The sequence below is a fragment of the Chenopodium quinoa genome, unplaced genomic scaffold (assembly GCF_001683475.1).
Source record: "Chenopodium quinoa cultivar QQ74 unplaced genomic scaffold, ASM168347v1, whole genome shotgun sequence".
NCBI classification, from domain to species: domain Eukaryota; kingdom Viridiplantae; phylum Streptophyta; class Magnoliopsida; order Caryophyllales; family Amaranthaceae; genus Chenopodium; species Chenopodium quinoa.
In genome coordinates, this window is record NW_018742969.1 from 597,848 (window position 1) to 702,691 (window position 104,844).

The 104,844-nt window shown below is 35.9% G+C and overlaps 7 protein-coding genes across 10 annotated transcripts; 2 read left to right on the forward strand and 5 right to left on the reverse strand.

The window, feature by feature from the left end:
* The first annotated feature begins 14,315 nt into the window (after positions 1 to 14,315).
* Positions 14,316 to 17,690, forward strand: LOC110729106 (myb family transcription factor EFM-like). Of its 2 annotated transcripts, none has more exons than XM_021908815.1 (4): positions 14,316 to 15,003; positions 15,512 to 16,120; positions 16,327 to 16,400; positions 16,564 to 17,690. In XM_021908815.1, exons 1-4 carry the CDS (start codon positions 14,790 to 14,792, stop codon positions 17,065 to 17,067), a joined length of 1,401 nt encoding a protein of 466 aa, XP_021764507.1. In that variant the 5' UTR covers positions 14,316 to 14,789; the 3' UTR covers positions 17,068 to 17,690. The 2 variants fall into 2 exon arrangements, with proteins under 2 accessions (XP_021764507.1, XP_021764506.1); XM_021908814.1 differs by having other exon boundaries at positions 14,319 to 15,003; positions 16,324 to 16,400; positions 16,564 to 17,689.
* Positions 17,691 to 19,963: 2,273 nt separating this feature from the next.
* On the reverse strand, positions 19,964 to 23,619 carry LOC110729108 (serine/threonine-protein kinase Aurora-3-like). The gene is made up of 6 exons (XM_021908817.1): positions 22,620 to 23,619; positions 22,290 to 22,532; positions 21,334 to 21,429; positions 20,682 to 20,896; positions 20,506 to 20,578; positions 19,964 to 20,410 (listed from the first exon to the last, which is right to left on the reverse strand). The coding sequence occupies exons 1-6, from the start codon at positions 22,815 to 22,817 to the stop codon at positions 20,309 to 20,311; spliced, it is 927 nt and encodes a 308-aa protein (XP_021764509.1). The 5' UTR covers positions 22,818 to 23,619; the 3' UTR covers positions 19,964 to 20,308.
* Positions 23,620 to 23,698: 79 nt separating this feature from the next.
* Positions 23,699 to 32,615, reverse strand: LOC110729107 (glycine-rich RNA-binding protein RZ1B-like). The gene is made up of 9 exons (XM_021908816.1): positions 32,231 to 32,615; positions 30,446 to 30,544; positions 29,869 to 30,329; positions 27,902 to 27,965; positions 27,743 to 27,796; positions 25,391 to 25,459; positions 25,243 to 25,308; positions 24,807 to 24,875; positions 23,699 to 24,067 (listed from the first exon to the last, which is right to left on the reverse strand). The coding sequence occupies exons 1-9, from the start codon at positions 32,339 to 32,341 to the stop codon at positions 23,981 to 23,983; spliced, it is 1,080 nt and encodes a 359-aa protein (XP_021764508.1). The 5' UTR covers positions 32,342 to 32,615; the 3' UTR covers positions 23,699 to 23,980.
* A 24,138-nt stretch (positions 32,616 to 56,753) lies between these two features.
* LOC110729109 (protein argonaute PNH1-like) lies at positions 56,754 to 70,805 on the forward strand. 3 transcript variants are annotated; one of them, XM_021908819.1, is made up of 24 exons: positions 56,754 to 57,350; positions 58,050 to 58,165; positions 64,360 to 64,718; positions 64,816 to 65,024; positions 65,108 to 65,254; positions 65,358 to 65,491; positions 65,595 to 65,704; positions 66,179 to 66,285; positions 66,373 to 66,511; positions 66,601 to 66,717; positions 66,903 to 67,010; positions 67,126 to 67,197; positions 67,284 to 67,406; positions 67,750 to 67,909; positions 68,124 to 68,245; positions 68,323 to 68,460; positions 68,538 to 68,680; positions 69,262 to 69,324; positions 69,514 to 69,577; positions 69,658 to 69,793; positions 69,881 to 69,954; positions 70,045 to 70,139; positions 70,235 to 70,266; positions 70,406 to 70,805. In XM_021908819.1, exons 3-24 carry the CDS (start codon positions 64,362 to 64,364, stop codon positions 70,576 to 70,578), a joined length of 2,823 nt encoding a protein of 940 aa, XP_021764511.1. In that variant the 5' UTR covers positions 56,754 to 57,350; positions 58,050 to 58,165; positions 64,360 to 64,361; the 3' UTR covers positions 70,579 to 70,805. The 3 variants fall into 3 exon arrangements, with proteins under 3 accessions (XP_021764511.1, XP_021764510.1, XP_021764512.1); XM_021908818.1 differs by lacking the exons at positions 56,754 to 57,350; positions 58,050 to 58,165 and adding an exon at positions 63,412 to 63,562; XM_021908820.1 differs by lacking the exons at positions 56,754 to 57,350; positions 58,050 to 58,165 and adding an exon at positions 63,707 to 63,860.
* Positions 70,806 to 76,424: 5,619 nt separating this feature from the next.
* Positions 76,425 to 77,707, reverse strand: LOC110729112 (steroid 5-alpha-reductase DET2-like). The gene has a single exon (XM_021908822.1). The coding sequence runs from the start codon at positions 77,383 to 77,385 to the stop codon at positions 76,603 to 76,605; it is 783 nt and encodes a 260-aa protein (XP_021764514.1). The 5' UTR covers positions 77,386 to 77,707; the 3' UTR covers positions 76,425 to 76,602.
* A 3,916-nt stretch (positions 77,708 to 81,623) lies between these two features.
* LOC110729111 (DELLA protein GAI1-like) lies at positions 81,624 to 83,785 on the reverse strand. The gene has a single exon (XM_021908821.1). The coding sequence runs from the start codon at positions 83,528 to 83,530 to the stop codon at positions 82,106 to 82,108; it is 1,425 nt and encodes a 474-aa protein (XP_021764513.1). The 5' UTR covers positions 83,531 to 83,785; the 3' UTR covers positions 81,624 to 82,105.
* Positions 83,786 to 93,333: 9,548 nt separating this feature from the next.
* Positions 93,334 to 95,199, reverse strand: LOC110729114 (GDP-fucose transporter 1-like). The gene has a single exon (XM_021908824.1). The coding sequence runs from the start codon at positions 94,728 to 94,730 to the stop codon at positions 93,699 to 93,701; it is 1,032 nt and encodes a 343-aa protein (XP_021764516.1). The 5' UTR covers positions 94,731 to 95,199; the 3' UTR covers positions 93,334 to 93,698.
* Between the last annotated feature and the right edge of the window lie 9,645 nt (positions 95,200 to 104,844).

The following is a 104,844-nucleotide window of genomic DNA, read 5'->3' on the forward strand; positions in this document are numbered from 1 at the left end:
TGGAGAAGCTGAGAAACTACATCGGGCCTAATGTTCATCCAGCAGCCATCGTCAGCGACTGTGAGGGAGGTCTCTTTGCCCCCATAGCAGAGCTGTTTCCAGAATCGAACCACTTATTGTGCACATGGCACATCAACAACTGTGTGAAAGTGAAAGCCTACAACCTTTTCAACAAGAATTTGGAAATGGCAGAGAGATTGGTGAATGGTAAGTGGCGGAAGATCCTACAGGCTACCATAGAGGAAGCGTATGAGCGAGCATTGGCTAACTTCAGGGATTCGTACCAGTGGTGTCCGGCACTGGTGGACTATGTGATGCAGCAATGGGTCCCTCACAGGGAAAAGTTTGTCAAATATTGGACAAACCAGGTACTTCATTTCGGGAACACTACAACATGTAGAGTTGAGAGCGCTCATAGAGCTACCAAGGACTGGATTGATTCATCGACCGCTGCTTTGGATACACTGTTCGATAGACTTAACAAGTCAATTGAAACTCAGAAGAACGGCATCAGGAACTCTCTAGAGGACTCCAGACGACGACATGGTACGATGTATAACCATTTTATATTTAAGATTCTCCATGGTCGTGTGTCGCACTACTGCTTGGGGTTGATTCTCACTGAGCTGAACAGGATGAGGGACTTGGCTGACGAAGTGTATGCTCGGTGTGGGTGTGCTATTTCAGTAACTCATGGATTACCTTGCGCATGCACCATTCACCGCGTTATTACAGAAGAAAGGGCGTCGTTACATGTTGATCAGGTCCATTCATTCTGGAGGACGCTTGTTATTGGTGAGCATGCAGACACTCAAACGGCCGACCGTGAACAGGAGGAGTTGGAGCAGTTTCGTTCGATGTACGACCGAGTGTCCTCCAGCCATCCTTCTATTATTCGTGACGCTACTCATGTACTTCATGACATGTTCCACACGTCTACCTTAGATTATGAAGAACCCGAAGGAGTTGACCGTCCTCGAGGTCGACAACGGCGGAACAGGAGTGCGTTTGAGTATATCCGTGGTCTTGGTCGTGGTCGTGCTCGTGGTCGGACATCGTCATCTAGTCGTAGTCAATCTTCATCGTCTGTGAATATGCCCCTGAGAACTGGTACGTTTTGGTTGTTTACATTGCACATAGTTTTAAAGTGTTACTCCTGCCTTCTTAACTGTCTATAATTATATGGTGAATAGGAAGAAACGATGTTGATCAGTTTCCGTACAAGGAAAGGATACCTGCGATCATCATGCCGTACTTGGAAGGGTGGAATGATGTAGTCGGAGATGGTAACTGCGGATTCCGGGTCGTGGCTGATGTTTTTCAAATGGGCGAAGACAACTACGGTTTGGTGCGTCAGTTGATGTACAGCGAAATTGCCTCTAACCGAAATGTTTATCGTCATGTGTACCAGGATGACTTGGATGGCGCTCTGCGGCGTATCCGGTGGGGAGGTGGACCTTGCGGCCAAAATCATTATTTTGACGCGCCCCTAGATCTGTTTGCCGTTGCAAACATTTACAAATGCGCAGTCATGCATTTCGGCCTGGGAGTGCATAGTCAAGCTTATTATCCTTGTACCACGGTTCTCCCTTGGCGGTCGCGTGAGACTGTCACCACACCGCTCAGAGAGCTAGCTATTGCGTTTCTTGGGTCGTCATACAGACATTTCATCCGACTAGACATGTCATCCGATTTTCCAGTGCCACCGATTATACCTCGGTGGTACAACATTCGCACAGCGAGCGTAGAGGGTTGGGATGCGCTATATCATGACCGGATCCACGAATGGAACACCCTAGCTGCATTTTAGTTTTTCATGTTTACATTCTTCCTATGTAATATTATTTGTACGTTGCTCTTTTAATGAGAACATTAATCTTTTATATTGTATTGCTTACTGCATTCTATATGTTTCATGGGTAAGTTGCGCGGATCCACGAACGGTTATATCAAAATTTAAAAACAGCAATGATAATATGTTTTAGTTTTTCATGTTTACATTCTTCCTATGTAATCTTATTTGTACGTTGCTCTTTTAATGAGAACATTAAAGTGCTCTATAAATAAAATGACAAAACCATCAGTAATCCCTCCTCGACGACGACTCCCACTGCGCAAGGGTCTGTTCCAGACTATCAACAACAACTCTCCCTGTTGCACTCATGCTGTCCTTCTCAAGAGAGAGTTTCTGTACGTTCTGCATTATCTTTCCCATCCACTGCATACAACAAAAAACAAAAGATGAAATACAATAACAACATATAAAACTTAATTAAAAGACAACGATAAATATAATATGAGACATACCGCTTCCATGGCAGTAGGCGGTGGCACATAATCATCATCGCTGTGGTCGAGATCTGCGATCAACCTCGGGTGCGAATACCGGTTGAACCATTCCATGTAGTAATGGTCACACATGGGAGGAACCCCAGAGGGCGGCCGCTGCAACTCCGCAGTCCATAAGCGGGCCACCATCGGAAACTGGTCCCACGTCCACAGCGATGATGATATCCGGCCATTGCACGACGTAGTCCCTCGACGATGCAGGTCGGACCGCCTTCATCGGGCATGCCGGGGGAGGAGGGACAACTTGGACAAATCCAAGCTGGCGAAGACAACGCTGGGGCATGTACGCCTCGACGATGTCACGATACTGAATGAGTCCCGTGTACAGGGTCCTGGGTACCCTAACACTAGGGTTCGGGCCGAAAGGCATCCAGTTCACCTGCACATAGTTTTAAAATTTAATAACATGAATATAATATGTGCAAATAATAAAATGTAGAAACAATTTATAAACGTTACCTCTAAGGGGGACAGCCTGTCCAGCAATAACCGTATCGATCGGAGGCGGTCAACGGACTTCTTCTTCGAGCGCGGACTCCACGCACAAGCACGCGACATCCCCTCATCAATAGGAACCGGGTCACGATGTGGTCGCAATGCAGGAAAGTACTCGTATATCCAGGTCTGCAATAGAGTCAGACACCCAGTGATACCTGCCGCGTCAGCTCGACTCGCAAATCCTAGTTGGCGATACAAATACGCCAACGTAGCCGATCCCCAGGAAAACTGGCCTACACTGTCGGGGTCACACGCCTCTACTATGTCGCGTGGACTGAGCTTGTTTCCGCCGCTCTTATCCGGAAACAAGGTACATCCGAGGAGTAGAAAAACATAAGCACTCAGCTGTGCGTCGTGCGTCCTACGTGCACTGGGGTACAAACACCGCTGCAACACGGATGCGATCTTCACACCTCCGTGTTCCCAAACACCTAGCGCCTCGGTGTACAGTGCAGCCCTGTCCACCGCCAACAACTCCGCCAGCAAATCTGCCTGATCCGCATCAGCCACAGCACAAAGTCGTTTACCCTCAACACGAATCCCCAGAATGGCCTCGACGTCATGTAACATGATCGTCATCTCACCGAACGGAAGATGGAAAGAGTTTGTATCCGGCTGCCATCGCTCAATGAAAGCCGTGATCAGCGTACTGTCAATCTTATCGTGCATGGTGGCAGGAACGTGATTCACCCCAGTGCCCTCCAATCGCTCGAACATCTCGCTCTCCGCCGGCCAAGCCTCAGCCCATGTACGCAAAAAGCTACAAGTCTTTTCCCGGGTATGACATTTCAACAACCCCGTAACTGAAGGCCTCTCCTGGTCCTCCCAAATACGGGCATCTATGTGTCCTAGAAAGCTAGGAATCACACTCCCGTCAACAGGCCCACCGGGCACCTCACTCCTAACAACCCAAGAATCATTACCGGCCCTCGACCGTTTCCTGCTTGCCCCAGATACAGTGGACGCAGATGATGTGCCAGATCTACTAACAAACCTACCACCCCTACCCTTACGCACCTCCACCATATGTGTCTCGTACATGTCATCAACCCTCTGACTGAATGGACCGTAATCATCATACGGTCCACTGCCATCGTCCACATCCTCATCCTCATCTGCGCCCTCCTCCTGCTCCTCCTCCTGGTCACCCTCCTCAGCATCATCATCGTCATCGTCATCCTCATCCCGACGGTGGATCCGTTCTCTACGATCTGAGGCCGAAATACCACGGGATCTGACATGTCTATGCCCCGACCTCTCCACTGAATAGCTTCTACTAAGAAGCTCTACATTCTTCCCCGCACCATGACGACCCAGTGAATTCTACACAAAATTTTAAAATATATAAACATACAAAAATTTATACGAAAAATAGCTACCACTACCCAAATCAAATAAACTAAAAACATACTAACAAATTAACATAATAAAGAAATTAACAAAACACTTAAATAAAAATAATAGAATAAAAAATACACTTAGAAAGGAAATAAAACCAACACAGAAGAATATATATAAACATAAATAATTCATTCCCAATTAAAATAGTTTAACTAACCAAAAACAATATCAATAATAAAATTTAAAATAAATTACCTAACCAAAAACAATATCAAAGTCACAAAAAAAATTTAAAAACAAATCAAAATAGAGAATAAAAATAAAAATGTACAAAAAAAACAAACAAATAATTGTAAACAAAATATAAACATAGAAAAAATACAACAAAATTGAAAAAATTTATAAAAATAAACAACAAAATATAAAAACAATTCAAAAAGATATTACACAAAAAAAAAATAAAAAAATAAAAACAATATTTTAAAACAAATATAAAAAAAAAAGAAAAAAAAGGGGGGGGGGGCGCCTTGGCTGGACGCCCAACCAGCGGTGGTGGCGCCAGCTGCAGACGCCGCCACCAGTGGGCTGGACGCCACAGCCACGGCTGCGGCGCCTTGAATAAACGCCACAACCGTGGCTATGGCGTCCAGCCCAGGCGCCAGCCTACTGGTGGCGGCGTCTGCAGCTGGCGCCACCACCGCTGGCTGGGCGTCCAGCCAGGGCGCCCCACCTCCGTCATGGCGGTTTTTCCTTTTTTTTTTTTTTTTTTTTTTTTTTTACAAATTGTACCTTGCCTCCTTGGGACCTCCTTCCCTCCGCCGCCGCCGCCAATTCCTTGCCTTGCCGCCTCGACATTGCTGTTGTTTGAAATTTTTTTTTTTTTTAGAGAGGTTGAAAGAAGATGAGCGATGAGAGTGTGAGTGATGAGAGTGTGAGTGTTTTTTTTTTTTTAGGTCAAGGGCAATATTGTCAAACCAAGTGAATTTTGTGGGCTTTATGTAGTAATTTGTGGGCGATGTTTAACAAATCCCTTAATAAGAAGCAGCAAGAAACTACACGTCTTGTTAATTGGAGAGGATTTTGTTCGATAAATGAATAAAGACATAGTTTGGTCATGCAATCTTTTGTCATTCTAGTCGCCTCTTGTATAACAACTAATACAAGACCCACTTTAAAAGGCAAAGATGCCAATACTCAATTCTATGGATTTTGTGCATATGCATTATTGGATGCACGAATATAAGTATAACAAGGAAGAAGATACACCCATTATCTAAATTCTATATTTTTATTTTACTTTTTTCAACATATTGGTGCTGGTGTGCTACTGCTTTTGTCAATTTCGGTATCGAATTTAATTTCTTACAATTATTTATAATTTTTACCTTATTTAATAAATATAAAATTGTACTTCCATGCCTCTTCCTACGACAACAAATCAAAAATACTAGAATAATGTAATATACTATATGGTCAACTATATGCATTATGAATGAATTTATTTATACAATTATTTGTAACAAAATAGAGGGTTTGAAATTCCTATCTTGAATTGCAATCTAAAAATTAGCTTTAAGAAAGAGTTATCTTTTGCTAAGAGGCCGACAAGAGTGATTCTGATTCTAATTCTATTCTTCTCCCCTTTTCAACTTGCTTATTTAGATGCTGTTTTTTTGCTCTTTCTCTATTTATCCTATTTTAGTTCTTTAGTAATAGTCAATCTCTAATTAGGTTATTATTTTTAAATTTTTTGAGAAAATTTAATTATTCTTTTTACCTATACTATGATGTAAAGTTAATAATTTAATGGCTAACTGTTGAGATTATTCAAGTTGACAATTTTTCGAACATATATATAGTATAAAAGACATTAAGAGGGTAAGGTTTTAAATTTGAGAGTTTATGTAATTGGAATTTAATGAAGCCCAAGAGGCAATGTGTAAAGGATCCCATAATGAGCATCAAGATAATGGTGAAAGGTACACCAAACTAAAGATTTATTACCCTTAAATTGGCTATTATTTATGTTGGCGTATCTATACTCTATATTAGAAAGTTATTACATTTTACAAAATTCGCATCTTAAATTTTCGAACTTGACAATGTCATGTAGCCATGTAGTCCACATGCCATGACGATAAACTTGTATTTCTTCGTCTGGTTTACTTAACCCGACCATATTTATTTAAAATAAATAAATATGTAGTAATAAATAAAGATTGGTTAAGCAATTATATATTTCTACTCAAAATTTCTTTAAATTTCAATTTATATAAGGAATGCATCTAGTAAGCAGTCCAAGAACACTAAGCAATATACTTAAGAAAGGAGACGAATTTTTCCATTGATTTTTTTTTATTTTTTTATTTTTATTTTAAGAACACAAATATGAGACCATTGAAATTGTAGTTAACTTAAAAACTTGATAGAAACCTATAATATCAGTACATTCTACTCCGTAAAATAGATAATATGGCCATATATTAAGGAACACAAAGAGTAATTTTATACGAAGTTAGACTTCGAATATAGTAAACATGTTCTAGAACAAAGTTAATTAAATTAATTTTTAAACCATCATAGTCATTCCATTAAAGAAGATCAAGTAAGACAAAAAACCTTCAAAAAAAATTAATTAAAAATTAGGAAAGCATCCAATAAAAAAATCAAAACCCAACAACTAGCAATCATCAAATGAATGACCAAGTCCCTAAAAATGAACAAATTCTATCTATCTATATTGCAATATTGGGGAATTTAGTTAAACATAATTAATCAAACTTCTCATCAAATCAGTATATAATATTTTCAGTATGATTCTTGACAAAGAAGCATTATAATCCGTAAACGTAGACATCAATCTCTTTCCGCAAAATTAAAGTAAAGGAAAGAATATTTCATGTACATGCAAAAATTAAATAAAGAACATACTTTGTATTTTCTTTTTTTTCAATTATGTCACTCACTTTGAATTTAAGTTGAATGGAATTTTAAAAATCTTTGATTTTCTAAGTTTTTGATATACGTACGTGATTATCCAACAAAGGGTTGTGGATAAAGAGGAATAGAATCCAATACACTTAGGTACTTGCATAGTTGCATTACATCTTTTTTTTTTTTTTTTCTTTTTTCTTTTTTTTTTTTTTGCAATTTTTATAGATTATTCTTGGTATCTACTATCTAGGCTTTCCTTGTGTAGAATTATACGGTTGCAATGAACCATCTTTATTAATAATTTTTTTTAATAAGGAATATTTTATAAATAACGAAGATTAGTAAAATTCCTATATGGGACATTGGACCTAATATAGCTAGCCAAGTAGCCTTAATCACTCGATCGGTTTTTCTTTTATCTTTTTTCTTCTACTCACTTACTATAGATTCAAAACTCAAGAAAAATAAATTATGTAAGAGAGAATGATCTAATTGAAATGAAACGGTAGATGAATGTGAGGTAAAAAAAAAGATAAGATGGTAACACATGTTTACTTAACTTGAAATAAAATAGATATGGCCAATATGGGTAAAAAAAAATAAAAAATATATATATAAATAAAAAAAAACCTACACTTAAAATAGAAAGTGGAACTAATTAATAGACAATACGAGTAATAAACATTGAAGTAGAATACAATTAATAAGTAGTAATAATAACATTGAAAGTATAAAGGATAAATAATTAAGTTGGTAATTATAAATCTAACTCTGGTAATAAGATAGGTGTATTAAAAAGGGAATGTTTGGGATTTAATTACAAAGAGACCATGTACCGAATCCAAGGTTTTTTTTTTTTTTTTTTTTTTTTTTTGTTTTTTTTTAACAACCTAACACGAGTTTGAAATATGTTTATTTGTACAGTACTAAAATCTAGAATGCTTAACTGCACTCTACATGTTAGAATTAGAGAGAATTTGAAAGTGATATACATTGCACATATATTTAGGGGGCGTTTGGTTTGAAAAGTGGAAACGGAGCGGAAAGGAAACAAATAAGAGGGGGGAAAGGAATCATTTAGCTATTACCTTTTCATTTGTTTGGTTTCACCATAGAAAGGGTATTTGTTAAGAGAAGGGTAAGGGTATTTGTTACCCCAAGTTTTTGAGAGGTAACAAATAAGAGGTAATCATTACTCTTAGGTAATGGTAATTGTTACCATGCCTTCAAACCAAACACATGGTAACGGTATTGGTTTAATCGAATCCGTTTCCAACTCAAAAAATACACCAACAAACACCCCCTTAATGTTTATGCATAACCCTCTTTCTTATGATTACGTATATCAAAATCCTAAAAAAAAAAAAAATACTAAGGAGTACAATAATCAAGGAAAAGAAAAGATATAGAGGGCCGATCTGAAAAGGAAATGAATAAGAAGAAATTAATTTCTCATACACATTTTTAAAATGAATCACATACCACTAGGTAATGCTTGTATCATGGTTACATGAAAATAAATCATGTACATTGAATGAATCATGGCATATTCTAATTAAGAAACGACTAATAGAAGAATGAAAATGCGTTAACATTAAACTTCTAATTCATGCACCAATTTTATAAGGTTAGATTCTTCTAATTTAGTACTGTATTACTCTATTAAATCATGGCCTTTTCCACTATGAACAGATTACATTAGCATCAAATCCTTTGATATTAATGCTTAATTTTTCAAAATTAATGAATTGAATTAAAGGTAAAATAATTTTTTTTTTTTAATTTATTAAAAGGATGGTGTTGGCGAATCCTCAAAAATAGGCTTTTCATGAAAATCATTGCGGGGTGGACTTGCAAGGAATCAATTTATGCATTTCAAGTGGGGGGAAAAGACTAACAATAAAGTTAAATTCTTACTATAACTTCAATTCATTAGGACATTTTTCTCTCTTTTTGAAATTTTCAATATATCTAATCTTTAAGTTTGTTCCCCTTTATACTATCTCCATTTTCTATTAAATAATACAAGTATTTGATTTTACTAGGTAAATCAAGTATCTCAACCATTAGTCAAATACGGAGTATTTATTGGATTATTATATAAAAAGATATTATTTCTAGACTTATACTTCGTAGTTGTTTCAAAATCAATTTTTTTGACCCTTTTTATAGCTTAAATAATATTTTTTTTCATGTAATAATGAATGAAATTGATTAACACAATGATTAACCAAATTCTTTAATTTTTTTTATTTATTTTTTTACTAAAGAAAGATATCATTACAATTGTATGAAAAAATATACTTATGAAGTTGTAACAATTGTTTTATATATGGACCAAGTTATATAGATGTGACAAAACTTTTATAAAACAACCAAAAGTTTGTAAATGGTAGTACTATCGTACATGTTAATGTTCACTTCATAAATTTTTTATTACAAGTAACAAGACTACATTTGTAATTTTAATTTTGCCCCATATCTAAAAGAACTACCTCCAAATAAGGAGCAATGGTGAGAAGAACCATCCTATACTGGATTAGTTAATTGAATCGTACCTAAAAGATATGAAATATACTTAACCTATTCTAAGTAGAAATGATAATAATAATTGTTCACTTATCATGATTGCCAATAGACTAAAATATGAAGCAATTAAGATATGACTCAAGATGATTCTATGCCAAATAGTACATCGCTTCATCCAAAATCGCTTGAAGCGTATTCTACTTCTGCACTTGTTTTTTATTCTTAAACTACATTATCTTTGAAAAATACGACATAACTCAATACCACAAAGCATGTTACATGATTTTAATTAAACCTAAGCAAGGCACAAAGTGATATATAACACAAAACGGCATGTGACTCGAGCCAAGCCATTGCCACTCTTTTGATCAATACAGGGCAAAATTGACTAACCCTAGACACGAGGACTCACAGCATATTATCATCTCTAGTTAAACAACCAACAAGCTTACTGATCTTTACCTCTAATATTATACTACGTAGTACGTAGATAGTTAAGGAAAATGATATACACACATAATGTTACAACCCCATATGTTTTCTTTTGAACAAACTCTTTACAAAAGTACGGAGTAATATACTTTGTAATACGACAATTTTGATCTAGTGAAAATGAAGGCAATACACAAATGTCTTGTTCTTTTAAGTCTCTAGGCAAGCAGAACATGTGTCAACAGAAGAGCAGAACAAAGAGGGTTAGAAGAGCAAATAAGATTTCAACAAAGTAGACTAGAGTAGATGTCAACATAACAGAGAGCAGAGCAGCTCAAAAGAAAACGACCAAAGTAATGCCCAATGTAATTGGACTAGGGCCTGTTCTCATAGACTGAACTCAGCTGAACTGAACTGAACTGAACTAAGCTGAGTTGAGCTAAACTGAACTGAAATGAATATTTTATAAGAAAAGGAAATTGGGAGCTGAATTGAACCGAACTGAAAATAAGCGTATGAAACAGACCCTAATGGTGAAGGTGGGTAATAGTGTATGATTATGAAGGTTTAGGACTAAAGGACAAAGAAGAGGAGACAAAAGGGATATTCAGAGAAGGATGATATCTGGATTAAGCAGAGAATATCTCAACGCGTGTCACGAGGAGAATCTTTCTTTCTTTCTCTTTCTTTTTTATCATTCATTCATTCACAACTAACCATGTAGTAGTAGTAGTACCATGCATAGTATAGTACAGATTATAGAAGAAAGAGGAGAGAGAAAGAATCTAGAGAATGAAAAAGGAAGATGTTGGAGGCTTGTACTAGAAGTCTGATTTTTCTGAAAGCGACCAACCTTCTCTTTCATTATTGCCACTCTTTCTCTTTCTCTTTCTCTTTCTCTCTTCTTCTGCTGTTAAAAGATATTCGATTCTTTCTTTCATTTTTCTTTCTTTCTTTTTTCACCTCTATATGTAATCTATTCTTACCTTTTTCACTACCCCAAACCCATGCACCACCCTTCCCTCCTTTTACTAACTTTCATGACTAACCCCACTTCAATTCTCCCTCCCCCCCTTAATTACTTACAACTTAATTCCATTTTGATAGAGTATATAAATCGACTTTGGGCTCTAACCATCAACTTAAATTTTCGATGAGTTGTTTATTTAACATGGTATCAAGAGTCAGCGTGACACAAAGGTCAGCATTGTATTTAAGGTGTTTTTTTGACATGCCACTTACATGACATGGACTCTTTAAGCAATGCACTCACTCCATACATGCAGCACAATAACACCATTATCTATGTGTGTATATATGACTCTAGAACTCTCAACCTCTTTGATAAATACTGAGAAGGGTATGTACATTCATAAATTTGCATACTAATGTTGTTCTAAGAAAATCCTATGCACATTACAAGTTAGTATAAAAATGAGTTAGTTGAGATTTTATTTGAATTGATGGATTACTTTCTTAATATAAGCATATTTCTTTCAACCTTTGTGAAAAAAAACAAAGGGAGCAATATAATGGATTAAAAAGCTAAAAAAAGATAGAAAAGGAAGAAGGTAAAGAAACATAATAGATGATTATTTCAGGTGGCTTGTACATGAATTTTCCTAAGCATAAAACAAATTTCCAGAAAGAAGCAGAAAGGGTGCATAGTTGAATGTGTAAGTGGGCTAGCTTCAAATCTTCTTGAGATTCAACACATAACATGACCATTCTTTCATAAAATGTATGGTCCCTAAAGAAGAAAGATTAAAAAAAAAAATACAATACCTAGATCCAGAATGTTCATCAATTATACTATACTCAATTTTTTTCCTTCAATAAAAAAAATGCTCATTAATCTTTAAATTCTGTTGTCAATTAACTACTAATAACAATTACACAATAATATCATAGCACCGCCACATCAAGGTTAACATCGAGAGTTAGAGGCCTTAAGTTAGTCCAAACCTAGGTGGCTAGGTGTTACAGTCTTTACCGACGATTTATCAGTCTGTTAGGCCATGTTTTGTTTACCTTATAATAACTACTTATAATAAGTTTAGATAAGAATAAATGACTTTATTTAGACAAGTTTAGATAAGTAAAAAATCAAGTGCGTTATTATTAACAACAATTAGCCATATGTTTAGAGAGAATCAACTTACCTTCCCACCCACTTCACTAAAGTTTTAAGTAGCAGAAGAAGATTCCCAAAACCCTCTTTTTTTTCAATCTTTTGGGCTGTTTTTCCCTCCAATCTCTCTTTTTATTTAAGCTTTGTGTCCTTGATTTACAGTCGCAGAATTTTGGAACTAAGATATTCCTTCCTTACATCAAATGAAATATTTTATTCCTCTTTATAAAAACAAATTAAAATAAAAATGAACGTCTCAAGTAGATTTTATATTCTCACTCTTTCTCAAATGTTGAATAATTATTTACTTTTTGAAACCAAAAAAGAAAGTTGAATGGTTGATAGATACTCGACATTAAGTATTATTTTACTTTTTTTTACATGATATTAGTTAATCATGAAAATAATTAAAACAGATGAAAATAGTATATGCTCTTTAAAAGCACATTTATATTCAATTTTTAAAAAAAATTTCCTCTCCAAAAAATAAAAATAATAAAGATAGAATCATATAATTCATATCCATAATTCCATATAATAAGAGAGAATAATTTGTTCTAGTAGTACTTAGCCGTATGGATGTCTGACATCTGCCCTTAATAATTCTATTTTTATTTCCTTAAAAATTAATTTAATTTTTTTAGTTTGCTGTGATTTTTTAAGCAAATTACTTTTGGTTGGGAATTTAACATATGATCTGTAAATCATGACCATCGAATCCATCTCATCTTTAACTTTGCTTTTAAGTGGGCCCTTAAACCTCTAAGTAATACGATCTTTACCTAAATGAATATATTTAAATAAAAGTTTAGAAAAATTTTTATTCTGGATGGTTTTGATTCTCTTAAAAAATAATATATTTTTGTTATAAAAAGCTTCAAAATTTACTTAGATACCTATTTGATCCATGTTCTTGTAAAATAGGTACAGTAAAACAAAATATAAATGTGTGGATTCTACAAAATTTTGTTTATTCAAAGTTCCAACTGTTTAAAATAATCTACATTTTCACAAACAGGCATTGCACCATTTTAAATGTCCTAAATTGTAAATAAAATACAATGACCGATACCATGTACAAAACGAAAAATTATTAAGAAATGTTAAGAGCTTATAATGTCCTAACACAGCAAAAAATGTGGCACGCATATAACGTATATGTGCAAGTGAAAGTACATATGTAATTTCTTAGTATTTTCAATTGCGCTTTATAAGCGTTATTATGTAATATTGATATTACAACACCTCTAAAAATAAAATATACGTAACCCTACATTGTCAGCATAAAATACCAAATAAAATCGTAATCCTAGCTAAAACATAAAGCATCAATAATTATAATAACGCGGTCATATTCTCTAATTTCATAACAGGTTAATTTGTATCTAAAAATATGCTTGTATAAAATCAAAAGACAAGAACCATTTTCACATCTTGTCTTAAAAATATAAATAGATAATCACAAAAAAAAAAAAAAAAAAAAAAAAAAAAAAAAAAAAAAGGAAGGGAGAATATATAAAGAGAGTTCATAGCGTGGTCCAGAGCATCTGGCAAAAATAAACCATGAATATACAAATGGAGCAGATTCAAGCTTATCTAGCATTTTTCTCATTCCCAAAGAAATATACTGTACAATAAAAGAGATATTTTTCTCATGAAAAAGGGTTTTTTGAATTTAATTCTTTGATTTTAAAATAGGAGCGTAGAGATAAAAGCTGAGCAAAGAAATATACATTTTGCAAAAATCAGTATATTCAGCTCATATTAACAATATAAAAACTATGTCAAATAACCAATAAATAAAAGGTAAAAATGATGGTAACAAAAAGGAAAAGATAAATTGAAAAAAAATGAGAGCAAAAGGCAACAGGGCAGAGGAAGGAGAATCATCTTTTGAATTAGTGAATTTTGAAATTCGGACAGCTAAAGAGGAGGTGAGGAACGTCCAAAGGTTCTAAAAATCCCTACAAAGGCTTCAGCAACCACATGACCCCCCTTTGATTCTCTTTAACTCCATACACACTTGTACGTAAGTTGTATAGAAACACAAACATACGCGCAAAATAGTTACTATCTCCAAAATTAATAGTTTTGTAGAAATTTAAACTCATCATAACGTGACAACTATATTTGAACATGGATAGTACAGAATCAGAATTTAGACTTTAGCGCGTGTATCACAAATTCGAGCTTTTTGCCTTTGATCTCTTTGCAAGAAGTTACCATGCTCCTCCTCCACTTTAAAATTTTATCTCTCTTCAACTTTTCCTTTTCCTCTTTCTCTCACTCTCACCCCAAAATTCCACTTTATTCTCCCTCGAACACAACTCTAAAAGCAGTTGATCCTCCTTGTGTTCATAAACAACATCCTATCCCTTTTTCCCTCTCTCATAACCTAAAAAGGAGAAGGCCACCTTGCTTCCCTCTTTTGCTATTCACCCTCAATTCTATAAGAACACCAACATTTGAGACCAATAAAGCTTATTGCACAAAAATATATACATATATATCACCAAGCAACAAATAAAACCATCTTATCATATAAACTAAACATTTTGTTATAATCATAAGTGAAATGATGGCATCTCCATCAGAACTAAGCCTTGACTGTAAACCTCAAAGCTACTCTATGCTACTCAAATCATTCGGCGGTGCTGGTGATCACAATAACCAAACAGACCAAGCCACCAACAAGCTAGAAGAATACCTTAATCGCCTCGAGGAAGAGCGCCATAAGATTGATGCTTTCAAGCGTGAGCTTCCCCTCTGCATGCAGCTTCTCACCAATGGTACTGTATTAGCCTCACATACTGTGCATATTCATATCCCTAGTTCTTCCTTTTTCTTTGTCTCCTTTTTCTCATTCTTTTGCATGTTTTTCAACACTGCATTTTATGTACCCACCAATGAATTATTCAATGAACATAATCAAATCAGTATGTTATTAAACCCAAGCAATATAATAGTTTAATCTCTCTGGATTTATTGTGAAATACTTTTGATCCTTTTTTTTCCTTCTTTTTTCCTCTAATTCACAAATAAAGATGAGGATTATAAGGCTTTTTTTGCATGCAACTTTTATTTTAGGCTTTTAGTTTTCACTCAAAATCTACAAACAAATTCCAAACAAAAATCACACTATAAAGTAGCATAAATAATCAGGCAAAGTAAAAATTGAACCAGACAGTTTTTTTTTTTAAAAAAAAAAAACTAAGATTTGCTTCTTTCTAGGGTTGAAAATTTTCTTCTAGTTTACTTTAGAAGTATCATAACTTATAACTTTATTTTACTCATCAGCCATGGAAGCATCAAGGCAGCAGTTACAATCTTTCAGAATAAATAATCAAGGTGCAAGGCCAGTTCTTGAAGAATTTATGCCACTCAAACATTCTAACTTAGAAGGGTCTGACCAAAAGACAGCAAACATTTCTGACAAGGCCAACTGGATGGTATCTGCACAGCTATGGAGCCCTGCAGGTGACGCGAACAAGCAACAGTCCTCGACATTGCCTAAATCTGAAGCTGATACTGGCTTCAGTGTAAGCAGTCCTAAACTAGGATTAGACACCAATCAGAGAAATGGGGGAGCTTTTCTTCCATTCGCAAAAGAAAGAAACTCAGTTCCTAACAATTCAAACATAAGACCACTCCCAGATTTGGCCCTAGCATCAAGTGACAGAGAGGTAGATGACAAGAGTGAAAATGGATTGAGTGGATCAAGGAGTGATAATTCTAGCAAAGGAGGAAATGCAATAGTTGGCATGGCCTCCACAGATAGTCAAGCACCTATCGCGACAACCACCACCACTACCACAACTCAGACAAACAGGAAAGCAAGGCGGTGTTGGTCACCGGACTTGCACCGACGATTTGTCAATGCCCTTCAGATGCTTGGTGGTTCACAAGGTAATTATTATTATTATTATCTTTCTAACATAATGATATAGTTATATTTTATGATAGTTTGATCATCATCACAAACAACCTAGAATAATGCAGGTTGTTTAGAAGTGGCTTTTAAATATGTCTAAAACTGATCATGTCACTATCATTAGCTTTTAAAAACAAGGATAATTAACTGATTATTGGTTGCTTATCTTTGTAAACAGTAGCTACCCCTAAACAAATAAGGGAGCTAATGAAGGTTGATGGACTAACCAATGATGAAGTGAAAAGTCACCTCCAGGTAACAATCTTTCTCTGAACAAGCAATCATGACATACACATTGATACTGTACTATATATAGTGCAGAACATATACTAATTGTCTCTACTCTTTTGGTCTTCAACTTTTCTTTATGTTTTTTACAGTTTATGGTAACTTTTTTGTATTTTTTACCAACATGCAGAAATATAGACTTCACACCAGAAGACCTAGCCCAAGTCCTCAAGCAGTAGGAGGCCAAGCACCACAGCTGGTTGTCTTAGGAGGAATATGGGTCCCACCCGAATACGCCACCGCGGCTGCTGCTGCACATGGTGGTGCACCCACCATTTACAGTGCTCACCCAAGTACTCAAGTCTCATCACACTATTGCTCACCTACAGTCCCACCAGACTATTATCCACAACCAGTAGCACCCCCACAAGCACTGCACCATCCAGCCCTACAACACCACCATCATCACCAGCTTCATGTGTACAAGACTACCTCTCACACACAGACTCATAGCTCCCCGGAATCAGATGCTCAACGAGCCGGTGACCGGTCAGAGAGCATCGAAGATGGGAAGTCAGATTGCAGCAGCTGGAAAGGCGAAAGCGGGGAGAATGGAGGAGAAGGGAGGAAGCTAGCAGCATTAAGAGATGATGGTGAGGAGAGTAATGGAAGCCAGATTACATTAAAATTCTAGTTAATTACTGTTTGTAGGGTTAGTATTAGGGTTTTTTTTAAATTTTTGTTCTGATTCTTGTGTGAATTATATTATGTGTAGAGAGGGAGGTTAAAGAAGGCATAAAGAGAAAGTGAGTGTTCATTTTATTAACTTACATAATGTTCTTAGATTTCCTATTCAGTAATCACTATCTAGTGATAAAATTCATGTATAGATTTACATGAAGCCAATAACTTTTGGTTGTATTGACAGTTTTGCTCTTGAATATATGTTTACTAATTACTACTGCAAAAAGGACAAGGTAAACTGAGCCAAAGTTCCTAAGAACAGTAAATACTCAATCCCAGAAATTAGGAGTATGAATATGAAAAAAAAAAGAGGTAATGGGAGGAATTTCATGCTTTTAAGGCTAGAAAGTATAAACTCATATGGTAAAAAAGTTGGGTTATGCAACATGTAGTAAAAACACTAAAAAAAAATACTATTGCTGAAACCAAAGATAAAGCCTAGCAAGAGTTGCAACGTTATGAAAAATTTCACCTTTTTAATTTATATCACATGCTTACTTCACTATTCTCCATGCTAAGGCACTAATTCACCAAAGAAAGTAAGATCCTCCACACAAACCTATCACAATCTTAGTACCGCGTCACAGCCTACCTAGGCTACTTGTGTTATCACAAACTATATGTAAGCCTTTCCACTAGTTATGGCTAACATACGAAGAGAATACATTAATGAGTTACGATCAAATTCCTACAACCAATCAATCACTATTAGAGGCCATAAATGACAATGCAAGTTGTTTGCGAAAAAACTTTTACATCTATGGATTTACTCATTTACCTTCCTCGATCCAACTCCATAGGGGGTTAAGTTGATATTATGGTGATCCAAATACTACACTACAATGAAGTTTGATCTAGCTGCCTAACTTCTCTTGGTATATAGGTACCATCAATCACTATGTAATCCCTTATATTTGTTAGGAACTAATGAGTAATGATTAGTAACTAAAGATTGAAAGCGATGAAAGAGCACCTATAAGGCTATAATGACACTTCATTAGTCAAAAATAAAAAAACCTTAAGAAACTTTTATTATTTTAGGGCACAAGGAAAGCTCCTGTTTTAGGAAATCATATCCTAAAATGGTCAAGACAATCATGATGTATTCTTGGCTCATTCTCCAAGAACTTAAGTCTCCATTCCACACACTTTGGACCCACGCCAACGCATAATCTGGCGACCAAGGGACCTCTAGCCTTGACCGAAGAACATATGATTGGATAATTATTGTGAACCCATAGTGGCAAACTTGTTCTATGGCAGTTACAAGCATTCAGCCCCCACAATTAACAAAGTGACTTCTTATCATCTAAGTCTTGAGAGGACATATAAGAATACAACTTAACCTTAATAATCAATGAAAAGTAAAAGAAAAAGTTATTTCGAAAAGTATGAATTGTAGATTTGTAGCTACAAGTCACCTTGAACTATTAGAAAATAACGCTAACTAAGGTTTGCACCAGGAAAATAACTAAGGTCGCGCCTAGCATCATAAAATTAGCTAGGCATATGCCATGGCATCAGTAGCCTAATATTGAGTCAGGCTGTCAAGTTTGGGGTGCTGTTTCACGTGTTTGGGTAGTGTCATGCTTTTAAGCCTAGGCATAGATTTTGTGTTATTTCCGGATCCCATGTTTGTATCATCCTAGCCTAAACTTAGTATTGAGTCGACTGTTGAAATATACATGGCTCGAGCCCTTATGGGGCCAAACCAAGACCAACTTAGGTCATGTAATGCTTTGGACAGGGCTGGCTAATGCCAAATATAGCCCTCAGCCCTGCTTCCTAAAATAAAAATTTTAAGAAAAATGAATAAAAAGAACTCATGCTCATGCAAGAACAAAGATTCAAAACTTATATAAATGTTATTAAAAAAGAAAGAAGAACATTATCCAGGAGATAAGATGAAAAAAAGAAATGCTAAAGAGGAAAAAAAGGAGAAAAGGAAAAGTAAAAGTCTAAAGAGAAAAGAGGGAGGGAAGCATAAATTTTTTTTGCCAAAGATAACAATATAACATAATACACTATTTAATGTATACTCACGTTAATCATACATTAGCTCTACTTTCTATGAATACAAAAACTGCACATTCCAACTAAATACCATGTAACAATTTTGGATCATTTCCTATAACTTAATGGCTCCAAAAGAGATGTTATACAACTAAAGAAATTACCATCTTATGGTTTTATGTACTAGCCATTTTCTTCAATATACGGAGTAAGGTACTAAAGCCCCTCCTTCTCTATACCACAAAGAAACTAGACAAACCACCCAAAAGCCATCAATAGGTAGTCAAAGAGTAGGACACTCTAGGCGTGATAACAAGCCCTCTTACTTGCAAGCTACTTAAGCTCGGTTTAGAGAATTCTTGACTTGAGCATAGCTATGCTTAATTTATACAACTCATAATATAAACAGGCTTAAATTTATAATACTCCGTACTATTTTATCTATATTTATAAACTTCAAATTGTAATTTGCGTACTAACAAATTGAACATTACTAATGAGGATCTCAACAAAATATAGGTAAGCTGCCTAGGGTTAACTATTAAAAACACTGTATAATTCTTTAAAAGAATATTTATTTCGTCACAATCTTCTAACTCGAGCTAATTTTTTACATAGGTTGAGCTTGACAATTAGTGCTCAAAACAAAATTAAGGCTCGGCTTAAATTTGAATGAAATTGCAATGATCAGTATTGATTAACTCCAGCTTCAGCTTGTTATCACCCCAAACATGCCCAAATAAGGCAAAGAGCATTCCTTGCTAACCATTATATTCGCAGGATAGGCAAAAAAAGTAATTAGATAAAATAGCACCAAAAATGGTAACAGAGAATACAAGTTAAACAAATGGGCTGTCCCAAATAAAGGTAAGAAAGAACTCTATGCCAAATATATTTACCAAGTGAGAACATTTTTAGACATTTTGCATTTATCAAATCCTGATAATTGATTATGTACAGCTTATGCTGTCTTGATTACATGAATGAATTGGAAAGCCAGGTATAACTAGTGTTAGACACACATATTCCATGAAAATTTCAAAGCTTTTAGTCCAAAACGAAGTGTCAAATGTACATACCCAATTACACATTTGACACGGCTCTGAACACTAACACATTCTTGAATCTTGATACAGCACTGTGTACATAACCATTGACTTGATTGCTTGGTGAAAGAACTATTTACGGAAAATGCCAGTGGGATCTGCATTCTTTAGGATCCAGGGGTGCTCCATTATCTTCTGAAGAGAGAGCCTCTTTGATGTGTCTTTTACCAGAAGCTGCAAGATGTCAATATTACATGCTCAGAAACTCCAAAATAGATTTTAAGAGGTCCATTGATTTCCAAGGAACATTCTATGAAGCGTATACTTACTCGGGTAATAAGATCCTTGGCTTCTGACGAAACTTGGGGTGTGTCTGGAAATTTCAAATCAATCTTCATAATCCTACAAAGGAAAAAGACTTGAGTTAAGTAGCAGGCTGCAAGGCTCTCAACCTATATACTCTTTTTTTAGAAGGAAAAAGAAAACATTTATGCATTCTTCTTACCTCCGGAAAGTATCGCGTTGGCTCTCAGCCTCAAATGGAGGTACCCCATACAAGAATTCATAACAAAGGACACCCAGTGTCCAGTTGTCAACTGCATAATCATGGGCCTTGTTTTCCACCATTTCTGGTGCCAGATAGTCAAGAGTTCCACACATGGTGTGCCTCTTGTTTCTTGATTGTACAGACCAACCGAAATCTGCAATCTTCAGACGACCCTGAAAAGAAATAGAATTCAACAATATTCATCTTCATCCATAAAATACATTGCTTAGCTAATAGCAGGCTACACACAGCAAAAAACTATCTACAGATGTTTGTAAGTTGTAACAGATTGCGGCGACTGATTAATGAAGGCAGTCTCTACTCTCTACACATTTTTTGTAACATCCTTATAGAAATGTGCTACTGATGAGAGTAAAGCTAAAGCAATGAAAACTGTTTTTTGAGACCGAGCAATGTGTGTTCAGATACTTCTACCGGTTCAATGATTTACAATGAATCATAAACTCAATCACAAAAGAAAAATACCTCATGAATTAGTACATCAAACAATAAAGTACTCTATGATGCATACATTAGTACAATAGTATAGTCCATTCCCAGTAAAGCCACAATGAAAGCAAAGCAAGTTACTCAGAAGTCATAAAAGTACCTCATGATCAAGTAACAAATTCTCTGGTTTGATGTCCCTGTGGATGACATTCTTGTCATGACAATACGCCAATGCTTCCGTTAGACTTGCAATGTACTGTCTCAAAGAAACAATCAAAGTAAATCCCCTAAAATCAATAAAGAAGCAACCTAAGCTCATCCAAACTGAAAATTAAAATTCAATTAAGGCGAAAAATAACAGAAATCCCAAACATCATCATTGTATTTTTTTCATTCACCAAATCAGAATTTTCTTTATTAACCAATGAACAAATAATACAAAAATTCCATATTATTGAAGCTTAGACACTCCCTTAAGGATCCAATATCTAAACCCTCATTCGCAATCATACTATTTAGGCCATGTTCTCTTCACCTTAAAAAAATAATATTAAGTAAAAATAAGTTCAGTTCAGTAAAATTAATTTCACTTCAGTAAAAATAAGTTCAGTTCAGTAAAATTCAGTTTTCTTAAAGAAGAATTATAATAGAAAATTAATAAAAATAATTTAAGTTCAGTAAAAATAATTTAAGTTCAGTAAAATTAATTTCAGTTCAGTAAAATTAAGTTCAGTTCAGTAAAAATAAGTTCAGTTCAGTAAAAATAATTTCAGTTCAGCAAAATTAAGATGAATCAAACAGGGCCTTAATGTCTCTTAATTTGTGATTCCACCAATATACACTAGCCAATCTCAAAAATAGAACACTAAATGAGAAACTAAATCATCATTTCGACAGCAAAAACTCATAATTATTCATAAACTCAACAGAGTTAAACATTAACATTCTCACAAAATTCAGAAAATCTAAATCGAATTTTGAAATTAGAACACTGAATGAGCAACTATATCATCATTTCGACAGCAAAAACTCAAAACTCAACATAAACTCAACAGAATTAAACATCAAAATTCTCACACAATTCAGAAAAAACTAAACAAAATATCGAAATTATACCGTGGCGGCTTGCTCCTCAGGAAGATGACCTGATTTCTGGAGTTCCTTATAAAGTTCACCCATCAAAGCATACTCAAGAATCAAAACAATCCTCTCTTCATCATGAAACCACCCGAAAAGCCTCAGAACATTCGGGTGGCGTAAACTCATTTGAATCTCCATCTCTCTCCTCAATTGATGGTGTAGTTTATACTTCTCAATTTGCTCCTTAAATATCACCTTCAACGCCACTATATACTTACTCTGCTCCAACAAAATCGAAAATCGAAAACAAATTCAGTACAATTGAATAAATAAACAATTACTACAGCAAAAAATTGGGGGAAAAACCTTGACTTCGCGAGCAAGGTAGACTCTGCCGAATTTGCCCTTTCCCAAGGGTTTTCCGATTTCGAAATCAGCCATTGACCAATTTCGCTTGATGCTAGGGTTTTGCGGTTGCTGCTGCTTGGTAGGATTTTGAATTGGTTGAGGTTTATTGGGGCGTTGAATGGGTTTTTGAGGAGGTTTAGGGATTTTGGGCGCCATTGATGATGGTTGAGTGAGGAGAGAGATTGAAGGAGCAGTGAGAAACTGGAGAAAGGGGAAGAAAGGAGGGAAAGAGCCTGTGGATTGTGATTTGAATTTGTGAGGGTATTATTGGAAGGCTCAAATTGAATTAGTTTCTTTTTGAAGCTATTTAATGCATGTATGTTGTGAAATAAAGTTTCATCTTAATTTAGGGGAGAGTACTCCTTATGTTCTACGACTACAAAATTCTTTTTCGTAATGTAAATACTCATACGGAGTATTAAGGAAAAATCGAGGGTGACTGTTAGGGATAGCTCAAGTGGGTAGAGATTTTCTCCCGCTTTCAGTAGATATTGTAATCAATTCTCACCCCGCCCTGTCTAAACACCCAAAAAAAAAAAATACTCCGTATTATGAAAAATACAATAAACAAAGTAATGTAAGTTGGTACATGTGAGCATTATTCATCAAATGATTTAAAAAAAGTAACAAGAATTTTATGTAACAAAAGGAAAAAATTAAACTCTGAATTTTAAACACAATCGATGAAAAAGTTAAATTGGGTTGCAATTTATAATTTACAAGAACTTTTGAGCAGCGATTTGCAATTTTTTTTTTTTAAAATAGCTGCAATTTACTAAATACAAACTTTAAATGACTGCAATTGACAAATTTTCCCAACAAATCTAAAATCAAAGAACCAAAATTTCTTAGCTTTACCTCGACAAATTATGAGGCAAAATGGCTAAGATCTCAATATGTTTTATTTTGTGGCATTACCCATGTCTTATGTCACAAGGTTGATGATTTCTGCACCGTATTAGAGTCTACAAATAGCATCCCAAAATTTATCAAATGTATGCTTGTTTATGATCTCAAATTGACAGATATCTTCACAGTTGAGGCGACTATAGATAATTTCCCATTATAATTTAAGCGTTCAATAACACAGCGCAACATAGAGAGCAGGAAGTTGCTATATACAGGCAAAATCCAGGACAAAGACTGCCAATGATCTACAGGTTCCATTGCGTGGAGAGCTGCTCCCTACAAGGCTGCCTGAATTTCAAGATCGATAAGTACAGAAGGAGAGAAAAGTTTTCTACTGTATATACATAACAAGAAACAATCAGCAAAAGAGCTGCTGTTTTACAAGGTAAAAAGACATCTACAGAGGCTTCTCAAAGTTTGCCGTTTGTGAGGTTGGCATCCTTTGCTCCAAGATCACCACCAGCATCAATTTCCATGCTCACTGAATCTACAAGTTTCTGCACATAGCAAAGGACATGTATAGTAAGAGCATTGCATGGATCCGGGAAAAGTCTAGTCTATAACAACGCATCTCCTAAAAGGCTCTTCACTGCTACTTGATTAAACATCAAAGTATTAAACCACAGTAAATTATTTTTCTTGCATCCAAATATCATACAATCCATATTGAGCTTCCCCTATGATCAGAGCAATGCTGAATCCAGATCACACGATGCTACAATGTCTCATTTCTAATAGATTGCAGGTTCCCATACCCCTAAAAGCTACTCCATAACAAAATCATTATGAAACATAAGGTCAGCACTTGTTTGTGATTCACACAGAAGACCAGAAAAAATTTATCTACTGACAATATTTCAAGTTCATACAAAATCCACATGTATCTCCATAACTATGCTCCCAATACACAGCGTATGAGATTAAGAACACAAGTGACAGAGAATTCGACAGATAAGCTTTGATTTGTTGCATGAGGAGGGAGGTGCACTGGTGCAGCTCATTTGGATAAAGGAAAGAACCACAGAATGTTATGCTACATGCCTACATGACTCAAAACTGAATAAAAATTCAAGCAAAAACAGAAATTATATTCAGAGTATGCTTCCTCATGAAGTGAGCACATGCTACACAACTCTCTATTAGTCAGATAATTAGGTATGCTAGTACAAAATAGGTATGAAAAAATTATCATAATACTGTGTCTTAGTAATGTGGCAAAAGACTAGGGAAATTGACCTGCAGTTTCTCTTCGGCACTTTTCAGTTTTACGCCACACTCCTTTACTTGCTGGAAACCTTTATGTAACTGCAAGTAATCCACGATTCCATGGCACAATAAGTAAACCTTTTGACTTCAAATGCCCAATTCAAAACTTACGGTGTGTTTGGATAGAAGGAAATGGAAGGAAAAGACGGGGAGGGAAATGGAGAGATGTGATATCTTTCATTTGGATGACAAATGAGGAAGGAAGGGAATTTGAGGGGAGAGAAATGGAGGGATTAAATTGTAGGAAAATGATCCCTCCAACGATGGAGAGATTTAGAAGGAAAACTCACCATTCTTCTCGTCCCTCCCTTTCCCTCCCCTCCTCTTCTCCTCCCTCCCCTTCTTTTCCTTCCTCTAATGTTATCCAAACACACTGTTAATGTGTGTTATCCATCCAGGCAAATACCTTAGCCAACTGCATTTGACGCACTGAGGATTGTTTTTTTGCAGAGGACAACAAATCTTCCAATTTCTGTTATCACCATCAAGTTACAGGTTACTACAACAAAAATAAACTACCTGTGCTAAGCAACAGAAAGAGAGAATTTTAGCACCTGGGATCTTTTCTCCAAATCAGCTATGAGTTGTTTCTTCTCTTCTAAACTCTGCTCCATGTCAGATTTCTGATAAAGTTATAGATTAGTCTCTTGATAGTTTTGACGTTAATATTCATTGAAAATATGTAAAGAAACGGCATGATACAGACTAGAAATGAAGTAATTAATTAGCAATGCAAAAGGTTTTTGGAATTGTGATCCGCGTGATTTAATTATTTGCGTTGATTGATAAATGGAATGAGCATCTTTGACAAGTTAAATGCTGAGGCTAAATAGCAATATATACTACAGGGATTACTACACACTGCCATACTGGTAATAAGTCTATCTAAGAGTAGGAGGATGAACAAGAGCTCAATTCGAAAAAAATAATCTGCAGGAAGCAGTCAATGTGAAACTTAAGACTAAAGATCACCCCATGCATTTTCAAAATATAAACATCTGCTAGGTACACATCAACTATCAAGGGCCATTAGCTTTTTCCCAAGGTTTTGATGAATAGAATTTCATTAGACCAAACTGCTGTTAAAGCATCAAAATTCTCTATTTCTTGCTCTTTTTTTTTTTGGAAAAATTGAGTTTATAAATCCCAACTTTGGGCGGTTTACTATGAAAAATCTCAACTATGTATTATCCCTAAAAAATCCCAACTTTGATACCCATATTCTTTTAAAGATCCCAGATGACCGATTACCCGAAGAGAAGGTTAACTCATTTTTTCTAAAAAAAAATTACCACTTGTCAGAATTTTAGTGGTCCAAAAAATAAAATTAATTGTTTTTTTAAAAAAATATGATTTATTCAAAAATAAATAAATAAAAAACAACCCACCCCCCAGCTCCCACCCCCATCCCGAAAAACACCTCACCCCCACCCCCCCACCCTGTCGGGAAATCGCCCCCCATCCCCGAAAACCCTCCCCGCCGCCGGAAAACGGCCCCCACCCTTCCCCCACCCCCGATAATCCCTCCCTGTCGCCGGAATCCGGCGAAAAACCCTCCCCCCACCCTCACGAAACCCTCCCACCCTAAACCATAAAACCCCCTCCCAAAACCCCCACCCTCGAAATCGCCCCCCCTGCCTTCCCCCACCCCTGAAATCGACCCACGGTTGGGGAAGGGGAAGGGGGCATTTTCGAAGGTAGGGTTTAGGGGAGGGTGTTTTCCGGGTTAGGGGGGTTAGTGGGTGGGTTTTGCGAGGGTGGGAGGAGCGACAGGGGTGGGTTTCGAGGGTGGGAGAGGGTTGGTCGTCGAATTCCGGCGACGGGGAGGAGTTGTCGGGGTGGGGGCGATAATCCGGCGGGCTTGGGGTGCGGGTAGGGTGTTTTTCGGGATGTGTATAGTAACCTAAAGTAACAGGTGACCTATTGGGATCTTTAAAAGAAAATGGGTATCAAAGTTAGGATTTTTGAGGGACAATGCATAGTTGGGATTTTTCATGGCAAATCGCCCAAAGTTGGGATTTATACACTCAATTTCTCCTTTTTTTTTTCTTTTTTTTCTTCATTAGAAATTCTTAGCACAGCTGTCAAGACCATAATGCATATGAACAACAATTGGAACTCAATTGAGCAAAATATAAAGGTTGTCATGGCCACTCTTCCACAGAAAAGTACTAAAATATGGAGTCTAATGAATTATATATAGACTGGAAGATGACCTGACATACTGTGGACAGTCACTAGCACAAAGTTTTGGACTCAGAAAGGTCCAAAATATGCTGACAACTAGTCCAACAAACTCTAAACTTGATGGATTTTGTGATGTACACAAGTTATTAGCATTTATCAAAGAGCTTAAAGTTATTTCCGGGTAATTAGCAACTTAGCAGAAATGATTGTCTGAACATACGAGAAATGTGATAGGCAGAAAGTAAACAAAAAGCAGATCTGCAGGTTCAAGAAAAGCTGAAACTCTTTTGATACAGATTCTCCCTCTATATGTTTAACCTTATTAGGCCAATAATGATCTTGTTTCCCAAATACCCTCCCACGTCCCACCCCAATTAAACGTAATTGACTTAATGACCTACAAGTAAATTATGCCATATGATAACTCCACACTCACCCCCCACCTCTGTCTCTCTCTCAGAACAAATAGGAGACATTATGGGAATTCCCATAATTTTATCACTTGATTTCTTCACAGGCCAAGCACTCTATACGAAAGAATTTGAGACTTTTAGCAGTCAGCTTATACCTTCTAACACTGCTAGTGCTCAATGCTTCAAATGCAAATAAGAGTGATGAGTAATCCTAAGCACTAGCAACATAAAAATTAAAAGGTGTTACGTCGTATTGATGCTGTTGCCTTGTTGGCAAAGTCACAAGAGTCTAGTCTGAGCACAGACCTCCTTCTGAAGTTCTTCTCGTCTTTTAATCAACATATCCAGCTGCTCTTCCATCTAATTTTAGAGAAGAGAGAAGCACAATGTTGATACGATGACATCTTCTAGCCAAATTTAATTAATTGTATTCAGGAATAGTCTACCCTAAAGAAATAAGCTCACCTGGTACTGATAATCACTTGATTCTGATGACAAATCTCTACTATGTTGGTCATGACTACTGGCGCTGTTTAGCAGGGGAGAAAAAAAAATGTGAAGAACAGAGAGATATTGTCAACAAAGGCTTTTTTATTCTTTCACAGCATCTGGGATGAAGGATTACAACATATAGAGCACAGCATATAAACATCACAAACAAATTTAACCACATACTAAGGCCCTGTTTGTTTGAGTATAGGTATTTGTTACTATAAATTACTCCCTTCGTATTTTATTACTTACTCAACTTTCCTTTTGCGGCCGTATTTTATTACTTACTCCACTTTCCTTTTGAGACCGTATTTTATTACTTGCTCCATTTTATTTTTTTTTTGGAAACTTTTAACAATATTTTACTATTTCCCTCTCCATTAGTAGTCTCCTCATATCATATTTTAATATTTTTCATATTTTGTGTCCTCTTTCACTTATGCTTTTTTAGATTTTTTTTTATCCTTCAACCAACCCCACTTCCATCATATTTTATTACTTTCTACTATTTCTCCTAAAACTCCATGCATGGAGAAATGGAGCAAGTAAAAAAATACGCAGGGAGTATAAATCACCCAAACTTTACTTGACGTTAGGTTGATGGAGAAAGCGCGCTAAGGTAATAAGGATCCTTCAGAGCCTTTTAGCAGTATGGTGCACTTAACAGAAAATTAAAACTTGCAACTCAGTGTGCCTTAGAGCAACTCAGCATTCCTCATATGCACCTCAATGAAATGACCTTGCCTAGGACTCTAGGAGCACCTTTTCTCATAAGCACCTTTTCTCATAACCATGAGGAAAGGAGGGTTTGCCCCAAACCCCTACTCTAGAATCAAGAGCACTAACTACTTTTGCAATTCTGCCCCAGTCCTGATAAAACTCCTGCTTTGAGCAGGGTAAGGGAAACTAAGAATAAAGAGAGAAACAAAAAAGGAGCAGGTCTACACTAACACAAGCACCAAGCCACCAACACAACTGAAATCCCACCATTACCCTGTTCCTTCCTTTATGGTCGCTGCTCCTCCATCCCTGATTCAATTACCACTTACTCAACAGCACAATGTTCAATCTCATACCATAATATTCATTTAGCACTAATGATTGTCCCTTTGGACACCAATGTCCCAAATCTAGAACTTAAGTGGGAGAAAATCAACCACAAAACTTTCCACAGTACCAGCTTAAAGTAGATCATAAACGAGGAAAGAAAGGATGTAGTGAAGCAAAAGGAAGAGGGGAAGAGCAATGTGAACGTTGTAGCTTTCTAAATAAACTAACATCTACAGAATGCATCCAAAAAGAGGGGGGAAAAAAAACAAAACAAAACGATAAATAAATTGTAGTACAGAGTATAGCATACTACACTTGATGATGAACAACATATTTGGCCCAAAGAGTGAGGTACAAGGTATGAGAGCATCTATCATATCAGCTATAGATGAGAAGGGGCAAAAAATACTGCATATCTATTGATGTGGAAGGAGGAAAGGGAGAGAAATGATAAACTTGAAAGATATAAGGAGAAGTAATTTTAATGTGTTCCCACTTAATGTCCTGTTTAACGTTGTAGTGTGTATATATATATATATATATATATATATATATATATATGCTCATTTATTTTAGGTGCATGATAAATGTTTGTGCTAGCAATCATCCATTTTAAGCCAATGTTCTAAAACGAAGGTATGGTGGTGATCACAATAGCCGTCACAATGTAGCAAAAACACTAGTCACAAACTAGGTCACTGTCATTGCAGCGTCGGATTGGTTTAAAAGTCTTTTAAGGTAATTTTGAGCTAGGACCCAAAAAATTTCATCAGTACAAGATTTTTGTTAGTCTCAATATTGTACTCATTTTCAAATGGCTTAGCACTGATAAGTGATAATGTAGCAGCTGCAGAGAGGCAGCAAATAATACAAAGTATATGATATTTTACCTGTTCTTTCTCTTTGTATGTAGGGCTCTGCTCTTGTCAACCCTTTTATCGTGATCAGTGACTACTTGATCAAGCTCCCTATCTTGAGTAGAGTTTAAATCCTTATCACTTTCCAATTTTCGATCACGATTTCTGCTATGCACCCGTCCCCGATCCCGATCCCGTTCCCAGTCTATCAAATCCCTACTTTGACCTCGATCTCTTCCTTGGAAATAATCTCTAGACTGATCATGATCATGAGAATTATCATGCCTTCTTTCCCTTTCTCCATCGTGCTCTAGAGAATTATCATGTTGCCTGTCCTTATGAAAGTCCTTCTGCCTTTCTCTACCTCTGCCCTTGTCATAATCTAAGACACTCTCCCTCTGATTACGTCGTACGCTATCATGACCAGAGTTAGATCTCAAACCAGCACCTCTTGCCTTTACTCCATTAACCCTCACAACTCGACCACCAATATCCTGAAGGAATGAAATTAATTGAAAAGGAATTGAAAGCAAAGAGTGGGTACTGAAAATTACTCCTACTTGAATTTTGCTCAATTAAAGTATGAATAATATGGAGATAGGAAACATACCCGCCCATCCATCTCATTGATGGCCTCAATCGTCGATCGAGGATTTTTGAAAGTAACAAAGCCATAACATTTTCCTCCCACACCTCGATCATTGATTATCTATTTGGCAAAACATACAAACATGTAATAACCATCAAAAAAAGTATTCTAAAGATGATGCATTGATGCCCAGAAAAAAAAGGCAAGCATGTAGAGACGCTATTAACCGTGAAGACTATGGTCACATAAAAGCCTTAGTATAGAAAATGAAAATTCAAGTTACATTTATACACAATAACCTCTCAATGTTGAAGATAGAGAATTTTTCAAGTTCCTCCTTCATCCTTCCTATAATTCAAGGAAAGCCCTTTCTTTCCCGGGCAATCGAAGAACTAATGACCATGCAAAGTAAAAGAAGCAGAATTATATGGCTTATAGGGAAAGTAAAGGAACATATACTATCACACAACAAATAATTAGTTGTCCTCTTTGATATATGTTCCCACAGTAATAAGCCAATTAGTCCCTTGAGACTTGAGAGTGAGTATGAAATTCTAGCATATCAGTTGACTTAGTAATATGTATGGCAATTGAAAGGTAGTAAATATTAATTCAAAATGATTCATCCTACATATTACCTCCATTTCATATTATTTGCAACGATTAGACATTTTTGTTCTCTACTTTATGTCAAATCGTTACAAATAATATGAAACGGAGGTAATATGAAATTTTGATTACAACTAAAACCCACACCCATATCATTCCTTGGTAATAAATCCTTTTTAGTAAATAATAACCCAAAATGTTAAGCAAGGCTCCCTTCAAGGGTTACACATAAATTATCCTATCCATAGATGACTAGCAGACTATATCACATTTCCCAAACATAAAAGACTATGCTTTTACAATTATCCATTATATTTTAAGTTGGTAACATTAAGGAAAGTGTTTCGGTGTCCAACTTTAAGCAATTTTGCTGATAGTGTTGTAAGACACTAAGATATTACCCCATGTAATGGGAAGATGGTAACATAAGTAAATGATTGTTTAGCAAAATCATTTGGTTGAGACCATGGTACTCTTTATTCAAATATGGTCATTTCCAATTACCTCAAAATTTTACTTTTGAACTATTACGATGAACAAAAATTATACTAGCTTCTTTAACATTTAACTTTTTAGCATTTCTCATGTTGATTGCAAACCGCCTCTCTATACATCGAACACGATTTAATCATTATCTACCAAACATGGGACAAAATTCTCTTAACACATCCTTAAACTAACATGATTCTCTAGACAACACTGCCCAATTCCAAGCATAAACTCGTACCACACTAGCTATTTATCTCGTTTTCTCCTACCATACAGCCTGCTCTCCTACCACACTAACTATTTACATCGAACAAGAACAGCTAATTTCGCTAAAAGCTGATTCTTCAAACATAACAAATATGCTCCAATCCAAAAATTGCAACATTCTCAGTCATAACAATTTATCAATCCAACAATATAATTTGATTCCACAATTTCACATGTAAATTTTCTCATACCAGACTAGCAATTAACCCAATTTCTCCAATCTTCCAAAATCACTGACTTCATTACACTATTTTCACCCTGATTATTCATTTCATTCAATAAACAAAATCATAAAAGCTCCAAAATTACAACTCTCAACAAATTTCACGAATTCAACAAACACAACAAATTCAATGAATTCGCATAACATGTCATCAAAAAGTTTCCAAAAAAAAAAACCCTAAATAAAAATAATGGATTGAAATGAGGAGAGAGAAAAACCTTAACAGCGATAATGGTGCCGTAGAAATCAAAAGCACGACGAAGTTGGGATTCCGAGCAATCGTACGGAAGTCCTCCGACGTAAACAGATTTGTCATCGTCTATTGTCATTTTTCTGAGAGCTTCTTCTCCTAATTTGGCTCCATTAATTTCAGATTGTGTTTCATTCAAAAAAAAAAAAATAAACAAATTTGGGGAGTGTGAAAATTGGGCTGAATGCTTGATAAATGAAATTGTTGAATTGGGCCTTATTTTGAATGTAAAGGACTTGAGAATTTATGTTGTCAAGTGTATGTCAAACGGATTCAAATCTTCTGTCTCGCAATTTGTGTACTACCTCTGTTAATTTTATGTGCAACTTTGGGATATTATTTGTGAGATATAATATATTCCAAAGTTGCACATAAAAATTAACGGAGGTAGTATTTATATTTTGTGGTTGTTCTTAAAATTGACGAGAAAAATTAAAGTTGTGAGTGAATTAAAAGCGTGAGTGTTATACATGAGTAGAAATGAGTTGATTTTAGACCAAGGTCGAACGACGCTGATTTGTATATAAGAGGAAGGTTATGAGATGGTTATTCAAACTCGGTAGGTGCTAAGAATTGAACTTATAAAATTGTTATGGTCAATCTATATTAAACAGATTGGTTTCACCGATTGCACGAAATGGAATTTGAAATTTTCACATGTGGAACAAATTTATATACTCAACGCACTATTTTAAGAGTGGAGAAGTATAGGTTGGGTTAGGTTATGAATGATATAATTATATACTCTATAGTGACTATGTAGCCATTCCATGTGATGGAGAAGGTTTTAATTTAGTTTCTAACTTGTTATTGTGGATACATATATAAACTCAATTTAACTTGCTATGTCCCGTCAAAACTATTACCCTTCTCTTATGTCCCCATTCATAACTTAAAAGTAAAGATAGCTTGAGAAAACTCTCTTCCACAACACCGCAATATGTCTTTCTTAGTACTATATCTTTCAATGTAACCTAATTTATAAATAAGACACACGACAATTTGCATCATCTCTAATCTTTATTATATCTCAACATCATGATAATTTACCAAAAATAAACAAAAGTCATCCTAACACACTATAAAATCTACCCCTTAAATATACAACGGAAAATTGATTTCAACAATTCCTTCTTTGAGTAATTGAGACAAGTTGAAAGTAAATGATAAGTCCACTTGAGATGGGATTATTGGTTCGTTGCTTAGCTTATACATAGTATATACTTGTATATGTATTGAACTAAACTTATTTTCGTTGAAAGAACTTATTTCTACTCAAGTATGCTTATTTTTTTAAATGAAAACTTACTTACAATATATATTTTAGAATTTAACTCTTTTTTTTTTTTTGATTTTTTTTTTTTTACTACAATTTTGTTGAATAATTAAGCTGAAGGAACATGGCCTAAGTCACTCGATCTCTGTACCTATCAACATACCTCCGAAAGAATAACAACCAATCATCCACAAGACCATTGGTTGCAATGAAAAATATCGGTTTTTGAGAAAAATTGTGACAAATTCTAGAGATTGAGATTGTGACAAAGGAGATTGCCATCATAACGCATGTTAAGTTTAGGAACCAATACACGAAATCCATACAAGAATGAAACTATGGAAGTATGTGTTTACGCAAAAGCATGGTAGTTAGAATGTCATACAAGTTCATGACTCATGATAGTATCCTATGTTATTGAACCCATTTTATGTAGTTATAGATAAAGGAAATAAAAACATCACATATTCACTTTCGCACACAATTTCTCACGGGTATCATTCAATGATTTTTAAAGTTGTTGTTTCGGATGAAAACAATCGAATCTCGGAAGATCCTTTTATCTTGAGGGAACTTGGTCTCGGTCCGAACGACGCAGGAGCCGAGGGTTTCCTGCACAACAAATACACGTAAACTAGCCTCGGGGGGGACGCCGAGGAAGGCCCCTCCGATGCTTAAGTCAGTATATTAGAGAGAGAAAGCTGTGCAAGAGTTTAGTTGCTTGAGGCTTTATTGTCTTACCAAGAATTGACCAAATTGTTGGCTTTTATACCTTGGCTAATGAAGGAGGCGGATTGGGCCCGGAAGTCAGTTGGGCTGGGCCAAGCTGATTGGGCCGTTGACTGACCTTGACATGGCTTTGAGGATGTTGATTTTTGACTTTAGCACATTTGGAGAGTTGAACCTTAACCTTGGGCTTTTAATTGGATCATTCAGTGACCAGGCCCAATTGGACTAAATTGGACCCAAACAACTTGCCCCCCAGACCCGATTTGGAAGGATGACGGGTCGGGTTTGATTTAATCAGAAAAGGAGGGAAGTGAATGATTTGTTAATCCAAAAATGTGAATTTAAACCGTAATTAACCCATGATTAATGAGATAACAACAGTTAATGTGGATAATTGCGGAAGTTGGATGGGTAGTGGGCGATTTAACTGCAAGGTCGTGTGTTTAACGGTTACTTAGTGGGGTGCTTGAGAGAAATTGAAACGCAGACTCCTTGAATTCCCATTTCTGGAGATATAAATAGAGGCGCGTCTTCTCTCCCCACTCATTCATCAACACAAACCCAGAATTCTCAAGAACGCTCAAGAGCCCGCATCAAAACTTCGCAAATTCCCCGAGCATTAAGCTTAGAAGCTGAGACTTGTCACTACCAATTCGTAAATCGGCGACTTTTGCTTCAGATCAAGGTAAATTCCTTTGATTTTATTTCATTTTTCTTCGACTTTGCACTCTTTCCCCTTTTTCGACTTTTTCCTTCGAAATTCGTCAATGGTGAGGGGAGTTAGAGGTGGAGCCCGTGCTCCAAGAAGAGCAAGGCTAATCCCCGATCCCAGGGACAGGATTGGGACCTGGAATGGACGAAGGACAGAGTCTGACCCTGCTGAAGGGGTTAGGGCGACTCCCATTTCTTCGGCTCCTCCTCAGAGGGCTGAGGGGGTGAGCGCTTCAGGACGGGATGATGAAGTTCCCGCTGTCCTTTGGGATATCCTCCCAGGGTTTTCAGAGTGGGAGGATGCCGAAGTAGCTTCGGCCATGATAAAGAACCGCCCCTACTCATGGTGGGTAGAGAACGCCGATCAATATCGATTTGCCGAGCAAATTGAGTTGCACTACGGCATTTTTGAAGCTGATGGATATTGGTGCCGAATGCCCTCAGCATCCGATAGAATCCATCGTCCACCCCCGGGGTATGTGGGGGTGTACACGAGACAGCTTCAGTATGGGCTGAGGTTCCCTTTGGACGTTTTCGTCCGAGACTTGCTGATCCATTACAACATTTCCCTATGTCAGCTAACCCCCACCAGCATCCGAAGGGTGATGACATACCTATGGGTCTGCAAGTTCTTCAGATACGTGCCGAACCTGCACTGCTTCCGAAAGCTCCATCGGCTAGTGCCAAATATTCAGAGTGGGCACGGAAGCCATGGTTCTGGGTGGTATCGGATTGAGTCCCGGCCCCAATATTTGACCATGTGGCCAAATGACTCTTCAGACAAGGACTGGAGAGGTCAATGGATTTGGGTTAGGGCACCCATAGATCCGGGCCACCCTTGTGTCTTCAGCGCTCCCCGGTATCTTGCCGAGCCGGATCCTGATATGGGAAGTTTAGGTCCTCCCGAAGATAGCGGGCCAGACCCGAACCTTAATCAGCAGAACATCTTCGGCAAGCTGCCGAACCGGGGAGGCAGCGGCCGAATGCAGCATATCCCGGAGACTTGGCTCCCCGATACGCACTATGTTTTCCAAGAGAATATGCTGGCAGCTGTCGGCCTCAGCCGAAAGTTTAAGGATGGTAAGCTTCTTCGGCTGGGGCCGAGGCTTTTAACTACCTCTTTTTCTTCTCTCGCTTTGCTTTTTTATGCTGTGCCAACATATCTGAGCTAAACTTTTTCCCTTTCCTTTTTTCAGAGCGGGACGAGACCAACGTTGGTATTAACTACGCTCGTCTTGGTGTTAACCGAGAGCGAGTTGTAACTGAACGGGCCCCGTCTATCACTGAGCCGAGGCATAGGGAAGTTCATCTGGACTCTTCCCACTTCCAAATTGAGGCTGTCGCTCTGTATCAGAGGCAGAAGCCTTGGTGGAAGAAGAGAGACCCTTGGTTTCAGCTGCTGAACGAAGAAGCTGAAGCTGCCCGCACAGCCAAAGAGGTTGCACGGGTACTTGAGGCTTGTGAAGGAGGAGAAGGGTCCTCCAGAGCTGCTGAAGCCGAAGCTGCAGCTAGAGCAGCTGAAGAAGACGAGGCTTTGCTGAAGACCTCGGTGAGCTTTCAGACAACTTTTTTTCTTTTCTTCTTCTTCTTTTTTTTTACTCACACTCTTCTTCCCCCCTGTCTGTTACAGTCTGAAGAGAGTAACAGACACAGAGAAGGCAAAGCTCCTGTTCGTCCCGAAGATCAAATACAAGAGTCTTCAGACTCAGATATGGACGAGCAGCCTCTTCTGAAAAGGCGCCGAAGGATGGCCATCATCGGCCCTCATGACTTTCAGCAGAGGCCGATGACCATCGGCGTCGCAATAAGGGAACCTGAGGAAGGCAATGGATCGCCGAGGGTTCCCCAGCCAACACCCCAATCTCCTCAAAAGACCCCTCCGCCACCTCCTGAGATGGAGGTGGATCAGAGGACTCCCGAACCTAAGGGAGGGGTCCAAGAAGAAATCAAGGAGAGTGCTGCTGAGCACGGAAATAAAGATGCCGTGATGTCAAGTGCTGAAGGCTTCACGGCAGATATCGCAAGAGAGGTTGAGGCTTTCGTCCTCACCCCTGAAGAAGAGGAGGTCATAGTACTTGACTCCTCTGAGAAGGACGATGCTGAGACAACCAAAGCTAATCAAGCTCCATCGTCGTCCTTCCCTTCTTTCCAGACTCTGCATTCTGGAGAAATGGGTTTCTCGGCCCCCCGAATTCCAATCCCAGATCACATCTGGGACCTCATATGGGGTCAAAACCGAGAAGGAGCTGCAGCCTACTTCGGCAATTTTGCTGGCATGTCCGAAGTAGACAGGGCAAGGATCTGGTCGCTGAAGGCCACTGCTGGGATGGGCGAATCCAGTAGATCAGTTCCTGACCCAGCCAGGTCTAACCAACTGCTGATGATGCAGGTAATTTTCCTTCATTTCCTCCGAAATTCAGCTCTATTTTTTTCTTATTACTTATTTTTTTTTGTCTTCCTGTTTTCAGTTCGTGCACAATCAGACTCTCACTGTAGAGCTGATTGATACCCTACAAGATAGGGTAGACGCTGCTGTGCACGAAAGGAAGGTGGCTGAAGAGGAAGTTAAGCTTGCTAAGCTGAAGCAAGCAGCAGCTGAAGAGAAGCAGCAGGAGGTTGAGGAGTACGGTAAAAAAGCTGCCGAAGCTCTGAAAACCTTCTGCGATGCTATGGAGATGGAGGTTTTTCCCCCACTGATGGAAGGGGAAAAATTCCTCCAGGAGCATATGGGAGTGGACGTCTCCAAATTCAAGGCTGCTATTGAGAGCCGAATTCAAGAAGGAACTGCTGCACAAGCTGAAGTGCAGCAGCGTCTAGAGGCTCTTGAAGCCAGCCGAATGGCTGCTGAAGAGTTGCTCTTGGCCAAAGACGTCCAACTCTCAGAGGCTGCTGCTGCTGCTGAAGCTCAAAGAGCTAAATTCCAAGAGGCTGAGGATCAACTGCTGATCCAGAAAGTTGAAGTGGCCCAAGCTCAGACAAAGGCTTTCCAAATTCAGCAAGAGCTGAATGAGCTGAAGGGGTCCTCCTCCAAAGTCGCTGAACAGCTGAAGAAATCCAAGGAAGACTTGGAGGAGACCCAGAAGAAGCTGGCTGATGCTGAGGCTTTACTCAAAGTCCGTGTTTACACCCAAGAGGAATATGAGATGGGTTTCAGAAACGGATTCCGAGTATGCCGAAGACTCTGCCTTCATGCTGAGCCGAAGCTGGACTGGTCTAAATGTGCTGAGTGGGTCCAGAATCCCGAAGACCCTCACATGAAGTATGCAACTCCAGCTGAAGCTGAAATTCTTAAGGCTGAGGAAGCCGAAGAGGAAGCTGAAAGACTGGAGTTGGAAGCTGAGCAGAGGGAAAGGGAGGCTCGGCAAAGTGCAAAGCCCGCCTCTTCTGCTGCTGGGGCTGAGGCCACCATGGGACTCAACGCTGATCAGTCTGATCCTCCGGCTGAAGCATAGGAACTCGGGCAGTCGTCTTCAGAATCTTGCGGTTCATCATGTGCTTAACTTTAGACTTGCCGCTTTCTGAATTTTTGCCTTTTGTTTTTTTTTGCTTCAGCTTGCCTTATCGTACAACAGCTTATTATATTTTTATTTTGCCTGTACGTATTTCGGCAGCTGTTACTTTCCGCTTGTGGGCGGCTGCCGACTATTTTTGTAATTCAACATTTTTATTTCAAAGAAGTTCACTTTCTCAGCTTTCTTGTGTATTTTTTTTTTCTTCGCTTTACCAGTCTTCGCACTTTACTGCTTTCTTTGAATGATCTTTCAAATATTTGCTAAGTGCAGAACTTCGGCTAGCGAGAATCATTTCTGCTGAGACTTCTTTTTGCCGTTTGTACTCGGATGTTTTCAACTTGTGAAAAAACTGACATAAGTATCAAACTTCGGCTGAGCTGAAGGGTATTAGATCAGTTGTGCCATTTCTCTATTTCCCTCTGCCCCCCCAGAAATCTGAAGATGAGGTCTTCTGAATTCTGGAATGGCTGATAATTTTTCTCGGCTAAGCCGAGGATCTTTGAACACTTTGCTTTATTTTCTACATCTGTTTTTAAAGTACTGATTTCCCACCTGAGAGTTTTCACTCTAGAGATGGTACTCTTGTGACACTTTCTTCAATTCATCCAAGGGAACAACTATCCGAAACACCATGCCGGGGCAGCAGTTTATCTGAAGTACGAGGCATCATCATGCAATACTTCAGAGTTGCAACTACCACCCGGAACTGATTCATCCGAAGTACAAGGCATCACTATGCAATACTTCGGGGCTTTATCAGTTCCTATTTTTTAGGCTATGTTTCGGATAAGTCTATGGCCTTTTTGCCCAAAGGAACAGATTCTCCGAAGTACAAGGCATCACTATGCAATACTTCGGGCTTGTATCTTTTTTTGGCAGGTTTTACGGCTTGCCGAGGTACAAGGCATCATTATGCAATACCCCGGACAGCGCCGAATGAAACCTTGAATTTTTGAAAAACCGTAGAAAGCATAAAGACTTAAAGAATACACGCAATCTGAATGAATACTGGCCCGATGGCCTTTTTATAAACAAAATCAGTGTACTTACATAGATTGTACTATCCGAAGGATTTACACATAGTATTTTTTGAGCACATCGGCATTCCAATGGTTTTTCAGCTCGGTGCCATCCATTTGTTTGAGTCTGAAGGTACCGGGCTGAAGCTCTTGATAAATTTCATAAGGTCCCTCCCAAGATGCTGAGAGTTTGCCATGAATGCGACTTTTTTGAACAGCTGCAGCATTCCTCAAAACTAAATCCCCAACTCTGAGAGGTCGTTGATAGACTCTTCGGTTGTAGGACTTGCTCATTCTGAGCTTGTGTGCAGCCATCCTTTCTCGGGCTAGATCTCTAATCTCGTCAAGGAAGTCGAGGGACTCTTTCATGAGCTGCTCATTTTCCTCGGCTGAGAAGAGATTCACTCGTAGGCTTTCTGAGCCCACTTCCACTGGAAGCACTGCTTCGGATCCATACACCAGCTGAAAAGGTGAATGCCCCGTTGCCTCCTTCTCGGTTGTCCGGAGTGACCAGAGGGTTCCCGGAAGTTCCTCTACCCACTTGGACTTTTGATCCTCTACTCTTTTTCTGAGAGCGTTAAGGATCTGTTTATTTGCGGCTTCGGCTTGGCCATTACTCTGAGGGTGGCAAACCGCGGAGTAAGCCAATTTTATCCCGAATTGATCAGTGTATCGGCGCAAGGGCAGGTTGTCAAACTGTCTGCCGTGGTCGAACACAAAAACTTTTGGGATGCCGAACCGAGTTATTATGTTCTGCCAGATGAACTGTCTGACAGTTTGCTCAGATATGCTTGAAGCAGCTTCCGCTTCGATCCATTTGCTGAAATAGTCAATTCCGACTATCAGCCACTTTCTTTTGTATGGGGCCTCGGGAAAGGGTCCCAGAATATCCAACCCCCATTGTGCAAATGGAAGAGGATTAAGAATTGGCTGGAGATCTAGGCATGGCCGATGGATTACCGGTGCAAATTTTTGGCATTTCTCGCATTTTCTGACCATGTTCTTTGCATCCGAGATCATTGTAGGCCAAAAATACCCTGCCCTGAGAGCTTTGTGGGCTAAGGTTCTCCCTCCTATGTGGTTTCCGCAGATGCCGAGGTGAATCTCTCGGAGAATATAGTCGGCATCCGCTGGACCCACGCATTTCAATAATGGAGCGGAGAAGGATTTTCTGAGGAGTTGGCCGCCGAAGACGAGGAATCGTGAACTGATCCGCTTTATCTTGGAGGCCGAATTCCTATCCTCGGGGAGCTCGTCCCTGAGTTTATAAGCCAGGATGTCATCCATCCAGCTCGGCTCGAGTGCAGCGCAGCAGATTGATATTGCTTCGGCTACACTCTTTTCTCGGCGCACCTCCACATAGACAGAACGGCTTAACTCAGTCAGAGTTGAGCTTGCAAGTTTGGAGAGTGCGTCCGCTTGAGCATTTTGACCCCTTGGGATCAGCTCTACTTCGAAAGATCTCAGCTTCGCAATTGTCGATTTGATCCTTGTGAGGTAAGCTGCCATTGAAGGCTCTTTAGCCTCATACTCCCCCCGGATCTGATTGGCGACCAGCTGAGAATCTGTCTTGAGGTAGACATGCTCGGCTTCCAACGATACGCACAGGTCTAAGCCAGCAATGGCTGCTTCATATTCGGCCTCGTTGTTAGAGGCTTTGAATGAAAATTTTAGTGCATACTCGAAGGTTTTGCCTTCGGGAGAGGTGATGACGACCCCTGCCCCCGAACCGTTCACGGTGGAGGACCCATCCGTGAAGACGGTCCAGATTTTCCTCCTTGCATCCAGAGTCTCCTGATAGGAGCACTCGGCCAAGAAGTCTGCCAAGGCTTGCGCCTTGATGGCTGTTCTCGGCTGATAACCGATACTGAACTCGGTGAGCTCGAAAGCCCACTTTGCTAGTCTACCGGATTTTTCAACCTTGCCGAGGACTTTCTCTAACGGCTGATCAGTTAGAACCGCTATTTGATGAGAATCAAAATAGGGTCGCAACTTCCGAGCAGCCACCACCACTGCATAAGCCACTTTTTCTAACAATGGGTAGCGCGTCTCGGCATCCGTCAGGGTGTGGCTGACGAAATAGATCGGCTGTTGAACTTTTTCTTCTTCCCTTAGCAGCACCGCGCTTACCGTGGCTGGACTGACCGCCACGTATAAGTATAGGATGTCTCCTACGACTGGCCTTGCCAGTGTTGGGAGTTGAGCCAGGTGTTCACGGAGCTGCTGAAAGGCTGACTTTTGTTCGTCTCCCCATTCAATGCCTTTTGAATTTTGGAGCTTCAGCGCCTTGAAGAAAGGGAGCCCTTTGTCTGAGGCTCGTGAGATGAACCTGGACAAGGCAGCCATTCTCCCGGCTAGACGCTGAATATCCCTTTTTGTCTTCGGCTCGGGGAGGTCTAAAGCAGCTTGTACTTTGGCGGGGTTTGCATCAATCCCCCTCTTGCTGACCATGAAGCCGAGGAACTTGCCTGACTTCACGCCGAAGACACATTTCTTCGGATTCAGCTTCATTTTGTATTTTCTGAGGGTGGCGAAGGTTTCGGCTAGGTCCGTGACATGATCTTTTTCTTTTATGCTTTTGACGATTGAGTCGTCAACATAAACCTCCATGTTTCGGCCTTTTTGCTCGGCGAAAACCTGATCAACCAACCTCTGATATGTTGCCCCCGCATTTTTCAATCCGAAGGGCATCATTCTGTAATTGTACAACCCGGAACTTGTTATGAACGCTGTTTTAGCTCGGTCCTCGGGGTGCATGAAGATCTGATGGTATCCCGAGAATGCGTCCATGAAACTGAGCAGAGCATGCCCGCTTGTCGAGTCGACCAGTTGGTCGATCCTCGGCAGCGGATAGGAGTCCTTGGGACATGCCCTATTCAGGTCCGTGAAGTCAACGCACATCCTCCAGTTACCATTTGCCTTCTGAACCATTACAACATTGGCCAGCCACTCCGGATACTGACAGGGTTCAATGAACCCAGCATCTAGGAGCTTATCGACCTCAGCTGCGATGTTCTGGTTCTTTTCGGCGGAGTAGTTCCGCTTTTTCTGCTTAATGGGTCGACTGGAGGGGTCGACATTAAGCCTATGGGAGACGAAGTCCGGATCAATCCCGGGCATTTCTGCGGCTGAGAAGGCGAACACGTCTCCACTGGCCCGTAGGAGTTGGACGAGTGCCGCACGGGTGTTTGGCTCCAGTGACGACCCGATGCTAACACATCTGTTCGGATCTCCTACGGTCAGTTCTATTGACTCGGTCAGGTCATCCGTCTCCATGCTCTTAGAGTTGGATTCCTCGAATTCCGGCCTGCTATCAATATTAGCAGACTTTCCTGACCGCGGCTGGCCATCAGAGTCGTTCGGCTCTGAGGCGGAGTCAGCCTTTTGGCCCCCATCAGATTTCTCGTTGTCTGGGGCTTCATTAGCCGAAACGTCTGAGCCTCTCGGCTTTTTGGCGTTTCGTTCCCGGTGCTTTTCCTCCCCATCGCCACGGTCGCCTCGGCGAGACGTGGATGGCTTGAGGTGATTGCATCGGCGGGCTTCTTTTTGACTGCCCTTTATTTTCTCGGAGCGTCCCTCGTCTGAAACGTATATCATGATTTGATGATACGTGGAGACGACTCCTTGAATGCCGTGAATGAGGGGTCTCCCCATGATCACGTTGTATGCAGATGGAGCATCTACGACCAAAAATTCGGCCATGATATTCCTAGCTGCTCGGCCTTCGCCGATGGTGACAGGAAGTGTAATCTTCCCGTCAGGATACGAGGAAGAGCCGTTGAATCCAGACACCGGGTAGGGTGCGGGGGCCAGGTGCTCGGCTCCCATCCTCAGCTGGTCGAACGCTCCTCGAAAGAGGATGTTCGCCCCGCTACCGCCGTCGACGAGGGTCCGCCAGACGTTGCGGTTGGCGATGCCCAGAATGATTACTAGTGGGTCATCGTGGGGGTATACCACCCCCTCACAGTCTTCGGCTGTGAACAGGATGTTCGGCGCCGGTGACTGGGACTGCCGAAGCTCAGCCTGATGAATCTGATGGGTTAGACCCCTCAGTTGGCGTTTGGCTGTGCCTCGCGAGATTCCCCCGGAAATAACTAGGATGTCGAGGGACTCCTTGCCCTGAGGTCCCTTATCCTTCTTCCGAGCGAAGTTGAGGTCCTGCCGAGAATCTTTTTCAGCTTTTTTCTCCTCGCGCCTGTCCGCGAGGTATTGGCTCAGGTACCCCTTGCGGACCAGATCCTCAATCTGGTCCTTCAGCTGGACGCAGTCCTCGGCGCGATGTCCGGGTGAGTCATGGAACTCGCACCACTGGTCCTTTCCCCTCGTCTGATGCCAGGGAGGCAACGGACGAGGTTTTTTGAATCTCCCCTCGTCCTTCGTCGTGCTGAAAATCTTAGCACGGGGAAGGGAGAGTGGAGTGTATGAATCGTACCTTCCCGTGTAGGGAAAGTGTCTTTCCTTCTTCGGCTCGGCAGCAGAGGACGGTTCTGAGGCCTTAGCCTTCCCTTTCCTCTGCGCCGAGACTTCGGGCTGCTGCCCTTTCGGCTTCTCAATTCTCGGACGAGACTGAGACCTGGATCTGTTCCACTCCTCGGCTCGGATGAACCTATCCGATGCTTCCAAGGCTTCCTCCAGGGTCTGCGGGGGATGCATGACCATGAAGTCCAGGAACTTTCCAGCTTGGAGGCCGTTCCGTAGCGCGAACACGGCCAGGCCTTGATCCAGGCTTGTGATTCCGGATGACTCGTTGCTGAAGCGAGTCAGATAGTCGCGGAGGCTCTCGTCCTCCGCCTGCTGCAGACTCATTAGCTCTGCAGTGGTCTTCTCTCGGCGGTTGGCCGTAGAGAATTTGCTCTTGAACTTGTTGGAGAGGTCGTTCCAACCGGTTATGGAGCCTTCCTTGAGCCCTTTGGTGATCCAGGATTGGGCAACACCTTTGAGGGTCGTAGGAAAGTATTTACACCAGGTAGCCTCAGACCTCGGGTTCAGATACATGTGCCCCTCGTAAGAGGCAATGTGATCCTTAGGATCTGAGGTACCATCGTAAGTAATATGTGCCGGGATTTTGACCGTTGGCACATGCTCTTCCAGAATCCACTTCTGGAAGGGCGAGTTCGATGGAACCATGACCGCCTTCCCCTTGTACCCGGCCTCAGGGACCTCGCTCCCTCCTCTCTCAGAGGTGGAAGTGGTTTTCGTCCCCGGCTGAGACAAGGTTGGGTGGGGTCCGGTATCCTCTGGGAAGGTGAGGCGGCTATGCACACTCACCTCCCTCGAACCCAAGCGTTCGTGAACGCTTTGGCGGGCGAATTCCGGGTCCTTGGAGGGCCCCATGGAATTCTGAGCTTCAGAGTGGTCAGAGGGTTGAGGGTTCCTCCTCCTCTCCTTACTGGAGTTTCGGGTGTCCCCTCGCCACCTCTGGCCGAGCTCTCTATGTGGTGGAACTTGTCCACCATCATCCTGACCGATCCTCCTTTTCAGGTTTCTCGGCTGGTGATCATCAGGCATCTGGATTGGAGCCCCTTGAGCTTTAAGGAACTCCATGCAGATGGCCACTGCTCTGGCCACTTCCTCGGTGGAGGGTCCGGAGGGAGGAGTCTCCCGCGGATGTGACCTGGATTGCACGCTATGGCGCGGCGGGGAGTTCCTCGCACCTGAGCCACTCGGTCTCGGGGATGGCCCCGGCTGCCGAGTGTGGTGCGAGGTGTTCTCCTCCTGGAGGCTAGGACCTCTTGAGGCTTCCCTTTCCGGAGAAATGGGGGCCTCCGATTCGGAAGAGGCTTGCTCCGGGGAGGGATAAACCGGCTGGCGTTCCCTCACCGTAATCTGGCCTCCTCCCTTCTTAGCCTTCTTGGAACTCTTTCCACTCTTAGTCATGGCGACTGCCGGAGTGTTTGATGACTGACGCGAAATTTAGTAGCGTTCCCCACAGACGGCGCCAAATTGTTTCGGATGAAAACAATCGAATCTCGGAAGATCCTTTTATCTTGAGGGAACTTGGTCTCGGTCCGAACGACGCAGGAGCCGAGGGTTTCCTGCACAACAAATACACGTAAACTAGCCTCGGGGGGGACGCCGAGGAAGGCCCCTCCGATGCTTAAGTCAGTATATTAGAGAGAGAAAGCTGTGCAAGAGTTTAGTTGCTTGAGGCTTTATTGTCTTACCAAGAATTGACCAAATTGTTGGCTTTTATACCTTGGCTAATGAAGGAGGCGGATTGGGCCCGGAAGTCAGTTGGGCTGGGCCAAGCTGATTGGGCCGTTGACTGACCTTGACATGGCTTTGAGGATGTTGATTTTTGACTTTAGCACATTTGGAGAGTTGAACCTTAACCTTGGGCTTTTAATTGGATCATTCAGTGACCAGGCCCAATTGGACTAAATTGGACCCAAACAGTTGTTATTGTCTCTTTGTTCCTTGCCATAACTACAAATCCATCTTCATTTTCCTAAACCCCATAAATCTTTTCAAAAAAGTACTTTTTGGGCTAAAAAGATTTATTCATTTTAATAGTTTATCAACCAAAATTATGTTACATAAATGTTAATTTTACTATAAAAACCAACATAAAGCTAGCTTTTGTAACGGATCTTTATAAGATTGCAATGTTTGTGTACTTCAATCTTTAACTCACTCCAATGAGGAGTACATATAGCGGGAGGCTCAGCACGCATAATCTTAGATTTTGTTGGCTCATTGTACATCAAAACGAGTTTTGGACTTTGGAGCACGACCTTCGTTTAGGGCAATAATGAGCAAAATAAGTGATAAACTATATAAATCAATCTTGGACTTTAATCATCGTTTTAACTTTTTGGTTAAAGTGGTCCTTCAATAATAAAACAATTAGATAACAATAAAGTTAGAATTTACCCTAAAAAAACTAGAATAACTTGCATTAGTTGCGTATGAGAATATGATATCATAATTCACTATTAATCTATTATCATTCTTTAAAGATATCAGTGGTTAAAAATGACACGTATAATCAAAGTTATTACTATACAATTTTACATATCGACTAGAACAAGTACATCGGAGCTAATAAAGTTGAAGAGAGGAAGATCTTTATCTCCTTTTATTGTACTCGTCATTTAAATAGATGATAAGAACGAATAAAAAAAAATGCCCTAAATTTTTAGCAGAAGTTGTCCCTTTTTATATTGCATGCTTTATAACTTTTATTTTAACCTTAAAAACCAGTCAAAGAAGAGGACGAATTGAACAAATCAAATAACTATCACACCTATCATAGTTACTCCTTTATACTACATGAGTACATCAAATTTTCTGTATGATCATATAATTATTTACCCCACCTTAGCTGTCTAGCTAGTTTTACATCAAACTCCCACTAGTAGCTAGTTAGTCTAAGGTCATTTCACGTACATTTTCATCAACTTTCATCCAAGACAAAAAGACATGCTTTTCATATAATTATACTTGCTTTGAACTATAATTGAACGGGTAAACCGTTAACTTCAATCTGATCAAGCCAAAACAAAACTTAAAACACTAAAATACAATTTAATTAATAGTTGATTTGGACATTTGGTTGCATGATTAGTTCCTTGTTAGTGATTATATAGAATATATATCATGTCAATATCATTGGTAAGTTGGTAACCCTTAACTTCTAGCTAGCACGACTATTACTTCAATTCTAATACTAAATAAATGTTGATCGTGTTTAGATCGCTTATAAGGCATAAATTATTGGTAGATTACCTAACAATAATGATTATAATCATGTTGGTCCATGTGTGTGTATAATTAGGAAAATGGTCTCAAACTAGATGATTAATTCGAAAATGTGTGGCATATAATAAGTTAACTGGTTAACTTTTATATTGTATGCATATATAACTACATATACTCCGTAGAGCCTGTTTTCATACGTTGAAATTCAGCTCAGTTCAGTTCAGCTCCTAATTTCCTTCATTTATAAAATATTCATTTTAGTTCAGTTCAGTTCAGTTCAGCTCCTAATTTCCTTCTCTTATAAAATATTCATTTTAGTTCAGTTCAGTTCAACTCAGTTCAGTTCAGCTCCTAATTTCCTTCTCTTATAAAATATTCATTTTAGTTCAGTTCAGTTCAGTTCAGCTGAGTTCAGTCAATGAGAACAGGCCCGTAATATGTATGTAAAGTTGTATGCAGCTTATTTACTCTACTAGTGGTTTTCTTGCTGCTAGTCTTAAGCTTGAATAAAGAAGGAGGATTACAGTAGGTCAGTAACAACTAGTGTAAAACTTTATCAGATCATATTGCTTGACATGAGTCACAATGATGATTGAGAGTAGTATGTATTAAAATGGGTGAACTCCTCACTCCTGAAAAGTCCTCGTTTTGGCACATGTAGCCGAACCCACTGATAGGATTAAGACGTTCATGCAAGCCATTAAACCATTCAGCCTCCGCTCTAAAAGTGAAAACGACAATTTAAATTATGATGATACATGCTAATATCCATGATAACTTACCAAAAGGCCATGGCAAAATGAAAAGATCAATGCATGCATGTACATGTACAAGTCATCATCATAGTTCATAATTATTTCATGAATATTCATCAGATATACTATATATATGATTAAGATAGGAGCAATGTTCATGCATATGCAATGATATACTATATCTGGGATTTTATTGTGGACGAGATATGATGGTGGGATCAAAAAAATTGATCGAAGAGATAGATGATGAATGAATGGATCCATCCACTAAACAATGCTTTTACCTTTACAGCAAACACTATATATGAAAAGGAGTGAGTTTGTGTCTTTGTTCTGGAACCTTTAACTTCCACTATATATATTATGTTTACCCTTAAAACTGTTTTTTCAGTTCTCTTTGCATTATAAAAGCAATCATCTGCATATATCATTTTCTGTATCTATGTGTTTTTGCTTTCTTTTTGTTTATGTGGAATTGTATGCATGTTTGGTACTCCGTAGTTTATCGACTTTGTGTATGTACTATCTAGCATAAAGAAAAAGATGATGAATAGATTGATCTTGACCACTTTTTGACATGATCTGAGTAAGTACTATATATACTTAGGTTCAGCTTCGCTTACCATCATTTAATAGGAACTCATTGATAAATGATGTACTTGTACTAAGTTGAACGCAACCATGTGGCCAGTTAAGGCGAGTCGCCTAAGGGCCTGTTCCGATTCATTGAAATGAATTGATTGGGGCTAAACTTAATTGTTTATGAGAGAAGATAAGTAAATTAGGAATTGAACTGAACTGATTGGAGCTGAACTGAATTGAACTGAAATAAAGCTGAATTGATTGGAGCTGAACTGAACTTAACTGAAATTAAACTGAACAGAACATACCCTAATTTATAAGGAGCAACTCAAGTGTGCATAATATAATAGTTAGACTACATACTAATAACTGAGCCTGAATCAGTGGTGATTGAATCTTTTCAATCAATGTTCTTAGTGTTTGAGATATTACCACATTTAGAAGATTTTATTTATCATACTACCTCCGTTACACATAATTTGCAACGATTAGACATTTTTCCTCTCTATTTTATGTCAAATCGTTGCAAATAATATGTAACGGAGGTAGTATATATGATCGTTATGTACACTATGTGATGATTGAATGTTTTATGTTACAATTCATAAAATTTCAACGTAATGCATTTGTTGTATAATGAGTACTATTTACTTGTTAATTGTAACTCTATGTTAATCATGTAATCTGTACTTTATTAATTAAGTATGCCATCTAAACTCAATTTTCTCATTTTAGTTAATTAATTTGTAGTACCGACAAAATGGATTAGAATGATACATAGGGGTCAAATCAGCTATTCTAGGCACAACTTAAACAGTGAGTACAAGTATTGGCTATTTTTATTGCACTTTGTAATGATGCAAAGGACATTGGTAGTATAATTTTCTTCATGACTTGTCATCATTCAACTATATACCTTATTCAAATATGCTATGATCGAATTCATCTCCACCATTTATCAATCTCCTTTATATTTAAATAATTAATTTGTATAATGTAATGTACTTGAAAAAAAAAATGTCTTTTTGTTCATCATTTGATCTTGACACAACAACTTTTCATCTCACAAGAATGTCTTGAACTGATTTCCACCATGTGAGATCTTCGATTAAGTAGGCCAGTCCACTAGTAGCTAGTATAAGCAAATAATATTGGTTATTAGTAGGGGTGAAAGTTCGGTTTTCGGTTTGGTTTTTTGCCCAAACCGAAACCGAACCACTCTAATTCGGTTTCTGGATTTTAGAAACCACACCGCACCTCTTTACTTTCAAAACCGAACCAAACCAAACCATTATTATTTCGGTTTCATAAAAAAAAAACCGAACCAAACCAAATTTTCTTATCAAGTACCATAAACATCAAATTTTGCAAAAAAAAAAAAACCAAATCAAACCACACCAATCAAAACCGAACCAAACAAAACCAATCCATACAAACATAATTAAACAAGTTTTCTAACATGATAAGAAAAAATTGAATAAAAAGTGCCGAAATATCAGAAAAATATTTGGACATAAATTAGAAGTTTAGCATAAATTAGTAGAAAAAAAAAAACTCAAACCAAATTAAAAGAAAGAAAAAAAGGGCATACCTCACATTCCATCGAAAAAACATCGAATTTGGCTTTTAAAGGTCAAATTCGACCATGAAAACTCTAGATCTAGAGTTTTCATGGTCGAATTTGACATGAAAAACCTTTAGTTGATGGTGTTAAATCAAAACCTCGAATTTAGTAGATGGTTTTCGTAGATGGTGAAGGAGGGCGAATTTGAAAGCAAATTCGTGATGTATTCGTTAATGGTGGCGAGGAGAAAGACAAGAAAAAGGTTGATGGTGTTCGTAGATAGTGAAGGCGAGAAACGAAGAAGAGGAGAGGAGAGAGAATGGACGGAATCCTCAAGAGGAGAAGAGGAAAGGAGAGAGAAAGGGTGGGGGAGAGAGTGTTAGGTTTTTTTTTTTTGCATTAAATACCTAGGGTAATTTAGAGTTGGGCTAGGGTTTAATTGGATTGGGCCTATATTTCGGTGTGGTTCGGTTTTGTTCGGTTTTTCATTTTCGCAAACCAAAATCGAACCACACACCGAATTTTTTTTTTTTTAAAAAACCGAAACCGAACCACTCCCGAAAAAAACCGAACCAAATTTCTTATTCGGTTCGGTTTTCGGTTTGGTTCGGTTTTAAACCGAGTTTGTTTCACCCCTAGTTATTAGCTAGGGAGTACTCGTGGCATAGTTAGTTTTAAGCGGTCGATTCACTTAATTTGTTTGACCAGCTGAAAACATAAAAGTAAAACACTAATACTCCTATAAGTATAAACAGAGTTTATGTATGTGTTTGGAAAAGTGCAAACAAATTACGTTCATTGATTATAACTTATAAGTGAATATACTTCATTCGTCAGTCAAAATCAATCAAATGTATGTAGCTTAATTTCTTAACAGTAGAGTGTTGGTTAATTCACTTGAGTTAAGGCCTGTTCTCTTACGTTGAAATTCAGTTTAGTTTAGTTCAACTCAGTTCAGTTCAGCTCCTAATTTCCTTCTCTTATAAAATATTCAGTTCAGTTCAGTTCAGCTCCTAATTTCCTTCTCTTATAAAATATTCAGTTCAGTTCAGCCCAGTTTAGTTCAGTTCAGTTTAGTTCAGTTCATTTCAGTTGAGTTCAGTCAATGAGAACAGGCCCTTAGCTTGTTTGACCAACTAAAAGTTGGGCCAGAATTCGATATTCATGGCAAGATAAAGGCAAATAGATTACTTTCATAATTTCACTACCTACGTACCAATTGGTTGTTGGTGTAGTGGTGATTAGGACTACACTTGGTAGGGAGGACTCATGTTCGATCCCCCGCAACAACAATCGGGAGGGGATTGGAACCTAACCACCCAAAACTGATCCCCGAATCCGGATTAGCCCATAGGGTGAACCGGGTAGAACACCAAAAAAAAAAAAAAAAAAAAAAATCACTACCTAAATATATTGATTTCATCGGTCAAAATCAATCAAATGTAGGTAGCTTAATTTCTTAACGGTAAATTGTTACTTGATTCATTTGACTTGTTTGACAAACTGATAATATTCTTTTTTTTTTTCATTAAATAAGTAAACAAAAATTGGGCCGGAATAAGTAGATTACTTTCATAATTTCACTACCTAATTATATTAGTGTACACATTGGACCATCCATCAATAAACAATCAATAAATTTAGCTTTTTAAACATTAATTAAATAGTTGGTTGATTCGCTTGACTAGTTGAACTATTTAACCATACATATCAATGGATAATATCCACTATTTCCTCACAAAGCAGATACGAAGTAAATAAAAAGGCCAAAAGCCAAAAACCAACATACATGGTAGGTAAAACTGTAAAGGGCAAAAGGCAAACAAATTACTTTGATTACCATAATTAATTAAGGATGGATGTTAATCCTTAATTAAGGAGAGGGAAGAGGGTAAGTACTACTCCCTCCGTCCCAAAAAGAACGACCCATTTGGGTTGATTACGCGGGTATTAAGGAAGTTAAGTAAAAAGAAGTAAAAGTATATTGGAAAGATAAATTTACATGGGGTTTGTAAAAAATAGAGAGAGAAAGTAATAAAATAACATGGAAAATCAAATTTTTATATGGAGAAGCTAATTTTGCACAAATATTGTTGCAAATTGGTGGTGTTTTAATGCAAATAGGTCATTTTTTTTGGGATAAAGTTTTGACCAAATAAGTCGTTCTTTTTGGGACGGAGGGAGTAAGTAGGCAAGTAGCCTCGAAGGCAACGCCAGCCTCCATGCCTTTATCAAAGTGGTCTCAGTGTCTCACATCTGCTTTCGAGCGGTTCCCCTTGTTTGGCTTTAATCTTTCACTAAACTTATTATTAATACAACAACATCAACAAATTATTTCTATTTATTCCTCTATATACATAATTATATATTCTCTTGATCTTCGTGCTCTCCTCTTCTTTTTCCATCAATTATTTAGCCTTACATTATTCCCATCATCATAGATTATTACTAGTCGTACTTAACTACTTACGAAACAATGTTACAAGTGGTAATGTAGTTATAATTTAGTTAAGTTAATTGCCTTCAGATCACCGACCTATCCCACGAACCTTAACCACGTTATTATACTCTACGTACTATGAATATGACAAATTAGAGAGAAGAGAGGATGAATAGCTTGTTTATTATTCATCGATAGGTAGAGTATTTATACAAAACCTACGCCCATAAGATAGGAAACAATATTCCTAAAAGATATACCATATATCCTAATGATATATTCTCTAAATAATATCTTAACATAAGATAATACTAAATATATTATTCTCTTAAATGATATCTACGGAAAATATATTACACAATATTTTCCGATATCTCATATCTCTAACACCCTCCCGCAATCGTAACGGCGGTAATACGAACGTTGCGATTGGAAATTCTTCAATTTGTTGAAGTCGAGATGCACACTCTTGTGATGTCTCCTTCAATTTTTTTTTTTTCTTCTTTTTCAATGATGAGAACGTTCATCTTTTCGAACTCATCAGTCATCAATCAATCAAGCAGGAACGTCATTCTTTTCGAACCTGCAAATATAATATTTTTGGTTTTTCCAGAGCAAAACCGAGCTCCAATCAAATATTGGTTTTTCAGAGTAAACCACACTCAAATCTTTTATTGGTCTTTCAGAGTAAACCACACTCAAATCTCTTGGTCTTTCAGAGTAAACCACACTCAAATTTTTTATTAGTTTTTCAGAGTAAAACCAAACTCAAATTCAAAAGAGCAAAATCATGCTCAAATCAACTCACAAACCTTGTCTCACGGCACAAAGAGAACCAAATATATCTTGTCTCACGACATAAGAGAACCGTTTTTTTAATTTTTTCATCTCCAAAGATGTGTTATAGTGGAGGAAGTCCACTCACATACTCCCAAAAAAAAAATTCTCCCAAAAAAAAAAATTCACATATACATATATGATACGTGTACCAACCCAAAAAAATAAAAATTTAAAAAATATTAATATTGCATAGCGGAAGCAAAATTTTGAATCCCACCGGTGGGTTTAACTTTCTAACCCACCGGCAGGGGGGCAAATTTTTGTGAGCGGTCCCAAGATTTAACCTGCTCTTGATACCATGACAAATTAGAGAGAAGAGAGGATGAATAGCTTGTTTATTATTCATCGATAGGTAGAGTATTTATACAAAACCTACGCCCATAAGATAGGAAACAATATTCCTAAAAGATATACCATATATCCTAATGATATATTCTCTAAATAATATCTTAACATAAGATAATACTAAATATATTATTCTCTTAAATGATATCTACGGAAAATATATTACACAATATTTTCCGATATCTCATATCTCTAACAGAATATGATCGAGTACACTACTACTCTACACTATTACTAGTCAAATAGTGAGCACTCAACAGCTTGAAGACGCACCCATATGTGACATTGGTCTTGATTACTTTGGTCAATTTGAATGTTAATCTTATAATCTTGGTAAAACATCATATTCAGTTTAGTTTAGCTTGTCCAGTTCAGTTTAGCTTCAATTAGTTTAGTTTAGTTCATCATTTCCTTCTCTTATAAACAATTCATTTTAGTTCAATTAAGTTCATTTTAGCTCCAATCAGTTGTTTCAATAAATCGAAACAGACCCTTAGTAATCTATCTAGCCTTTTATATTAATTAGTTTTCAAATTTTATCCCCTTCAATATTTTTTTATCAAGATCTGCCACTATTTGTATATAAACAGATTTTTATATGAAACTCACTTATTAACTTGTCATTTATACACTCTTAACAATATCATGCATTGTATTTTATGGTATTTTTGTAGTGACTCATAATCAATATATTTAGAAATATGGACTATCAGTATTATATTACATTCCAGTACTGCATTTTGGAAAGTAAGGAATAATTCAAATGGTTAAATCTTTACTCTCGATTTCAAATTTTGATCTTAGGATCGATTTCAATCACTTGTTCTTGTGACTCTCTATACACCAAAAAAACATTCTATTCTACTACCATAATACGAGTAATAATATACTAATCAAATTAAGAGTTTAAAAATAAAAAAGAGAAATCCAAAAAGATATTTTTAAAAAGGGGAGTGGAATATTAAATAATTTTTTCCTTTCCCTACATAGGAATCTCTAAAATCGAAGCAGCTTTATCGAAGTGCTTAATTAATTAGCCCCCCGCTAAACACCACTTCCCTTCTTTTTCACTTCCTCCCTCTTATTCCCTCCTTTTTCTTTTCTTAATTTTTTTTTTAATTTTATAAAATTAAAAAAAAATAGAAATAAAAAATGGGCCTTTTTCAGTTTCCAAAATGTTCAAAAGATGTTGTGTGTTGTGTTGTTTTTATTCAATCCTATTCAAATGGTAATTGCACGCCTTTTATTTCAAAAAAGCTTCACTCTCTTTTTTACTTGCTCTCCTCCTTATGCTTTTAAAGCTTCTTTATCTAAAGTGACCCCCCCTCCCCTCCCCTCCCCTCTCCTCCTGAATACAGAACTGTGTGATTCTGGATATTCAGAAAAGCAACTTAGTTATTTATACAACTAATTTAAAATTATCAATATTTTATACTCCGTATCAGATGATTAGATTAGGTATTAGTTACAAGAAAAATGTTAAGCAAAATATGTTTGTGAATAACGTAAAATTTATTATACAACGCATATTACGGTCTGTTCTCTTCAGCTTATTTTCAATTTTATTCAGTTTAGCTCTAATTAGTTCAGTTCAGTTCCTAATTTCCTTCTCTTATAAGATATTAAGTTCAGTTCAGTTCATTTCAGTAAATCAGAACAGACCCTCAATGTATCGCGTACTAGCCATTATGCCAAAACCTTCATAAGGCCTTGTTTGTAAATAAATGGATGATTGAAGAGCTTTTAACTTTTGGGGAGCAATTATAGACAATTTGATCACATAATCAACTAGTTTTGGTATTTGAAAAAGAAATGATTCAATGCCCTTATCGAAGTTCAATAAACCAATTTGAAAATGAGGTAATGATATATGTAACCCTTAGGGCTATATAAAAGCATTAAATATAATTTCTAAAATGGAATTCAATTGAGAAATCATGACAAAATCACGCTCAAATCAGTGTATTTAATGTTAATTTATCCTCAATATCCTTTTTTAGCTTCTTAATCATAACTCTTAAGGCTATGTAATATGTATATCATTTTTCTTTGAAATGATGCTCAATCCGATTTTTTTAATAAAATTGGTCTGAGTAATTCTTATGATAAGCTATTTTGGTATTTGGTAAAATAGAGGATTTAAAGAATTAATCAAAGCATATACTAATACAGCTAGTCAAGTCAGTTACTCCTTACTCGTAACACAACAAGTTATATCAGCTAGCTATCAGCTAATCTGTCAAACCATACATAAAATTTATTTCTCAATTAGTCACATGTACATCACAAATTATGTGTAACTAACCAACGCTATTAACGTGACTAATATCTAGTCTGATTGTCAAATAATTTCACATGAAAACTCCTCTTCTATATTAAAAAATAAAAAATAACAAAAACAACGTATACTCCATGTGATCAAAGAAATGCTCACAACTCACAAGCGCATAAAGTAATTATTAGTAACATATATATACATCACAAATTGTGTGTAGCATGCATATGATTAGCGTGACTAATACTAGGGGTGAGCAAACTAAATATCGGTCAAAATTTTAAGAACCAAACCTATGATTAGTTGGGATTAGGTCCTAAAATTTAGACTTGGAACCGATCTTAAAATTTAGAAATTGGAATTAGAACCGACAGGACTGGTTCCACCTATTTGTGTGCATACTTGTTAAAATTTAATACAAATTATAATACTTATTTTGATCCATTTTTATTTTTAGGGCCTGTTCTTATGTACTGAATTCAATTGAACTTGAACTGAATTGAACAGAGTATTTTATGAGAAAAAGAAATTAGGAACTAAACTGAATATTTTATGAGAGAAGGAAATTAGGAACTGAACTGAAATTAAGCGGAAGAGAAGAAGACCTTAGAGTTTAATACTTATATTTATATATGTATTAAATTATTTTATTTATGTTAGGTATTAATAATACGGAGTATATTTTATATTATTTTATTAACTAGATACATTTTACAAATTTTTTGTTTTTTTTTTAAAATATATTCATTATGTAGTTTAATATATACATGTACCTGGGTACTTAATCGGTTTCGTTTCAAAAAAAAATAGAGAAATGCAACTAGTTCCTTAATTTATTATCCATAATTCGAGTTTGATTACCATTTTGGACCACCAATTCCTAATTAATTTGGATTCTAATTCCGGATATTTGGAATTTTTGCTCACCCTCTAACTAATACCTGGTCTGATCGTCAAAGTATTTCACATGAAACACCCTCTTGTAGTCTTCTATACTATATTTGAAAAAAAAATAAAAAAAATAATGTAACCTCCATGATAGTGGTATAAAAAGAAATAAAGAAAGGTATCACTATTTCCAACTTCACTTGCTTCCATTTTATCCCCATAAAATTCCCTTTCACTTGGTTTCAGTGTTAGTGCTCTCTGCTACTCACTTCACTTCACTTCAATTCTCCCCACCCTAACTTCTCAACCTTACCTTCAATTCATTTCTTCTTTTTTCCTGAGCTTCGTTTTCTCAATCTATTTCTCTCTCCTATTTTTCCATCTTCCTCCATTTTTTTCCTTCACTGTTTGATTTCTCCGTAATTATTTGCTTCTTCTCCAAGTTTCTACGGTTAGTTTTTTGTACTTCCTATATTTTTTTTTAGTAATTTTAATTTCTTTATTTAATAATACAGTTTTCAACTATTGAAAAACGCAACAATTATTATTTCTGCAAAACTTTTTTTTTTGAAAAAAATTATTTCTGCAAAACTCAATCCATGAATATCCACTATTTTTTTTTCTTCAGATTTTCAACTGTTTCATTTTCAATTTTTCTGCAAAAATTAATCAACGGTTTTTGAACGAAATTTAAATTCCTGCATGAATTTTTCGTATTTTTTTTTGAAAGAATTGATCATATTTGATTACTGGAAATATGTTAAATAATATCCACGGAAAATATATTACACAATATTTTCCGATATCTCATATCTCTAACAAAATATTAATTACGGAGTATTGGATTAAAAAAAGACGATGAATAAATAAAAAAGATGTCGCAATCAAAAACACAACGTCAACTCTGATTTCTGCAAGATCTCTAATCAGTAATGGCTGCATAATAAAACTGCAACAGCTGCTGCTACAAGTCTAATACTACTACTACTACCATATTTCTTAGATTTGCGTTACTTGATATATTTTTTCTTTCCTACTTTTGATCGCATTTAATTTTCTTCCATTAACAAATTAAATCTCTGGAAATGATACGACTATTTCGACTCGAACTTGGTCGTCTAAGTAGCTGCAGTTTTTGATGTTGTTTCAGAGATTGGAGTAGAATTTTTTATCAAGTATCATCAAAAGTGGAGAAGACTATACGACGTAGTTTCCTACAGTCTAGCTACTTGTTGTGATATTAATGCTAAACGGCTCTGCTGCTAGGTTTGTTTATTATCTTGTTCTCTTTTTATTACGGAGAAATTTATCGATTGATGATTGTTAACTTGCACGCGCGTTCACTGTCTAAATTATCATACGTGTTTAAGGGTGTTTTAGTCATATTAATTACTTTATCCGTCCCTTAATGTCCCTTAATACTAAGCCTATTTTGAATTTAGAGATGGAGCGAGTATTAATTAGTTACTCTATAAATGACTACGGAGTTGTTTTAGTGTTGTAGTGGTTACTCCGTTATTCATAGTCATTTACGGAGTTGATTTTAAATTTATTTGAAGTGTTGTGGATATAATTTTATGGCTTGTTCACAATGTACTCCGGATGGAAGTCCGGAGTATACATGGTTAGACTGAGCCTACTTAATTAATAAGAGGAATTTAAAGGAGGGTACATTTTTTAAGGTAATACTCTCTCCTTGAGTAAATGAGGGAGTGTAATAGAATAGTGAAATTTAGTTGGTTAAAAGTGATTATAAACATAGCACACCATAACAAAATGATGAGATTTTTGTTGATTAAAAATAAATAAAGTACAATAGTTAAAAGAGTAAATGCGAATGAGATTTTTATTTAGAAGTATTATCTGATAATGTAGTAAAATTACAAATATAGTCAGCAAAAGTAGTACACTAGTTCACCCCTAGAGACTGGGTAAAACTAACAACTAACAACAGTCCTGTTTTTACTGCTACTACTACCTTAGATTATGTAATTTCATTTTCAAATCTGTAGCTATTTGGTATTTTCTGAAGCTTAATTCTATAAATTTGTTTGTTAGGGATTTGTCCTTTTTAGATGGGTAATAAAATTCAAACACTACCATATCTTTTGTAGCAGAAGAACTAGGAAGGCGTGTGCGAGGATATTCTTTTGTTTTGGCATTTATTGAGCTTATTATATAAACGTGAGAGTGAATAAGAAGAGGGGGCAGTTATTTATTTAGAGAGAGAAGTTGAAATGTTTGTGTGTAAACACATGTGTGGAGTGACCTTTTTTGCGTGTTCTTGTGGGTTTCGCTATTATTAGTAGCTTATGCTACGGTTTATTTAACACGCCCAAGGTAAAAACTTTTTTAAAAATGAAAATAAATTATTGGGTTATTGGTTGTATCATGATGTTCCTACTTTGTATTTTTATTTACTACTCGTAGGCCTCGGACCCATTTGTTTTTTGAGAGGTTAACGAGTCATATGGTGCAAACAAAAAAGAACAAATGAAGTAGTATTAATTTGTTTTTAAACTCACTCCCCCGGTCTCCTTAAGTTTTATGACTATTACCCTATCACTTGTATGTTTCTCTTTGACTATTTTGTTATCATGTTATGAGTAACAGTCATGATCACAAACCATGTTTGTGCCTTTGCGGCTGATGTGGGTGGGTGGTTTGCAACTAGTGCAGTCTAGTATTATGTTCGCGGCAAGCTTGAAATCCTAAATGGTGTGGTTGTGAAACGATGATGCCAGTGAGATCTAAAATTATACCATTAGTGATACCTTTAGCTTGAGCCCTTTTTCATCACTTCTATGTGGTTCTTTGTATACCAAAAAGAAAATATGGGCCATTTTTTTCATGTGAGTAGCCAAAAAGTAGGAGTGAAACACTGCATTTATATCAAATGACAAACAAACCTATGTGAAGTGTGGAGAAAATCCTGAGGTAGAATTTTGTCAAGGATAGTGCCGTCATGTACAGTATAACATACCAAAAAATAAAAATAAAAATAAAAATGGTAGAACTACAAAAATAAAATTGCTGAGTACTGTTTTTTTTTTTTAATTTTTTTAATTTTTATTATTATTATTATTTTTTAATATTTAAATATAGAGGGGGAAGGGTTGAAAACTTAAAATTATCTTTTTCTGCATGCTTTGCTGCAAAGTGATTATTGCTTGTCTCACATCATACATGTAGTGGAAGAACCAAGGGTTAGAGTTATGAGCCGTCCTATACATTACTATAACTTTACTTTATGTAGCTAAAATTTAATGTGATATCTTAAATCTTCCTCAGTTACTTGATATAGGGTAACCCGTTTGTTGGAGACTTGAAATTAATACTATGTTAGGTTGTAGTAAATTCTAAGTCATGTCTCCATATTTAAGATTGGCTCATTATTATCATTAAAAAATTCTAAAGCAGAGAAGTTATTTGATCTTTGTATATTAAATGTCAGCATGTCATCAAACATCATAGTTGGGTACAGGACTACAGGGTACCACTCCTTATGATCAAAGCTATTTAACCATTGTGGTTTAACTAAGGAAGTTACAACTCTTTCAAATACTCCGATCCGTAGTAGATTTTGCCTAATATTTTGGCTGTAAATTAAAAAATCCGAGTACACTTGACATGTCTAAGCTCATGCCAAGATTCAGGATGTATTGGTTAGGTGAAAGTTGGAAGTTTATCTCTGTAGAATAATGCGTACTTATGGCAAAACGTACTTATCATATCTAAACTCATGTCAAGACGTAATTGCTTTTTGTTTTTACAAGGATTCAAGTTCTAATGGTTGTAGCCTTGAGGGACTAATGGTTGTAGTCTTGTACTCCTTGAACTGCTAATTGAAGTTTCAAGTTTAGCTTGAGTTGTGGCGAAGCTGAGAATAATGGTGCTAGTACCAATTGAGTGAGTCTACAAAGTACCTGTAACTAATAATCTGATTAGTTTGTAGCTGGTTTAAGCTATTTTATCTCTAAGTAGTACCAAGACCTGGCTTTAAAAGATGGTGTTCAGAACTGCCCTTAAACCCAAGGTTATCATGCTTCAGGACATTTTCTTTTATCCAAGGGATTTACCCAAGAATATTGCTAATTCTCCCTAATTGGCAACTTCACTTCACATGTCAATCTAATTGGGAAGAGAGGCTCGCTTAAGCTTTATTACATGGATAATTTGGGGTCAACAAAATATATTTGTTTGATCTACACTCATCTAGAGGTTGCCACTACGCACTCTAGTATAATTTGGACTTTTGGAGGTGTAATATGGGAGTTAGTTACTTGAGTTTTTCAAGGCTAAGAAGAACAAAGACTTAGGAAACGAAGTGATACTTCCATATAGCTAGTTAGCTACTTATTTAGTTATATTGACATCCCTATCTTGGGTACGGGAGCCAGAGGCTATGTGTATCTACCACGGTGATCATGATGATAAGCCATTAACACTTAATAGTGATTGGAGATTAAGACGATATTCAAGCATAAAGTTACAAATGGCTAAGACAATATACAAACATAAAGTTTCTCCATCATATTGCTATGTAGTATACAATTAGTTTCTTTGTCCCTTACAATTTTGTTGGATATGTTAATTCAATAATTGTTGTTGAAGTAAGTTTTTATCATGTGTTTTGTGGAAGATAGTACTATTATTGCTGGGCTTGGTAGTTTTGTTTTGTTTCCGAAGAGGACGTTAGTGGCCCAGTTATGTATATGTTGGTCGACCCTTATACAAAAAAGTACCAACTCATTGTTGTGAACTTAGACTACACGAGGCTCATAGAGCTGATGAAGGGAGAGGAACTGAGGAAGGGAGAGAGGGACAGTACAATCCAAGACAGTGGGAGAGAGGGATGAGAGAGACAGCACCAACGGCCCAAATAGAAAATTGGTCTTTGGACTTTTGTTTGTAGTTGCAGAACTGGGCTTCAGGCTTAAGACACCAATGACAAAATTTTATGTTGTTTGAAATCCGGGTTTGTCTGTTTTGTTAAGTGTAGGTCCACTTTAGTGGTTTAGCCCGATCCGACCGAGTATATTGTATTAGAGTATAGATTTTTGATCCGACCGAGTATGTTGTTTGAAATCCGGGTTTGTCTGTTTTGTTAAGTGTAGGTCCACTTCAGTAGGAGGTACTCCGTGGTTGATTGTGATTTTTGATTATCTATTGCTAAACGAAATACTCTGTATGAAGTAATTGTTAGGATGTTCCTGAAAGTTTAAGCTTTTTTTTTTAAAAAAAAAAAAAAACAAATTAGATGATGTTTTCCAGTACTATGTACGTCAATTAGTTTGTCAATTGTCATGATTGCTGAGACTGAATTTGTGTACCGGGGACTCCATTTGAATATGTATTTCACTATTTTGTATTAATGTATTTGCTGTAAGCCTCTCACTGACTCCTACACGTAAATCATGTGAAAGGACAATAAGTTCAAAATATAATTTCATCCTACAGTAGTTACTGTTTACACTAGTATTTTTGTACGGAGTACAAAAAAAAATTGTTCAAAATATCAAATGGAAGGATGTTGGCCACAGACCACAGTAATATAATGATTTGTCCTAGGTTAAATCTCATCACAATTTCATTCTGTTAAAACATAATCCTTTTATTTATTTATTTATTTATTTTCTATGAAATTGAAACATTATCCTTGCTCATGTGATAGATAAATTTCTTGACTAAACATTATCCTATGGTACTCCGTAGCAAATTTACAGCCATTTTTGTAAATTCTGGTGTTAAATACGTACTCCGTAATAAATAGTGAAATTCATTTCAATATTGAGGGAGTAACTTGTACTCGGTAATTGACAAAATTTTCAAATACTAGTAAGTGGAATAGGGAAATCATTTCTCTCCTGTCTTATGTGAAAAAAATTTCCCCACTTTACTTGATGGTCACAAACCTCAACCAAAGAATTTTCTGCAAAGGAAAAGGAAAGCAAGAAAATAGCAAACAAAGTTAAAAAAAAATATAGAGAGAAGAGTCAGCTCATTAAGCAAAAATAAAGCTTTAATTTAGTACACAGTGCTGACAATGCTACAGTTATGATAACAAAAGCCAAAGGAAGAGAGCAGAAGCAGTAGCATCAGCTGAGGAATTGCAGATGCATTGTGTCTGGTTACTACTCAACAAAATTACACCACTACTACCTATTGTTATTGTGGACCAAATTTATTACTTTCTCTCTCCTCAGTTATCTAAATCTCTATACAACAGACACTACCCTTTTGCCCACTGATATTCCCCTATTTGCTGTATTGTCTCCTTCCGTTTTGTCACTGTTAAACAGATATCAAATTTAAGTCGGTAAATTTTTATCCTATACTCGGGTGTAATTTCATGTGTTATCTTGCCTGTATGGTGGATTCTTAATTCGGGTGTAGAATGGACAACCTTTGAATAATCCAAGGAAGTCTCTCCACTTCCCATACCATAGGGGACCACTACGCCATTTGGGGTTTTGAAACCATATGATTAAATAATTACTTAATGTAATTCTTTTTGGTAAATCCCCATGGAAAGAAAAGTAAATTCTTCTTCCCACTTTTTTGACCATGGAAAATGGTGTTTTTGCACGGGAAATTCTCTCTCGTGTCCAGTTATTCCCATACATGCACTTTGTGTCACTTCTTTCGAATTATGGGTTGGGGGTAAGTTTTTGAGTAACTAATTAAATAGTAAATTGCATATAATATAGTTTTTGTGAAGTTGGGATTGACGTAGAATAACGTTTAAGAATGTTCAGAACATAATTAATAATATAGTGATATAAAAAATGTAGTTTATGTTCTGGGTTTATTTGTCTTCTTTCTACCAAACAAATCTATGCTATTCTTTCTTATTCTGGGTCTAGTGAGAAGAAGAAGCTGGTTAGATTTGAGAAGGAGAACTGTTCTTGTTTACTGAGCAATTCTAGTTAAAAATTTCTACTTTTCTGTCAGAAATCAGGTGAATAGTGTTATAATTTCAGTTACTATATTTTATATTTTCTCAAATAGGTTAGCAATTGATTTCCAGTTGAAGTTGTATTATTACTACCTCTGTTTGAATTTGGTTGTCGTGTTACTAATTCGGACTTAAATGTTTTGCACAAAGGGTTATTTTGCATGATTTAAAGGTTTGCATGTTGCCTGGTTTTTGTTTATCCATGTTAAAAAATTTCAACTCTACTCAGAAACTGTTCAATTTTCATGTTCTCCTGTTCTTTTGGCCTTATTTTTATGGTGTAAAGTCAGTATACTAATTGCCCTAGTTGCTTTTTCCCTTTGAAACTGAAGCCATATTAATTTTGGTAAAGGAAGTAATTTACTGTGCCATTTACTCAACTCTATCTTCTACCTGTAAAATTGTCTATTGCATTACTTCAAAACTAGTACTTAAAAAGTGTTAGAAGACACAATTTCTAAACTTGTACTTTCTTTTGGGAAACAAAATACTTATGTTACAGAGATGCCGAATCGACATATAAGAGACCCGGAGCAGAAGCATATGATCCCCAAGAAACCTGTGGAAAGCAGCTTAGTGATTTCGTTGCCATCTAACAAGTCTTCCCAATGTGCTAAAGAGAGATTGGAAGATGCTCCGAAAAATGCTAAGCGGAGGAGAGGAAGAAGAAAGACAAAAGGTGCCATTGTGGAAGATTTACCCGCTGACGGGAAACTTCAGTTGCATGCTGACCCTCCCACATCAAATAAGGGCATTGTATTCCAACGAAGGCCGGGTTTCGGTCAGTTGGGCACTAAGTGTGTTGTTAAGGCGAATTATTTTCTTGCTGAGTTAACGAGGTCGGATTTATGTCAATATAATGTAAGTTTCTAATATCCAGATTAGGGCTGTGCTTTTAAGATGGATAGTATTCCTAGTAATGAAGGAAAGTGATTAATATTCTCTGTCAATTTTCCAGGTTACTATAACTCCTGAAGTAAAATCAAGTAAATTGAATAAAGCTGTCATGGCTGAGCTTGTGAAACTTCACAGAGAAACTAACTTGGGTGCAAAGCTTCCTGTTTATGATGGTAAAAAGAATCTTTACACTGCCGGATTACTGCCTTTTACGACGAAAGAGTTCAAGGTTACATTGCTTGAAGAGAGTGAAGGGTTTGAATCAACAAGGTAGCTGATTCTTTATCTCCTGTTTTATTTGTCATGGTTGATTACTTGTGGAAGTGCTGCTAATTTGTTACTCTTTGATTTAGGAAAAATGAATTCGAGGTTAAAATCCAGTTTGTTGGTTTTGCTCGAATGCAAGAACTACATGAGCTTCTTGCAGGTAAACAGGTTAAAGCACCTCAAGAAGCTCTCACAGTAATTGATACTGTCTTGAGGGAAATGGCTGCAAAAAGGTGTGTGCTTTCTGAAGTTAAATTATTCTGATCTAACACAAATGCATTGCTACTTTGTAATGACTAATTTTTACTTTGCCCTATAAAATTGGGAAACATGAAGGTATTTACCATTTGGAAGATTATTCTATTCTCCTGATATTCAAAAGCCTCATCAACTTGGTGGTGGTTTACACTCTTGGCGTGGCTTCTATCAGAGTGTAAGAGCCACGCAGATGGGGTTGGCCCTGAATATTGGTGGGTGCATCTCTTATTTTGCATTGCTATTTAATTTTTTTCCACGAGTTATCTGCTTTATCTTTTCGGAGTCCATTGTCACACCACTATTTTGATTTTTCAGATATGTCAGCAAGCGCATTCATTGAAGCACTCCCAGTAGTTGAGTTTGTAGCTCAAATATTGGGGAAGGATGTACGTTCACGACCATTGTCTGATGCCGATTCTGTTAAGGTATAGCGTTGATGTCTTATGAACTGTTCCAAATTTGAGCAGGACCTCTATGGGCAGTGATTTAATGAGTTCCCTGCTAATATTTTCAGCATAAAGCATCTGTTTAATATAAGGAAAAACATGTGCTTATCAATCAGATTAACTTGTATGTATAATTATTGCAATAGGCCTTCTTCATCAGATAATGATATTAGATACAAAAATAAAAAGTTATGCTGTGTATTTCAAGGTACAGTATAACTATGCTGATCCCAGACATGTGTTTTAAGGCTACTGTATTATGATCCTGGAGTCAAAAAATATAACTGCAATGGATTAACAGTTGCTTGAGGATTCTAGTCAACAAATTGCAATGTAGATATGCATGAAAGGAGGCTCTAATTGGTTTAGGATATCAACATAACATATTAATTGAAATTGAAGTTATAATTTGGTTTATATGTGATGCTGACTCTCATGCATGCATATGTGCAGGTTAAGAAAGCACTTAGAGGCATCAAAGTGGAGGTGACTCACAGAGGAAATGTACGGAGGAAATATAGAGTATCAGGATTGTCAGCTCAGCCTACCAGAGAACTAATGTATAGCCATAGTTCTTGTATCTTCATTATTGTTTCCTTAGCACTTTGTTCCTAGTTGATTATATCTTTTTACCCTTTTCCTGGCAGCTTCCCTGTTGATGAGCAAATGAATATGAAGTCAGTGATTGAGTACTTCCAGGAGGTGTATGGATTTACCATTCAATATGCTCACCTCCCTTGCCTTCAAGTAGGAAATCAAAAGAAAGTAAATTATTTGCCGATGGAGGTACGTCATAGCTTTAGTTAAGAACATGTTGCTTTCAGCAGCTATGTGAGTGAGTTACTGATTCTATGTTTCTTTATGTTTCATAATAGGCATGCAAAATAGTTGGAGGACAGAGATATACAAGAAGATTGAATGAAAAACAGATAACATCTCTACTCAAAGTTACATGTAGACGACCAAGTGACCAGGAAACGGATATTTTGCAGGTCCTCAACATAGCTCCTTTTTGTTCTGATTCATATGGCATTAACTACTGAAAATCATTTGCTTATTTTTCGTTGTACAATTATCTCCCAAAAAAATACTCTATGATGATGATCATGCATACAGAGCTGAATGACATGTATAGATTACGTTGATTACATAGTGATTTTATTGCTTTTTACTGCAGACTGTTCACCAGAATGGCTACAACCAAGATCCCCATGCACAAGAGTTCGGCATAAAGATAGATGACAAACTTGCTACGGTTGAGGCTCGTGTTCTTCCTGCTCCATGGGTTTGTGTTCCATCTCATCCTTTTTTTTTATTTTTTATTTTTAATTTCTCTCTTCCATGTAGTTTGACAAATTTAAACTGAATACACGCATTGGAACCATTTTTGTTGTCAATAGCTGAAGTACCATGATACTGGAAAAGAGAAACAACACTTGCCTCAGCTTGGTCAGTGGAATATGCTAAACAAGGTAAGTGGTCTCTATTGTACGAAAATTTCATCTATATGGATTAAAAGTGTTTGTTAAGAGAAAGGCTGTTTGATTTGATGATATAGAAAGTGATTAATGGGAGCACTGTAAGTAATTGGGCTTGCATCAACTTCTCGAGAAGTGTACAAGAGACTGCTGCTCGTGGGTTTTGTCGTCAGTTGGTGCAGATGTGTCAAGTCTCTGGAATGGTAATGCTTCAATTATTAATCATAAATAGACTCCATGGCTCCATTCCAAAGTGGTTCTCATCTTTAAGTTCATATACTCCTGTTGACTGTCCTGATTAGTTTTAGAATCCATATTTAAAAAATTACCTTTCACTGTTCTGACTGTGCTAAGATTACCTAGCTGAAACATTAGTCAGTGCTCATGGCATGCATGGAATTCTATGACTACATTCAATTCAAGTGAAAGATTAAATAGTTTTTGTTGTTCTTTGATGGATTAAGTAGAAGCTTGATTTCTAGCCCTTGAGGACTTGAGGTTCCTTGAATAAGTTGTTTGAACTGATATCTTCACTTCTACTTTTAGGAGTTCAACCCTGAACCTGTGATCCCTATCCATTCTGCAAGGCCAGACCAGGTGAAGAAGGCCTTGAGATATGTATGTAATGCGGCTGCAAGCAAACTTGATGGAAAGGAGCTGGAGTTGGTTATTGCCATTCTACCAGACAATAATGGCTCTCTATATGGTACATAGCTGCTTTTGATCCTTATTAATTTCTCAGGCCTTCACCTCAATTTTCTGTTAGAAATACTAATTTTGTTCCTTTGTATATGAAATTTTTATTTCAATTTCACTATAGTCTATCCCATAGATTTAGTTCTGATGCAAAAAAATCTTGGACTGCAAAATGGTAGGACTCATGAAACATATCACTGACTAAAATTTTGTTTTTATTCTAGGTGATTTGAAGAGAATTTGTGAGACGGATTTGGGATTGATTTCGCAATGCTGCCTAACCAAATATGTCTTGAAAGTTTCCCGGCAATACCTAGCGAATCTGTCCTTGAAAATTAATGTAAAGGTATGCATGATGTTGTATCTTATACTGCTTGAAAGCAAAGCTTTGTGTACCAAATCTTATATGAAGATACTGTGCAGTTGGGAGGAAGAAATACAGTCCTTTTGGACGCTTTGAGTTTGAGAATTCCAATGGTTAGTGACATCCCAACAATAATTTTTGGAGCTGATGTAACTCATCCAGAAAGTGGGGAAGATACTAGCCCATCCATCGCTGCTGTAAGAAATTCATTTCCTTAATATGTAGGAAAGGTTATGTATTCATATGTTAGATCTATCTAATTGTTTTTTCACAGGTTGTAGCATCTCAAGATTGGCCAGAAGTAACAAAATATGCTGGGATGGTATCTGCTCAGGCACACAGACAGGAAATTATACAAGATCTGTTCAAAACCTGGCAAGACCCGCAACAAGGAACTGTCAATGGAGGCATGATCAGGTTTGCTTTGTGAAATTTCTAAACCAAAATTAGTGATAACTCAGCTTAAGATTGTTGGTTTACATCCAGCCAATTTGTGAAGTGCAAACTACATCGAAGAGTAGAGATTCTGTAAATTATGCCTGGCAATAATTATCCACTCTTAGCACATTAAGTTGTTTATCGGATTCTAGGCACAGTGACATGGCCATGAACACTGGATACATCATTTTGAACAGAAATATGCAAAAAATTTGTGTAATGGACCAGTCTTACTCTAGGGTTTGTAACAGTGTCTGGTTACTCTGGTACTAGTAGCTGACTCTTGTTCACATAGGGCGTATGAAATGCAACAGTTTTTTTTTTTTTTTTTATGGTTCTTTTTTCTTCAGCTAACATGTTATGTTAGTGATGAGCATGAGATTTTCAATAATGTAAATATCAAAACTCAGTGTTTATCTTATTATTCTAGAGGGGGGATGAAGGCGTGTTTGCTGTGTCGTTGCATAGCATATGGTAGTCAATATGATATCCAGTGCTACATGCTCTTGTTAATTTTTAAATGGTGTATCCGTGTATGTACTAATTCCATGCTGCTGCAGAGAACTTTTGCTATCCTTCAAGAGGGCCACTGGACAAAAGCCGCTGAGGATAATATTTTACAGGTAAATAACCTTTTTTCAATCTTTTTAACAGCACTAGAAATGATGACAGAAAATCTCAGAATTTTTTTTATTTTTATTTTTTTTATCTTTTGCAAAAAGATGCCTTAAATAATAAAAATGGTTGATATCTTCTTGAAAACTATTTTAAATGTCTACCAATTCATCTAATCTGAATTATTACATGAGCAGGGATGGTGTCAGTGATGGACAGTTCTATCATGTTCTATTGTATGAACTTGATGCCATAAGAAAGGTATGCCCGAAACTTGATTATTACTTTATAAGCATCATAAATAATGCTTTTCCAGTGCATAACTCAAAAGTTTTTTGTAGGCATGTGCATCACTGGAACCTGGCTATCAACCTCCAGTGACTTTTGTTGTGGTTCAAAAGCGTAATCATACAAGATTATTTCCAAACAATCACAATGACAAGAGAAGCACCGACAAGAGTGGGAACATCTTGCCCGGTAAAATCCAGTTCTTTTTAAACCGAACTAGTCTGTTTGGCTCAATGACAAATGATGTTTAGTAACAATAAAATCATGACATTTCAGGTACTGTGGTAGATACTAAAATATGTCATCCAACCGATTTCGACTTCTTTCTCTGCAGTCATGCTGGGATTCAGGTGAGATTTTAGGCTAGATTAAGATTAAAGTCCCAGTTTTATGTATTGTCTTTTAAAATAACAATGGAACCACTCCTGATGATTTTTCAGGGCACCAGCAGACCTGCTCACTACCATGTGCTCTGGGATGATAACAATTTCACAGCCGATGAGATACAATCTTTAACAAACAACCTCTGTTACACGTAAGAAGACACCCCCCCCCCCCTCTTATATTCTTATAAATGAAACTTCTCTTATGCATTCTTATAAAAATTGGTATTGGTTTTTATTGCTGCAGGTATGCTCGCTGCACACGATCTGTCTCAGTTGGTAAGATGATCGTTCATCTTATTTATGTTGTTTTATGTTACATAATACGATTATAAGATGCAAAATTTTATCGTCCAAAATGTTGTTGTAGCATGGAATTTTGTGTGATGTTAACTGATGGTCTCTTTCTTTCGTACAGTCCCTCCAGCATATTATGCCCATCTAGCAGCTTACAGAGCTCGATTCTACATGGAATCTGATAGTAGTGATAGTTCAGGGGGATCACATAATTCGCGCGCAAACAAAGGCCAAAGCTTCCGCCCATTGCCAGAATTGAAGGATAAGGTCAAGAATGTAATGTTTTACTGCTAAGCGTAGATTGACAGTAGATTAATCAGATGTGTATAGTTCTCATGTAATTATAGTTGTAGTGACTAGTGAATAGTGCATAACAAATTTTGATAGTTATGAGAAGCTTTTGCTAGTCCTTCAATTATGAATGTCTAAGTCATATATCCTAGCTTCCACCCCGAGCAAAACATTATATTGAACTCATCGGGATACAGTTGCAAATCTCCTGAACAGACTGTTGAATGAAACCACACGAAAAGTAATGCGAGGCAGTACAGATAAGGCCTTCGATTAGAAGGTATAGATGAATGCAGCATAGCAAAACAAACTTATGTGAAACAAATACGTAGTATTACATGTGGTGAGCACACACATCTTCAAAGAATGAATAGTGAATATAGCATGAGAGAACAAGATAAGATAAATATCTCCATCTATATATCAAATTTCGAGCCTTTGCTACCATCTTTTAGCATATACTTTCATATAGGTCTAAGGGCCTGTTCTCATTGACTGAACTCAGTTGAACTGAACTGAACTAATGAGGCCAACTACAGCTCCAAGGGCACTTCAGTCATAGCATCTAATATTGTGTTATTTTCCATGTTGATTGTATTGTTGCTAGCCAATGATTAGCTGTAGAATATGGCTGTTATTTTTGTCCTGTAGTATGTATATTTGCTGATGTACTCAGTCCTGGGAGATTAATGAGCAATGACCTAATATTCTCCTGCCTCTCTCTGCCTCTTTTCTCTCTATTCTCTCTGCATATCTGAGCAAATCCTGTTGCATCAATTTCTTTCATATTACTCTTCATGGTATCAGAGCCATTGATGCAACATCAGGAATAATCAGCTCAGCTTTTGGTCTGCTCATTTGTTAAACACTTTCTTTTCTTCTGCTCCTTGTTCTCTCAGTCTTTCTTCTCTAAAAATTGAATCTGTTTAACCTCAACAATGGCCGCTGATACATCCAGTCCATTGTATTTACATCCCAATGATGGATCTTACTCCATCACTGTAGACAAGCTTACAAGAGCAGCTGACTACAGATCTTGGAGAAGATCAATGGAAATAACCCTTTCTTCCAAAAAGAAATTGGGATTTGTGACAGGCACCATTCTCAGATCCTCTTATGGAGCAAACACAGCTCAGAAAGAACAATGGGATACCTGTAATGCAATGGTAATTTCTTGGATCCATGCTAGTTTTTCAAACACCATAAAAAAAATCTGTTCTTTACATTAATACTGCTAGAGAAACTTGGGTGCATCTTGAAAAACGATTTAGTATGTCTAATGGATCTAGGAAGTATAGATTAAACAAAGACATATATAACATGAAACAGAATAATGAATCTGTAAATGTTTATTATACTAGTATGACAAGTCTATGGGAGGAACTTGATGCTATGAACATATTGCCAACTATTACTGACCCTAACCAAGAAGTGAGAAATTTGCTGAATGTAATTGCTAAACTGCAAGAAGGAGATTATTTCAGTTTCTCAATGGTTTAGATGACTGTTTTGCTCCTATGAGAAGTCATATCTTGATGTTAACTCCCCTCCCTACTGTTGAGACTGCATGCTCAATGCTCCAGCAAGAAGAGAGTCAAAGAGAGGTGCTGGGCAAGTCAGATACAGATATCTCAGCCATGTATGGCAGAAATTCTGGATTTTCTAACACTCCAGGAAGCTCTGCTGCTGTAAGAATTGTTGTCTGCAGTGCTTGTGGGAGGAGAGTTCATGGACCAGACAAATGCTGGACAATTGTGGGTTATCCTGCATGGCACCACAAGCACAAGTCCATCAATAACAAGCAAAATGTCAGAGCTTTTGACCACATGACATCCAACATTACAAACATGGTGGATGTGCAGCCAGTTTCATTCTAATCTCAAGATCAACCTGCCAAATGGTGATAAGTCTATCATTTCACATATTGGTAGTGTGGAGCTCCCTAATAGCTTAATGCTGAAAAATGTGTTGTGTGCTCCGAATTTCAAACACAACCTTCTATCTGTCAATAAACTGATAAAAGATCACACTATGAAGTGAATTTCTTTGCCACTCATTGTGTGATAAAAGACTTGAAGACTAAGAAAATCAAAGGGGTGGGGAAGATGAAAAATGGACTATACTACCTTGTGAATGATTTTTTTGCTCAAGAGTGTGACATGATCAAGATAGTGAAGGATGACAGTAACCCTAAAGCCTTTGCAGTGCCTTCCAAAGATGAAAATCTGTCTTTTGCTGTATGGCATCACAGGCTAGGGCATGCCTCACTCAAGAAATTGCAGCATATTGAATGTGTGAGGAAGACAATCAGTGATAAGAGTCAAGTGTGTGTTACCTGTCCTCTTGCCAAATTCACCAAGCTGCCATATCAGTTAAGTGAATCTCATGCCAAGGAGCCTTTTGAACTTGTCCATATGGACATTTGGGGCCCTTATAAGGTGAAAACAAGAGGAAAATACAGATATTTTCTGACTTTGGTTGATGACTTCTCAAGAATGACATGGATCTATCTCTTACAACACAAATCAGAGTCTTTAATGCAGTTCAAGGCTTTCAGCAATTATGCCAACACTCATTTTGACAAAAAAAATCAAATTTCTCAGGTCTGACAATGCCTTGGAATTTGATGATGGTCCAAGTCAGAAATTCTTTGCAGCTATGGGAATAGTGCATCAAACATCCTGTGTTGACAGGCCACAACAAAATGCAAGAGTTGAGAGGAAACATAGACACGTCCTTGAGATTGCAAGAGCTATAAGGTTTCAAGCAGGATTGGAACTTTCTTATTGGGGTGAGTGTGCAATGACAGCTGTCCATTTGATAAACAGACTGCCTAGTGAAGTGTTGAAGAACAAGACACCATTTGAAATGCTCTTTGGAAAAGCTCCATCTTATGAGCATTTAAGGGTGTTTGGGTGCCTTGCATTTGCATATACTCACTCAATCCAAAAAGATAAATTTCAACCTAGAGGATTGCCATGTGTATTCTTAGGTTACCCAGCCAACCAAAAGGGTTACAGATTAATTGATTTGTCAACCAAAAAAATCTTCACCTCCAGAGATGTTCTCTTCCATGAAACAATTTTTCCTTTCCAGCTTAAATCTCTTGACCTTCTCATGAAACCTTTGCCCACACCATTTCCTCACTCCCAATCTCAAACTCTGCATTTTGATGATGAACTTAATGCACCTATTATAGATCAGCAGCAAGAGCACAGCATTGATCCAATTACACATGAAACAGAATCCCAAACCCAAACACATGACCCAAACACCTCACATGAACCAAACACCTCACCTCATCTTGCACCCAAACAAAGTTCAAGACCCACCACACAACCTTATTGGATGAAAGATTACATCCAACCCAAAAAGAAAACTGATAAACATACTGCAAATGTTACAGTTCAAGAAATTCAACCTGAATTTCATTGTTTTCTCACTTCTCTTGCTGATACAGTTGATGCCATGAATCTTGAGCTCACTCAATGTGAGAAAAATGGCACCTGGGAAGTTACATCTCTTCCTGCTGGTAAGAAAATTATTAGCAGCAAGTGGGTCTATAAAACAAAGTTCAAATCAGATGGCACAATAGAGAGACATAAAGCAAGAATTGTGGTGTTAGGATGCAGCCAACAGTATGGAATAGACTACAAAGAGACCTTTGCACCTGTTGCAAAGATGACCACAGTGAGATCTATTTTGGCTTTGGCTGCAATGTTTAACTGGCACACCACTCAAATGGATGTCACCAATGCATTTTTGCATGGTGATCTATTTGAGGATGTTTACATGGCATTACCACCTGGTTACACTCATTTTGGCAGCAGAATTGCTGTTACCTCATCCTGTCCTGTTCCCAGCAAGAACACTACTCTGGTGTGCAAGCTTCAGAAATCACTGTATGGGCTAAAACAAGCACCCAGACAATGGTTTTCTAAGCTGTCTGAAACCATCATTTCCTTTGGTTTCAAACAATCCAAAGCAGACTACAACCTGTTCATAAAATCCAGCAACAACAGTTTCACAGCAGTGTTGGTTTATGTAGATGATTTACTGATAACTGGAAATAATCAGCAGGAGATTGATCTCATTAAACACTTGCTCTCTTCCAAGTTTCATATGAAGAATTTGGGATCCTTAAGGTATTTTCTTGGCCTGGAGATCGATAGATCAGCTAATGGTATTTTTGTCTCTCAAAAGAAATATACTGCTGATTTGTTAAAGGAATACAGTATGCTTAATGTCAAGCCTTTAAAGCTTCCCATGGATACCCATTTGAAGCTGTATGCTGAAAAGTGTGATACACTACCAGACCCTACTCCATTTCAGCAATTGGTTGGGAAACTGGTCTATCTTACAGTGACTAGACCTGATATTTCATTCACTGTACAACTTCTAAGTCAGTTTATGCATAATCCCACAACTGTGCATATGCAAGCTGCAAAACGGCTACTTCGTTACTTGGCTGGAACAGCTTCACAAGGGATTTTACTTGCTTCAGCTTCATCTGCAACTCTCACTGCTTACTGTGACAGTGACTGGGCTAGCTGTACTGTCTCAAGAAGATCCACTACAGGATACTGTATTTTACTTGGTGATTCACCAATTTCCTGGAAGTCCAAAAAACAACCTGTAGTGGCACGTTCATCATCTGAAGCTGAATACAGAGCAATGGCTCTGACAACTTGTGAAGTAACATGGATCAAGGCTTTACTCAAGGACTTGAACTTAACAAATCTACATTCTACTGTGCTGAAATGTGACAATAAAGCAGCTCTGGCAATAGCAGCAAACCCTGTAATGCATGAGAGGACCAAACATGTCGAGATTGACTGTCACTATGTCAGGGATATGATAAAAAAGGGTGAGATAGAAACACAGCACGTTTCAACTTCAAACCAAGTGGCTGATGTTTTCACCAAAATTCTATCTGTCAAGAAACACAATGATATGCTTCTCAAGTTGGGAGTCTATTCTCTACCTGCCTCTCAGCTTGAAGGGGGGCAATGAGGCCAACTGCAGCTCCAAGGGCACTTCAGTCATAGCAGCTAATATTGTATTATTTTCCATGTTGATTGTATTGTTGTTAGCCAATGATTAGTTGTAGAATATGGCTGTTATTTTTATCCTGTAGTATGTATATTTGTTGTTGTATTCAGTCCCGGGAGATTAATGAGCAATGACCTAATATTCTCCTGCCTCTTTCTGCCTCTTTTCTCTCTATTCTCTCTGCATATCTGAGCAAATCCTCTTGCATCAATTTCTTTCATATTACTCTTCATGAACTGAATTGAGCTGAGCTGAACTGAACTGAATTGAACTGAACTGAAATGAATATTTTATAAGAGAAGGAAATTAGGAGCGGAGCTGAACTAACTGAACTGAACTGAGCTGAGCTGAGCTGAACTGAACTGAACTGAGCTGAACTTAGCTGAACTGAATTTCAACGCGAGAGAACAGACCCTAATTGTCTAAAATCATAATTTATTATAGATTACGTATGACTATGACTAGATATTAATGTCACCCAAATTAATCGATAATATCAGTAGAATCAAGTGAAAACTAAACCCTACAAGATTATAGCACATCAATTTTAGGTAAATTAAGTTTTATACTTTCAGGCTCTGTTATCTTAAGCTTAATTTCAGTTTAATTTAGCTGTAATCAGTTTAGTTCTTTATTTCTTTCTCTCATAAATAATTCAATTTAGTTCAGTTCAGCTCTAATCAGTTTTGTTAAGCTCAGTAAATTATAAAAGGCCCTTAATATACTACTCCATTAGTATAATAGAAGATGCATTATTAATTTAAACCTAAAATAGAAGCCATTTCACACTAATATGGTGTTTGTAATCATGCTTATTATCTCTTGCACCTTGATCTTAAAATCCCAAATCATTAACATAATACTAATACAATTTATTTTACACATACAATTCACACTTACATCTCCTTAAATTCTAACACAATAACACTAATACAAAAATCATTTGCAAATAATAAATGTAATGTACTTATTTTTTTAGTACAAAAAGGGAATTATAGCTTTCCTATTCTTTGGATATTCATCCTTAAACTTCTCCAAATACCAATTATGATTAGCCATTGCCCTAGGCACCAAATTACAAGAAGTATACAAGAAAAACCCAAACCCGGCCCATGACCAACTCATAATAGCCCAGCCCAACCACTCAATAATCTCACCCAAATAATTTGGGCTACTCACCAACTCAAAAAGCCCACTTCTTGGAATCTTATACCCACCACCTTGGGCCTTCAAGCCCACCAAAACCAAATCCGACTTCACATTTACCACCATACCAAACCCAAAAACCACCATTCCACCGGAAAACCGCCCCCGAAACCACTCATCCAAACCATAATCACAGTAATTCGAGATCCACCTAGTCTGAACATACGAATTCAGCAGATTAAACGAGAAAGCCATCAAAGAAACCGAGATCGGAAAATCGCTGGTGGTTTTCCGGCGAAGACGAAGAGGGTAAACAACGGTGCGGTGGAAGTAGTGGAGGAGAAAGACGGCGAGGAGAGAGAAAGATCGGAGGGAAGAAGAGAATTGGCCAAAAGGGTAGATTAGGAGAGAGAAAAAAATGGTGGGACTTTCCATGAGAAGCCATGAGAGCCACGAAGGGATGGTGGGGCCCCACCCTGAGCGGCGGTGACGGCCGTAAGGGGCTTGGATGAAGTGTAATGCGAGGAATGTTGGGAGGGAAATGAGGTATAGGGTTAGGAGGCAGAGGTGGTAGATGGTGGCATCTACGGAAGAGGCCGAGAGCGGCGACATATTGGTACGGTGTAGGACCCTACTGAATCGGCACCTCGGAAAATCGAAAATTAAATTTGATGGACAAATTATGATTTGAAAGCAGAGGGGAGTAACGAGGGTTTGGGGTGGTTGGATGGGGAAAAATGAAGTGGAAGGATTGAGTGGAAGTGGGATTAGTTGGTTGGATGGGAAATTTTAGGATCTTTACTGGTTCTTGTACTAAGGAGTACTAATTATGTGACCCATTAGTCATTAGTTCATTACTAATTTAGTCATTCTCATTAAATTGGAGTTGATAGTGTCGCGTTATGTTTGTATTGTGATTTTGTATTCGTGTTCGAAATTAAATAGATCTTGTCATAAAAAAATAAAAAATTGTTAAAATTGATCTGTGAATGTTAACACTAATCTCATTTTTAATTGAACGTGTTGTATTAAATCTGTTAATCTATTTAATTAAAATGCGTCGAAAAGTTATTCAAAAAAAAAAAAAAATTGTGTCGAAAAGTCTTGATACTAACCTATTTAGTTCATGACTTCATAATATGTTGTTTGTCTTACTCTGATCTGTAGTTTTTAACAGCTATATTTAAATAAATAAAATTAATCAAAATAGGAAAAAGATTGTCCAATTTTAATTACACGAAGTATTTGATACTCACTCCGTTGGTTAGTCTTGACTCACTTGTCAATGTATGAGTTTTATCATTAATTTATATAATTGAAAATTAATTAGTTACTCAATTAACGGAGAAAAATTCCTTTTTTAATTTTTTTTTGAGGAAAATTCAATTACATACTTATATATGTAGTCGTTTCATTCTTATATACAACAATAGTTTTTTCATTATATATAAATATCTTACATAAATTAATAGAAAAATAAAGAAATCAAAGCTAATACTTAAATAATGAAAAAGTCAAATTACGCCAATAATTCTATAATGAATAAAAAATTCCATTTATAATTGCGATTAATCATCTTATATTCAGATTAAAATTGTCTAGACATATAGTGTCATTTTTTTTATTAAAAATTGATTCATAAATAAAAAGTTGTACAACATATACAAAGAGATTTATAAGTTATAACTAATAAATGTGGAGTACGTGACAATTGAATTATATTAGACATCTCTTCAGCAAAACTACGATCGTTATTGTAAATCATACATTTTTCATACCCTATTTTATATCGCTACTATATTTAGATAGTGGATTAGTGATCGTATCATGTAGTATTTTACTCAATTCCTTAAAACCCTGTATAGCACCTTGTTTATATGAATTATATCCAATGGTAGAGACGTTTTCGAGAGTGAGGGATAGCTCAAGTGGTTAGAGCTCCCCTCCCGATTCCAAGAGATCTTGAGATCAATTCTCATCACCTGCCTTTGTGGCTCTCTAAGCACCGAAAAAAAAAGAGAGACGTTTTCGAAATAAAAAACATAATTTCCATTAATTTCGGTAATTAGTGGAAAAAATTGGCAACTTTGCCTATGTGCCTTGGATTGCAAACTGGCTCTCGTAATGGTTTGCAAATTTTGACCATAAAAAATACTTTTGTTTGGGGGGTTGGGGAGGATGAGTAGTGTGTGAATAGGGACCTCAAGTCACTTACTTTTACAAGAGTTTTGACAAAATAGGATTGTCTATTATTTTATGTTTATAGATAATAGATAACTTTATTTTATGTTTATAGATAATAGATAACTTGATAAGCCATAATATAAAGTAGGAGTGATTTCCATATAAATTGTTCAAAGATTCAAAAATTCCCAAATTACATTTCTTTACAAAAAATTCCCCACATACCGTCCAACGTAGGGATGGCAGTGAGTCGGGTTAAATGAGAGACCCGCCCTATCCCCGTCCAAGTGGGGCGGGTATGGAGGGAGGTTTGGCGGGTGATGGGGCGGGGATGGGTAGAAAATGTGTACCCGCCATGGGTGATGGGGCGGGTATGGATTTTAGAGTAGACCCGCCCCATATTCGCCCCGCCCCGTACCCACCTCATACCCGCACAATATTTCTTTTAGAAGAGTTGAAAATTTATGAAATTTGATACCTCCTAAGACCCAATAAACTTGAATAATGAAAGTCCCAATTTTTTTAACCTAATTTGATATAATCGTCATTAATATGATACAAAATCTACGGCATAAGATAGGAAATAATATTCCTAAAAGATATACCATATATCCTAATGAAATATTCTCTAAATAATATCTTAACATAAGATAATACTAAATATGTTATTCTCTTAAATGATATCTACAGAAAATATATCACACATATATTTTCCGATATTTCATATGTCTAACACCCTTCCGCAATCGTAACGGCAGTAACACGAACGTTGCGATTGGAAATTTTTCAATTTGTTGAAGTCAGAGATGCACACTCTTGTGATGTCTCCTTCAATTTTTTTTTTCTTTTTCAATGATGAGAACGTTCATCTTTTCGAACTCATCAGTCATCAATCAAACAGGAACGCCATTCTTTTTGAACCTGTAAATATAACAATTTTTGATTTTTCTAGAGCAAAACCGAGCTCCAATCAAATATTGGTTTTTCAGAGTAAACCACACTCAAATCTTTTATTGGTCTTTCAGAGTAAACCACACTCAAATCTTTTATTAGTCTTTCAGAGTAAACCACACTCAAATCTCTTGGTCTTTCAGAGTAAACTACACTCAAATCTTTTATTGGTTTTTCAGAGTAAACCACACTCATATCCAAAGGAGCAAAATCATGCTCGAATCAACTCACAAACCTTGTCTCACAGCACAAGGAGAACCAAATATATCTTGTCTCACGACACAAGAGAACCGTTATTTTTCTTTTAAATATTGCATCAAGCATAACGCTGTTTAATTTCTTCATCTCCAAAGACGTGTTATAGTGGAGGAAGTCCACTCACATACTCCCAAAAAAAAAAAATTCTCTCGAAAAAAAATTCACATACACATATATGATACATGTACCAACCCAAAAAAATAAAAATTTAAAGAGTATTAATATTGCATAGCGGAAGCAAAATTTTGAATCCCACCGGTAGGGGGGGAAATTTTTGTGAGCGGTCTCAAGATTTAACCTGCTCTTGATACCATGACAAATTAGAGAGAAAGAGAGAATATAATGGGTTGTTTATTATTCATCCATAGGTAGAGTATTTATACAAAATCTACGAACATAAGATAGGAAACAATATTCCTAAAAGATATACCATATATCCTAATGATATATTCTCTAAATAATATCTTAACATAAGATAATACTAAATATATTATTCTCTTAAATGATATCTACGGAAAATATATCACACATATATTTTCCTATATTTCATATGTCTAACATAGAGCATCATGGCAAAGGGTTTGGGACGATTTTAGGGCAGGTATGAGGTGAGTATGAATATCCAAGTGGGTGATGGGGCGGGGATGGATCCTATCTTGCACCCGGTGGGACGGGTATGGATGTGGATATTGTACCCGCCACGGGTGGTGGGGCGGGGATGGGTATAAGATTTTTAGGCGAGTATGGATATGGAGGTACCATAATCCGCATCCGATCCGACCCGCCCCATTGCCATCCCTAGTCTAACTCAGTATTTAAATTAATAATTTTTTTTTTTACAATTCACTAGTAAACCGCTAATTGAATTAGCGGTTTAGTTGCTAGGTGAAATAATCTTCACAATTGTATGCACAATTTTTTATAAAACCGCTTAGCGGTTTTATCCTTTATGAAACCGTTAATTCAATTAGCGATTTTGTGTTGATTGGATTTTTTTTTTAAAATAAAAACACAACCAACTTGCTTATGTGGACGGTATGGAGGGAATATTTTATAAAAAAGGTGTAATTTGAGAATTTTAGCTTTTTAAAACATTATCTATGGAAAACACTCTATAAAGTAGTGTATTTAGAATTTAATCAAATGTTTTTCAAAATATTAACCATCTAATAATGTATAGTTTTATAATATCATCTGTTACATAACATATGTAATATATGCATATGTGCATACAATTACTTAAATACAACTTGTGAAGTGATATAATTGGCCCGCCGGGCAATTAACCACATGTCGTACTATCTACTCATATAAGTGATACGGAGTATAACACTTGATCAATCAGTAAGTCCGTATCCTTTTAGAGAACGAAGTTGAGTTAGGAGCTATCATCATCTATATATACAGTTGTTTTAGCTAAAAGAATTCATTGACAACTTTTGATGTTAAATAAATCATAATCATGTCTTGTATTGTGTAAAATAAAGTTTTACATAATATAATTTCTTTTCAAAAAAACATACTTCCTCCGTTTTAATTTACTTGATCTCTAGTCCTATAACACGCAATTTAAGGAGTTAATTAAAGAAGACAAACGATATTTTTTATACAATAAAATAAAACCACCAATAAGAGGGATGAATGAGGTTTAATCTCTTCCTTAAATTACGTGTCAAAAGGCTATAGATCAAGTAAATAGAAACGGAGAAAGTATATTGTACTTTGTACCTAGCAAAAGTAGTAGATTATAAGTAGTGGCTATTTGTTTATTCATACATCAATATAATATTCTTAAAACGATTTTCTATATCCTAATGAAAAACAAAAAGAAATAAATCTAGAATTTAATTTTATTTCTTTGATTAAAAAACGAAAATGCACCAAACAATTACAAACATATATAATTTAATGATGGTTTTAATAATTATATAAAGTCATACTATGATGACGAAGATGAAGAAGTTGATCCATCATTAGTCAAACTAATGCCATCCTTATCAGTCCTCACTTGCCAAGCAGAAGCCGCAATTAACGGGCGATTATGCCACCCTAGAGTCAAGCACCCGTCACTCTCTTGTACACTATACCCTTCGCCCGAGCACAAACTTAGTAACATGTTCGCTTGTTTAAAGGCGTTACGTCCCATATGTAACGCCTTAAACCCGGCTTGGATCAATCGACCTTGCCACTTTATTAGTGGCTCGTGTCTTTCGATCCTAGCCGACCCTTCACAACATATTATGTTACATATTTCCCTTTGCATGTACGTCTCGGCTAACGGCTTAGCGGCTTCGAGTTGACAAGCCTCTAACGAGTCAAACATTGCGGAATAATAATGTAACGTTTCCGTGAAACGTACTAGGAAGTCTGGTACGTTATGGTTTGCATCTTGTTCTACCACGGTAACAATTTTCGGGTTTAGACTTTTAATTGACTCGAGAAATTGGTTAATGTTTGTGATAAGTAGTCGATGGAGTTGTAATATGAAATTAACGGCTATAGCTTCTTCGGGACTTGTTTGGAACATCCACGGCTTGATGTCCTCAAGCTGCGATGTTGTAACAACTCGAAATGAGAACTTAACATTAACTGACCGAGCTAGTTGGGCTAGCCTCATCCCGGTTTCATGAAAGAAGTCATGACCATTTGATGTAGATGGGCTAATCGCGGTTAGCCTTAAGGATGGTGGACCGCCGGGCCTTAGAGCCAAGGCTTGGATTAGAGCCGGCCATTGCAAGCCGTGCATTAAATTAAAGTCGATGACGTGTACATGGGCTTGGCCTTCAAAGGCCTCTAATATGGCTTGGTTAGCCGTAAAGTGAGCAAATTTAAGGTAAGGACAAGCCTCATAGAAGTGATGATAGAGTACCTCATTAGACACCGAGCCCGGCCCGGTTAGGCCCGGGTGGCATAGGCGCCGGCTCAAAGCATCAATGAAGTAGCCGGCTACCTTGCCAATCCCACAAGCCGTATTGACACGTGTCATCATCCCATTGGTCATCTCACCAATAAGCGAATTCGCCAATTGGAATTCGCCACGTTGTAGTGCATCGGCACAAGTTAACAAAACATGGACTAACCTTATTCCAACATCCTCCTCCATGTCACACACTAGCTGACTCTCCCCACTTAGCTGCTGCTCATCAATCTGGTCCGTCCACGTGTCACCAATCACCTTCATCAACTCATTCGGCACTGGATCAATATAACTAAGGCCCGGGCCAGACCCGGGCCCTAGAGTAGTAGGCAATGACACATGTTCAGGGACGAACGTGTTGACCCATGATGTAACCCGATCATAGCCGATCAACTCGTCCATATCGGATACCGGATGTGATACACCATAGAGGTCATAGGACCTCATGACATTACTATTATTAGAAATAATGGGATTAGTTGAATGGAAGATATATAGTGTACAACCACTTATATACTATTTATAGTAAGTATTAAAAGTGGGCGGGCCGGGCTTAGTGAGAAGCTAAGAAAGAAAGAGAGAAAATAGAAATGTAGGTTATTAGGAAAGAAGGAGAATATGAAAATGAGAAATTTGGGGAGATATTATTTTGCACATAATATAGGCACATATATAAACCTCTACGTGAAATGTATGTGTAGTGTACTAGTGTTACCACGTGAACTATGCACTAGTTAACGAGTCAAAAAAAAGCTAGTTGAGTTTATAAAATGCTTAATTATTATTGTTTGGTTTGCAACTATTGTTTAATTATAATACTCAATAATTACTTACATAATTTTAGGTAATTTTTATTACTTTTATTATAAGTTTGTACGTATACACGTTTATTTTGGAAAAATTTAACATCACTAGGACAGCTTACGCGTACAATGCGTTCGTCATAACTAGCCAGTTCAAGAAGTCTTTTCGATTTGACCTTATGTTACAATTTAGTTTGTTGTTAGTAGCGCTAATGAGGTAAAATAATAAATAATTTAGGGGTATAAATGTCCACACACTATTTTTAAGAGTTAAAAAAAACAGTTAGCATGAATGAGAGCAATTATGTAAATTTTAAGAGCATAATCGTTTCAACATTATTCATAAAACTGTAGTCATACATTTAAAAGTTGTACTCCCTCCGTCCCTAAATTACATTCCTCTTTCTAGCATTTATTCCTCACATAATAGAGAGAAAGAGGAATGTAATTTAGGGACGGAGGGAGTAAAAGGGTGTAAAATTACGCTTAATTTTAGTTTTAGGACGAAAGTAGGAAGTGATAAAAGTTTTATTTATGCAATGACTAAAAGTGATTTTGATATTCAAATGTCGTGAATGTCGTGATTACTGATTAGATAGAGAAGTTATAAAGCTTTGTCTACTGAATTAACCAATCAATTTTTGGTCCAATTAATTATCATTATTACAGTATTATTATGTTTATTATTCATAGTTAGTTGTTAGAGAGTCCAATTCATCATTAATTAAGACGATTAAGTCCACCATAACTTATTTGGTTGAAAATAGGAGTACTCCGTACTATATTGCCATATTGGTGAAAAAAATAGTGAAAGATAACAATGTCACATTTTGAATATTTGATTTAGACCCTGTTCTTTTCACCTTAAAAAAATAATATTAATTAAAAATAATTTCAGTTCAGTAAAATTAATTTCAGTTCAGTAAAGATAATTTCGGTTCAGTAAAAATAAGTTCAGTTCAGCAAAATTCAGTTTTCATAAAGAAGAATTATAATAAAGAATCAGTAAAAATAATTTAAGTTCAATAAAAATAGTTTCAGTTCAGTAAAATTAAGTTCAGTTCAGTAAAAATAAGTTCATTTCAGTACAAATAATTTTAGTTCAGCAAAATTAAGGTGAATCAAACAGGGCCTTACAGAGTATTTTTCATTGAGAACAATGTTTCTTAAACTTCTTTTCACTTTCATAGGAGTAGTAAATTAGTTGAATTAGGAAACAAAGGCTAATCATATTAATCTCATTGATGTTGTTTTTTATTTTTTTTAATTTTTTTTAAATGATCATTGTTAAGTTTATCATGAACGATAATCCATAGTTAGTTGATTTAACGAGTTTTATTTTTATTTTTATTTTTTGACGAATGAGTATTTAGTACGGAGTAATTACTAATCTAACGACTAAGAACAACTCCAATGGTAAGCTAATTCTGAAATTAGCTTGCCATGCCACCTAGGATTGCAAAGCTAATCTACCTTGTAGCTAATTAATCCCACAATGGTTAAGCTAATTTTCAATAATTTTTTTTTAATTCCCACAATTTGCTAACCTAATTAGCTTAGCTAAGCGAATAGCTTTGCCCAGCTAATTTGGTAATGCAATTCCAATGGTTAAGCTAATTATTTATTAGTTTCATAAATTGCAACCTACTCCTAATTTTACACTGCTGGAGTTGCTCTAATAGTTTTATTGCCTACACATAATGAAGATTAAAATTTACAAAGGTTAAATTTCAGATTAATTTATAAGACTATTGTACTAGCTATATTGCTTAAACAAGATTAAAATTTAAAATACTGACTAGCCTTCACAAATTGCTTAAAAAGGATTAAAATTTACCAAGGCTAAAATTCAAATTAATTAACTTGATATATTCTCTTATCAGATAAATGAAGTAATAAAGAATTACAGAAAGAAAAGTATATAAAAACGCCAAATAAGACTATTTTGTGTGATTCAGTGTGAATATTGACTAGCTATATGTGCAGAATGTGCTCCACAAAAATCTGCCACTTTATGAGAAACAAAGAAGAAAATTTGAAAAAGAAACTTAAGAAATAATGAAATATTATGATTATTAATACAACATTCAATTTCTAGTTAGTACAATGTCATTCATAGCTCTAATTACAGTTGTCACGTCTGACTTGATGATTATGGCATCAATACTTTTATACTTGCACTTAATTAATAGATTGATGTTAATTAATCGTTCCCAAACTAATGCAATACTTTTTTTTTTTGACAGAAACTAATGCAATACTTATCAATAATTATTGCTTACCGTATGTGACATTCCACAACTTTACACTTCTAATTTTCATGCTTTTTATTTACAAATAAAATAAAGGGTAATGCTATACTAACCCTTAGGGCTATATATAAGCATTAAAAAAGTCTTGAAAATTGTATAAAATTAGGAATTCATGACAAAAACACGCGTAGATCAGTGTAATTAGTGTGTTTTTGTCATGATTTTCTAAATTTAAACAATTTTCAAGAGTCTTTTTAATGCTTATATGTAGCCCTAAGGACTATATATATTCAAGAGTTTAAATTTAAATAAAGGCGCAATTATAATTACAATAACACTTTATATATTCATGATCAGCTTTTCTCGGCCCCCAAAGATTGAAACTTTGAGAATTGGAACAACCTTATTGTTACGTAGTTACCTTACCCTTCGGAAAAGAAAAAAGCTTTAATCATAAAAGTAAATTTTATAGCCCTATTGATTTAAAGAGGATTTACATTTTTGTACAAGTGACAACTACATATGACTTAACCTAGTCACATAATCCATAAGTGGAAGATGAAGATGTGGAGTGTGGGCTAACATGACTATATAATTATCATTAGACCTTTAAAGTCCACTTTTACCATTTCTAACTAATTAATCTAGAAAAAGCAATTAAACTAGTTAAGTGGAATCTATCATCATTTTCCTTCATAGTACTATATATATTAAGTTCACGTTCCCTACCAATTGATTAATTATATGGACGATTCTCCATACATAAATATGCATTTATTTAGTTATATATCTATTGATGTAATTGAAAATGTATGACATCTTTTTAACTGAAAATGACTCATTAACCACACCCATCAACATAATCTCCACAAGTTTGACAAGATTTTAAAGTTGATAACGACTTCTTAATTGGCATACAATGTATTAACAATGTTAATGCAATAACACATGTATGTTTTTGATGTGTAATTAAGAAGGATTAACCCTTTTTTTATATAAAATAAATAAATAAATAAATAATTTATGAAGATCGATCAAATTAACGTTTGATGTCCACAAAATTTATATTAAAAGTAATATCTAGCTAGCTTAGTGTACCTGTATATAGCAATTAGCAAACACATAAACTTATTTTAGTGATATTGGAGAATTTTATTTATCCATTAATAATAGTTTTTTTTTAACATACGGCGAAATATTTTATATATGTGTAGATATGTGTATACAATTTCACGCACCAGCTATTAAAATCTTAAAAATAGGGCTGAGCTAGTTATTTATTTTATTCATATCAAGAACATATAATAGTTTATAGTTTTTATTTTTATTTTTAGTTTTAACATACCGCGAAGTGTTTTAGATATATATGCATATAATTTCATGTACATGTTAAAATCTTAGAAATAGGGCTAGTCTTTATTTATTCAATTCATATCAAGTACTAGCCAATCAACAATTTAGACAAATCAAATTTGATATATAGTGCTATGTGTTCAAATTGATGTTCAACCTAACTCTAAAGACTTTTTCCTCTAATTAAATTCTTGGGGTTTGTCAAATATTAGAAAAATCCTTCATTAGGCTCTTAGATCATGATTAATATAGGCTTTAGGGATTATTTGGCAAAATTTTATAAATTGAACATTAATACATTGTTTATGAATCAAAATCCGTTATTCAAGTCCAAAAAGATGGTGCCATATTAGGGACTTAGGGTCTGTAAATTAATACATAGCAGTCAACTCGTATAATGTTCATATACTAAACGTTAAACTTCGTTTTACAATATCACCCAAAAAAGATAAATTTTATATTCTTACCAATCAAAAGAGCTTGAAATTTCAAATTAAAATGTTTTGTACGGAGTATATCAAGCTGATTATATGATAACATCAGATATTATTATAATACATAAAAGACTATGCTAATACTTGATTTTGTGCTCGTACTTCAATAGGTAAGAATGTAAGATGATCATATATATCTCACACTAAATTTATATACAAATATACAATGATAATGACAGTATTCTATTTACCCGATTTCACTTTCTAAACTAATTAATCTTATACGAGTATTATGGGCCTGTTTATAATTACTGAGCTGAACTGAATAGAACTTAACTGAACTGAATATAGCTGAAATGAATATTTTAAAAGTGAAAAAAATTAGGAGCTGAACTGAACTAAACTGATTGGAGCTGAACTGAATTTATTAGAGTCTAATAGACAATCTACAATACATAATTTGATGTACTTCCAAGGTTCAGAGATGTTATTTTTTTTGAGTTTATCAAATACGGATTTACTTGATTTTGACTTATATTGGAACTTATGAGAGTGAGGCTGATTCCAATTCAAGATGAACGAATTTAATAGCTGTCCTAACCACATTAATTAGTGTTTTCCTTGGGTTTGAATGTGATAGATAATACATCGTTCAAATTTAAGTAATTATACTAGCTAATCAAATACTCCGTATCTTATTAGCTAATCCAAGCATGCGTTGGTGGATATATATATATATATATATATATATATATATATATATATATATATATATATATATATATATATATATATATATATATATATATATATATATATAATAGAGAAGAAAATGATGACGTGAGAACTAAATTAAGGGAGGTTAATCGAATTTAGAAACAACAATTGCTTAGTTTTCCTTGAAGAAAAACGTTGTGCATGGGACAAACAACCCTTGTGTCTCACCCTACCGTTGTTTCAGCTGACAATACCAAACTATTCCTTTTATTGTCCTTTGTTTTTAGTTTTTGTAATCTACTTCACTAGTATACTACTAATACCAATTATATTTACTCGTACAAATTTTAAGGAAATTATTTTTTTGAAAAATATAGATAAATGATTATATCTAAGGACCATATAATAAAACAAACTCAAAGAATCGTACTACTTGTAATATTTTGGTTCGACCGAGTAAAATATTGTAACTTGAATTCTAAATTGATAAATTTTATGAACCGATTTTCAAAAAACACAAATTAACATAGTGAAATGCAAATTTATGTACGTGGAACTCAAAGTTAATAATTTAGTACTCCCTCCGTCTAAAAAAGAACGACCAATTTGGCCAAAACTTTGTCCCAAAAAGAATGACTTATTTGCATTAAAACACCACCAATTTGCAAAATATTTGTGCAAAATTAGCTTCCCCATATAAAAATTTGATTTTCCATGTTATTTTATTACTTTCTCTCTCTATTTTTTTACAAACCCCATGTAAATTTATCTTTCCAATATACTTTTACTTCTTTTTACTTAACTACCTTAATACCCGCATAATCAACTCAAATAAGTCGTTCTTTTTGGGACGGAGGGAGTAATTTGAGTCAACTAAATAAAATTAAATAGTGTGTACCTCGTAAAAGTTAAGGAATCTCTTAAATTAGCTCAAGACATCTAGTCAGTGCCTAAATTTGCATGGTTTTATCCATTTGGTTTTTTATGTTTACGTAAAACTTAATTTTCAATAAAAAGGTTATAATTTTCACAACCTTAATTATATGGACCTTCGTTGTGGAATTAAGCTATTATTTGTATCTTTCATTAGTTTTTCTTGTTTGGAACCTCATTAAGCATGGGTAAATGTGAGTAAATTATAGCATGTTGTTTAATTTCAATAGATTGCAATGTACTACACTACTACGGACAGTACTAATTAGCAAAATCAGATTCCTTTACCAACTGAAAACTCTGATCACAGCCACCAACAAGCTTGTAGATAATCGACACAATACTTATTTGATTACAAATTATGACTTATGAGCTTGTATTATAATTTTTTTTTTTCATTTTAGTTAAGCTAAGTTCAGTTCAGTTCACTTCCTCCCCAATCAGTTTAGTTCAATTCATTAATCGAATCAGGCCCTTACATGTTTTCGGTCACACCATTAGTTGATGGTGTGACCACTTCACATATAAGCAACTAGTTGAGTTGTTAAGGGTATAATGATGATCAAATGAGGTTATGTTGATGGATTAAGGGTTAATGCAATGAAAATGGGAGCTACTTGCTAAAAACAGGTTGAATTATTGTTTTTCGAAGGTAAAATTGACTGAAAAGTGAAAACACCTTGTTTTTAGGCAATTTGTATCTAGTACCTTTTTTTGTCAACTAATAACTTGAATTAAATTTTATTTTAATAAAATGTCACCTTAATGACGGATTCTGATCCGGTGTTTTGGCTCTCAATTTCCCACCGATTTTGGTCATGATGGAGCGCTCGAGAGCCGGCTAATGTACAAATAAGAAATCCAAAGCATTTCTACCTTAATTCTTCCCTCTCCTCGTTCATTTATCGATTGAAGGTTATAATTATGCAAACTTGCGTTGCCGATTTGTTACTTTATTCATGGGATCGTGGTCGTGATGTATGTGTCAACTTCACAGGGTCTTCTCCTTTGACACAAACAGGGCTATCTGACTTTGTTCCGGGACGGGTTGTGGCTGATGCGGCTCATCGGAAGCGGGTTAAGTATGAAGCTCGTTGTCTGGCGATTGGATACGGTTTCATTCCCTTCTCCTTTTCTTCGCTTGGGGATTTAGAAAAGGAGACTGTTGCGTTGCTGAAGCGGATTCAAAGGTTCTCAATGACGCAAGACATTGGGGCTCGTGGGGGACGGGGTTACTTCATTGGTTTGTATAAGTCTTTTTGTTTCATTAATTATTACTATTATAAATACGTCCTGGTATGTGCTGCAGCTCATATATTCACTAGGGTAGGCTTTGCTATAGCTAGAGGAGTGGGGCCCAGATTGTATCTCAGCTTCCCACTAATTTATTGTAGGTTGTATAACTTTTGTTTTTGAGATAATAATAATAATAATAATAATAATAATAATAATAATAATAATAATAATAATAATAATAATAATAATAATAATAATAATAATAATAATAATAATAATTATTATTATAAAACAACTTTCAATTGGGGAGGCAATGGTAGATTAATCAAATTAAACTTATACAACTTAGGTGCATGAATCTTCAACTATGTGCATCACACGAGCACAAAGTTAGAGAGAAAATGAAAGTTGAAAAAAAAAAAAGAGTAAGGTACTAATTTACAATTGACTTACAAACAAGGTATTTTCTGGCAATTTTTCCTTTCTTGAATAAAAATATAGAGTTACTTAAATTTTACAAATTGATGTTTTTTCGTAAAATGTATATATTGGGAGTTAAAATTACGCTTTTTTTTTTTTTTTTTTACAAATCGATGTTACTTGTAAAATGTATTGGGAGTTATTGTTACATTATTTTTTTTTTTTTTGAATAAATATTGGAGGTTGTATATTCATTATGGTAAAATTTTTTGAAATAAATTCATTATAGTAATTAAAAAAAGGGCTTGTCAAAAAAAAATATATATTAAAAAAGGGTTAGTAATAAAATTTTAAACCCAGGCTAAAATGGGCCTGGATAAATCTAAATCCAGCCCAAGAGGCCGAGAGAGTATAAAAAATTTGGGCCACGTTATAAATATGCCACAACAACACAGGATTTCTTGCGCATTGTTCCCTTTTGCTCTTTAACTCTTTAGTTAAAAGACCTCTCAACAAAAATACAGCAATTTTTGAGAGTTTTGCAAAAATGAGCATACTATTCTTCTCTCAACAAAACTGAAAAAGAATAAAAATTACTCGGAAAAGCACAATGCTTGTATATTTGTGTTAAGTATAGTAAACCCAACCCCCCAAACATGGTTCGTGGTGCCTGAACACATGTGGTGAGTTTCAGGTTCAAGTTTTGATAGGAGTCATAGAAGCATCATAGATGAGAAATAGATCGGAAAGTAGTCTAGCTCTTACAGACCATTCAGCATATCACCTTCACGCTGTCAAGGAAACCGATGGCATGCCAACTCCAGCCCCAAAAGTTGAACACTGCAATAATCTTCACGAAACTATTCTGTTTATACAAGAAACAAGTTTATAGATAAAACGTCTCAAGTAAAAGCACCATATTATGGGCGCAAATGCTGTACTGTTTGCTAGCAAACACAAAAACATATAATTGGACCAACGGCTTTACACTAGACAGATGAATACATCTTCTTGAGTTATTGCCTGCATAGATTTACATATTCCACACTGTTGTAGTGACTGTCATGCAACACAGTTATTTATGGCAACATGGATTCTTCAGAAATATTTGTTGCCATATGATTCAGAGACTATCAGAATTCAGAACAATAAAACAACTAGATATGGTTCATAATAGTATGGATCATTCAGATTATGTAGTAAAATGAGTAGCTCAATACATCAGGTCACAACATGAATTAGGAAGGGGATAAAAATCTCTGATTAATTCAGAACGACCCGACTCAAAACTATGCAGGTTTGCAGCAATTACGCAAATTGACATAAATCATGGTTTCACAGAGTAAACAATTAATGTTCAACCTCCCATTGAGTGACTACATGGGCTAGAGAAAAAGCACTCCATAGAAACAAGTATACTGCTCAGGATCAAAGGAGAGGAAGAAAAAAATCCTGAGTATAAGAACTTGTATTCAAGTTCAGATGTCAGGTATAACCTAAGTTTGAAAAGCATAGCACAGAGCCGTGATAATGATGTAAACTGAATCATGGGCAAATAATAGCAAGAAAACGATCCAAAGGGCAAATTACTAATGGATTATAAAAAGCCATCTAAATTATATTGATCTAGGTATAAAAGCAATTTAGTGACATAAATCACGAAAGCATAACACAAAAACTATTGGAATAGTGTAGTGACAAGAGTAGAAGAATGGGCCAAACATTAACAGTATCACAATGATATTGATCCCAAAATTACTTCACAAAGTCCCATTATGAGTTGACTCAATCAATACCACAAGCAGTGATGATTGATGAATATTCATGATGGATAAGAGATATTTAGAAGGTGGAATGGTAGATAAGGAATAACATGGACATTGGCATAGCGTAAAGCCTCACAAAATTACACATAAAGTCGTAAACATTACCACCTTTAATTACTGCTTTCAATATAGGCCAATAAAGGATTAAGCAATACCTTGCAAAGACAAACATACTGACTTTGCAAACCCAATTACTGAAGAAAACTGAGCACAAGTTATAAAATTACATTCAAAGCATACAATTTAGCATCACAACACACACTGAGACAATCACGATTGGCAAGAAAAATTTCACCTTATCATTAGATTCATGATGGTTGATACAATTATAGTTACTTTGGCACTCTGAAGATCAAAGAGTGGTAACCAAAGTTCTCTAACTATGACAACAATATATGCTTACTGCCAAGATTATGTCTAGTACTACACTACTCAAAAATAGCAATACCACATACTAATTGAGCACAAGTTAAAAGAAAACTACCAAAGGAATTCATTAATATGATATAACATCTTTGAATCTAGTCCATATAATAAAAAAAATGCTCCTGAATCAGTGATGGTAGAGATATGAACTCCAAGAATAATGCCGGAGTAGGCCATCTTCTTCAATGATAAAACAGCAGAAGTACATATTCACTTCAGATCTTGCCTGAAAGGCCTTTCTCTTCATCCTTTATAAATTTCTCAGCATCACCCTCATTATCACTTTGCTTAGATAGGGCAGATTCACGCGGTGATGGAGCACCAGTGACCGATTGTTGATAGAGCACGCCACCAGTAAGTGTAAAGAGCAAGCAAACAAGCCCGAAAGGGCTAGCATGTTTATCCCAGATCATCACATTAATCGAAACAGTGAGAAACTTATTCACCACCCCTGTAACAGTGAAAGCAGTAGCAGAAATTGCCTTCCTAGCAGCAAACCCAAAGAAGCTAATCAACAACCCAAACACACAAGACAGTGCAACAGCAAAGAATGCTGTAGTATTAAACCAATCCCCAGCACTCGACGACAAGGCATCAAAAACCTCAGTATACTCCCCTGTGATGATCCAAAACACGGGCGCCATCATCAACGACAACACATTGTTGTAAAACACAAAACCCCAAGTGTTCAATCCAAGATTAGTCACCATATGCTTGATATAAACCATTTCAGTAGTAATGGTCACCAAATACGCAACTGCCCACGAATAAGCAGTCAACGTAAACCCCGAATCAGTGGCAACATAACCAACAGCACCACCCAAAATCACCAGCAATGACACAAATGTCAGCTTAGATGGCAAGGGCTGTTTCCTAAAGGTAGTATCAGCAAGGGCAACCAACAGGGGAGTACACGATCGAAACACGATAAATGTATCGACATTGGCGTGTCGTAGGAGGTTCGTATTTGTAAATATAGCAAGGAAGAACACAAATGCAGCAGGCAAAAATTTCTTAGCAATGTCAACAGTAAAAGGATCATGATGCAAAAACCCTAGTTTCCCCAAAATCCAAACCCCTAAAGCAGAGGTTAAATACTGCAAAGCAGTCAACAATCCAGGATAATTAAACTGAGTAATTGCATATTTGTTGATCACAGCTAATAAACTTGAACAAAGAGCATACCCAATTACAAGACTACTAGTTGCATAATGTTGTTTTGTAACCTCCAATTTAACAGGAATCATGGTTACAAAATTTCACCTTAATTTGGGTCAAAAGATGACAAATTTCTACAAAATTTGATACACCCAGATGAAATTTCTTGCTCTAATTGACAAATTACAGCATTTGGATTAATGGGTAGATCTTAATTGCAAGAAATCACAATCAAATCTGACTAACAAAAACAGAAATTCTCATTCATATAAATTGAAAAAATAAAAAAGAGGAGAGAGAAAATTGGGAAAAACCTTAGAATTTGAAAATGGCTGCCAACATCTCACGTCGGTGATGAGAAGAGAGAGAGAGTGTGTGATAGTTAGCTTGAATCAAGGATGGTTATGGAGGAGTTGAATTTTCAATTGAACAATAAATACAAAAAAACGACGTCGTTTCGTAGAAATTTAACGTGAAACCATGTCGTTTTGGTTGGCCGACAGGAAATTTATGTTTGAGAAAAATAAGAAAATGGTTTTAAATTGGGACCCACCAAAAAAGAAAAAAAATCAGATCACGTGGTAAAATGGAAAATGGCATGAGATGGGGTGGTGGTAATGTACCTTGTACTAGTATAAAATTAATTGTATTCTGAATTAGTAATTGCTTTGTCGTGTGATCGATTTGAAGAAATTTCAACCTCTTTTATTAGCAAGTTATATTTCTTCTGTAATTTTAGTCATTTTAGAGGTTCAGTAGATTATTTATAATGTCAGATATTAATGATTCAGAAATTAAATAAATCACTGTTATGAATTTATGGAATTCTGAAAATAATGTCGATTTTTCAAGTATATGAGGCGTGTTTTCACGGTGCATGTAAATTTTTTCACGGTATTTTAGTAATTATTGTAGTACATTACATATCGTTGAAATTTCTAAAAAGAATGATATGAGTTGTCGCATATTTGATTATCTTAGGAAAGATATTGAAAGTTTGATGGCTCGCCTTGTTGTTGCCAATTGAATTACTGAGATATCATCTTTTTTTTTTTAAGTGGTCTACACTTATTCTACTTGTATAAGTTTTGTCATTTTGACAATCTGTATTATGGTATGGCTAAGAATTGAAGTGAAATAAGTTGAGTTGTTTATTTAGTACGGAGTACAACATTTGCACTTCTTAACAAGCTTATCTAGGCTTTCGCAATCAAGTCCAACTTTCATGAAAAGTAAAGCTTTAATCCTTATCAATTAACAATTTAATTAATGGAAACTAAACTAAATTGAAATAACATCATATAGGTAGTATTATCTTTCATGCTCAACACTTCAACCTAACAAACACTTAGGGCCTGCTCTCATACATTAATTTTCAGTTAATTTGATGACATTTTTTTTCAGACACTGAAATTTTAATTCATGGTTATATTACAATTATTATTGTAATTCACTAGTAATTTTTTTTTTTTTTTTTGGTGTTCCACCCGGTTCACCCTTTGGGCTAATCCGGATTTGGGGATCAATTCTGGGTGGTTAGGTTCCAGTCCCCTCCCGATTGTTGTTGCGGGGGATCGAACACAAGTCCTCCCTACCAAGTGTAGACCAAATCACCACTACACCAACAACCAATTGGTAATTCACTAGTAAATTAGATTAGCTTAATGTATGTTAGTTTCTTAAACCTTTACATGATAGAAATACCAGCTATATTAATGTAGAAATTTCTAACAAAATTCTACTCTTTAATTATAACAAAAGGCTGTATTTTGTAGCTATCTCTCTATATATAAGCATTGTCTAATAAGGTAGGAGCCGATTAATTCCTACGTACAACTACTTAATGAGAACAATTAAGCAACAAATTTAAATCTACTTGAGAAAACAAAAATTTACTAATTAGCACGCGCTAAATGCTAATTAAAAACCCGGGTTGCTACTTGCATTGCTACTCTAATTATGCAGCAGGTGCATAATCATAAGTTCCATCATCATCGTCGTCGTCACCATCTTCCCTTGTTGTGCATCTTTGAGAGGCATACTTGTAGCATGATCTTATATCATCCTCAAAACCATTGTTGTTGTTGTTGCCCCTCCTCAAGCCAAAATCCACCAAAGTAATTGACATTTCTAGGTTATAAATTAATTAAAGATAAAATTATCACAATGAACAAATAATTATATGCTTAGCTTAGATTTTGTAATGATTTGTGTTGCATCTTTAATGGTGTAGACTATGGTGCTTATATATACAACAGGAAGTCCAAACACACATAAAAAGGTTGTTGGACATGCAAAGGCACACGAAAAAGCTAAGAGATTCTTTTGTGGAATGTGCATTACTTAAGGCTTAAAGTGCAAACCCTAAGTACTAGGCATAAATGGCATCATATGTCCATATGTCGTATTGTCGTCCATCCACGTAAGAGCACGAAGGACAACTCAGCAACACGTCGGCTTGGATTTAGGTACGTATATAGTCTTAGGGTTGGATAAAAAGGCAAAAAGCTATACATGAGGGATTTATAGGCAATTTTTGGTCTCAAATATTATTGGGAAAGGTATATATGGTGTGAGGGGTCATATTGCCCTTTTGTTAGAGGAGGTGAAATTAAAGATTTTAAGAGTGTATCGTATATGCTTTTGTGTCTTGTATTTGTGTATGTTGGTTGTTGGGACCTACAAATTATATCTTGTTGACTTGTTGATATGTTGGACTATGATTTGCTCAAGCGCCAAGTGTGCACAAATAGAAATAACCTCTTTTTTTTTTGTTGGTAAGGAGAGAAGGATCCTACTATACCAGGTCGAAACCTCTTTAAGGTCTTTCCGATCCGGATTAATGGATTAGGCACTTTATAAGTGAAGGAAGGGTAAGAGAATCCTTACCTCAAAGTGTCACTAGTAAAGTTTGATCTCGCAGATACAAACTTTGCCAATAAAACAAGCTTACTATGGTAACTCTTTTTGTTTGAAACTATATGTTTTTGTATATAACCATATCGCTCTTATTTATATTTACTTCGCATTTTAAATTTATTTCAATTTTACCTATTTTGTGTATATATGCTTAAGATAATAATAATAATAATAATAATAATAATAATAATAATAATAATAATAATAATAATAATAGCTAGATTTGTCTTGCTTTATACTTTAAGTTGCAAATATCAAATTTATATAATTTTTTACAAAAAAAAATAAAAAAATAAAAAAATTAAACACTACCTTAGTTAATTGTTATTTACATCTTTGGAATTTTTTATATCTCAAAAATAATAACCTAAAATTGCATATAACAATTAACGTCTATAGGTAGTATATACTTCGTATATTATTTGCCAAAGTTTGGGTTGCAAGCATGAAACTCTATGGGAAAATACATGTTTATCTGCCAGATAAACGAATTTTTTGTTAATCTGGTGGCATTTTTGTAAATATATTGAACAAGCAAGGTCATTTATTCAGTACTTTTGGTGAGCTGTCCAATTATTGTTTACTTTTTGCTTTTACTATTTGGTGAGAAAATTACACATGTACCCCTCAACTAGTACATGAAAAGACGCATATACCCCTCCACTGATACTTGAAAAGACAATTATACCCCCAGATAAACAAATTTTGTTTATCTGGGGAATTGACTGAGTATTGCTCAAACTCTATATCATAAATTTAAATAATTAATATGTGTTCAATTATACTTTAGTTTAGATCATTTTGGGATATGTGTTTTCATAATGGGAGAAACTTTAGAATAACTTATATCTATAATTCTAAAGGTAATTAAGGGCACACAAAAATTACTAGTGTACTTTAAAAGTAGTAAATTCTTATATTTTATCAACCCATGGCCTTGATCGGCGAAATGCAGCTATAAAGGTGATCGTTAAATGTGAATTTATGATAGTGGATGTTAGCTGTGGGAATAGCTATTATATAGCTTCAACAAGTTACTCAGTGTAGGTGTAGGATAATATTTTATTCCAGATTATTAGTTGTGAAGATAGATGGGAAACATCATGAGATAAAGGAATAGTAAGGAGTATATGTCAATGTTCATGTAAGCACTGTTAGAAACAAAGGGCCTATCAGATTAGTAGTTAAGTTTAAAAATCTCTTTCATTATGTACTTACTACTTTTAATTTGTAACTAGAATTTTTTGTAAAGTTGCATTTACATGCATATTACTTCATTCGTGAGATTTAATTATCATGGCGTAGAACAGTATTTGCAACAAATAATAGTGCATTGATATTTTGATTATTAAAATACGAGTATGAAGTAAGAGAAGTTGCAAGATCAAATTATATAACTAAACAGCTGATATATATGGTCCACGTACATTACCAGATCTAGACCATACAGTACTTAAAAATCATTCAAAAATTGAAGGTACAAATCAAATATTGCCAATTTTTTTTTTTTTTTTTTTTTTTTTTCCCCCGGCAATTCATCTTTATCTCATCCAATTTGTGTTGCATCATCTCAAAATTTATGGATAACATTGTACATATTATGGCATATCATTTGAATCTATAACTAATTAAACTACACCCAACAAAAATCTAGCTATTCAACTATTAAGCAGCAGGTGCAAAATCATATGGAGCATCATCGTCATCGTCATCATCCCCTTCGATTGCACAAACCCCAACCAAGTAACTACATTTAACATGATTAATGCAATCATAATCTTCTTTGTGAGCTTGAAATTTTCTCAAGAAAATGGCCATTGTATTAAGTTAGAACTTTCTATAAATAGAAATTTCCGAAGAGATCGACTTTGTAAGGTTGGTAAGCGAACTAAGGAGGATTGTTTGATGATTTTCGAAAGGACATTGAAAGGTTTATATAGAGGGCAAGCTTAGAAGCAGATAAATATTCCGAGGCAACGTAATGTTTTGTGGCGCAAGTTTAGCTCGTGTATAAAGTGTGCTTACCCTTTGCTCAATTGTGTAAAAGCTAATGCTATGCATGCTTGCTTGCATAGAGTAATAGTGTTGTTGAATGTTGAACATTTTACAAGAAGGAATCAATACTTACATATATGTAAAAGGTAAGATTATATTCGATTATATATGCATGTGTATAATATATGTAGTCATCTTGTTGATATTGCTTTTTGTCCGATGTTGATATTTTTGGTACATAATGTATTTGATTCTTCACTCTATCTTTATCGTGTCCTTATTTCCTTGTTGTTGTCGTCTACATAAGAATTTTCTAGATAAAAATTAAAAATTAAAAAAAAAATCCAAAAAATTAAATGTTCAAACACTAAACAAAAATAAATCATTTTGATATACCGTATCACTACCTCCGCTTCTTATAATTTGTAACTTTATGGGGGGTTTTACAGGCTCTTAGGCAAAACTTGTTTGCAAGTGTTAAGTGATTAGAGTAATTAAAAATAAAGATGCATGTGACAAGGAGAGAGTTTGAGAGAATGCCAAGTAATAATTAAAAAGGAATGAATTTTTTTTTCGCAAATAATATAAAATATTCGCCATTGTTGACAAATGTTGCAACTAACATAAAGTGGAGGTAGTATCAAAGTTAATACCGAGTACTATAAACGACTTAAGGATCTGAACTTGAAGCATATACATGCAACATGCACGTGATTAAGATAAAAGGGATAGTATTGTAAATCAATCTCTTACGTGCGTGCATGGCAAAACAAAAACTCTAATAATTATTCCACGTTTGTTATAGAGGCTAGTATATATTATATAAATCTAGTAAGCTATTTTCTTTACTTTTGTTTGTAATTTGGAGAGAAAATACTTACCAAAACTGAAAATTGAAACCGAATAAAGGAGTATAATTACTATCTAATTTAAATCAATCAAATTTATTTATACTCCGTAATTGATTGATTGTCAAAACCAAACTCTAAATAATGAATTGGGTATCAGATAACACGGAAGAATCTAATTATGATTCAAATTACTAGCTTGAAGAAGATAAAGCTAATGTATCACACAAAATTTACAAACCATTACACCTTAAAAAAAAGATACATTAGCTAAGACATATATAAAAGGGTAAATGAGCCATTTTACTCTTAATTAATGAGCTTCAATTATGAAAAACTAACTAGTTAGCACTAATAATTATATATAGTAGTTAGTAATTATGCAGCAGGAGCATAATCATAAGTCCCATCATCATCATCGTCATCTTCTCCGTCTTCCATGAAGCTTCTTTGATGAGCATAGGTGTAAACTATGCAATCATCATCAACATCAAAGCTCTTCCATTCTTCAAGTTCCTCAAATCAATGACCGCCATCACAATGATAGACATTAATTATATTTTAAGAAACTTAGAATATTGATTATTGTTTAAACAATGGACTATAATAATGTTTAATATATATGCTAGCAATAAATTAGCTTAACTAGGTTTTTGAAGTTGTGAAAATTTATAAGCATATATATACGTAACATTAAGCTTCAAAAAAAGGGTAAGATATTCTAAGACTACGTACACGAGCAAGAACTTAGGAATAATAGGCTTTCTATGGAATGTGTATGCCAAAATTAGGGATGACAATTCTAAATGGATATCCGCAAATCCGATCCACCCGAAATCAATAAATGGACGAAAATCCGCATTAAATGGATGAAGGGCGGGTGACGGATGAAGCGGGTGACGGATCGGGTCGGATTCGGGTGGGGCTCCGTTTCATCCGTCATCCGTTTATCACCCGATCCGTAGTCCATCCGTATATATATAAAAAAAAATTCCCAATTTTCTTATATACTAGTATACTACACTATGTATGTACTGTATATTTCTAAAAAAGTGAAAGAGGAGATGAGAATCCAAATAAGAATGAGAAATGTGAGGGAAATAGGGAGGGAATGAAAAGAATGAGCCCAAAATGACGTTATGTGGTAGTTGGAGGGCAAGAAGGTGGTAACTTTTGATATTTTTGAAAGTAGAAGGTGGTAATTTTCAAAAAAAAAAAAAATACAAGGTGGTAATTGCTAAAATGGGCATAACAGAAGGTGGTAATTGTCAAAATTTCCAAATTATTTTAATGATAAACAATATAAGCGATCTTATTTTTAATTTCACACTATAAATTGGACACAATTAGTATTCTAATTTCTACAATGCAAATATAATTTTTGAAAATTTTAATCCAACATAAAATAAATATTTTTTGAGAAACTATAAAATAAGTGTAAAAATTACAGAAATAAAGCAAAAAATTTGATAAATTAAAAAAAATGCTGATAATAATATTTTATAGAAAAAATAGATTAATATATATAATTACTTGGATAAAAATACGTTAATTATGAACTATATAATCAATAAAATATTATGGTAGTCATATTTCAAACGACCACTGTAGAATTTTTATAACTAATACTGAGGACCATTAATACCTAATTGTGTGTGTGTGTGTGTGTGTGTTTTTTTTTAAATGTTAAGATGACATATTCAACGTCGTTAACTTACATGACTCAGTATTAGTATGAATCGTATGATTGTATTGTTAATGAAGTCATTGATTGATCGAATGAATCACTTGGTATAAATTAGCTAGCTACTAGGGTTTATCTATCCTATGAATTGTTAATTATTAATTAATTTAATTATATGAATAATGGAGATAGCACAATTCAATGCACCGATTCAAATTTAATCCAAGATGACCTTAATTCTTGATAAATCCTTATTAATCCAGGCCATGGTATAGATAGGCACATAGAACATTATATTGAAGGACACTTGAATGGTCCATAATAATTAAATTACTATTTAATTATATAGAAAAAGCTAAAGGATCACCTGATAATTTCAGTGTGATTGACATGCACTAAACTACTATGGAGTACTTCTAACTTCTAAGTATTAAAACTTAGCTTTTACAAAATTCATCTATTCCTCTAAATGAAATATGTAAATCCCCGGTTTTCCTACTAGCTAATAAGAAGAAATTTTGTACTAGTAAGAAAATATTGGAGACATTTAAACTCAACTTCTATGTAACAAAACGTACAATACGTTACAATCTACCAAAAAAAAATAATAAAAAATGAAAGCATTGGCATTTTGCTCAAATCATGCAGCTGGTGCATAATCATAACTTCCATCGTCGTCATCATCATCACCATCTTCATCGAACCTTCTTCGAGAAACATTGTCGTAGTAGCCACTCCAATTGTCATTGAAACCATCACCACCGTCGTTCAAGTTTCTCCTCCTCGAATCAATAGCCAAAGAAATAATAATCGACATTTTTAGAAACAACTAGGTTGTTGTAACAAAATTAAGTATTTTGCTTCAAAACTAGTTTAGTTTTTTTTTTTTTTTTTTTAATGTGATGATTATGTGAATTGCTTATAATTATGCATGATATAATGGTAAATATATATAGGTGGACAAATTCAAAGGCCACAACAAAAAAGGGTGGATATATATGCTAGGGCACAAGGCAACACACGAGAAAGTGGGTGATTCTCCTAAGGAATGTGCATTGCCAAAGCCTAAAGTTTATACTACATGTGTTATGCTTGTGTGGCATCGTATGGTCCAACCACATAAGATTGTATGCGACAGCTCGACGACACGTTGGTTCGGTTTCAGGTTTGTGATTGATACATCATAGGAAATTAAAGGTCGAATTTGAAGTTATGCCTAAAAGTAAATGCAATTTGTGGTTGCCAAATTAAAAGTAGAAAAAAAATATGTAGGTTATATTCCTTGTTTGCTAGAGGAAGTGATATGGTTTAGATTTTGAGTATATGCTTTTTGTATCTTGTGATTTTTGTGGCTTTTTGGAGCATGCTTATTAATGTTTTTGATAATGAAAATGACATGCTTAATTGTCTGATCTTGTTGGAACTATTTGGCTAATATATTTTGCCATATATCACTATTTGTTGTTTTATTGTTTTATTTTTCCATTAATTTAATTTAGTTTTGACATAATCCAATACAGTACAAAATTTTGTGTACGTGTTTGAGGGATTTAAGATATACGAAGTAGTTCTTTTTCTACTTGAATGTCTTATTTCCATACATAAGATATACGAAGTAGTATTTTATTGAAATCTATTTATTCTCATTTTGAAAATGTATTTGCATCATCATAAGAAACTCATTATGGTCAAGATTACCCTATAATCGAGCCTTAGTAAATTGATGAAGTCCTTAATTGATTTAGGGTTTAATTATTACTTTTTACTACGTATGTACGCATACATAATATACCTAATAGATATTGTCATTATTGCAAGTGTTGTCACTAGCTCCCATTTGTATATTCGTAGTCTCTCCAATAACATTTGACATCCTATACTAGCATATTTGCTACGAAGTATATAGTATCATGTTCCAATTTCTAGCACCAATGACTTATAAAGTGATCTAGTAACCCTTTAGAGGAAACGTGTTATATATGCATGATTACATTATACTTCCGCAATTAGATTAATTATAACGATGGCAAAGTATAATAAAGCACAAGCCAAATGCTGAAGTGGATGCATAGTCCAATTGGTAGCCTTATGTGGATCATATGGTCGTCCCGCCACATAAGAACTCGTAGGACAGCTCAGCGCCACGTGGGTTACATATAAGTAATTGACCATTGGACGGCCTTAAAAGCTATTTTTGATTCAAAATATAAGCTAGGGTCATGTACAAAGTAGTATTGGTCAAAAAAATTGAAGAATATATTCACCTTTTATTTGAGGTGATATATATATGTTTAGCTTTTGATGAATAGATGCCTTGGTAGTGTTTTATGTCTCTATATGTTGTAATGTATGTTGGGGCAACAAATTGACTGATAGTAACGAGTCAATTGGGTATGTAGTTATGTACTATGTAGTATATATCCCCGAAGATCCTATAAGGCTATAATCTATAGTTAGTATTTAAAAAGTATAACCAAGAAACTAAGAAAGACACATGTCCCCATCCATTCTATTACACTTCTCTAACCATAGTGCCACATGTCATCTTACACTATTAATTTTTTTATTACACTATTTTTTTTAATTCTTTCATTAAACTTATACTTCATCTTTCATACACACTTCATCTCTCCCCTTTAATTCAACCTTTTCCTATTCTGTCTTTAATTTTAGCCCTTCCACTTTCTATTTAAGCCTCTTTTTTCTATTAAAGTTCCAAAATTTTAATTTCTTTAATCATGTTTCCTATTACATATT

Coding starts and splice junctions, on each gene's coding strand:
- LOC110729106 (XM_021908814.1), top strand. CDS start 14,790: ATGATGGCATCTCCATCAGAACTAAGCCTTGACTGTAAACCTCAAAGC. Junction 15,004..15,511: donor CATGCAGCTTCTCACCAATG/GTACTGTATTAG, acceptor TTTACTCATCAG/CCATGGAAGCATCAAGGCAG. Junction 16,121..16,323: donor GATGCTTGGTGGTTCACAAG/GTAATTATTATT, acceptor CTTTGTAAACAG/TAGCTACCCCTAAACAAATA.
- LOC110729108 (XM_021908817.1), bottom strand. CDS start 22,817: ATGGCGCCCAAAATCCCTAAACCTCCTCAAAAACCCATTCAACGCCCC. Junction 21,430..22,289: donor CTGAGGAGCAAGCCGCCACG/GTATAATTTCGA, acceptor TCTTTGAGACAG/TACATTGCAAGTCTAACGGA. Junction 20,579..20,681: donor CAACGCGATACTTTCCGGAG/GTAAGAAGAATG, acceptor TTTCCTTTGTAG/GATTATGAAGATTGATTTGA.
- LOC110729107 (XM_021908816.1), bottom strand. CDS start 32,341: ATGACAATAGACGATGACAAATCTGTTTACGTCGGAGGACTTCCGTAC. Junction 27,966..29,868: donor CATACAAAGAGAAAGAACAG/GTAAAATATCAT, acceptor CCTGCTAAACAG/CGCCAGTAGTCATGACCAAC. Junction 27,797..27,901: donor CAAGTGATTATCAGTACCAG/GTGAGCTTATTT, acceptor CTCTAAAATTAG/ATGGAAGAGCAGCTGGATAT.
- LOC110729109 (XM_021908818.1), top strand. CDS start 63,427: ATGGAAAGAAAAGTAAATTCTTCTTCCCACTTTTTTGACCATGGAAAA. Junction 63,563..64,359: donor TTTCGAATTATGGGTTGGGG/GTAAGTTTTTGA, acceptor CTTATGTTACAG/AGATGCCGAATCGACATATA. Junction 67,011..67,125: donor GTGTTCTTCCTGCTCCATGG/GTTTGTGTTCCA, acceptor TGTTGTCAATAG/CTGAAGTACCATGATACTGG.
- LOC110729112 (XM_021908822.1), bottom strand. CDS start 77,385: ATGTCGCCGCTCTCGGCCTCTTCCGTAGATGCCACCATCTACCACCTC.
- LOC110729111 (XM_021908821.1), bottom strand. CDS start 83,530: ATGAGGTCCTATGACCTCTATGGTGTATCACATCCGGTATCCGATATG.
- LOC110729114 (XM_021908824.1), bottom strand. CDS start 94,730: ATGATTCCTGTTAAATTGGAGGTTACAAAACAACATTATGCAACTAGT.